At 44.7% G+C, this 109,394-nt stretch overlaps 1 protein-coding gene and 1 long non-coding RNA gene across 10 annotated transcripts; one reads left to right on the top strand and one right to left on the bottom strand.

The window, feature by feature from the left end:
- Nucleotides 1-9,739: 9,739 nt before the first annotated feature.
- Nucleotides 9,740-58,571, bottom strand: SLC41A3 (solute carrier family 41 member 3). Of its 9 annotated transcripts, none has more exons than XM_083426990.1 (11): nucleotides 58,060-58,571; nucleotides 46,584-46,898; nucleotides 33,249-33,356; nucleotides 30,472-30,543; nucleotides 28,038-28,182; nucleotides 25,822-25,968; nucleotides 20,333-20,477; nucleotides 17,758-17,837; nucleotides 13,350-13,484; nucleotides 12,944-13,092; nucleotides 9,740-11,456 (listed from the first exon to the last, which is right to left on the bottom strand). In XM_083426990.1, the coding sequence occupies exons 2-11, from the start codon at nucleotides 46,872-46,874 to the stop codon at nucleotides 11,271-11,273; spliced, it is 1,458 nt and encodes a 485-aa protein (XP_083283116.1). In that variant the 5' UTR covers nucleotides 46,875-46,898; nucleotides 58,060-58,571; the 3' UTR covers nucleotides 9,740-11,270. The 9 variants fall into 9 exon arrangements, with proteins under 9 accessions (XP_083283116.1, XP_083283117.1, XP_083283120.1 ...); XM_083426991.1 differs by lacking the exon at nucleotides 58,060-58,571 and adding an exon at nucleotides 54,463-54,691; XM_083426994.1 differs by lacking the exons at nucleotides 46,584-46,898; nucleotides 58,060-58,571 and adding exons at nucleotides 37,637-38,527; nucleotides 39,851-40,058.
- A 17,916-nt stretch (nucleotides 58,572-76,487) lies between these two features.
- LOC310671251 lies at nucleotides 76,488-81,043 on the top strand. Its single transcript, XR_014507927.1, has 3 exons — nucleotides 76,488-76,936; nucleotides 77,204-77,286; nucleotides 80,845-81,043. It is a non-coding gene; the product is annotated as an uncharacterized lncRNA (long non-coding RNA).
- Nucleotides 81,044-109,394: the final 28,351 nt, after the last annotated feature.

The following is a 109,394-nucleotide window of genomic DNA, read 5'->3' as shown; positions in this document are numbered from 1 at the left end:
TCAACATAGAGCTGTGGGGACACCTCGAGGCCGATTGGGTGAACTACAACCATTTAAACTGAATGCGATACTCTTCTTGCACCTTGACATGCATGCCGTTGTTTCTGTGGAGCAATTGCAGGTCTGTTATCCTCTGCATTCTCCTGCTTTTTTAGATGGGTAATTCTGATGCCATTCCAAGTTAAGAAGTCCCAAAACAGCAGGAGGGGAGAGTGCTGTTGTGCTCACGTCCTTCTTGCTTGGCAGGGGGTTGGACTCAATGGCCCTTGCGGTCTCTTCCAACTCTATGATTCTATGATTCTGCCGGAACTTGGTTGGCCACTGTGAGAATAGGATGCTATACTAGATGACCTCTGACCTCATCCAGCAGCCCCTTCTTGTGTTCTTTCTGCTTAGGAAATTGACTCAGAGATGGTTATTGAGAGACTGCATAGTAACCAACTTCGGGAAGGGAACTTTATAGGGTGCTTGCTATATTTTCTTTTAAAAAAGAAGAATTTAGAAAGATACTGTCTCAGCACCATTGGGCCTTATGGCATAGACAATGGATAGGGAATCTGTTATTGGACTTCCAATTCTCACAAGCTCCTAGCAGGCTGGCTGATGGCCAGGCGATGGGATAGTTGTACAGTGGTACCTCGGGTTACATACGCTTCAGGTTACAGACTCCGCTAACCCATAAATAGTGCTTCAGGTTAAGAACTTTGCTTCAGGATGAGAACAGAAATTGTGCTCTGGCGGCGCGGCAGCAGCAGGAGGCCCCATTAGCTTAAGTGGTGCTTCAGGTTAAGAACAGTTTCAGGTTAAGAACAGACCTCCGGAATGAATTAAGTGCTTAACCTGAGGTACCACTGTACTCCAAACAACATCTTGGGGGAGGAGGTACTGGTTTCCCCTCCATGACACAGTTTTACTTTCAACACAGCAGGTCTAGGCACTATTATATAACAGGGCAAGCCAATTAGGGTTCACGCCCTAACACCTTCATTGTTCTGCTACCCCTGAATTCTGGAATAGCAGGCAGAAATTGCATTTCCTTTTAGCAGCTTTTGTGTTCACAGAGCAAAACAAATTTTCAGTTGAAGCAATTTACTGTAGGATATACCTCCCCACTTAAATATTCCACAGTATGTTTTTTGGTGACAGAATGGGCAGGAGAGAACTGGCTAGCAAATATTTCAATATGAACTTTGGACCAGTGTTTCAGTATGAACAATGAGTTGACTCTGCCTGTCACTGGCTCTTCCTACCGTTGATCTCCCATCCCATCCCTGATCCAATGGGCGCTAGCCACCACTGCTAGAAGGATCCGTGTGCCTTTAACAGGCGAGCGGCAGGCAGCAATCCAACAGATGCAGCTTTCCTTCCCAGCATGAAGATGTGGTGACAGGAGCTGATGGATGAGGCTTGCAGCTGTGGTTCTAAAGAGAAGCATGTGTGGATCTGTTGGATGAAAAAATAAATGATTTGTTTCAGGTGGGGGGGGGGCGGGGGAGTCAGCTGGCTGTCCTACGAAAGCCTGCAGTCTACCAAGAAGAAAAACTTGGTTTTGTCAGAAGTTCCACAGCTGCTGTGACCTGAAGCCTCATGTGGGTCTTTGAAGTTAATTAAGGGATCTGCTTCTACATGTTGGCTCTTCCTGGGTATGGCTGCCCTCCTGGTGCATCGGAGCAGATTGCAGAATTCATCCCCCACCCTCTCCGCCCACCCGCCTTGCCGTGCGTCATGGGCTGAATGATGGCACTTGTCCTCTTTGTCTCTCGCATTTGGTGCAGAACCAGCGAGGCCATTTATCACCCCTCTTCTGCTGAAAAGTCTGAATAATCTTATGTGGATTCAATCTTTGTCAATTAGATTAGAGAACATTGCATAAAACGGATTTAAATCTGCTCTCTTCCCTGGCTGCATTAATCAATAAGCTGCCACCAAACGGCCACGCTTTTCTCTCGCTTGCTCTGCGGCAGGATGTGTGCCTGCCCTCTAAAGAGCTCTTGGAAAGGGGCCTTAATCATTTCTTTGCAACATAACGCCAAAGGTTTTGACTTGGTAATAAATCTTCGTTATCCCCCACTAAGATTTTTGTTTAAAAAACAACAACAACCCAACCCTGACCCAATTGCTGCAAGATGGAGAAAAGTCTGCAGGTCCAAGCTAACCCCCTTTTCGGAATAGTCTATGTAGAAAGAAAATGTCTGGCTGTCATTTCCAAGGAGAGCAGGCCGGCTCCGGTTAGCACTACTTCCCACGCAAACCACAACTCTTCCCTGCAAAGGCCCATAGCTCAGTGTTAGAGCATCTGCTTCAAGTGCAGAAGGTCCCAGGTTCAATCCCCAGGTGGGGCTAGGAGGATTCCTTGCCTCAGCCCCTAGAAAACCGCTGGCAGTAAGTGTAGACAGTACTGAGGTAGATGGACCAATGACCTGACTCAGTCTTAGGCAGCTCCCTATGTTCTCACTTTGGCGAGAATCGCAGAAGGCACCATTGGCCAGTGTCCACACAGCAGCCCTTAAAGACATGGGCCCAACCCACACCCCCTGCCCAGCCAACTGATCAATGCTTGTGTGGGGAGGAATCTCCAATCAAAAAGAGCAAAGTGTGAGCCAACTGATGGTCAACTTAGTGGAACATTTACTAGGAGGAAGCTTTAACCCTGCTTAAACATGTCTGCTACAGTGCTCGTGCCATTGTGGAATTGCTGCTTCCTCATCAGAGTCCACACTGCAATGAATAATTATAATAATAATAAATAATTTACAGTGGTACCTCAGTTTACAAACACCTCGGGTTACAGACACTTTGGGTTACATACTCCGCTAACCCAGAAGTAGTACCTCGGGTTAAGAAATCGCATGCCGAAGGCGCGGCGGCAGCAGGAGGCCCCATTAGCTAAAGTGGTACCTCAGGTTAAGATCAGTTTCAGGTTAAGAATGAACCTCTGGAATGAATTAAATTCGTAACCCGAGGTACCACTGTATTACTTATACCCCGCCCATCTGGCAAGACCTCCCCAGCCACTCTGGGTGACTCCCAACAGAATATTAAAAACATGATAAAACATCAAACTTTAAAAACTTTCCTAAACAGGGCTGCCTTCAGATGTTTTCTAAAAGTCTGATAGTTCTTTATTTCCTTGACATCTGATGGGAGGGTGTTCCACAGGGTGGGCGCCACCACTGAGAAGGCTCTCTGCCTGGTTCCCTGTAACTTGGCTTCTCGTATTTTGGGAACCGCCAGAAGGCCCTCAGGGCTGGACCTCAGTGTCCGGGCTGAACGATGCAAGGCCACATTCCTTGGGTCACCTCCAAGGCTGTCGCCTATGACAACAGTCACTGGATGTTGCCCTTTAAATCTTAAATCTTCCCCATTCCCTCCCTGGTTCTGTTGTCTTCTTCCTTCTCTCACCTGCTGTGGGATGCAGCTGGAGTTCCACTTGCTGCCGCCACAGGTGAGTGTGGGCTGGGTGATAGGAATGCAGCAGGAACAGATTGAAGGAGCCTCTGCTGCCCTTTCTCTGCCTGCATTTGGAAAGGAAAGGCTGGTGTTCAGGATACAAGACGGCAACCCTAGTGGCAAAAGGTAGTGCAATTATTTCCCATCCTAGCAGCAGAGACCCTGACTGAGTCAAGGTACCACACGGCTGGGGTTTCCCATCACACTTTCGAGTGGTAGAAGCCACTTGGGAATTTGTGGGTAGGCATAAACTGTTGACAGAACCGTTAACTGGATTTAGCTTGGTGCTTCTGAGCTGTGTGGAAAGAAGACCTATAGGAGCGTATCCAGTGAATAGCCACTGTTGTGAGTTTGTTGGGCATAATTTGCTAAAAAGGTGCACCTACTGTACGTGTGTGTGTGTGTGTTGACCCCGGACAGGTTTCAATGTGCCACTGTGATCCATGGGCTGAAATAGGTTACCTAATGCTGGATTCGTGCATATGAGGTAAAATTAAAAAATAAATAAATGCACCCTCATCAACAAGAATGCACTGCTGACTCTATCCAATTGGCTCCTAGTGTTACAGAGGGGGGAAATGGAGCTTCCTTCCATGCAAAATAAGCAACAGCTGAATTCTTTCTCTTGACTGTTGAATACATTTCTTAAATCGCTTAGAATTTTCATAAACAGCACCTCTGCCTGCTTGCTTAAAAAACATTGTGTTTTGTGCCAGACCAGGAGTATGTTTGTTTGTTTGTTTGAGTGTGTGTGTGTGTGTGTGTGTGTGAAATGCCCAAATACCGAAGTCTCCTTTCAGAGTTTGGTGTTAAATAACACAGCTTTGACTGTTTACCAGGTAGAGGAATGAGGCAAATACTGTTCTGGGGCACCCGGGGGATTTTTAAAGGAGGTTATTCAAATCTGACAGTGTTGACCTGTTGGCATTTTGCTTGCTCCGCGTTAGAGAACGTTTGCATCTCTGTCAAATTGTTGCTGCTGGAAAACTACTGGCTGATGCCTGCAGAGTGGTTCTCTGTGGTGGGGAATAAGAAGTGCATCTTTTGTCATTTGGGTAGCCCAGATTTTTGCAGTCAGGGGTGGGCACCACTCCAAGCTTTATCAGGAGAAACATTTCTGGCTACTTCCAGTTGTGGCTCCTATTAATGGTTCCATCCAGTGCTTTTTTCTGGGGGGACGCAGGGGTACACATACCCCTGAACATTTTGTGAATCAAATGGGAGAAGAAACTTTTTTTTAAATAAAAAATAGTTTCTTCTCTAGAACGGTGAATCGTCAGTTCTGCTGATACCCCTGATGGCGGCCTCATTTCCTATCATGGTGTTTCTTGAGTCTCAGACGGAAGCGAGCGTTTAATGTGTGAAGTAGGAGTTGGAATCTAGCACGGTGAATGGTTAATTTTGTTATTACCACCTCCGATGGCAGCTTCATTTCCTTTCCCGGTGTAATGCATGTTCTTTGTACTTTTGTCCATTTACTGTATTTATTTTTCCTAATTTGAACCATAAAATGGTGATTTTCTTGAGTCAAAATGAAAGTACTCCTAAACATTTTGATTTTTTTTAGAAAAAAAAAAATACAGTGTCATGGAAGACCCAGTACTACCTACCACCTTGTACTGGCTCCACTCCAAATTCCAGGAAGCGAGGCAGAACAGAGTCTTAGTTAGCAGCTTGGGGTGGCAACTCTCAATTCTACACCCCTCACACACACTTTAAAAAAGTGATAGTCTTTACTCACTTCACTTCTTTTCCATGTTTGAAGGGTAGTTAATGGGAGGCGGAGCCTACTTGTTCTGGGATGGACAGAAAGATTGTTCATGGGTGATATAAGTCAGAGTTAACACATTCTTTAAGTGCTGCATGTTGTTATTTATACTGTATGATTTTGGTGTTCCAGCTATTGATTTCCCTGTTATTTTTCTTTACATCCTACTGTCATTGTGGAAAGAATTGCTTTCTTAAACTGGGTGTTTGATACTTACAGGCAAAGAGCCTGTTGTGTTGCTTGGTTGAGAGGGAAATTGTTCCTTTCTTGCCAGAGGTAGTGAGAGGTTTTGTGCTGTTCTTTGTATATAAGACATTGCAAATGAAGAATAATGGGACTCCTGCCGTCCTTTGTTTCTCAAGATGGATGTGAGACAACAGTGATAATATCATGGACTGAAGACAGATAGTGATATTTAAGAAAAGATTCCCCTCTGTACCCTATCATGCCTTGATCACAGTCCTGCTAGCCGTATGCTGCCGTGCAGCTTATCAGTGAAGCATGAACATGTGAGATCATCTGAGATCCGCAGGAACATGAAAGCTAGTAAAATCCTGGAAATAGGTTACAAGTGGGCCAGGTGGATTTTATCTGCAGAAACCTGCCGTGTACAGAAAAGGCACTGAGATTTGGCCCTGAAATTCTCTGTGGGACTTTTGTGTATCTGCCTTGTGATGAGACGGTTCCCATCTCTCTACTAGAGAACGCAAAGATTGGGATGTGTGGGCCTCCTGGCAATATTTTTTTTAAAAAAGGTTTACTAGACAAACAACCTTAAATATGTGCCTTTGAAATCCCCTTTTATTGAAACTTATTTCCTCCTGTTGCATCATATCTCTTGAGGATGGGATGAGGGGGTGGGCATTAGTGTATGCCCTAGATGTTTGTCCTTGTTGCACAGAAGTGAAGATGGCGTACAGCTTAGCACTATAGCAGGTGTTTCAGGCTTGTGTTTCACAGAGAATGCCACCTAAGGCTAGTGCTATTTCTTTCCTTTCAGAAATGGGTATTCAGAGGCATATTTTGGTGTGGCTCCCTCCCTGCAAAACATCCACATAATTCAAAAGGGAAAAACGTTAGCTGAAACAGATGGGTCTTGTTTACTTTTCACAAATAAATGCACAGCAGGTTTGATGAGGCCTTGCCCACAGCTAATACCATCACCAAAGTGAGTTGGGTAACACCATTAACCTTCGCCCTAAAATATCGTGTTTTGCAAACTGAGGGCTTGTCCACCCATGCCTAGAAAGCACAGGTCTGAGAGGTTTTCTGCTTGCCCCATGCTTTCTAGCCATGGGTCTGAGAGGTTTTGCGTCTGCCCTGCAGCTTTCCCTGAGAAAACACACTCTTTGCTGCTGAATTGGACCAAACAGCAATCCACGGAAAACAATCATTTGGTCTGATTCAGTGGTGAATAGTGTTTCCCCCAGGGAAAATAGTTGGGCAAATAGAGGTGTAGGCAAGCCCTAAATAATTAGAGCAGTATGTGTTAGGGACGCGGGTGGCGCTGTGGGTAAAAGCCTCAGCACCTAGGGCTTGCTGATCGAAAGGTCGGCGGTTCGAATCCCCGCAGCGGGGTGCGCTCCCGTCCTTCGGTCCCAGCGCCTGCCAACCTAGCAGTTCGAAAGCACTCCCAGGTGCAAGTAGATAAATAGGGACCGCTTACTAACGGGAAGGTAAACGGCGTTTCCGTGTGCGGCTCTGGCTCACCAGAGCAGCGATGTCACGCTGGCCACGTGACCCGGAAGTGTCTTCGGACAGCGCTGGCCCCCGGCCTCTTTGAGTGAGATGGGCGCACAACCCTAGAGTCTGTCAAGACTGGCCCGTACGGGCAGGGGTACCTTTACCTTTATGTGTTTGTTTGTTTGTCAGTGAGTGATTTTGTATTATTTTACAAAATTTTGTGTCATGCTTGGCTTACCAAGATGAGGCACTATTTTTTAATTTTTAAAATTTGCCTACTTTTCAGAAGAAATTCAAGGCAGCTAATGCTACAGTGCTGGGGGAGACACTGATCTGCATTTCTCTTGAGTTGCAGCCTAGGTGGCTAGCTATCATGTGCTCTGCAGTGCTTCTGTTCCTCTAGGATGCCATAAAGTACTCAAGAAAAGGAAGGAAAAAATAGCTACTATGACAGAGTATAGTGAGTGCTTTAAAATATGAAAGGGTAGATATTTTTTCCAGATCTCTTTGTTTCATCTTGTAGCAATAAGCATCATCATCAGAACTGCAGAATAAACAAACTCTTACTTCTTGCAGCAGGCAGAGAAACGGGCTTCTTTATGGCTAGTTAGAAAACACAACTGAAACTGAAAAGCAGGGCAAATGAAAGTCCAAGGTGTGAAGTTTAACTCCAGCCCATAATGCAAAGTTCTAATATTGAACTCTTCAAGGATCGTGCTACTATACAGCCTGGTTCCCCCCACCCCACCAGATCATCTAAGTAATTATAGGGTGACTCTGATAATGAAAAATCCACCCACAGCCAGGGAAAGTCCTGGATAAGCAGTCTGGGGATGTGGAGCAGGGACAGATGAGGCTCTTGCTGTGCATTCGCCCTGCTTTATTCACTGAATTTTTCAGAGGGCCCTATTCTTTAAAAAGCTCTCATCATTATTTTAATGGAGATTGTTATCGTCTACCATATCAAAAATCACAAACCATTCCCTGCCCAAAAAATATCTAAAAATATCTGGGTGGAGGAAGCACGGTAATAGGAGTTGGTGGGTCATAGCATCAGGTGCAATGTCAACCAGGACTGGAGAAAAGGGGTTTAAGGTCCTTTTTCTCAGTGGGAAATAGGAACCACCACTTAAAAGCCTATGCTCTAGATCAGGCATAGGCAAACTCAGCCCTCCAGATGTTTTGGGACTACAACTCCCATCATCCCTACCTAACAGGTCAGGGACGATGGGAATTGTAGTCCCAAAACATCTGGAGGGCTAAGTTTGCCTATGCCTGCTCTAGATGGGCCTACATTAGGGATGGAAAACCTGTGACCCTCTAGTTGTGCAACCACAACTCACACCATTCCTTACCACTGACTGGGCTGATGGGATTTGGAGTTTAACAGCATCTTGAGGGCCACAGATTCCCCATCCTTGGCCTAGATCATCCACTGGGTTGTTCTCTGTGTCACATGAGTTGCGTCTTTTTATTTGTTATTCGCCTCTCCTGTCCAAGAGCCCCATTCAAGTGAATATGAATTGTACAAGAGCCCAGCTGAGCTGAGACATGGATGGATATTTTCCCTGAGCCGGGTCCAAGGCGGAAACAAGCCCTGCAGTAGGTCTGGATGAGAAAACTCTTTTTTTTCCCCTCCACTAAAAAGGGGACAATTTCTTGTTACGACTCCAGGGGAATGAACAGTTCGAGCCCTAGTTTGAGTGACAAAGTGGGGTCGGTGAAATTAAAAGCAGATCCTGTAGTAGGAGCAGCAGCAGCAGCAGCGATACACAGCACTGTCAAAAAGACAGAAGTCCTAAAGTAGTGAAACTGTTGGGTCACACTGGCTAACCAAGCAGGCAGATGGCTTGAACTGCCACCACACCCCCCCTACGGGGGGGGGGGGTCTTTTCCCTCCAGGCCTTCTTTAGGAATGCCTTTTTTTCTTCGCACCATGCCTCAATTCTTTCCAAAAGGAATAAGCCAGTTTTAAGATTATATAAAGCATTGTGCAACTTATTATGCCTTCTCACCACCTTCTTTCAATTACTGGGAGCTTTACTCCAGCTTTAGAGCAAGGAACCATTCTTCCTCGGTGGACCACAAGAGTTGCGGCACATCTGGGTTTGTGGCTGAATACAGCTGGAACCAAGTAATTCTGCCTTCGTCCACAAAGGGATGCAGATGTTTTGTTCACATGCTGAAAGAGCTCATTCATTATATTTTTTTATGAAGATGACTTGCGAGAGGGGAGATCCAAGTAGTTTGGGGTCAGGATACCTGAAGGATATCCCATATATACTTTCCCAGTCCTGCCAAGTCAGGTGAGGCATGTGAATACTAGGGAGAGGGCTTTTTTGCTGGTGGCACCTGTTGTGAAATGCTTTCCCATAGACTCTTGTCATAAATATATTTTTGGTGCCAGGGTATATATTTTTTTAACCTCTTCCAGGCTAATAATTGAAATTTACTGTTTCCTTAGAATACTTTGGTCCCCACCCCAACCCCTCCACTGAGCTTTAGCTTTTCATTATTGTTTTCAGTGATTTTATGTTTTGTGCTACCATTATTGTTGAGATATTAGCTTTTTCTGTTTATTGCTTTTGCTTGCTTGTTTTATTTTCATTTTCAATTTGTGAACTGACCAGAAGTCACAATGGATTGGATGTCTTGGTCTTCAAACATATACTTCGAGGTTTTACTTGCATAATTTTCCATGGCTAAAATGTGGTAACCAAACTTATATCCTTCATTTGGAAGGGAAGGCTTCCTCATCTATACCTGAAGCAGGTATATCCCATATATACTGTCCAGTCCTGGACCAGGACCCACAAGGAAACTCTCAAAACATGAACTATTTTTACACTTTTATTTTACATGTGGGTGGGTGTTTCTACAAACCATAAAAACCCATGAGATTTGAAACTGCAAAACAAAAAACGAGGGAGAGAGAATGACAATTCTATCACGCTTGGCACTGATGCTGATGACATGGTGAAAATCCACCCTTGGGTCTTCCCGACAGGCGTGGGTAACCTGTGGTCCTTCAGATGCTTCTGGGCTACAAAGATGTGCTGGCTGGGGCTGATGGGAGCCCAACAACACCTGGAAGGCCAAACATGCTCCGCCTCTGCTGCAAGCCTTAAGCAATAACTCACTGGGTTTTTAAGAGCACTGTGCCAGGGATAAACATGGCTGATTTTCCTGCCTTGGGAAGGTCAAGTGATTTGACGAAATCCATGGGAACAGAACTCTTAAAAGGTGCTGAGTACTATCAGCTCATTGCTCCTCAGGACCGTGACTTCCATACAGAATACAGAAAGCTCACCCCTATCCCCAGATGAGCCTTTAGAACACACTCTAGGGAACTATCTCAGTTACTGAAGAAGTATTTATGAAGTCCATCAGCAGAGCTGGCCATTTACTCTATGAGTATTCTTGCACAAACCCTGAAAGCAGTTTTGGACAGGACAACTGGCACGGAGAGTGGGATGAGAAGCTGTTCAGCCTCTCAAGATTTTATGGGTGGGTACAGTTGTTTTAAACCATTCAAACAACCCATACAAAGCTTTAATATTCAGTGTCGGCTATTTTACGCTTCCGGCTACGTTTCCCCCATCCTCGGCCACCTTCTCCCGCTTCTTAACTTATACTCCACTCCTGCTACCGCAGTGTCAACACTCTGAAACTTCTGCAAAACACTCAAATTAAGCATCAGCATGCAAACTGAGAAAGATAAAGTACCTAAATTGCTATATACAATTCTGCAATGAGGTATTGTAAGACAGAATCTGAGCTATTGCGGTGCAAAGTTTTTTTGGTTTCCTTTGTGTAGGATATACAGTATTTTTTAAAAAAAAAAATGGTGCAGAGTGTGACTAGCCCTGGACATAATTCTCTCCCCCCACCCCACTGTGTGTGGGAACATACAGAAGAAATACAGACAGGAAAATGTCATATTTGATCGCCAGCTGATGCCTGGCAAAGACAGTGAAACATCCTCATCTAGGACATAATCTAAACCCCACTGAGATCAGTGGATAGCCTCCCATTAGCGTCAATGGGCTTTTCGGACTCAGCCATTTCAATAACACTTCTTAACCAAGAGGAAGGTAGGCAAGAGCAGCGTTTCACAACCCATTCATTACTGACACTTCGGAAGCTGTATCCACGTTGATGCCATTTCATTGGTAGGTATCTTTCAAACTTCACACCTACGTGGTATTGAGATGGAAGGGGAGGGATATCCAAGCCATTCCCGTTTAAGGAGCTGGACCTCCTCTTCTTCATACCCTGTTTGGACCGTGTCAAGAGCACCATAGCGATATTTATTTATTTTTTACTTGTTGAAACAGTAGGCAGGTCATCGCTGCAGCCGAAGTCCTCTTTAGTGCTTTGGTATGGGCTTCAACCCATTGCAGATCCAAACCAAGTGAAAGCAAAGGGCTAGGAAGCCAGTGCCCAGGACGTCTCCCAGAGCGGTGAGGTAGGGGATGGAATAGTTGTCAGGATCCATGCCCTTTCTCCAGAACAGCCGCACGAGAATGTCAGCCAGGTACAGCAGGATTGCCACCTGTAAGCAGAAGGGGGGGGGGGCACATGGCCATCAGCATGCAGATCAGCCAAAATTCCATTTTGCTGAGAACGGCTTCTGTTACTCAGGCACCAGACTTGGCAGCAACAGTGGGGCACAGAGAAACTTTGATTCCATGGACCACAGGAGCCTAGAGGGCAGGAAAATTTAGGGCTGGGTCAAATTCTCCCCTCCACCCAGTTTTGCCACCACATTCACACGTGCTAAAGTGGAAGGGTGAGGTCACAAAGGGGGGGAGGAGTGAATGAAAGCGGGCCAAAGGAAGTGTGCTCTGTCCACCCCTCTCCCTCTGCAAGCAGACTAGCAGGTAGACAGAGGGCAGGAAGCAGTGTTGCCTTCACCCAGTCTGGTTTCAGGATAAACACGAAGTCATTGCATCCTGGTGGGGGAGGTATGGCAGCTGCAACAGGGAAGACACAGGAGCCGTAATGATGTCCCACTCACAAGGGATGGCATTTCTGTGTGGCACGCAGAGCAGGCCACAGGTTGCATGGGGTTGTCTGAAGAGCAGTCCCGGGATACTTGTGTGTAAAGCAGGTATCTACAACTTTTTCAGACCCAAGACCCACTTTTAGCCCATGCATGCCTTGGGGGATCCATTTCTCAAACTTTTCCCATGGGGGCAGTGCTTCTGTTGTGACCCACTTTGAATCAGGCCACGACCCACCAGCTGAAGAACAGCGACACAGGAGGTCCTGCACAACCAAGACACCGGTGCAACTGGGTGTCCACTCTCACACAACTCCTACACACAAGGAGGCGCTCGCAGAGCGGTTTCTCTGTAGATGATTGTGGGCAATATGCTGCAGGAAACTGTTGCCAGGTTGCGGATGGGGCTAAAATCACAGCACTGCTCTTCAGTCAGCGCATAAATACTCTAAATGCAAGTACTGCCAGATGAAGCCTATGGCAGCCCCTGGGTATGAAACCAGCACCTTCCTAAAGCTAACTAGGCAGCTGTCAGTCTGAGCAGTGCCTGGACAGGTGATCAGGTGTGAAACATATCTATGCCACCTTGATCAGTTCCAGGATGGAAGAAAGGCAGGGCATAAATGCCCAAACTCCCCTTCAAGCTATTATAGAGATTTTGACGCAACAATTCAAATATCATGGGAAAAGGAAGGTGCATGACTGATAATTTTTCTTAGTGACATGGGGAAGGTGTGAAAAGAGGGTAATTTCTAGCTGGAAATGGGGGGATTTAATCTGCCACCCTGCAGCATTTTACACTGATCTCTCAATCAGTTTCCCCTAGAAATCTCTACTAAAAAGATACTGCGGCTTCCAAGTGGGTGCTGTAAATTTAGAAATCTAAAAGGGACTGGGATGAGGATGGTGGCCTGCGGTTTGTAGAAATCAGGGTCTGTCCCTGGTGCATTCATATAGCTACAGTGATAATTGACTCTGGAACACATGGCAGAACCCAAACAGATACTAAAAACAGAAGAAGTCAAGTTTCTTGTTACCTGTAGAACAGCAGCCATCAGGTAGAAGGAGACAAAAGTGAAGGTGGGAGCCGTATGGCCTGCCTGCAAGAAATGAATGGTGTAGATGAACAGCAGGTGCCCTGGGATCACTAGCAGGATCAAGACACGAGCAGACTTTGAATTTATTCCTGCAGGGGAGAAAAGGCAAATGACATCATAACTCTGGTTATACTGAGCGAATACGAAATGGTCAGCTAGTAAGGAGCTGGTCCCAAATGGGAGATCCCATATATATGTGGTTTGCATAGGGACTTCTTTTATAGTAAGCAACAAATAAATACAACTAATATTATTATCAACAACAATAATTTGGGCTAGTGTAGAGTTTTCCCTGGGAGTTTAGATGTGAGAGTAGCTAGGCACCAGTACCTAGAAAGCAGATTACCTGAACTGAAGAAGGTGGTACATGGATTTGGCCAGTGCTGCCTCATCTTGTGTGGCAGGACTCCAGGCATGCTCCAGAAGTGCAGAAATGTGGAGATCCGGCTGGCCTGGATAGCTACCAGATTGCCGCCGACGCCTGCAAAGCAAAAAAAAATAGCAGAACACACCCTTTAAGCCTCAATAGCTGGGAGACACTGGGAGGATGGCAATCAGTCAATACCCATTCATGCACTCCCACAGGTCTGAAAGCTAAGCAGACGTCTGTCCTATAAGCTACCAAACCGCCTTACTGCCACTGGCTTACATTGCCTTCTCTACCTCAGTATCCTTTAGAGCATTGCTCACAAGCAGATGGTGAGGCAGGAAACGCTGCGGTCACCTGATCAGCAGCAAAGCATTAGAATATTGACAGAACAACAACTGGATTAGTGCTATGGATGCTTCGTACAAGAAGAACTGTTTCTGTTGCTACTGGTGTTGCCCCAGAATTCTTCCACCTACCCGGCAGCTGCACAAGCACACCTGTACAGATCACAATGCCCTGCGTGAGCTTTAAGCACGGCCAGCAATGCCAACGCTCAGCTGCTAGAGGTGGGGAAGTGAGAGAGGAGCCAGGGTGGGAAAATCATAGTTCCCAAGATCTTCTTTCTCTGTCAGTTGGCATTTCTTAGTACAGAAAGTATTAATCTGGTGTAGTGATATTTCCTATTCTACTTAATTCAAGAGGGTTCTGGAAGCTTCTCTGTGTGAAAGAAGCAAGCAGAAGGTTACTGATGTTTGGGTTATTCTTTCTGAGAAGCTGAGTACAGCTGGTTTAAACTGGTTCTGGTATCTCTTTCTGTCAAGGTCATGCTGACTATAATAATGAGGCCAGAAGGAGCCTAGGTCTCACTCTCTCTTTTTCTTTCTGGTGTGGTGTTCAGTATATAGTGTTAAGGTTAGTCTTACTATAAGTTTGTGTTTAGGTTACGTCTGCTGCAACTGGATGGACAGTGCCAATCCTGAATGTTTTGGATTTGTGACCATTACGCTCATTTGCCTTCAGTAGTAGTAAAGCTCTGCTGGATGAAATACAATTGCCTCTGGTCTATTTTTTGGAAATCCTGTGACATGTTTAAATTTTTACTCGGCTAATTATGCATTGGAATCTACTCTGGATCGATACTGAGTAGACTTCCAATGACAATCTCTACTGTGGTTTTACACAGAGAAATGGAAAGAAGCTACAGGGGCCACAGCAACCGCTCCTACTGCCTTGAGGCCTCGGCAGGCATTGTAAATCTTTAAGGGGACAGAGGCCTCCTCAAATTTCTAACTACCAGAAAAGGAATTGCAAAACTGCTGCAAGGTCACACTGCACAAACTGTAAGAGGGCTTCTCCTTTTGTTTCTCTTGCTCCAGATACATAACCAAATACTTCCAGTTCTGAGAGAGAAAGATTTCCCTTCTTCCTTATCACATACTGGATATTCGTGAGTTAAGATAGCCAACACAGGTGCTCTGTAATACAACTTGTTTGACTCTTGTGCATAGACAGGTTCTTTTATAACAAACAGCTAACAGGTGCTGCAGTGCTTGGCTGTGAAACCACCTGCAGTATATCTGCAACTGTGGTAATTACGGTACCAGCAATTTCTATTCTGACGAAAGGAACCATGGAATGAGAGGACAAATTAAAAGTTCAGCACCATCAATCTGATTAGTCTCCTCTGGATATGGGCCACCTTGCATTCTGACAGGCTCTCGGCACGCTAGCTTATTTATTACTTGCGACAAAATTTCTATCCTGCAACACCTGGAAGAGGTGTTCAAAGCAGAAAACAAAAACAGAATGAAAAACATAACTTCCTGCAACACCTGGAAGAGGTGTTCAAAGCAGAAAAGAAAAACAGCGAAAAACGTACTACAATCAATTAAAATGAGATAGGACGGTAAACAACGCAGAGTGTTTGAACAGCATAACAAAGCTAAAACTGAAAGAGGCTGAATTAAAAACAACCTCTAGGGGGAAAGACGGTGAAGCTGGAAGCCTTCAGTTGTAGTTAGACTATGACTTCCCCCAGGCCCATTGCCAGGGACTTGAGTCATAGCTCAACAAGATCTTGAGGGACACAGATTCCTGCTCTAGGGCCTGACGCCATTTCCTTCTCTACTGTGCCATCTCATGAGGCACACTGTATAATACTACTAATTTCTGGCTGTCACTCAGGTGGAATCTACACACATGTAAAAAACCGTTCTTGAAATTCTTTTTTTGAAAAGCGTTTATAGAAATAAATATAGAAATAAAGTGAGGAGGAATTAAAGAACGTTTTAATGAGGGTGAAAGAGGAGAGCGCAAAATATGGTCTGAAGCGCAACATCAAAAAAATGAAGATCATGGCCACTGGTCCCATCACCTCCTGGCAAATAGAAGGGGAAGAAATGGAGGCAGTGAGAGATTTTACTTTTTTGGGCTCCATGATCACTGCAGATGGTGACAGCAGTCACGAAATTAAAAGACGCCTGCTCCTTAGGAGAAAGGCGATTGCAAACCTAGACACCATCTTAAAAAGCAGAGACATCACCTTACCAACAAAGTTCCGTATAGTTAAAGCCATGGTTTTCCCAGTAGTGATGTATGGAAGTAAGAGCTGGACCATCAAGAAGGCTGATCGCCGAAGAATTGATGCTTTTGAATTATGGTGCTGGAGGAGACTCTTGAGAGTCCCATGGACTGCAAGAAGATCAAACGTATCCATTCTTAAGGAAAACAGCCCTGAGTGCTCATTGGAAGGACAGATCCTGAAGCTGAGGCTCCAATACTTTGGCCACCTCATGAGAAGAGAAGACTCCCTGGAAAAGACCCTGATATTGGGAAAGATGGAGGGCACAAGGAGAAGGGGACGACAGAGGATGAGATGGTTGGACAGTGTTCTCGAAGCTACAAACATGAGCCTGACCAAACTGCGGGAGGCAGTGGAAGACAGGAGTGCCTGGCGTGCTCTGGTCCATGGGGTCACAAAGAGTCAGACACGACTAAACGACTAAACAACAACAAGAAATAAATTGAATTTTCCATAAGGCTCACCATCACCATCTGGTGTCACATCGTATATTGCGCTTAAATCACACTTACAATGTTTTATTTGCAGCTGTATAGCTGAGTCCATAAGAAAGGACCCATAAAGTAACTGAAAGGAGAAAGCCCCCAGTGAACATCTCCTTTTGGAGGGCTATTTTACAGCAACGTTATGTCTTCAACCACCTCAGATTATATGAAGCAATTGTCCTATAAACCTTTGGCAATAATGAGTCTCAAGGACGTATCTGGCACAGCAACTGCAGCACTGGAAATCCAACAGCTGCTTTCAATCCCCTTTCTCAGAAACAAACAGAACCAGAAGACTCTTAAGTTTTAAAAGCAAAGCATGGCAGAGCATTGCCACAATGTTCTTCTGGAGGCACTGGATTCAGCCAAGAGTGAATCAGATGTATGTAAGGCCTCGTAAAATTGCAAGACAAATGTAAACTTTCTGAAGTGGAAGGAGAAGTCACCTTTCGTGTTCAGGAGATAGAGGTTAGTTCTGTGGAAACCTGACAATGCCTTATATGTCTGGGATCTTCCACTCCTTGTAATGCTCCCTGATGCTGCCCGTTTTGGTGCATTGATGGAGACAACAGTTCTTGGTAAAATCCTGTTCACATGAATTCTGTTCCTGAGTTCAGAGTGGAGCAATCCTCTGCTTCATTCTTGTGTTTTATTTCTTTAGAACGTTTTAATATTTGCCTTAGTTATATCCATATATTTAAAGAAAGCTCAAAACCAAATTTGTTCCAAACCAATTTCCGTATCTCATGATGCAGTGCACAGTTAGTGCTATGCGGAAAGGGAAATTCCAGGACTATTCAATTCATTTCAATGGGTCTACCCTGAGTATGACTGACATTGGATCTCACCCTAGAAATCCAATACTCCAGTCCCTTGTGCCTATTTCCAGGGCCAGCACAAAAGTGTTAAGTACTATACACAGCTTTTGAAGCATTTAATCTTCTACTGGAAATTTAACATTTTAAGTACACAGGAAGATGCTTTACTGAGTGAGACCAATGGATTGTTTATCTCAGTGTTGTCTTCACTAAATTGCCTTGTCATGGGTGTCTTTTCCAGCCCTATCTGGAAATAACCAGGGCCTGAATCAGGACCTTTTGCACAGCCAATACATGTGCTCCACTACTGACCTTAAGTCTCTGCTCTATCCAACTATAGGTAGACAATGCCTTTGTGCGGCAATCAGGATTTGTCTCGCTTACGGATCTGAAAATGAGGATTCTCTAAGTCCTACAACGATGAGGGTGAAAACATGGACATATATTTCACTTGCAGCCTGACATGCTTAAAAAGAAAAAGAAAAAAAGAACCAACCTACCATTGATCACAGGAGTGAAAATAGCTATGCCTTCAAAGTTTGGATTGGTTATGGTTTTGTCCAAGATAAGTCCCCCGATGCTGTTTTTAAAAAATGAGAGAACATGAGTACATACTTCATCTGTTAGTATCCCACTACTCAGTGACTGTATAATAATCAGTATCTTCTTTGATTACATTTGCTTCTAATCCTGATATTTTCCAGCAATATTCTGTGGAAATCCTTACTTTTGCTACTGTCATTCAGGCGGACAACTTTACTAAGATAACAAAGATTTCACCCCAGTTCCCAGACTACGAAGACTTGAAGGAAAATAGTACATCTCTGAAATCCCACAACAGCAAAGATTTTTGGATAAAGGGAGATATACTAAGTATTATTATTATTATTATTATTATTATTAAACATTCTATCCACCCCTGTACACTCAGGAAATGGCTTCAACACCGAAGCAATAAGGAAAATATTTTAATGAACCTAACAGCCAAGCACAATAGATTGAAAAACACAACGTGTAGCACTTTACAGCATATCATTTTAAATAATATGACAAGTACAAGGCCATAAATTTCATTTATTATGGGGACCATCATCATTTACGGCTTCAGAGTATTTTCTTGAGAATATAGCCATGCCATGACTGTTAGAAATCTGATCTGAACTAAGTTGGCATAAAAAGCAAAAGAAAAGTTGAAAAGAATAAACATATGTGATTGGAACAAATTTCAAGATAAGAACTATAACTCTGGAAGGTATCTCCACATAGCAATATGCATACCATCAGCATTATTCTTACTATTCTTATAATTCATTACCTGCCCTTCACGCTAAGGTCCCATGGCAGGTTACAATTATTAAAAAACATTACTAATATTAAAAAATAAATAATACAAAAATAAGGTGGGTTGTAAAAAAATTGTTTTGAGTTCATGATTACCAGACTTCCCTAAATTCCTGGGTCCAGTAGGGGTGAGAATTAAATCAAGGCAAATGTTAAAATATAAGCCAGATCAGTTTCCTGACCAAGAAATCACCTGGGGTGATGGGCCATTAGGAGGACAAAAGGAAGGTAAGGAGCCATTAGAAAAGCAAAATTAGAGGGGGCTCTGTGCCAGATGGCAAATGGAAGCGACCTTTCGCTCTATTCAGGCTTAGTTTTTGGAAACAAAGCAGAGTTTGAAGAAGAGCCTTTAGAGTTGGCTATGACAGGACCTAAGAAAAAAGGTTGCAGTCTGTTAAAGTCAGCAAGCAGGAAAGAGGGGTCAGAGCATGATGGCTGATTTCTGCGTTTGAATCAAAAGCTGCAGCTATGGGAGACGCAAGACCCTCGGGGGGGGGGTCAGTGTTGTGAACCTCTCCCTTGCATGCTCAGGTTGTATATATGTGTAAATAAACCATATATCATAAAGACACCATAGTCTCCACTGTGCCTCATTTCTTAAAGGAAACACGGACCTCGGGTCAGCGCCTGGAACCCCTGGAGTCTTGCACTGCTTGGATATTGGAGTGACATGCAACAATATACATCTCAAGCCAGGGTGAAGAGGTACATCTTCAGCACTGGCAGGGAGCTGTATAGTGAAGGTGCCAGACACACCTCTGTGGGAAGGGAATTCCACAATTTAGGGACTGCCCTCTCTTGGACCACCAACCCCTGAGGGCAGAGGAACTGCCAAGAGGGCACCCTGCCCTCAAAGTATGTTCTTCCTGTGCACCATCTGGTGCTGGGTCCTGCCCCCCCCTTTTTTTAACATGGCTGCATTTCCACATGCCCTGACATCCCAAGATAATCATAAATATGCGTGTGTGTCCAGCCTGTGTATTATTAGATAGCAGTTGTTTGGTCAATGAATTCTAAAATAAGTAAGAGATATGCTGTTTACAGTTCAAATCAGCTCATTATGCAGTTATCCAAGCTGATTCCTTTTAAGAAGTGGGTGCCAATGGAAACAGAGTTATATTGCAAAAGGACATGGCTGGAAGCCTGCACACTGCAACATTTTGTTGCAGGCCTCATTTGTCTCTTTTAACACATACACATAAGCAGTTTGGGGGCTGGTTCACGCTTACACCAAGAGTCCATCAGCGTCTTGTGGTTACTGAATATTGTCCTCATTGCACGCTGTTGGGACTCCCACCTGCCCTGTGGAACACCCTCCCACCAGATGTCAAAAAGAAGAACAACTACCAGACTTTTAGAAGACATCTGAAGGCAGCCCTGTTTAGGGAAGCGTTTAATATTTAACAGGCCACTGTATTTTAATATTTTGCTGGAAGCCGCTCAGAGTGGCCTGGGAAACCCAGCCAGATGGGCGGGGTATAAATAATAAATAATAATAATAATAATAATAATAATTATTCCTTATTGTACCTCTGTAAACACTGGACATTCTCCCAGCTTGCCGACACGTCCTGTGCATGTATGGCACTGTTTGGGCTACCTAAGGCTCCACACTCCAAGAACATGTTAGCTACAAACCAAATACACAGGAAGAAATTGTCCCTGGAAGTGACGTATTTGCACCAGGGACAAGACCTCTTAAATTCCAGTCCATCTCTAGCCCACGATGCTTACCTGCTGATGGCCATGGCAACAATGACTGGCTGCCACCCAGTCTTGAGGACTACAGCAACAGGAGGACTCTGCCTGGCAATAGCGATCCAAAGAGGAATCATAACAATGAAGACGGCACAGATCAGGGGCGACAGGTATCTCACCTCTGTCAAAGAAAAGGAAAGGTTTATTATTATTTTATTTCTATTTATTAAATTTGTATACTGCCCTATAGGCATAGATCTCAGGGTGGTTCACAATATAAAATCGCAATATAAGAAACTAACAAAAAATCCAGAATCAAAACAATGACAATGACAACTCAATAATCCCCCTTTCCACAACACATCTTAAAAGGTTTATGTGTGAATCTCCAAATCTGAAAGAATACAACTTTGTGGGGAAGACCATTCCGCTTTCTCAAGTGAAAGAACAGATGCAGTGATGAGTGTCCAAGCCTGTTTGCTCGAGGATTTTTATGCAGCAATCCTCCATCACTGCCTGCTTCCATTGCCGTCTACAAGCAGCCAGCAGAATTAGCTGACCTGGGGGGAATGCATTGGTTGCCGCAATAGAAAACATAAAGCAGGCAGGAGAGGAGGGTGTAAAGTCTCAAAACCAATGGACCAAGTTACACTTATTTTTAAATGTAATTGATTTATATGGTTGGAATTCAACGTCAGGGCTGTCTTTAGCAGATGCGGCACTGGGGTGCAAATATCCTCCCAGCACCCCCAAATTAGTTGGGGGGGGGCGAAGCTGCGCACTGCCAGCCATGGGGGCGGCGCAACTCTCCCCCATGCTGCTGTGGAAGAGCAATCCCTGCAGAGGCTTGGGAGGGAAGCTGCGCACCGGCCAGGCATATTGTTGATGGGGCATAGCTGGCGGGCGTGCAGGGAAAGGGGAGGCCACTGGCAAAGCCATGCAGCTCCCCCACTCGCTGGGTGCCCTGAGAGGCCGGCGCCCTGGCACAACAAACCACTAAGCCCTATGGGAAAGATGGCTCTGTTCAATGTAGTGCCAAGTGGGGTACATGCAGAGAAGGGGGCCTGCTTGTGAAATTGGGCTTTTCTCCCCTCTTTTCCCTGTGCACCTCCTTAATCTGTTCTGGGTCTCCCTCCAACCCTCTGGAATAGATTTAGGGAACATGCGAGGAGAAAGGGACACGTTTTGTTGCATGAGCAGACCTTCTTTATAATTAATCTATTATCTCAACTTTCCATTCAAAAGGCCAAGTGGGTTTTACATCAATATAAAACCCAAGCATATATAGAAGCCTAAATGAAGTAACACAATTACAGGACCAGCAGCAACAAAGCAACAGAGGAGGACAAGGACATAAGGAGCTGCCATTAATTACCTTCTCTTCCAAGTGCCCAGGTTCACATGGGAGAAGGTGATTCTTAGGATCCGATGTTTTAAGTGGAATTTAATTAAGCACAACTAACTTCAGGGTCAGTGTGTTTTCGATGTAAGCATCACACCAGAGTATACAAATTGGATTTGCTACTAATCTTCAAACAGAAGCCCCTTCATCACGTTGGCAAGATGGAGTTGGCGGAAGCAGAATTACCCAAAGGTAGAAAATTAAGAAACCCTAACTGACTGCTCTTGTGGGGTAACAGAACAAGCTCATTACCACATCTCCAAGAAGTGATTTTGTCATACTGCAGGACTCGGCATTTAAAAGAAGCTTGTTAATCTGTACAGAGGAAACAGGATACCTTCTAAAAGAAGCCAAGGAGCTTTCATAAAAGGAAAAAGTGCACAGCTGGGTTTTTTAAAAAAAGGCTTTTAAGCAAAGTGCAGGAGAGCAGTAAACTAAGCAATAAGTGAAGAAAGGTAAAGGTAGAGGTAAAAATAAATGAAGAACACTATGTGTGTTAACAGTAAACAGGCTGACCAGAACGGAACTAGAGCCTAACAGTCCATTACCATTGCCTAACAGTCACTGCTCACTGCTCACTAAGCAACACTGTTGAAAAAAATAAAACAGACCCTTGAGCCTGAACCAATGAAAAAATCTGAGCATTTCTGAGTTCAGCCAAGGGAAGGATGCTCAGACTTAATCTAGGGAGAAGACCTGACAACCAAGCTTTTCTGACACTATAAGGACAGTTCGACACAAGTCAACTTTTGTTACCAAATTTTGATCAGCTGCGATTTGAGAAAAAGAGTTCTGGAATAGGAATTTCAGTTCAAGTGCTGAATGAAGTAACGAAAACTGGCTTCCACCCCTTTGACAATTATGGAGACTTCGCAATAGATTTAGACGTGGCTTCAAAGACTTAGACCATGTGTAAAAAGTTACAGACCTGGCCTGAAGAACTCTAGAATTTATAGCGGACACAGACCTAATACTGTATGCTGCTATTGTTCATGTTGTTTCAAAAGGAGCAGCTGTCTTGGTCTGTTGACTCGTAGAATTGTAGCAGCAGAAAGGGACCACGAGGCTCATTGTGAGCAAAGGCAACATAAAACCACATGGAACCTTGAAATCTAACAAATGTAGAGCACAGAGCTGCTGAATTATTTTGATGGCTATCCTCTTTATGTGGGTTTTTCCTTTTACCTAAAATACTGATTGTGGTATAATCCAGCACTGTACCTCTAGCTGTGATGTGACTTTGTTTTGTGCCAGGCAGGCTGGATCTAGCTTTTATATACCGTATTTTTCGCTCTATAAGACGCACCAGACCACAAGACGCACCTAGTTTTTGGAGGAGGAAATCAAGGAAAAAAATATTCTGAATCTCAGAAGCCAGAACAGCAAGAGGGATCGCTGTGCAGTGAAAACAGCAATCCCTCTTGCTGTTCTGGCTTCTGGGATACCTGTGCAGCCTGCATTCGCTCCATAAGACGCACACACATTCCCCCTTACTTTTTAGGAGGGAAAAAGTGAGTCTTATAGAGCAAAAAATACGGTACTTCTCTATGAAGCACCCAGGACTGTTTGTGAGGCTACCAGACTGTCTTGTCAAAAAAAGGGCATAATGGACTAGAATGCCAGCTACTCGGAACTAGAGCAGTTACTGCCCTATTCATACCCACCCCTGTCCCTTTAGCTCAGGGGTCAGCAAACTTTTTCAGCTGTGGGCCGGTCCACTGTGCCTCAGACCTTGTGGGGGGCTGGACTATATTTTTTTTTGGGGGGGGGGAATGAATGAATTCCTATGCCCCACAAATAACCCAGGGATGCATTTTAAATAAAATGACACATTCCACTCATGTAAAAACACACTGATTCCCGAACCTTCTGCGGGCCAGAATTAGAAGGAGATTGGGCCAGATCCGGCCCCCGGGCCTTAGTTTGCCTGCCCATGCTTTAGCTTATATCAGCTCCTGTTGTTTTATTTCTGTCTGTCTAGTCAACCTTGGGGTGACCTTTAGAAGTGCAGGGAACGTCAGGAAAGAGGGAGAGAGAATGCTGCTGCTCTGACAAAACAAGAATGACTCAGAAGCAGAAGGAAGGAAGCTTCAGAAGCACCTTCAAGCAATGGGGATTGTGCCAGGCCTTTTGATATGCTAATGATCGTTCTTAGAGGGCTCTCTCCATCTGCTCTTCATAACTGGTGCAAAGCTGGGCCAGTCGCAACACATTCTGCAGGTAATGGAGCAGTTGAAGCATTCTGGAAATGTGCTTTATATTTTTTCTCCCTCTCTCAAAACAACATTCTGTTAAAGCCTGAGGCTACAAGTATGAAGTTATCAAAGCCTTTAATCACAAAAGTTGTCATAAATCACAAAGGATGTCACCCAAAAAGGGAACACACCTTTCTCTGGGGGGTGGGGGGGGTGGAGCATGGGATTTTCAAAGCCCTTAGCATCACCCCAGGTGATACAGGGCAGGAAGCCTGGGCAGCAGCAACAGCAAAGGGGTGGGGGCTTCTCTGATTGATTTTATAACTGGAGGTAGGGAGTGTCTGATCCTAAGCAACTCTGCTTTCAGAGACAATTATATAGCTATCAAGCGGGAGACCTTTAGCAGGGAATGGGGTCCAACTGGGATTACAGGTGCTACTTTTGACATCATAGGACTGCTACAGAAAAGCTAGTTCTGTCAATGTTCCTTCGTCCACACAATTATCAGAAACACAAGAAGCCCCGTAGCCCTTTGCATTTGTTCTCTCTTACAATGTAGGCGCTCAGGAGCTTCACAACAGCCCTTTGAGGTAAGAAAGGTCAAGAGCAGGGACTGGCCCAATGTTACACAGCAGCCAGAGATGGGTGAATATGCCCACTTTGGTTTCTGTTTCTCATTTTCCAATTCTAAATTCAGGTCTCCACATTTCCACATCAGTTCCCCCCCACCCCCGCCGTGTTGATTTTTCTTAATATACACATTTTGTATGCAATTTTGCCAAACTATTTTTGCAAAGCATAGTCCCTCTAGTATATATGTATTTTAATGCAAACTTTACCTCAGTATATGCATTTTTGTACACCTTACTTGGCTGAAGAACTGTACTGCAAATTTTGAAGGATGGTTGCATTTTGAATTGAATTGAATCCATCCCCAATCCCTACCAGTGGGCTTCATGACTATGTTTCCGTGGTCCCAATCTAATGCCCTATTATGCTACATTGGTTCTCTGGTTTTCCTGAAGGGGAGGAGGGCTGAAATGGGAAGAAATTATTAGGCCACCTTTCTCTGCTGGGGTGTAGCATATTTGCTGTCATGTAAAATGACATAAAGGAAACCACTAAGTAACCCACATTATCTGCTCTCAATTTCCAGTTAGCTTGGACTGCTGTCGCTACAAACTTCCAAGAAAAAAAAAATCCTTAATCAACTGAAAATAAAACATAAGCCAAAATCTCATCCTTCCACAAACTCCTCTCAGACAGTCACGCAATAACTGCCTAATTTTAGTGAAAATGTACAGCAGATTGGAACTGCTCCTTGTATTAGGAAACTTTGGTATCAGCTCTTAATATGCAGGCTGCATCCTGATGGGGTATCTTTTCCTATCTGGGAGGTTCTTTATGAAGAGGGAGCACATACAACGGATAACTGAGATTGAGGGTATCCTATTGTAGCGAGAGGACCATCAAGGCCAAAGAGAAGAGGGGTGCCATACTTTTAGGAACACCTTTGTAGAAGAGGGGATCTCCACAGGTTGTTTTCTCTCCCCCAAACCTACAAAATTTAATTTTTCACACCACTAATAAGGCACAGGATCCTCTATTTCTATCTGGTCAGCTTACTAAGAACAAGCGAACGCACTGGGTAATTTACAGGGTGCTTCAAGTGCAGGAGTTTTGATGGGTCTGTTACACAAATTCCGATTTTCCCTTGTTGGTTGCCAAAATGGATCCCACTGTGCCACTTTAAATGAACTAGGAGATTCAGAGACTCTGAAGGTTCTCTCTCAACAGGCAGAACAAAGCTGTCCAGCGCTGCAGACCCTAGTCAGCCTGGGAATCTGCTTTCCTTCCAACATGGGCGGCTGTCTAGGGAGAGGCCGTTCTGCGGTTTCAGAGCTCCCAGGCTTCTTTTGCTAGCGTACCTATGTATTTGTAGAGGGTGCTGCTGATGGCAGCTAGCAGGGAAAGCGTTATCAGGTCTCCGAGGCTCGCTGCCAAGGGCGTAGCAATGTTGTCTGGGTTTATCCCCACCTTTCTTGCACCAAGGATCACGCCGATCATCACCAGACCTGAAAAAGAAAAGAAAACAAGTGGTTTGGAGAAAGTTCAGTTCAAGGCGAGGGAGACTCCCTGTCTGCCAAGGTCTCCTAAAGCCAATAGAGGGAGTAGTAGCCCTGAAATTCGCCCAGGGCTTGTTCTCCAGGATGGCATGGATAGGACTGCATCTGGAAGAGAAGCAAGACCTGCTGAAGGGAGAAGATGAAAAGAGAGTAGCAAAGGAGGCTATTTTGGCAACTGATAAAGAAGCCGGCAGGGCCTGTGGCTCTTTTTTTTGGGGGGGGGGAGTTAGTCCCTCCCAACCTCTATTAATGTACATTTCCTAAACCACAATCAACAAGCCAAAGGAGTTACATCAACTACAGGAGTAAGTTGGGGTGAGGGGATAAGCTAAGGAGAAAAGGGCTTCTGCACAAGGGGGCAGGGGGAATACATCAGCTGAGGCCAGGTATAACATAGATATCCATACCATATGCGGTCCAAATGGACTCCCTTTCACTGTGCCTGAAAGCTTTCCAAACAAGAGGGTCCTAACATTAAGATCCCTGAGAACTGCAAGAATGACTGGACCTTTGTAAAGGCTTGAAAGCCCTGGCAAACCACAATGGGCTGGGCATTTCCTATTGGCAATGCTTTCAGACCTAATGAAGGCAGGGAAGGGCTATGGCTCAGTAGCAGAGAGTCTGCTTTGCCGACAGAAGGTCCCAAGTCCAAATCTCCAGGTACAGCTGGAGAAACGTCCTGCTTGAAACCATGGAGAGCTGCAGCCATTCAATGTAGACAATACTGAGTTAAGATGGGCCAATGATATCACTTGATACAAGGCAGCTTTCTGAGGTCCTAAGGCAGGGGGCTATACACTTGTTCCTTATCCCTAGCGAGTGATGTTCGGAGGAATAAGGCGCCTGAATGCATGCCAGATACACTTAGCTATCAGAGCCAAACTAAATTCCTCCATGGAATGTGTCAATAGTATCATATTTCTTCTTCATACCCACTCAGATCACTGAGGAAAACAAAGGAGGAGCAATCTGGCATCCTAAACCATCTTGCCTTGTTCAAACAGGAAGGAGCAGCCCATCATCATAAGATGTTGCCCTCATTTCTTTGTGTTTTAGGGTGCCAGCATTTCTGACGCCGCCATCTACTTCCTTCTTTTTAAAGGTCTTGTGCTGCACTCTTGTGGAAAACTTGCAATCTTCTCCTCTTAGCAGCAGCAATGCTCCATTTGGCAAAAAGCACCATGAAACAGTCTTTCTGGAGTGACATAAAATCCCCACGGCACAGAGAATGCCATCATATTACGACGGCTGAAGTTAGAAGATCAGAAATGAGAGAGGAACGCACTTAGTACCTAAGACTGCTCATCCAGATTTCGAGAGTTTTCTCTAAGCCAAGGGTCCCCAACCTGCAGCCCATGGGCCAGAAGCGGCCTCCGGAGACCATTTAACCGGCCCATGAGCCGCCCCCGAACCAAGCCACTCACTCGGCGAGTCCCTGTGTGCTGCGCTAAACCGGTGCAGTGCGGCACAGGGACTCTCTTCTGTGGCTCCAGAAATTGCTTCTGCACATGCGCAGATGCTGGAAATCGCACCTGCACATGTCCACGGCATCAGAAATCACTTATGTTGCATGCCCAGACGCCAAAAATTGCGCCTGTGCAGAAGCAAATTTTTGGCATCTGGGCATGCGCAGAAGCGATTTCCAGCGCCACGGACATGCGCAGACGCGATTTCTGGCGTGCTATGCTAGTCCGGCCCATGGAGGATCTCCATGGGACTGATGCGGCCCCTTGCCAACCCCTGCTCTAAGCGGACAACTGGATCCTATGAAAGGCAGAAGGTGGGACATTAGGTTTGGGTGAAAGGCCAGAAAGCTGAGGGTGCATCAATCAATTTTCTAACAGCTCTGGCTCAAGGCGAATAGGCAGTCATGACGAACCTACTGGGAAGCATACCTAAACACTGTAGTCATTCTAAGAGAGAAAGTGGACCTGAGGCTGTTTATGGCAAGGTGCAGAGAGAGGCTTCCAGAGACAACTGGATCCTACTCTTAAGTTGAGTAGTTTACAAAGACTCACCAAGAGAGAGGGCGGCTATGAATGCTGTCGTCAAACTGCTGGCACACAGGATGGCTGCTTGGTTCAGCTCCAAGTAGCCTTTGCTCAAGGCACCAAGAAGGACTGCTGCCACTGCAGCCAGGAGCCCCACCACCGTGGCCTGCAACTGTGGAGCAACAAGAATGGAGGACAGAGAGTCTCAGGAGTTATTCGTCTGGTATCAACGTGCAAGCATTCCTGCAGACATCAGGTCTAAGGTAGCACAGGAACAAATGGCAGGTTACATGCAAAAGCACCAGAAAGACTCAAAATTTCTTTTTTTCAAAAAGGAGAAGCCGTTTCGAGGTAGCGAGGCATTGAGCAATGAAGCAGCAGTGTGTGTGCGCGTGCTCACAAAACCTTTTCCCTGCCAGCTATCTTTCCGTTTGCATGTGCACACAAATGTTTTCCCTTTTGCAGGGTTTCAGACACACTTGTGAGGGAAGATGCAGGTCTGAAATCTCCAAGATGGGAATGTGTGATGTGGCGCTCAGAGTGTCATACTGTATTAAAATTCAGGCATCTTTAGGTTGTTCACAAAAGCTTACTGCTGCCCCCTCCTGGATGAAAACAAACATTCTACCTAATATTTCTACATGCACTCAACAGACAGGGCATCTCTGGACTACAAACATATCAATTTCATATCGTATTAATCGCCATGGATCCCACTCCCACAGAATTCTGGGAATTGCAGTTTTGTGAGGTGCTGTGAATTCCCTGTTAGATATTCCTATTCTCACTTCACAGTACTACAACCTTAGGGTTTCCTGAGAAGAGAGTTTAAATCTGTAATGAGGATATGGCCAATTCATTAGGACCGTTAGCAGATGTTCCTGTTGATAAAGAAGTATGAAAACATTTGAGTGACACAGTTACATTTCAACCCTGGTAAGCAGTGTTGTGTATATTGTGTATATTATTAATATATTGAAAACTCCTTTACCAACAGACATTGGCCCAATAAAATGTAATGCATTATCTTGTATCTTTAAAAGGCAGTTGAGAAAATTAACTTCTTTAAGCTGACCAATGTAGTGACCAAATAATAGCTCAGTTCAATTGCTATTATTAGGGTATCTAAATGAAGATGTACTGAACAAGGTATCCTTAAAGGTAAAGGTACCCCTGCCCGTACGGGCCAGTCTTGACAGACTCTAGGGTTGTGCGCCCATCTCACTCAAAGAGGCCGGGGGTCAGCGCTGTCCGAAGACACTTCCGGGTCACGTGGCCAGCGTGACATCGCTGCTCTGGCGAGCCAGAGCCGCACACGGAAACGCCGTTTACCTTCCCGCTATTAAGCGGTCCCTATTTATCTACTTGCACCCGAGAGTGCTTTCGAACTGCTAGGTTGGCAGGCGCTGGGACTGAACAACGGGAGCACACCCCGCCGCGGGGATTCGAACCGCCGACCTTTCGATCGGCAAGCCCTAGGCGCTGAGGCTTTAACCCACAGCGCCACCCGCGTCCCTAAGGTATCCTTAAACCAGCTTTAATCAACCTGGCACAGCTGATGGGACACCAGGTTGAAAAAACGAATTTAAACAATCACCTTCAGGGCATTTCCTTAAGCAATGAAAATAGTAGGAATTTAAGTCAAAGCATGTTGTGTAAAGTAAACTTCCAGAATTCAACAGGACGTATTTTCATATAATATGTTCAGGACTGGAATCTTAATATGGGTTTATAACCAGGCCCAGGAAGATAGGAAGAGGTAATGAGATAAGTACAATTAATAATCTAATCAATATTTAGAAAACTATTAATATCTCTAGTCTGAATAGCCAGCTTTCAAAGTTATTATATTTCCGAACATATATTCAACTGAACAGGCATTAACTTTTCAAAAAAAGAAAATCTGAGGTTCTACCTCAACTTGCAGATAAATGTTGAGTGAGCACAGCATACGGCATAGGAATTCCAATTAATTCCTAGAGGGGCACAGATATGCAGGATCACATTCCTGTAAAGATGGTGACATTGGAAAAATCCCAGACTATATGTAGACATCTAGCAAGTTCCAAGCTATGCACATGTACACAAAATGATTCCACATGAGCTATTCAGTACACTAAACCTGGGACTTCATAAACCTGAGCTTTATGAAACATAGGTCACACCGTGAGCACACAAATGAAGAAAAACTGCTGCGGATGTGAGGCTCAAGCCTTAGGTATTTTGGTCTCTGATTGCAATTGCTAGGCTTTAAAAGCGTGCAGCCAACAAGTCTTTGTACAGAAAAACGAGGCCTCCTCCACCGATTGTAAAGCACAGTTTTGAAAGCACACAATGAGCAGATACCCTAAGCCTTGCCTTGCCGCTCACACCACTCCAAGCACCCGTGAGAATGTCCGCAGGGTGTGTAGTTTGACTAATACTATAAAGAGGTCTCAAGTAAAAGTTTAGATCTACTTACCTGAATCAGAGCCAAATTGCAAGTAGCCATTTTCCACTGTGCCTGAGTATCATCCATTCTTCCAGTATTAGCCTGGAAGGCAGAAGAGGGAAAACTTAAATGTTACTTGCTGGCTGACAAGGTGGGAGAGAATGCCAGCATGGGCTCACACAAAGTCTGGGTGTAGGAGGCTAGACCCAGATTTTGGGAGCACTGTGGTTGCAGTCATTTCTGTTTCCGCCCTTTCCATATGTATCAGGGCATTCCACATCGGCCCCTGAGGGGAATGGGTTTTCTTTTCTTCCCGTTAGCCGTGCAAACAGGATCTGAGCATACAATGTGGCACCAGATTGTCAAGGACGGTGGCTCAGACTGGGTGCACCCAGTGTGCAGGTACAGCTGCAGGTTGTGCGGATTCCACACTGGTGACCAAGGCATGAAAGAAGGAAAAAGCTTTTTAAAAAAAATCTGTTCTGTCCAGGGATTAAAAACTTTAAAAACCACGTGTGTTTTGAATGAAAGAAAGAGAAAAAGAGAGGCAGAGAGAAAGAATTTACAAAAGTTGGGAAGTTGGGAAAGAACTCTCCTAGGCAAGACCGAAGACTTATATAGTCCATATCCTCCGATGAATTTATCTTTACGGGCAATCTATGTAACTCCATCTTGCAGCAACAAATACTCCCAGAATAATAAAATCCTGTCAAAATGAATGTATGTGTATGCCAGTCATGACTAAATAAGTAAATAAAACTTAGCACGTAACTAAGTACTTGTTCATGTACTGACAAATGTATATATACATTATATTTTTCATTCACTCAATAATAAAAAATATGCCTAGGATCAGGCATGACCAGGTCTACAATGATATCAAACCTGGCTTCCTTTGGTACCTAATATATTAATGTGGGCATTTTTCTATCCCAGCCTGGGCTGACACAAAAAATGATCACTGGTTCCTAGGAGGTAATTCCTCAGCCCACTCTGCAAACCAAAACCCTGGGCGTGAAATACAGCTGCAGCAATATGCTTAGTTAAAACTGAAACTATCTAGAAGGCAGATTGGAATGTATTACAGTGGAACCTCAGTTTTCAAATGTCTTGGCTGCTGAACGTTTCAGAAGCCGAATGCCAAAAACCCGGAAGTGAATGTTTCCGTTTTCGAATGTGCCTCAGAAGTTGAATGGCTTCAGCGGCGATTTTTCCATTTTCACCATTCGCTTTGCTGACAACCCTTTGATTTTTGGTTTTGGAATGTTTCGGAAGTCGAACAGACTTGCAGAATGGATTATGTTCAGAAACTGAGGTTCCACTGTATTAGATTGTGGGATGGTTTGCCATTAGCACCTAATGGGTTTGTTCCTCAGCAAAAGGAGACTCTTGAGAGTCCCATGGACTGCAAGAAGATCAAACGCATCCATTCTGAAGGAAATCAGCCCTGAGTGCTCACTGGAAGGACAGATCCTGAAGCTGAGGCTCCAATACTTTGGCCACCTCATAAGAAGAGAAGACTCCCTGGAAAAGACCCGGATGTTGGGAAAGATGGAGGGCACAAGGAGAAGGGGACGACAGAGGACAAGATGGTTGGACAGTGTTCTTGAAGCTACAAACATGAGCCTGACCAAACTGCGGGAGGCAGTGGAAGACAGGAGTGCCTGGTGTGCTCTGGTCCATTGGGTCACGAAGCGTCAGACACGACTAAACAACAACGACAATATTTAATAGTTGGCTTGTGTGTGCATGGAACAGCGGGTTGCCACTGACTAGGCAATAGTCTAGTCATTTTTATCACAGCCAATCTCCCTACCCAACACAATTTTTGGGGATTATCTGTTTCACATGTGAAACAGGGTCCACTAAGCCCTAGAAAGCCTGGCTGCCTTTTCCTCATTGCTCAGCTGATTGGTTTACATTGAGAATAAAGTCTGCTCCTGCCTTGTTTCTTGGCCGCACCAGTGACCTGGAAGCAGCGGTTCTATCATGAACAGAGAGAAAAGTGGCTGCAGCACCTTGAAAGGAGAAGGGGAGGTTGCTCTGTCAGAAGCCTCCACCTCCATCATCTCTTGCCTTTCCCAACAGGCAAGGGAATCTATCTTCACTATGGGCTGCTGCCTCAACACTGCTGAAGTACCTCAAAGCAGCACTTTCGCAAAGGTGCAGCCCCCGCTTTGACACTTCTGAGCAAGGAGGTGGGGCAGGGAGACTACAGCATATTTTTCTCCTGACAATATCCATGCCCCTGCTTTGTTGTGTGGTGATATGTGTGTCTGTGTGCATGTGCGGAGGAGGCCAATTTTCTCTTAGTCATGTCCACTGTTGACCATCTGTCTCCAGAAGACTGGCCACAAAAATGTGGACCTCAGGCTGAAAAAAATGGTTCCCTACCCCTCGTGTAGACAATACTGAGCTAAACGGACAAATGCAATGAATAAATATAAGGTGGCTTCTTTTAAATGTTTCTGGTATAAGAGGCATGCAGCATGTTGGTGTTAGCTGCAGCAAATCCATCCTTTTACCGGTAATCAGATTTAATCAGCCAGTTAGAAGTACCCTGTAAGCAAAGTTTAAAAAATAAAAAAGGAGAGGAACAGGCAGGGGATCCAAAGATCTGGAGCGTTAAAGCTCTGGAGCTCAGGTCCCTGGGATATCCTGTAGCAACACCACTGGCAATTGATTTTCATGGATGGACAGCTAAGGAGACTTCTTTGATTACACCTCCAAACTGTCCTTGTGAAATAAAAGTCATGAACACATCTCTGCATATTAAAAAGTAAAACAACACCAAGGTTGACACTTACAGCGGTAGAAAGTCTAGATGCCAAGGTCATTTCAAGGTTGCCCTTCAATCCGACAAGGGCTGGAATCAGGATAAATATTTCTGTGATAGTCTTGAACACAGTCCAGTGCTGAGAGAAAGGGAGAGGAGAGGATGTTAATCCACCTCTATACCACCCACAGTCTTCTTTAGTCACAACCATGGATGCACAATTTCCACACATTGTACTTGGCAGCATGGTGATGCATCACTAGCTAAGAGAGATCCCAAGGCAATGAAATCTTTGAAATTGCTCGCCAAAGGACTAAATGATTCTGTTCTCCCCGCCCAAAAAAGTAGTGAAATAAACTAGTATTATCAGCCACCATAAACAATATATATATATATATATAACAAAAATTGAGGCAACCTCTTTTATGTGACCACCTGCTTGTTGGCATAGGTATATGCAAGATTAGTAGTCATGTAGACCTCTTCATTATGGAATAATGTTATGTTTCTGTCATGGAAACCTATTGGATAGTGCCAATGAATCACTTACTCCTCCTTCCCAGAACATTTTGTGACGAGATCGTTTAGACAAAGTCCTTAAGGGTGGCAGGTTCCTTCGCTTGCTCTAAGGAGCAACCGTGACCTCAACTTTTTGTTCCTGGATCCTTTGCCGGTCAGTCAGAGCAGAAAGCCCTAGGTTCAATGAATCAAAGGTCTGATTGTATATATTACTCTGCCTGACTATCCCTGAGTGTTGTAGTCCAACTTCTAGAGGGGCAGAGGTTCTGCATTAATGACATGTGTGTCCATATGGCTTCATTCCAGGGGGTGGGAACAGGAGAGACAACATGGTGGGCCATGGCAGGAGGCAGTTCAAGTGAGAATAGAGCCACATGTCGGTATTTAATACCAGCTGATAAACCTAATGACAAAGACCAGTGAAGGTCTGCAAAATCAGCTGGAAATTACCACAGAGGCTCAGTGGGCCTTGGAAAAGGAATGAGGCGAAGAAGGAAAAGAACCACTTTATTGCTAATAGCAGTTGTATATAAGGAGCTAGAAAACGGCCCTTGGAGGAATGTGACCCAAAGAAGGTGATGTTAGATGAAAAGATAAGTTTGAACAAAGGAGAGCTTGAATTATAGATTAACAAGTAGGAACCTGCCTGCAAGGAATTCCAGGAGGCTGGAGCAGCAGCAAAGGAAAAAGCATATTTTCTACCCTTCCAGTCTTTTGCTTATCTCTTCCTCTTTGCAGCTACTCCATTTCTTCCTTTTCTCAGTTGCCACCTTCTCCATGCAAATTTATCTATCTCCTCCCAAATTGCCTACATTCCTCCCCTCAATCTACCACCTGCCTACTTATCTCCCCACCAAATTTCCCTTCCTGTAACCCACCTTTCTCCCTCGATTCTCCCCAGCCCCTGCTCATAGATCTCCCTCCTCTTTCACTCCTCTCCAAGGGAACAAGCCCTCACTCTTCTCCTCAGCCTATTGAAGGATGCTCGCCAAGAGTGCAGCAAAAGCCTCCCTGAGTCATCTAGGCCAGTAGCTTCTTAAGAGTTCCATATCGGGGGGGGGGGGGGGATGTGACAAGGCTGGTGCATTTGTATGATGTTCTGCTGCTGAAGATACTCCCCTGAACTAGTCATAAACAACCCTAATCTTCAGGACTTTGAGACAGCAGTTGGTGGAATGACTCTCCCCACTATTCTTCTGCAAGGACAGGCAATCCAAAACTTGCCAAGCATCATTAGATATGGATTGATTACTATGGGTTCCAACTACTAAGCTATGCATTTACATGAGTACAGTGGTACCTCGGGTTACAGACGCTTCAGGTTACAGACGCTTCAGAAATAGTACCTCGGGTTAAGCACTTTGTTTCAGGATGAGAACAGAAATTGTGTGGTGGCAGCGGGAGGCCCCATTAGCTAAAGTGGTACCTCAGGTTAAAAACAGTTTCAGGTTAAGAACGGACCTCCAGGACTAATTAAGTTCTTAACCCGAGGTACCACTGTACCTGAAATGCTGAAAGGAACAGAATGGGGGGGGGGAGAGACTAAGGAACAAAGTGTCATTACAAAGCTCTGCAATATGAAAGAAAGATGCATAGAAGGAAAAAACACAGTGTAAGTTGCATTAGTAGTGATTGGTAGCTTTAACATCTTGGATCATGGTATATGGGATCAAAAAAAAATGGATTAGATAAGAAAAGTAACACTGGAAATTAGCTTGCGAATCTTCCAGACTTGATTGGAAAGGGGTGTGTAGACCCAACAGCAAACACTTTGGTGACAACAAAAGCAGCCTAAACATGGAGGCATGATATCCTAACCATCTTCTGTGCACGTTAAAAAGACAACACCTGTAGTTCAATTACAGGAAGTAACAGAGAAATCAAATAACCCCCAATTTCTAATTCCTTCCCCTTCCCCTTTAGAATATGGTTATTCTTCCGTGAATCATTATGTGTGACTCGCAGCCTTAAGAGTTTTTTGTTTTTGTTTTTATTACATCAAATCCAACCTTCAGTGCAAATTTAAAAACCCCTCAAAAATGAATGCAAGTATTCTGAAATTACAATAGCACCATCAAGGGTATAGGCTGGCTCGGTGACCTCTGCATTCATCTCGAACTGGAGCCAAGAGTCACTCATTCCTCCCTTGTCTGCACCTCTTAATTTTGCTTTCCTCATGACACTGCTGAGCTCATAAAGCGGTGGTGCACAGAGGCTGCTCTTTTGCAAAGTAGACAGTGTACACAGAGTGAGTAGTGTCAGTTAATGTTTTTATTACTTTCTGCTCAGTTATGACGAGGTTGGGCTCTGTCCTTATCGCCTGTATCCAGTACAGTCAGCTGAGCTCTTACATTATGTGGTCCACGTGGTTGGAAATCCTACAATTAACATGGAGCTCAACAGTGCAATATTGTCTTTGTGGCATCTGATTCTAAGTGTTCAAAATGACGCCTAATGTGTAGCATACAGCTATATCATGGAGTTACATTAATTAACTTATCGGCATCATGACCCCTTCTCTCCCCAATCACAGTCAGAACAATAACTGCAGGGATAGGTTGGGGGGGGGGGTGTTTCCAACTGGCACTGGTGGGAATGCCCTCCCTCCCAGGCTTCTGGCCAGATGGGGAGGGCAGAATGTCTGTACCACTTGTGGCTGGAGAATGAAGAAATAAGTCTCTCCATACCATAAACTGCATTTATGGTAGGAATTTCCCTCACTCCACCTGTAATCAATCATGCTACTCATTAAGCATCGTGTGCAATTTGTCCCTGAGGGTGACAAAGAAAAACATGGCTGGAAAAGTGGCAAGGTCAGTGCTGCCAGAGATCTAATGGTGCATGTTTGATTTCCATTCCTTATATGTCGTACATGAACTGGCTGTTTCCTTTTCCTACCCCCCCCCCCAGTGTATCAGCTGATGCTCAGGGGAGGGAGCAAAAGCACTGGTGACATTTCAACCAGGATCAAAAACGACAGGGAGAGGAAAGGAGGGGAGAGATGAATGAATGAATTTGGGCTAATATAATATAATAGTGACACATGTTACAAAGATCAACAGCATGATTCTATCAACAGCATGTGGGGCTTATCCCCAAAGACTTGTGCACAGGGTTAAGCTGCAAATGACTCTCTCCTGGTGTAAGCAAAGTCACACGCATGAGGGTCAGCCATGGGACTCAATGGAACAGTGAAATGAACCACCCACAGACAAGGCAAGAGTTGTTGCATACTCAGCTGACTTCCCAGATATTGAAGAAAAACATTAGTTTGGGAATTACAAACAGAAAAGAGGTTACCACGTCCTCCCACAAAAACAGACCAAGGAGGACAGGTATCATGGAATGTTGAGTTCAAACGAGTGTCAGTTGAAAGAGAGAGGAAAAGGGAGGGGAAGAGAGATGGAACTGGCCTGTCTGAGCCACGCACAGTAGGAATGAAATAAGGGTCAAGGGTTGCACCCCCAGTCAAATTTCACTATGTGGAAAGGAGAAGTGAAAATGATCCCCTCCCCTGTGCTGTACCACTCAGGTTCAGAGCAAAATGAGCAGCATCCTGTTCACCTAGCACTGAACTTCAGAGCTCAGTAGTCTGAAGCTTGCCTAGAGAGGGATTTCCCAAACATTTATATGCTCCCCAGGACTCCCTGTTGGCCCCTCTCTCGTTAGTATTATACAGTAGCTGTGCTCCCGGACAGTTAGATCAAGTCATGTGCCTTGAAAATGAAGGAGAGCTTTCCTCTGAAATACCTCTTTGTGACCCTAGCATGCCCATGGAAGGCACTTTCCCCACAGACAAGGAAGCACACAACACTGCTCATAGCTCCTAGGTACCCACAATTTAAAAAGTGATGCTCAAAGTCACCCAGGCAACATTTACCAATGGTGTTACTAACGTACTTGAAAGCCCATACATACTTGAACAGTATCGATCAACAATCCAGCAAATAACAGGCCGAAACCTGAAAGGATGAATGGCACAAAAATCTGTGATGCTATGGTGAACGATGTTTCTGGAAGGAATCCACTGACTGATCTGATGTACCTGCAGGTGAAACCTCTGAGTTTTTTCCCATGGAAGCACAGCTCCAATTTCAGCTGCGTGACCACCATGACTTAGCGCCATTAACGCATACTCAAGAAGCAGGTGGGCTGGAGGAAATCCAGGATATGGAGGTGGTCCTCACTTTCAGTTGTACATTCCAGAGCCTAAGGCACTTTTTAAGTCAGGGTTCTGCCACCACGTGTCTTCTGTTTGCAGTCTTCTCTCTTCCACCAAAGAGCCACAGGGCTACTTTCTAAATTCCATTTGTCTTAGATGCAGCTTTCATTAATGCTTCAAGGCAGCTCCTTCTTTACATTATACTCCAGAATGGAAACAGAATCCAGAGGAAGGAATTTGATTGTTAAGATGTTTACGGATAAATACATACAAAACCACTTCTTTGGTGACTTCAGCAACCTGGATGGAAACCAGAAAGACCGGCTTAAGCTATGGCACTGAGTTCCACCAGCATGAAGCGTAACAGACTGTGCACAGATCCCTCTTGAATATTTCAGTCACTGGTGTCCTTTCTCCTCAGGTTACAAATACGATGGTTGAAAATGTAATCCTGTGCTGTTGAAACGGTCACAACTGCTTCCAGCTCATCATGTGTTGACACTGAACTATACTTGCTTGCCGTCTTGAGTCAAGGAGGCGGAGGGTAATGAACTCTTCAGTTTTCTCTTGTTTTCCCTCTTGTTTCCTCAAGGTGAAGAAAGGTCATCAGGGATAGGAGGCTGGTCCCACTGAAGAGGTCAAGAGGAATAGCTTAGGAGATGTACCGAGTGGAAAGGCACTCTTGTCCCTCTGCTCCCTTTTCTTCTCTCTGTTTCCCCAAGCTTTGCTAAGGGTGTAAAAGTTCAGGAAATGTGTGGTTGCTTGTCTCTAAAAGACTGACTTTCAGAAGAAGAAAAAAAATTCCACAGCAAAAACCAATGAGCTTCAAAGGCTAACACCCTTATCTGCTGTCATCACTTCAGCCTTCAGCTACTATGCAAAGGCCTGTGATAAGAGTCTGTGCACAAGTTTTATTTAAGGTAGTTCTTTAGTCTTGTTAGTCAGTGGAAAAGTTTCCAGGGGGGTTGGTTCTATGTGGTTTGTTTGTTTGTTTTTACTTCCTGTCCTAAAAGTCTGCAAGGCACTGTTATGCATAGCTTAAAAAAGACGAAAGAAGAAGGAAAAAAATGACACAGTCCGTGGTGGCTTGAGAGAAAGGGCATTTGGCACACACTAGTGTAAAAATGATCCGTGGGGCTCTATCAGCCCAACCCCTTCGTGGAATCCGGGTGGGAAAGTTCTGGCCCAGGTGGTTCAAATTTTGTCAACTTTGTGGGAATTTAGATGTGGGAAGTTTCTGTCTGAGATATGTTGTCATCCCCTTTGATCAATTCTTTAAGAAGAAAATCTCAGTACACATTCTTGATTATGAGTGAGATCAGGAGGGGACTGTCATTAACTGGATGGCAAATAGTTTGTGGTGTAGTTTTTGTCATTCAGCGCCACCTTGAGTCTAGTTTTGGATCAAAAGGGATATAATAAAAAATGAATAGAAATCTGAATGTTTAAATAATTTTCTAAAAAGCGATAGCACCCCCAAATTAGAGATGCGGAGGGTTATGTTTTCTTTTAATGGAAGTTTTGCAGGCATTTGGAGGACTAGACGTTTCAGGTAACAAACTTACCTGATTTTTGTTCTGTTCTGTTATTTATTTTTTGTTCTGTTCTGTGCCACTTTTTGGTACCACAGATCCTCGCAAAGCAGCCTTTCCTTCAAATGGTGCTACACAACTCTAACGCCCACTTTATCTCTGCAAGCATCCCTGCAGATTTCACTCTGATTACTAAAAGTGGGTTGATCATGAGGACCGAATAAGGAAGCCTTTCTGACAAAAGCTGGGTGGTTTTTTGTTTTTTTAAAAAAGTTTTCAGTGATAATATCTGCCTTGCCACTAATCTTTTTACATGCTTTCCTCGCCACGGAGAATAGGCATCTACTCAGTTAGACACATGCCTGGCTTAAACCTAGCGCATCTGCATCTAGTATCAGCTGAATGGTCCTTAGACATTACCTTGCTGCACAGGAAGAGGAAATAAAACCTCTTCAGGCTTCCTGTTCCTATGGAATAGCATCACTTTCAGAAAAACAATATTCACGTCCCTTGTTGCCTTCCAGAAATGGCAGCATGGAGGGGTGCTTCAGATTCCCCTTCGCACCTACTACCCACACCCAGATCCCCTTAATCACGGTGTTTCCCTTCAGAGTCTGAAAACAACTGGCAGTTTGAGCCGAGTATTCTCTCTGGAAGGGAGGGGGTGGAAAGCAAGCTCCCCAGAGCTGCTTCTCCTCCAGCTGACTGCTGGGGGGGTCGGAGGTTCACACTGGTCTCCCCCTTGACATAATGTTTTCTTTCTGGGAGGCAGGGGGTACACACTGTCCTTAGGTCTCTCTGGCCAACGGACAGGGTCAGAACGAGATTCCCTGATTAAATATGGCTGCCAACCAGCAAACACAGCAAATACAGTACGCAATACAGGCATACCTTGGTTTACAAACAGCTTAGTTCTCAAAAGTTTTGGCTCCCGAATGCCGCAAACCCAGAAGTAACTATCTTTGGTTTGCGAAGTATTTTTGGAAGCCACGCTTTGGTTTCCAAATGTTTTGGAAGTCAAACGGACTTCCAGAATGGATTCCGTTCCACTTCTGAGGTATGACTGTACTTAGAAAACAATGAAAAAAATTCTTTCTAGTTGAAACAGAATAAAACAATTAGATTAAAACACAAACACACACACACATACACACAGAGAGTTAGAGAGAGAGATTCTTTCTCTCAAACCCCAACTCTACAATTCTATGAAATGGTGTGAGAGGCTTATTTAAAACAACTTTTTTAAAAAGGTGGGGGGAAATAGCTTTTTGGCACCATAAAATGGACACCAGGCAAGCCTTTTGTGAGGGGAAGGGGCAATTCTACAGCCAGGGTGCCACCAAAGCCAGCCCTTCTCCTTAGTAGCCACTTGCCTTGCTGTATGTACAAAATACACACACATGAAAACATATTAAAGGCAGGCCATGTCACAGAAACATCTCCAAAATGGCAGGGTGGTGACTCCAGCTCCCAAACCTCACTGCTACTCATTTACTTTATCAACCAATTTCCCCCAGCCTTCATGCTAAATCTTACAACCCATGCTGAGAGTTAAAAGAGCAGGGACTCCTTGTAGCCCATTTCCCACAGAGGTGATTTAGAAATTTATTTGTCATTGTCCGTATATACACAGTATACACAACAACGAAAATCAAACACCCACCCAAAGACCGGGTTCACATACACATTTGCACGTACCTCCAACACTCTCATTCCATTCAGACATAATCTATAAAACATACATAATCCAAAATATAAAATGACCTATTAAAGGCATAACATAACCTAAACCCTATCTCATTCCTTCCTACTCCCTGCTTGCTATTTCTTACAACTGGCCCTGAGATCATTATTTAGTGCAATCAGAGCTCTTGGATAGAAACTATTCAGAAGGCGTGTGGTTCGTGTTTTCATTGTCCTATATCTTCTGCCCGAAGGCAACAGTTCAAAGAAGTTGTGAGCAGGATGGGTGGGATCTCTCAGGATATTGTGTGACTTCTTCAAAGTGCGAGACGTGAAGATCTCATCCAGGGTTGGTAGCTGGAGCCCAATAACATTCTGGGCAATTTTAGTTATTCTCAGTAAAGCTTTTTTATCCATTTCAGAGCTACTTCCATACAACGATAATATACTATAAGTTAAGACACTCTCAATGGTACTGTGATAATAGGACAGGAGTAGCTGCTGAGATAGATTCAGTCCCCTGAGCATTCTCAGGAAATACAACCTCCCCTGCACCTTCCTCACAACCATGTTAATATTTGCAGTCCATGAGAGGTCCTCAGAGATATAAATGCCCAGGTATTTAAAACTACCAACCCTCTCCACCTCCTCGCCATTTATGTGCAATGGTAAAAATACACTTTTCTTTCTCCTAAAATCAACTATGAGTTCTTTGGTTTTTTTGGTGTTAAGCATAAGATTGTTTTCTTTACACCATTGAATTAACCCCTGTACTTCTTTCCTATAAGCAGTCTCATCGTTCTCACTAATGAGCCCCACCACTGTTGTATCATCCGCAAATTTGATGATTGTGTTGGACTTATACAGTGGGGTGCAATCAGATGTGTACAGGGAATAGAGAAAGGGACTTAGCACACATCCCTGAGGAGCTCCTGTGCCTAATACTAGAGTAGAAGAATAGTGAGGTCCCATTCTCACTGTCTGCGGCCTGTCAGTCAGGAAATCCCTTACCCACAGACAGATCTTCTGATGTATACCCAAATTGATCATTTTAAGAAATAACCTGTCTGGCAAAATTGTATTGAAGGCAGAACTGTAGTCCACAAACAACAGCCTTGCGTAGGTTCCCTGTCGTTCTAAATGACTCAGTACGGTGTGGACAACGATGGAAATAGCATCATCAGTAGATCTATTTCTTCTGTATGCAAACTGGAACGGGTCTAGAGTGGATGGAAGACCAGCCTTAATATGATCTAGCACCAATCTCTCGAAACATTTCATAACGACAGATGTTAGGGCTATTGGTCTATAGTCATTGAGAGATACCACCACTGACTGCTTGGGGACTGGCACTATAATCGATGTCTTCAGGCAGGTAGGGACAGAACCCTGCGACAGGGATAGATTAAAAATGTCCGTAAATACTCCAGCTAATTCTGCAGCGCAGTCCCTAAGTACCCGTCCCGTGATTCCATCCGGTCCAGCTGCCTTCCTAATGTTAATGCTCCGAAAGGCACGTTGTACATCAGAGGTCTGTAGTAAAAATGGTTGTCTATCAGTAGTAGCTTCTGATGATGTGCTGGTAGCCAATGCTGTAGTGACAGTAGTTCCAGTTCCCACCTCCAAGCGACTAAAAAATTGATTCAGTTGATCAGCTAAGTGCGCACTGCTGCTAGCCAGTTCGTTTTTAATATTTTGCCCTGTAATTTGTCGCAGGCCTTGCCATACTCGACGAGGGTCGGAGCTCTCAAAATGTTTTTCGATCCTCCGGCAGTACATAGCTTTGGCGTTCTTAATGCCCTTTTTCAATTTGGCTCTGGCTTCTCTATACTGTTGCGCATCACCAGAGTGAAAAGCAGCATTTCTTGCCTTTAACAGCAGATACACATCCCTGTTTAGCCAGGGCTTGTTGTTAGGGAACACCCGTATTTGTTTGGTGGTAGTGACGACATCAATGCAGCTTTTAACGTAGAACAGTACTGTTGAAGCGTATGTGTCCACATTATTCCCCGCAAAAAGCGACCACTCGGTGCTCCGAAAACAATCTTGAAGTTGTTCAGATGCACCTACTGGCCACACTCGTATCTCTCTAATCGATGGTCTAATTCTGCGTACGAGAGGTCTGTATGATGGTATCATAAGTAGGGATATGTGGTCTGACTGCCCCAAATTGGGCAAGGGCTTGGTCTTGTATCCATGCATGATGTTACTATATACTCGGTCCAGGTTATTTCCCCCCCTGGTGGGACAATCAACATACTGGTGGAACTTTGGAAGCACAGTCCTTAAATCGGCTCGGTTAAAATCACCAGCAACCACAAATGCTCCATCCGGGTGGGCCCGCTGCTGTTTGCTAATAGCAGTTAGCAGGTGGCCCATAGCTGTAATAGTGTTTGCATCGGGAGGTATATACACCGCTGTTATTATAACAACATTAAACTCACGTGGCAAATAGAAAGGGCGGCACTTCACCACTAGGTACTCCAAGTCAGGAGAGCAATGCGTGTCCATTTGTTTAATGTCCGAACTCCAGTTGTTATTTATATAAACGCAAATTCCTCCTCCTCTGCTCTTCCCGGATTCGGCGGTTCTATCCGCTCTAATTACTGAGCGTCCTTCTAGCTGCAGAAGTCCCTGTGGAAAGGAGGGATCCAGCCATGTCTCTAGAAGGACCATGACACAGCAGTCATGGGGCTCCAAAATGGCGTTCACCTGCTCTCTCTGCTGCTTTCCCTCTCACACACAGCAATTCCATGGCACAGGGAGCAGTTCCAGTTCCTACTGGGATGTGGTAGCCAGCATGGCCTTCAGTAAGGTTCAACAGTCTTGGGTGAATGAGTTTATTGCTCTCCATCTCCGTCCATTATTAAGCAAGCACCATAAAAAAGCCTACAGGCAACAAATCAATATTCAGAAAGCGCCAGTTAGCTCAGGAGACCTGAGAGTGTACAATTTCTTTCTTCCCTTATTACACAGTTAAGGTGTCTCCAGCCAAGAGCAATGCATCTGCCAGCACAGAAATAAATAAGCTTACGTATCTGTGCACACTTGGGAACAGGAGTTTTCTTTTCATTATAAGACTCCCGTATGGTGCCCAGCGCCTCGAAGCACTAAAGAGATAAACAAGACACCTACACACAACACAAATAAATAAGAAATGCTATCAAAACCGAAATAACAATCCAGGCCAGTCCAAGCCAGTCAAGGATTAAGTGCTTTCAAACAAAGATAGCTAGTTAACTAGACAAATATAACTAGACAAAGATAGCTAGCTAACTAGACAAACAGATCTAGTTATTGGTCTCCGATACTCATTTTTTATATTAATAATTATCTATTGACCTCGTTAGTTGCTTGTTATGCAGAAAGGCACCCAAGTGACTTCAACAACATATTTAAGAGCATAAATGTCGGTAAAAATCCAACATGTGGCATTTCTACTGCACTTCTGCTGCACATTGTGGAACAGTCTGCCTCGGGAGGTTGTGGACTCTCTTTCCTTGGAGGTTTTTAAGCAGAGGTTGGATGGCCATCTGCCATGTATGCTTCAGTTGAGATTCCTGTATTCCAGGGGGCTGGGCTACAGGATCCAACTCTACAATTCTATGATTCTAGACTTCCAAAGCACTTCACAGTTATTGTCAATTAGGAAGTAAAAGAGAGATAGGCAAAGTTGACTGAACTTCCCCACAGCTAAATCAAGAGGACCTCGATAGACGCCATGGCTATACAACAGAACAGACATAGAGAACCTTTTCCAGGCATTACCTCAATGGAAAGCTTTGCGTCCTGGGTTTAGAGCCATGCCACAATGGGAATAAAAACTAGACCCTTCTCTTCAGGGTCATGGCTTGGGGCCCAGATTGTGAGGCCTGGTGCGCTGGATTAGGGCCAGAGGATCCCCATTCCCAGTGTCACGATTCTCTTTATTGGATGAGGATAACATGTCCTTCCTTTGAACGGTGAATCTTGATTTTTTATTTGTTTGCACTGTTGCTATTAAAATCCAATAAAAATGAATAAAAATAATTAATACAGTCAAACCCTTTTTGAACGTTTTGGCTCCTGGACACTGAAAACCTGGAAGTAAATGCTCGGGTTTTTGAATGTTTTTCAAAAGCTGAACAGTGCAGGAAGCTCCTGCAACCAATCAGAATCCACACCACGGTTGTAAAACATTTCAGAAGCCAAAAGGGCTTCCGGAACGGATTACGTTCGACAGCTGGGGTTTGACTGTAGCGATTTAACCGTCTTAAAAGGGTACATATTAAAAACAATAATATGGTGTTTGTTTATACAGAGATTCTTAATAGCGTGCGCAGTATGTCCTTTATTACCTAGTACAATAAAATGAGTTCTGGAACACAGTGTCAATTTGAAATAGGTGGGACCTCTAACCTTATGGGACCTAACTGTTTTGCTAAATATCCAGGAGAAATATTAACTTCAGCTCTGTTAAAGTGGTCAGGACATGCAGGAAAGGTTCTCCGCCCCGCCCCCTGTTGTCTCAGTGTAATCCTCCTATCTGATAGATAAGGGGCAGCATGACCTGCTGCCTTGCTAGTTAAATAAATCAGGTAGTGAGAGAAAAGGATTACAGACCTTAAAAAAGCACCCATTAGGAAGTACTTATTCAAATTCTAGTTTTAACTTATAGAAAATACAGAAAACGTTAATATAAAAATAAAGCAGAGGGTCTATAGTAAAAAAAAAAAAAATCAACACTTGATTTAGTACTTTTAAACCCTTGTTTGTTTAAGACTGTAATCCAGTGTAGACACACCTAATTGATAGCAGTAGGACAAACCTCTGAGTTTAGGACTGTAATTTTTTCCTTGATTTTATTGTTTCATCCTTTTGCAAAACGCTTTGTTGTTGTTTACAATCAAGCAGTGTATAAATATTTAAATAATGAAATAAATAAATAAGAGTTTGTGTTTAAGACTATTTATTTCAGACATTATCTGCAGCTATTGCACTTCAGACAGTACACAAAGCAAGATTAAAGCAATAAATACGTAACATTAGCAGCTAGCAGAGATAGGAACAGAGAACAGCAGAATCTGTAGATGCCATATACAGAAGCCATCTCTAAACAGCCCTAGGCCAGGAAGGGACACAGTGACACAGTGTTCCAATTCTTGAATCAACTAAGGAACTTAGGCACCCTAGAAAAATACCAGCACACCCCTACTCCACGCATATTTACTAAGTTCAACAGACTTGCGGGACTTACATAATCTCCCATATAAAGTGTTTGCAGAAATTCAGCCTTAGTCTTGAAGGAAATACAGGCAAAGGGATTCTGCAATTATGGACAACAAGGTGGGTGTGAATTAGCTACCCAAAACAATATGAGATCTTGGGTTTTAACTGCCCTGGGCTGTTGACAGCTAGCAGAAAAACATCACAGATCCTCTAGTCACAGAACACAAAGAAGCAAATGCACAGAACTTTCTGTTCTTCCTACCTGAACGTAATCCAAGACCATCCCCGCAAGGACCATGCCCATGCCCGCCATCATGTAGGGCAGGAGCACCTGCAGGCCAATCACGATGGCAGACTCCTCCTGAAGCTTTGCCATTGCCACTTTTGCTTCAGCAGGCTGCTTCTGAGGCAGCAGCAAAGAGCCATCCTCTGTCCCCTGGCTGCCAAGTTTGCTCTCTTTGTGTTTAACCTTGCCCTTTGCTTTGTGCCTGGACCGCTCTCCATTGCGAGTTCTGCCTTCCTTTCTCCGCTGCCGAGTTTCTTCACCTTTCATGTTGGCTCTTCCAGTTCAGGAGTCCTTTCGGGCAAGGGTGAGATGGAGACCAGACCAGAGAGAAAAAGAAACAAGAGAGAAAGAGACAAAGGCAATAAGAGGGAGCCATTCCACGATGCCTTTGAGAAGAAAAGTCAGTTGGCACTCTTTCATTTCTCCATGTATCCAAAGGAAGGCAACACATTTCACCAAATCCACCCAACTTTGTGCACAGGTGGCCTTTAGAGAATGGACTCAGGGTACATAAGGTAGCTCTCTCAGTCTGTTCATTGGCTGGATGGGACACTGCCTGAATGGGAGACCTGGAAGCTGCACAGAACTCCCCCCCCCCCCCAAGGAAGCATATAAGTGTACTAATTAAATAAAATGCATAGCCTGCAGATATCCAGGAACCCTGGTTTGTAAGCTGATCTCTAAACCAGTTCCATAACTGGCTAACACCAGAGAAACGAGCACATCTGTGAGAATCAATCCACGTGCTGCCCCTTGGGTGCGAAACACCTACTTATCAACCAGATGCAATTCACTTACAGAACTAACCTAATCCGCAATCCATGGTGCTAGTGTGGGTTAGGATTTGGCAGAGATGTCCCTCCAATGGGTTCTGCTGCTCTGGAGGCACCTGCTGAAAGCACAGCGCCTGCTACTAGCAGTAGTGGTCTCACCAGCTGCAGCTAGTGTAAGGCCCCCAAATGATGCATTTCAGGAGTGGAGGGCAGGGATAGGCCCACTGGATCCAAAGCTGGTCCGGTTCCTAGAAAAGGGCCCAATCCATGGAGCTGGCACAGCAAAGTAGATGCAAAAACATGTTGCTCCGTATGCCTTCTCTCCATTAGGATAGCTCCCCTATTTATCTAAGGGCATTCGTTTATGGTTTAAGGAGACAGCTTTGATAACATTTTCCCCAGTAGCTGGCTACTCTGGTCCAGTCACAGTTCCTGCTGTTTTTCCTCTCTTCCATATAGCCACCTGTGATGGGATGAAGAGCTGCTTGTGTGTAAATTGCAATCCCTCAGAGTTTGAACAGCTTCTCAAACCTCTGCCTGTGACGGAGCCCCTCCAGCATGGCTGCGTCAGTCGCTAGCAGAATCCGAAAGTGGCTGCTTTCGGAAACGTTTCCAACATAAAAGCTCCTTAACGGAAACACGTCTTCTGGACTCTCTGCGTGACAGTTTCCGCCGAGGAACGGGTGTTCCTATAGGGGGCCCTGAGACTTCCCCACTGTTTTCACTGGAAGCATCTCTGAGCCATTCCTCCGACTCCCCTTCCCTTGACGTTCCTGTTCGCCCCCTACTGGTTCCCTCTTCAGGTGTCAAGTCTCTCTCTACCTCAGAGAGCCTTGGCACCTCCTGTCCTGCCGATGGCAGTTCCCTGACATCCACCTCCCCTCCAGGGCCCCCTTCACCCCCTCCCGTCTCCTCCCCTACGGGTTGTGAGGAGGTAAAACCCCGGAAAGAACCTTCCTCATCGTCTGAAGTTTCGAACACCTTTCTCCACTCGTTGTGGTTCCTAGTCTCTCGGTACTCCTCGTCATCTGAGTCCGTTCCTTCTTCCAACTCCGACTCCGCGAATCCTTCCAGTTCCTCTTCCTCGTCTGTGGTGCCGAAATACTCCCTTCTAAACCTTGCTACCGGCTGTGGTTTCCGCGGGAATCTTTGGTGGAACGTTTCTGTTAAAACCTCGTCATTGACCTCCTCTGCAGTCACCCAGGTGTTTTCTGACTCCGGTTCCCCTTCCCACGCCACTAAATACTCCACCTGATTGCCCTTCCACCTGGAATCGAGGATTTCCGCTACATGGTTACTGCTTTCCCTCTCTTCCAAGACCGGTCCCCTGGTGTGCTCCTCTTCACCTCCCCCCTTGTACGGTGACAGTAATGACCTGTGGAACACTGGATGCAATTTCATGTGGTTGGGTAACCGGAGTTTGAAAGCCACTGGGTTGACCTGCTGAATGACCTCAAAGGGTCCCAATCTCTTGGGTCTTAATTTCTTACAACCCCCTTTGAACGGCAACCCTTGGGTGGACAACCACACCTGATCCCCCACCCTTATGGTTTCACCTTCCCTCCTGTTCTTGTCTGCCTGCTTCTTATATTGAGCCTTGGCCCTTTCTAAGTTGAGCTGAAGCTGACGATGGATCGCTTCCATCTCTTCTACAAACTGTTCGGCCGCTGGGACGCTCCATCTCTCGCCCCCCTCCCCCGGGAATGCCCTGGGGTGACACCCGTAATTGGCCAAAAAGGGGCTCATCCCTGTGGACACATGCTCCGCATTGTTGTAGGCAAATTCTGCCAGCGCCAGCTTTTCGACCCAATCATTCCCTCTGTCATTGACATAGCACCTCAGATATTGTTGGAGGATGCCATTTGCTCTTTCCGCCTGCCCATTGGTTTCAGGATGCCGGGCCGTCGAAAAATTGACTTCCACGTGCAGCAAGCTCATGAGCTTCCTCCAGAACCTGGAAGTAAATTGTTTCCCGCGGTCCGAGACAACCCTCAAGGGGGCGCCATGCAGCCGGAAGACGTGTTCTACAAACAACTTCGCTGTTTCTTCCGCTGTGACTGCATGTGAACATGCTACAAAGTGGCACATCTTAGTTAACAGGTCCACTACTACCATGATGGCCGTCTTCCCTTTGGATTTGGGCAGATCCGTCATAAAATCTATTGATACCGCCTCCCAAGGCCGTTCTGGCGTGGGTAGTGGTTCCAATAACCCTGCCGGCGCCCTTCTTTCCCCCTTGGCCCTCTGGCATTGGTCACACCCTCTTACATACTCCTTTACATCTTCCCTCACCTTGGGCCACCAAAACTCCCTGGTGACCATCCACATGGTCTTGTGTTGTCCAAAATGTCCCGCCGTGGGACTATCATGCAACTGCTTGAGTACCCTCCCTCTCAATTCACCTTCTGGTATATACAGTGCCCCTTTGTAATACAATGCCCCATTTCTTTCTTCAAAACCCTCCGGGCTCTCACCCTCTCCCCTGAGGCCTCTGAGCTTATTTTGGGCATATTCGTCAGTTTCCGTTTCTTCTACCAGCTCTCGTCTCCCCACCAGCGCCGCCCCACACACCCAGCGGTCCTCAGGAATGACATGTCTTTCTTCGCTTGCCCCCTCCCCTTCCAAGTACTCTGGTTTGCGTGAGAGAGCGTCCGCCCTGACGTTCTCTGCGCCTGGTACATAACAAATCTCAAAGTGGAATTTGGAAAATTCCTGTGCCCATCTCACTTGCCGTTGGTTGAGTACTCGAGCTGTTCTCCAATACTCCAAATTCTTGTGGTCGGTGCACACTTGCACCTTGTGTTGTGCCCCAATCAATAAATGTCTCCACCTCCGGAACGCTTCGTGAATGGCAAGTAGTTCCCTGTCATACACCGTGTAGTTCCGCTCGGACTTATTCAGCTTCCTCGAGAAAAAGGCACACGGTCTCCACCCTGACGTATTTCTTCCCGGCTGAAGAAGCACAGCCCCCACCGCTCTGTCTGACGCGTCTGTCTCCACCCTCATGGGCTTCTGTAGGTCCACATGCAGAAGTTGTTCTTCCGAAGCGAAAGCCCTTTTCAGTTCTTCAAAAGCTCTCTCCGCCTCCGCCGTCCAAACAAATTTCTTCTTGCTACTGAGGCAGTCGGTGATGGGCGCCGTCAAGTGTGCAAAATTCTTGATGAACTTCCGATAAAAGTTCCCAAACCCCAGGAATCTTTGCACATCCTTCTTGGTTTTCGGTGTCTTCCATTCCAGCACCGCCTGGACCTTGCCTGGATCCATGGCCAATCCTTGGTCTGACAGGCGGTACCCCAGGAATTCCACCTCCTTGGCATGAAACTGGCACTTCTCCAGTTTCACCCACAGCTGATTGGCTTGCAGCCGGCCCAACACTTCTCTCACGTCCCTCACATGCTGCTCTTCATTTTCCGAATACACCAACACGTCATCCAAAAAGGCCACACAATTCTTGTAGAGCAACGGCCCCAGGACGTGGTTGATGAAAGCTTGAAAACATGCGGAGCCGGCTTGGAGACCGAAGGGCATTACGAGGTATTCAAATGCTCCCAAAGGGGTGAACATGGTGGTCTTCCATTCATCCCCCTTCCTTATTCGTATCAGATTATACGCCCCCCGCAGGTCCAGTTTTGTAAAAATCTTCCCCTTCCTCACCCTGGTCAGAATGTCATCAATTCGGGGCATAGGAAAGGCCAGGGGTTCCGACACGGCGTTCAGGGCCCTGAAATCCACTACAAGTCTCGGCTTATCTGTGTTTTTTTTGTCCACAAAAAACACTGGGCTGCCCCCCACCGCTCGGGACTCTCTGATGAAACCCCTCTTCAGGTTTTTGTCAATGAACTCCCTCAGCTCCTGCATCTCCCTGTCTGACATGGCGTACAGCTTGCCCACTGGGAGTTGAGCCCCCGGGAGTAGGTTGATTTGACAGTCAAAGGGTCTATGCGGCGGCAGTTTGTCCGCTTCTCTTTCGCTGAATATGGATGCTCAGATCTGCATATTGCGGAGGCACCTCCCCTTGCTTCATTACCTCCATCCCAGCTAAGGTGATCTTGGCTCCCCCTGGATCCTTCCCCTGCTTGCAGTGTTCCAGGCAATGCGCCGACCCAAAGGAGACCACCCTCTGGTGCCATCCCACTAGAGGATCGTGAAGTGCCAGCCAGCTCATCCCCAAAATAATGGGAGCTCCTCCCAATGTGGCCACATTAAACGCTATCCTCTCGGTGTGTCTTGCCACCCTCATTATCATGGGAACAGTCTGTTGGTTCACTTCTCCTCCCAACAGCTCTCTGCCGTCAATCGTGGTTACCTGCAGGGGTTTACTTAAGGGGAGGGTTTGTATCTGGTGCTCAGCTGCGAACTCCTTACTCATGAAATTACAGGAGCTGCCTGAATCCAGCAGGGCTTTGATCTGTAGGGGGTGTCCATTTGGCAGCTCTAGCAACACCTCTATCACTAGAGCAGGCCTGGGAGGTTCTGGTGCGGGCACTCTCACTGCTTTTGAGCCTGGCTGCTGTGCCCCGACGGCAGCCAGGCGTTGGCTTTTACTTGCTCTGTGCTTTCCTCCTCCTCTCCCCCAACAGCTCCTGCCATGCCTTGCCATTCCTTTCTCCGTGGACAGACTCTGGCAAAGTGTCCTGGCTGTTGGCAGAGATAGCATTTTTTCCCGCCCTTTCCCTCTTTCTTCCGCCCTTCACCGATGTTTGAAACTGTGCGCGCACGCGCTGTTCCCACTTCCATCGGCTCTGCCGGCGGGAAAGGCTGCTCTGGAATGTCTGGAATGCGGAGCTCCCTCCAACGTTCTCCTTTCCCCTCCCGCTTCTCCAAAGCCCTCGCTTCCTGGCGCGCTCCAATGGCTAGCGCGGCTTTAGTCAGCTGGTCCATAGACTCTGCTCTGGGGTTCCGGGAAAGTTCATCTTTCAAGGACGAAGACAGACCCTCTTCGAAAAGCATTTGAATGGGCTCAGAAGCCAAGTCCCACCCCAATCGATGAATCAACATAGTGAACTCAGTCCAGTACTCACAGACAGTCCGGTTTCCCTGTTTGCAAGCCATTAACTGCCTTCGCACCCCTCCCTGCTCAATGTCACTGGAAAACATCAGGTCCATGGCACGAAAAAACTTCATCGCGTCCTTTAGGATCTCATTATTTGCTGCCATCAAGGGTCTAACCCAGTCCTTCGCCCCTGATTCGAGGTGGCTAATTACAAAAGCCACTCGCGATTCCTCATCAGGGAAGTCATCGAATTGCAGATTGAGAGCATATTGCATCTCTGTCCTAAAGGCATGGTAGTTCCTGGGGTCCCCCCCAAATTTCTGCACCAATCCTGGCATCTTTCTGTTGAGTGGGGTGGCTTTCTCCCTCCCCCTCTCTGCATCCTGAGCCCTCCTTTCTTCCAGCCTCGCCGTCTGCAAGGCAAGCTGGATTTCCAACGTCCTATACCTTTCCTCCAGGCTTGGACCTCCTCCAGCTGCCCCTCCGGTTCCTGCTGGTTCGCTCATGATGCCTCTCCCTGGCACAAGCTAGCTGTCGATGACTTTCGGATTGCTGTGATGGGATGAAGAGCTGCTTGTGTGTAAATTGCAATCCCTCAGAGTTTGAACAGCTTCTCAAACCTCTGCCTGTGACGGAGCCCCTCCAGCATGGCTGCGTCAGTCGCTAGCAGAATCCGAAAGTGGCTGCTTTCGGAAACGTTTCCAACATAAAAGCTCCTTAACGGAAACACGTCTTCTGGACTCTCTGCGTGACAGTTTCCGCCGAGGAACGGGTGTTCCTATAGGGGGCCCTGAGACTTCCCCACTGTTTTCACTGGAAGCATCTCTGAGCCATTCCTCCGACTCCCCTTCCCTTGACGTTCCTGTTCGCCCCCTACTGGTTCCCTCTTCAGGTGTCAAGTCTCTCTCTACCTCAGAGAGCCTTGGCACCTCCTGTCCTGCCGATGGCAGTTCCCTGACACCACCTTATCTTCACTTCCTCCTGCCCAGAGCATTAGAGAAAACCCAGTTGTTGGCTATGGCAGCTCCTGGTCTCCACACTCTCCTGGTATTAATGCCAGAAGTGAGAAATCAAAGGAGGGGCATCACAGGAGAGGTGCAACCCTTACCTAGTGGCATGTCATACTCAGTCCAATTAAAGGGCCACCGGCAGTTTTTTGTTGGCTTGCTTGCTGACATGCCCATGAAAACTTGAGGGGATGGTACACACACGGCATTTTTGCAATATTATTTCTGCACTTAAGTTCTCAGTGGGACTCTTGAGAACTGGGGGGATCCATTAAGCACAATTGTTTGGAAAGGCTGATGGTTTCTCCTTCAGTTGGTTTATACCCAATGTTTTAATTTTGCTGGGCTGATTTGGAATCTGTATTATTGTTTAAGTTTCTGGTGTTAACATTTTGATCTTAACGGGAACTGCTGCTGTGACCCGTTAGCCAAATTGAGTTTATTTTTGAAAGCTAGGTGTGGAAAAAATTTTCAAAGCAAACAAATACCTGTGGAACGTAAGCGTTCTGAAGTACAGGATGTACCTTACCTTACAGAATCTCTGACAACCCTAATAAATAAAGCGCTCTGGTGTTATTTCTGCTGCTGGACACACCAACGGGGGTGCTTTTGTGACCAAAACCAAGTAACATTAATGCCATTCCTGTACCTTCAACTGACAGTGGTGGACCCCAGGTGAGCCAGAGGCCAATGCTGAACTCTGCCCTGGGCTCAAGACCGTCACAGATCCACATCTATCATAGATCCACATCTATCATGTTAATACAGCAGGACTTTCCTCTTCTAGAGCAAGTCGCTAGCGACCAGCCTCAGTTTCCCCAGAGACAAAAAGCTTGGATCACAGAAAACACTAGATTATAATGCCTTGGGGGGCGAGGGAACACCACTCCAAATCCTACGATTTGGTAAACATTTGTTTCCCCGAGACAAACGGATGCCAACTCACTCACTACGATTTTATTTTTTATTTAAGGGTGTGTGTGTTGAAAAGATGCGAGAATGCAAAGGTCTATAACGCAACGCTCCCTCCGCCGCCCCTCCATATAAGGCGCGGAGAGTCACGCCCCTCGCCAGCAACTTACCGGCGGCCGCCTTTGTCCTTCCCCGCCGGAGTCTATCGCCCCCTGGGACCCGACAGGGGCATCGCGCGCATCGGGAGCGCATGCGAAGCAGGGCGCGCCGCTCCACCCTCACCTGGCGTGGGCCCAGGGCTTCCTAGCGCGCGGCCCCGGGCATCGCTCGCTCCGCTGGGAGGCAGCAGTTGGCAGCGAAGCTTTGGCCAGGCGGCTCCGCGGCGGAAAAGGAAGCGGCCCGCCGAAGGGGGAAGCGGAAAGCCCGCGCAGCGAAGGCGAGGGGCGGGCCTGCTCGGAGGGGCGCGCGGCCACGGGCGAAGAGTGCCGCCCCTTCAGCACATACCGCCTCTGGACTCTCGCCCTGGGCTGCAGTCGCCAGCCGTGGTTGCCAACGCACCTCTGCTTGCAGCGCAGCGGGTTTTATATGCTGGTGTGTTTTAAAAGAGAGAGGGGGTGTCGGTTTCCAGCGTTGTCTGGGAAGGCTTATTTCGGGGGGGGGCAGTTAATTGCTTGGAGCACTCTGCACATGCTCAAGGGGACGTTACTGCAGGGCAGGGAGGCTCTGAGAACGCCACTGTCCAGCTGGAGAATGGCAAGTAAAAATGGTGGGTGCTGCCAGTCAGTGGACATGTAAAAAACGGTAAAGGACCCCATGACGGTTAAGTCCAATCAAAGGCGACTATGGGGTGCTGCGCTCATCTCTACTTTGCCAGCATTTGTCCACAGACAGCTTTCTGGGTCATGTGGCCAGCATGACTAAACTGCTTCTGGTGCAACAGAACACCATGACGGAAGCCAGAGCGCAGGCAAATGCCATTTACCTTCCCACCGCAGCAGTACCTATTTATTTACTTGCACTGGTGTGCTTTCGAACTGCTAGGTTAGCAGGAACTGGGACAGAGCAATGGGAGCTCGCCCCGTCACGGGGATTCAAACCACTGACCTGATCGGCAAGCCCAAGGGGCTCAGTGGTTTCGACCACAGCGCCACATATTGTGACATGTAGTGGGGGGATTATGTGTTTCAGCATTGATGCTGAGAAAATAGGTTATTTGTGCCTGCAATGGCCTTCTTAATGTGAGCAAAGACGCTTGCAACCACCTCAGAGCTATTGAAAGGAGCGTCTTTTGCTAGCTTCATCTGGTGCCACCGCTACAGCTGTATCTGCACAGCCTGGCCACTCTAGTCCATGCATTGCTAGCCTTAAGACTGGATCACTGGAATGCGCTCTGTGCAGGGCTGTCCTGGGCCTTGTCTATTTGCACTAGCTAGTGCAGAATGTAGCCACTAAACTGCCAATAGGGGCAGATTAGCAACAGCGAGTGACATCTTTGCTATCCTACCAGACTATGCTGTGAAACGCTTGTCCAGCAGAGATTCAGGCATCCTCGCTGCTAACTTCCAGGTCTCTCTTGGATATATTTTAATGCCATCAGGCCTTTTCAAGAAGAGATAGTCATTTTTAATAATTATTTTGCATTGTTTTGTGGTTTATTGTGCTTTATTGCGCCTTTTTCCCCCTGTACACCACCTTAATCATTTATCTGAGGTGGTGTTCTACAAATGCATATTTATAAAGAAAATTAAATTAGATTTGCATAGAAATTTCCCCAAATGATTTGCCTTTGTTCGCAGAACACCAGCTCAGATGTTTACAGGTACTTCTGGGCAAATCCAGGGTATTTGTGTGTTTCAGCTAAATTGAATAGCACACAGTTGGGAGCTACATTTACAATACATTGAAATTTTGAAATACTGGTTGGTAGCCCACACAGAATGATCTGCCAGGTACAAGATTTATTGCTCACATAGCAAATGTATGTTCTGCAAAGGAAAATTAAAAAAAAAATTTTTTTTTAATCCCAACAGCAGCATTGGCTTGTGGTTTGTTTTTGCTGAAATGATATACAGATTTTTGAAACAATAACCTTTCCTGTTTTTCTTTTCTTTTCTTTTGTCCATTTATTTCCTAATGCCTTTGGCTTAAAAGTTGTAGGGGAGTAGGATTTGCAAATAAATTCTGTACTGTGAACCTCATGGGCTTAATAAACAGGAGAGTAATGGATGTAAAAGTCTGAAACAGTGAAAAATGGTCTCTTCTGCATCATTAACATTGTGTTCCATATGTGCTAGCACAAGGTTTAAACTCAAGGCTTCTTTTTTAAAAAGAAAGAAAGAAAAGGAAATGTACCAAGAAGAAAGTCTGAAAGGATAGGTGGATTTTTTTTTAAAAAAAAAGAAAAAGTATTTGACCACACACACTTAATTCCCACTTCATTAATAACGTGTGCTGTCCTGTAACTTTTGTTTTTAATGAGCCATTATAAATACTGGGTATTGCCTGGTGGCCCATTTATTTTCTACAGCAGTTTGTGTGTGTGCTGCTTTCTCTGTGGATCTTTTAATTAATTGTAGGTCTTCCCTTCTAAGGCAGAGAATCAGCAAACATTGTCACCCCAGCATCGTAAATTCAACTTTTTTGCTGCTGTTTTATTTCATAGGATTTAAAAAACACACAGAAACGCTTGTTAAAGATGACACAGCAAAAAAGCAGGCCAATTCCTAAGTTCAAAGGGGCATTTGGGAAATAGCCCTAAGTGACCCATTCTGTATTGGAGCCCAGCAGTCATGAGTGGCTACAAGCCACCATTTTTATTTCCCACAGTGCCCTGGGAAATTCAAAATGGCGGCTCATAGCCTAGCTGTCTGCCACCCGGCATAAACTGCTCAAGAGCAGCATCAATGTTGTGTGGCCCTTGTGGGATTCTGAGGCTCTGGCAGCTGCCCAAGGATACTGAATGCTGACTATGAGCCTGTGACCCATCTGACTAAATGCAGTCCACCACTCGTATAGCAGATTATAAAAGGAACTTTAAGAAACTTTTGCTGCCTGCCTGGGATAGCAAGAATCAGGAAGGGGTTGCCGTAGGTGGCCAAGGAACTGACAGGAAAATATAACTCTATGGTGTATTGGAAGGAGATGCAATTCTGTGTCTTAACTCCTCAGTAAGGCAGACCAACTGCACCAGAAATTATAATTGTACTTTATCAGCTTTGTGCTTTTTTTCCCTTCCGGTGAGAGTATCGTATTTAATAGTAATGTTGGTTGTTACTGTAATCCTAGTAAGGCATATATTGGAAGCATGTTAAAAAGATGAGACAATATTTCATAAATTAAAATTGTGCTACCTAGAAAGTATTCTCAAAGAAACATTTTGATCTATTTGGCCCTAGAATATGGTCTAAATAGGATCTATGTAATAGCTGTTTCAAAACCCCAAATTCTAAACCCTGTTGCATTTGTACACAAGGAAAACCTTTTGCAGTAGTCTGAGTGAATGGGAAGTTGTATTTAGAACCAGTAAACGCATGCATCGTTTGCACAAGAAAGGGGAATGATTGATCTATCCGACACTAACTCATTTGTATCTCCTTTGATTAAAAGGAAGTGCATATACTTGTCCACTTTTATTATTGCCTGTTTGGCATTAAAATTAGTAATCACAACAGCTAAGAAAGGAACATTCTGTCAGCCATTCTCATGTTAAATTGATTGGAACCATGCTCTTTATGTTCTTTAAAGTTTTCAGGATTTAGAACCCTTACCTCCAGGTCACAGCTGGAACAACTGCCTGTTCCACAGAAGCTCAGTTCAGGAAATAAGGTGGTTAGACAAGAAGCTTCTTAATTCCAGAAACGGTGCTTCACATGGTCCTGTAAGGCTAAGGCTTCAACTCCACAGCTACAAAAGAGTTGCAAGATTTTGCAAGTGGCAGTAACTGAACCCTGCAGCTGCTGTGTCCCAGAGCTGTGCATCGTTTCAGGGTGTCGCTTTGAAACCAGCCAGGCTTAAATTTCAGCTCGCTTTGCAAAATTGTGTGTCTTTGCATCTTCACAAGTGGTGCTCCCTGCTGCGTGATCTGCGGCAAGGAAAGCTTTAGTTTTCCATCAGAGGAATCGCTGGACCACAGTGGTGGTGTGTTGCTCCACCTTGCTTACGTGAGTTATTATGAGAGCAAGCTTAGATGGAAGAGAGGAACGTGTTGGCTTTGTTAAAAATAGTGGCCTCGCCAAGATGCTTTTAGACTTGTTATGACTTACGCTATCAGTTTTCAACTGAGCTTCAAAAAGCAAATGAGAAGTGCCTTGAGAAATGTGCGGGGGGGGGGCAAACTTGAAACCTATAGCTGACTGTGCAAGTACATCACTAATTTGATGCATCCTCAGTTTATCAATGATGCGTTATTAGTCATAAAATCATAAAGGTTGGAGATGGCCTTGCAGGTGAGTAGCACCCCGGCCTGCTCTTAGCCAGTCCCCACGTGGCTGCCTTCTGATCCATGCAGGGGGTGGCACTGCTTGTCAACCTCCTCCTTGGCCTCAGTTTTACCCCTGTAGGGAGGCGGATGGGAAGAAAACTAGAATTTGTTGGCTCTTTCTGACTCTGGCTCTAGCTCCACCTACTGTTGGCCTCCCAGCCTTCTGCTCAATAGGGACCAGCCACTTCTGACACGGCGCTGTGAGTTAAAACACAGAGCCTAGGACTTGCCGATCAGAAGGTCGGTGGTTCGAAGCCCTGCAACGGGGTGAGCTCCCGTTGCTCAGTCCCTGTTCCTGCCAACCTAGCAGTTCGAAAGCACCTCAAAGTGCAAGTAGATAAACAGGTACCACTCCGGCGGGAAGGTAAACGGTGTTTCCGTGCGCTGCTCTGGTTCTCCAGAAGCGGCTTAGTCATGCTGGCCACATGACCTGGAAGCTGTACACCGGCTCCCTCGGCCAATAAAGCAAGATGAGTGCTGCAACCCCAGAGTCGGTCACGACTGGACCTAATGGTCAGGGGTCCCTTTACCTTTACCTTTACTCCTGTCATCCAGTTCAACCTGCTGTGGCAGAGGAACTCCAGAGCTAGAACATTCCCCAAAGATGGCTGCCCAGCCTCTTCTTGAAGACTTCCATTGAGGGAGAGTCTCTCTTTACAACTCTCAGCACCTGTAACAAACTACACATCCAATAATACTTTGGTGGAAGCCATGGGTGTTTAAAGTGGTATGATGCTGCTTTAAATGTATGGAGCAGATGAGGCCTAGCTCAGGCTAAGTGATGCATTCAAGGTCAACCTTTGGGGCAGAAGTCCAAGGCCCCATATGATCATTTAAAGAGTGGGTCCCTCCACGAGACCATTTAAAGTAAGACAAATTAACATCCAGCGTCTAAAATTATTTAACTGTTCCATCCCAGTCTCATACAAAATATTTACTTCATTTCCAAGGCGCCAACAACAGTTTTCATAAACATGCTACCACAGATGAATAAGGTTGCTCTTTCACAATCTGGCTTCATAGAAACAATTTATGTACTGTTTTGATATTTATGTTACTGTCACAATGACAAATTAGCTGGTGTGTACAGTGTGCCAAATGTGCAGTACATATGCATGTAGGCACAGGAATGAAGAGACAAAATTGAACATAAGAGCAAAATAGCAGCCTGCTGGATCAGAACAGTGACTCATCTGGTCAAGCATCCTATTCTCACATTGGCTGGCCGGATGCTTTTGGTTGTTTATAATACTTTTGTCTGAAATACTTTGGCCTCAGATTGGATTAATCAGAGGCCTCAGCTCTGATTAAATTAAGGCTGTGGGTGATCTCAGCTAATCAAGGAACATGTAGTCAACAGAATAACATTGCAACATTACATAACCAGTCAAGGTTAGGAAGGTGAGACAACAATTGAGAGTGACGAGAGAGACCAAGGCAGAAGAACAGGTTAAAAAACAGTGGACATCCTGAAAAATCACAAAAAAGAGGGATGCTTTTCAATGTTGACAAGTGTTGGAAAAATATTCGGCTCACACCAAATGGATGGATGGTTTGGAGGAGGTGTGTTTTGATGCTTCAGTGCAGATGTGGTTTAATGCCAGTGATGGTTAGACCACATCTGGAGTAACATGCCCAGCTCTTGGCACCACATGTAAAGAACAGTGTGGACAATCAAATGTGTCCAGAGGAGGGTGGCCAGGTTGGTGAGAGGCTTTGGAAATCAAGTTCTAAGAGGAACGGTTGAAAGAACTACGAATGTTTACCCTGGAAATGAGGTCAAGCTGCCTTCACATATCTGACGGGCTGTCACCTGGCAGATGGAGCAGACTTGCTCTCTGTTGCTCCAGCAGGCAGGATTAGAACCGTAGGGTGAAAATTGCAAAAAAATAATAATTTTTGACTTAACTTTAGGAGAAGCTTCCTAATAGAGCTGTTTTGACAGTGGAACATCACAAGAAGTGATGAGCTCTCATTCTTTTAATGTATTTAAGCAAGCAGGGGCTGAACAGCCAGCTGTCTATGATACCATACATACTTTTCTTGAAACAAAATAAAAAAATTCCTTCCAGTAGCACCTTAGAGACCAACTAAGTTTGTTATTGTGTGCATGCACATGAAAGCTCATACCAATAACAAACTTAGTTGGTCTCTAAGGTGCTACTGGAAGGAATTTTTTTATTTTGTTTTGACTACGGCAGACCAACATGGCTACCTACCTGTAACTATACTTTTCTTGAGCAGGGGCTTCCAAATTCACCTTTCACAATAAAATCTGATGATCCTGTGGCTAGTTGGTGGTGTATGGACTACATCCAACTTCCATATTAAGGCCAAAGATGTTGGCCATCATGAATCTAGACCCTTGTGTTCTTTCTCCCTGAGTGACGCTTTTGCTTGCATATGCTCCTCTGCAGCCCTCCCACAGAGCTATCTCCCATGCTAGAGACACATCTGTTCCCTTGCAGTTGCCCCTTGGTCACATCACTGCCACAATGAGGGGCACATGTTTCTTTGATCTCTGAGCTGTCAAGGATCTGCCTACCAAGAGCAAGCACAGCTGCTCATAAATAGGATGGGTGCTGTGTCTGTGAAGATGTGTGTGCTGTGGCTCATTGTAAGCACTGTGAAACAACTGTAGAGGTGCCCCATTAGTGCACAGAGACTTCAGTCCCATAGACCTGCCAGTCAATACGGACACTCTAAGGACCAGCGGGGAGGGACAGATTTGATTTGGTTCGCATTTAAAAGTGACCTTACCTAATTTGCAGCTCCCCAAAGAGTACATAAACTAAAGCACTGCCATTCTTTGAAATTTGTACTACTCTGGATTTTGCGATGCGGTTCTCCAGTCCACTGATGCGCACACGAATGCACATACCACATTATAGTGTGGATATAAATCTGTGTCTTAGGGAAACAGGTATACAAAAACACATTAAATCAGGGAACACTGTTTTGCAAGGATGTATATGTTAGGCAGAATGGCAAATAAAATATGTGCATATTTAGGAGAAATTTGCACAACAATGCTGATTAATTTTCACGAGGACTTAAAAAAAAATCACAATCTGATTTTGAAATGTGGAGAACGGGATTTAAGATTAGAAAGATGAGAAACCGAGAGAAACCAAAACAGACAGATTGCTTCAGCTGTAGGACACACTTTTATTTTTTATTTTATTTTTTAAAGGCCTGCAAAAAAACCAAGCAAGAGCTGGGACAGAGCAGGTTCACATTAATCAGAACCACATGCTACTTCATGCTGTTTGTTTGTTTGTTTGTTTGTTTGTTTGTTTGTTTGTTTGTTTACAGGTATCAGGTGCTGATCCAGTGTGCTGTAATTGTGCTGTTCCCTAATATGCTATTACTTGGAGATTGGGTGCTTTTGCTTGGCCAACCTTTTCCATGGTGATGAAGAGCACGCTGGACCCATCAGTCTCACTTTATCCTGTTTTCCTCTCCCCACGTAATGCAGTGTAAGGGATCCCCCTACATGAACAGGAAAGAATCCAAGAGGCAGCAGATTCCATTTTGTGCGGACAGGGCTTAACGTGCAATCGGGTATCTTACTGAAGAAAACGTATCTCTTTCAGAGGCATTTTCCCATCAGCTTTTTTTGAGACCAGGGAGGCCTTGCCCTGATTGAGCTCACCGTCATATGCCTTCTTGCACGAGCAGAAAATTTGTAAAACTATGTGAATCGCTGAGGAGTCAAGAGGCCTATAGAAGGAACCAGTGAGTGTCCTGAGAGGAGGGTTATACTTTTTAACTGCACCAAGCAAGTCGGACTCCATTTGGTTTGGGGTTTTCTTAACACCAGCAATAACATGTGGACATTGTAATACATGAAAGCTTCCACACATGGGATCAGTTTGTGATCCTGGGAGCTTGATTCTGGAAGCAAGTAAAGGATAAGATATTTTCCACATGATGGGTAACACAAAACGTTTTGGGGAGTATGCACCTCCTGTTGTCACTTCTTAATGGTGAATCTTCATCTGCAGGGACTGGATGAACTTCCTAGAACTGGGATACTCCACTGTAGGACACAAAGAGGAGCTTGGGCACTTGCAGGCACCATCCAGCCTACAGAATGAACTTGTCCATCCTCCGAGAGGTCCTTGAACAGGGATGGGGAACCTTTTCCGGCACAAGAACCTCATTCCCTCATGGAGAACCATCCAGGTGCCGCATGTCAGTGGTGGGCAGGGCCAGAGGAGAAGTGGGCGGTGCCAGAGGCAAAAGTGGGCAGAACAATGGGTGTGACTCATTGTCTGCAGAAGCCAGAGGTTCACCCCCCCACACACACAAACATCCTCCATTGTCTGTCCAGGCAAGAAGAAAGCAAAATCACAGTTTGAGGACACATTCTAGGCAGGCAAAACACCTGAGGAGGGTATGGAGCAGGGCTGGAGAGAGCCGCAGCCTGGGAGGAGCCAGATAGAGAGGCCTGGAAGGCTGCGCCTGTCCCTACTGAGGGGGTACCTAAGGTTCCCTCCCTGTCATGCCCCCCCTCAGGGTACAAGCTGGGAAGGGGTGGGAATGGCAAGACATGTCAGAGGAAGGGGACCCTGAAGTCTGGGTTCGGGAAATTCAGGTGGTAATGGGTTGCTGGGTGCCTTTGTCAAGGACAGGGAGTTACGTGGGCCAGCCGCATATTGTCATTTTTTGGAAGGAGGGGTGCTGGAATGTTCTCCTGACTCCATGGGGACAGACAGTGAGGAGGGCTCTAGCAGAAGCTCCCAACTCCCTAGAGAGAAGCTGGTAACTCCTCTCACACCTCGATTTGGACATTTCTCTGTGACACCAGCTTCTCCAGAAACTTTTTTTAAATCCCTAAAGGGCAGCACCTGGTGTTTTGAGAAGCAGTGACATCAATGAGCAATTTATTTTAATGAGCAGCACGAATTTCATCCAATGCCACAATGCGTACCAAATGTATCCCCAAAGCACCAGATTTTCTCCACATGTTCTTGCTTTAGAATGCCATGATTTTATTCACTGATGTTCAACCAGCAGCAGCGGTTTCAAGAGATGTAGAGAGCCCCATTCTAGCTGTAGGTGGCAGCAGAAGCTCATGAAAGCCGGTCGTAAAGGGAAGGGAAGCCCAGCAAACTGCCTGCAACGTCTGGACTTAGAAGGGATGGGGAACCTATGGGCCTTCACATATTGTTGGACTCCAACTCCCATCAGCCCCAGCCAGCGTAGCCCATGGCCAGGGATGATGAGAGATGTAATCTAGCAACACCTGGAGGGCCACAGCCTCCCCATCTCTGCTTTATAAATAAATGTAGGCTGCTTGCTTTCATGGAACTTCTCCTCTCTCTTCCCCTCTGTACATCCCAAACCTGTTCTGGGGTTTTCCCCAACCCTTCAGAGCAGATTTAGGGGTTGCAATGGAAGATGAGGGAAGAGAGAGAAGGTCCTGTTGCACCAGCAGCCCGCATTCCGCACATGCAACAGTGTAGTTGAGTCCCACATAAGAAGTTAAAAACCCACCAGGAAGTATTTCCTGTGCAGTTCCCTTTCAATTTACAGGGGCATGCTGGGTGAATTGCTTACCTAAGAAACCCCTGCCACATTCTTGGTGTATATTGACTTCATTCCTTCACATATCTGAGTTCAATACTTTCATATACTGACTTTACCCCTGCTGGGTTGGGATGACCAAGGACACAAGAAGAGCCCGTTGGGTCAGGCCAATGGCTCATCTGGTTCAGAATCCTGTTCTTATGGTGGACAACCGAATGCCTGTGGGAAGCCTTGAATTTGTCTAATCCTCAAAACAATCCAAATTTCAGGCCATCACTGCCTGAATCCCCTGACAGCCAGCATTGTTGGATAACCATGCATTCTAGTACTATGAGGGAGGGGGTGAACCTTTTCTCTATTCACTTCCTCTATGCCAGGGGTGCCCAAACTTTTTTCAAAGAGGGCCAGATTTGATGAAGTGAACATGCATTTCCCCAGGAAATAAACTTCTGCGGGGGCCAGATTAAATCGACCAGAGGGCCAGATTAGGCACCCAAAACAGACTTTGGACATGCCTGCTCTGTGCCATGCATACCTTTATACATGTCAATCATGCCTCCTCTTGTTTTCTTCTTCTCTAAACTAAAAAGCCCCAAATGCGGCAAGCTTTCCTCATAGAGGAGTTGCACTCAGCCATGGTTCAGCTGTATCATTTACTTACAGAGGGGCTTGCATGATCCCACCCACTCACCCCTCCCCAACCTGCATCTATTATTTTTCAGTTCTTTCCCCATTGGCTCCAGCTCCCGTCCATCCCAGTCTGCATGGCCAATAGTTGGAGGTTATGAGAATCGAAGTGCACCCAACTGGATAAGGCTAAAGTTGTTGAAGCCAAGGAGACTTGCGCCCACTGCCTTCAAGGGAGCAGGAATAGTGGAAGTGGCCTACCTGCTTCAGCAGGTGCATGTCATATCCCTGTGTCCATGCCTCTTCCCTCATCCCCCCCTTTCTCTACCTTTTCCCCTCTCAGCAGCAGCTTCTACCCCTTACCCATTGTGCCATGGAATGATAAAACAACCAGGACAGTTGACTGTGCATGTGTGTGTTAGCAAGAGAGAGAGAGAGTGATGGTGGCTTCTAAGAAAGTCTGCAGAAGTCTTTTCTGCTGCTGCTGCTTTCACAGGTCAACTCTCCTCACCAAACAGTACAAAGGAAGAAAAACAAATGAACAAAACAACAATGATGAAGGTGAACAATGTAATCTTGATCAGTAAAGCGTGAAGGCGGTCAATGTGATTTGTATGAATTGAACACAACCTTATATAATGCTTATAAATTATATAAGTGCGTTGTTTTTTTACACTCACAAGCAGGGATGGGGAACCTGCAGTCCTCCAGATATGGCCACACCACAGCTCCCCATCATCCTTGAGCCCTGGTTATGCTGGCTGGGGCTGATAGAAGTTGAATTCCAAGAGCATCTGAAAGCAGCACAGGTTCTCCACCTCTGCTTTACAGTGTGTGCACAAGAGGGCCTCAAATGTATTGTTCTAGGCATTGCCCAGAAGGACAGAGCTGAGCACCCACTTCCTCCAGCTGCTCCAGCTGCAGATTGCCCACTCAGTAGGGAAGACAGAGTGCTCATGGGAAAGAACGGTCCTCACCAGGGGTGGCCCATCCAATTTCACTGACTGAGGCAAAATGGCAAAATGAGAAGCGGCAGCGGCGAGATCTTGGGCGGAGCCCCTCAAGAGCTCTGGGAGATTTTGCAGAGTTCTTGCAGAATCTTGCTGGAACCCACTGCCATTTTGCCTTGCTTCTCCAGTGGTGGGGGAGGGCAGATGGGGCATCTATGGGGGCACCGCCCCATTGGAATTCCACCACCTGAGGCAGCTGCTTCAGTCTGCCTCATGAGTGGGCCAGCCCTGGTCCTCACCCACTGGTTGTCTTCCTCCAGCAGCAGTGGAACTGCTTCCAGAGCCCTGTCACCCGTAATCCTCCCCTCTTTGCAGGTGTCTCTCCATCTCATTCACGGGGGGGCTCCAGCCCACAGATGTGCCTGGTGGTTCTAGAACAAGCCCCTGGTGCTAATTCTTGATGCTTACTCGCTCGCAGAGTTTTCAGAGAGGCAAAACAGGAAAACCCCAAACTTTCTGATCTCATGGGAAGTCCTGCAAATAGACGGTGCTGTGTGAAAATAAGAAAACAAAGTGAAAATTGCATTGGGATCGTGCGGTATGTGTCTGGGTCTATTTTCTCTCCCCTGTGTTTTTTGTTTAACTGTTCTGAGAACTTCTTCTGTTTTTTAAAGGGCTCTTGCTAATGAGGTGATTTACATTCCCAGTTTATTGTTACTACGAAGGCCATAAGAAATGCAGATGTCTCGCTGAACACCAAAGGCGGCCTGCCAATAATAACAACAGTAATACAAATAAACAGAAAGGGGAAGGGAAGGGGAAAAGAAAGAAAAAAGAAGCCCAGCGAACCCATGAGATAAGCAATGTGCCCAGAAAGCATATGACTCTGGTACAGTTCAAGATTGTGTTTGTCACACAGCTCCCTCTGTTCAAAGAAGTGAAAAGCATGCAGCTCAACGAGCTACGCAAATCCCTCCAGGCGCTTGGGCAGCCCTCCAGCCCATTGGTTTGCCTTGCTGCTAATGAATCAGCCTCTTTTGCAAAGTTACCTCCCCAGCTTGTTTACTTGGAAACCAAGTGCTTAAGGAACAGGGTGCTCTCCGCACATAACAATGACCCCTGTTTGAGATGCTCTGCCTTTGCCCGCTCGTATTTGCCGAGGGAGGGGCACAGGAGCAAGGGTGCCTGTATCTTGACAGGAACTTCCAGGAAACTGTCCCAAAGAACATGAGAACATTTTCATTTCAAGAACTGACATTTAATGGTGCCAGCATTTACACACACACACACACACACACACACCACTGTCTCAGCCAGGCCTAGATTTTTTTCTCTATGTATATAAGAAATGAAGACCATAAGAAGAGCCTTGCCTGAGCAGACCAGCTCCTGCATTCTCCATCTAAACAATGGTTTACTATGTATTTCAGGCAAGCTTGCAAAACAAGCTTGGAAAGTGACATGATGCTCCTACTTCTGAACGGGGATACACAGTTTTACTAAGTGAAGGTAATAGACCTATTTTCCACAAACAAACTCTGCTTATATTCAGAAACCTGAACATTCTCTTTCTTCTTGTCTGTCTGAATGAATTGTCCAGAGCTTGTAGTTAGCTCTATTCAGTTAGAGAAACTCAAGTTGATTTGATGATGATGATCAAATAATTTATTGTATTAACCAAAAATCATGACAATTTCTTTAAAATTTGCCCAGCTGCAAACCATTGCATACAGTACACAGCAATCACATTGATGTTGATGGATGTTGTACATATATGGGCTTTTGCTTACTAATAAAGTATCTCTTCTAAATCGCAATGTTGAATTTGGAACTTCACGTTGAAAACAGCCAGGAGTGAAATAAGCTGAGTGAAGTTACTGTGGAATGTTTGAGGGCTCCATCTCTTTCACACAAGGCAGCTGAGGAATGGAATAAGTTTGAGTACAATGAGAAAGGAGTGATGCTGAAAGGGGGAAAAAGGAGTTTGAGCAAAGCAGGGATGGAGGGGTGCATTTTTGTATATCATTTCCCCCAATAAATGGATTTTCATGCACGTTTTCCCTAATATAGACTTTTTCATACGCATTCTTTGCTTGAAAAAGTGCAAATTTCAAAGAATAGCTGTGTTTCCATTCCCCTATTGTTTCAGGAAGTGCAGATTAGGAAGGTTCGCATCTCTCCACACCCCTAATGAAGAAAGCTGCACCCACCCTTTGGAAGTCTATGCCTATTGGCATCAGGCAAGCACCTGCTTTAAAACAAATTTTGTTTAAGCAGGCCTACCCAAACATGTCAATTTGCAATGCTTATTTTAACTATATTTTGAATGTTTTAAATAATCAGTTTTAACTGATTTTCTTTTATTATTTTTGTAAACTGCTCTAATCAGTTACGAAGTATATAAACCATATGAAATAAAAATAAAGAAATGAGTTTGTGGAATGGGACCTCTCCCAGTAATTTGAGAGTTAAGAGGATAAGGAGAAGCAAACGTATCAAGTCCACAAGGTGTGATATCAGGTGTGAGAGTAGGAAGAGGGAGATGCCTATTTGATTGACCCACCATGAATGAACCAGGCAATGGCTCAGCAACTTCCTATTGCAGGAAGTTCCTTTGCCACTATTTTTCAGATTCACTGGGGCCAAAGTGGACATGTGAACAGGATGACATGTGACCAGTCTCCTGATGGTTAGTTCTGATCGTTCCCCAAAAACAGCTTCAGAGGCTACGATCAGGAGCAGAAGACAGGAAGGGGCTGCTTCAGCCTTTCAGTTGAAGCCTTTGTCTGCTGAAAATTAACCCCCTGTCCCAACTGTAAGAGAAAAGCAACTTGGGGAGGGTGAATTTATGCGGGAAAATTGGTGGGAAAGGAAGGGGTTAAACAGCCCCACCCTGCTTAAACTGGCAGGGTCCAATCCCCATTTTTTCCAGTTATAAAACAAGATTGGGAGACTGTTCATATGCTTCTAGTTTGGTCTTTAATAGTATATTTTACTTTGACATGTTGAGTACCTAAACACATTTAGGAATGCATCTGTTTCCTTCAAACGAGAGGAATAAAGTTGGCATCCAACATTTCCTGACACATTAAAAGGCTCCTACTTAAAAGGAATCAAATCTAGACCGTTTATTCCCTTGAGCGCAATAGTATTAAAGTGTTTTCATTAAATGACTCACAAAGTGAGAATTCCAAAAGAATCTTCTTCTTCCCCATCCCCCCCAGGCAACTATTTTCTTCTCCATTTGGCTGGTATATATAATTGTGCGCCATTGCACTTATAATTCATTTGCAGTTATATTTCTTTGTTTGCTGCGAATGCTTGGTGGTAGCTTCCCTGCCCCCTCCAGCAAAAGGCACTTAATAACAAATGTGGGTTTGTCTCTCTCAGGCTTCATTGTGGTGGGTGAAAGAAGACTTACTGTACTACTACGTTTGTTTTAAACAGACCAGCTTGCATATAGAGCGTGTTAATGAAAAAGTGATGGCGGGATGAGTCCAGTATAGAACAACTGGGTAATTTAGAATTTCAGAAATAAAGAAAATCTCTAATGTATTGTCTGAGGACAATATTTGTGTCAATTTTTAAAAGAGGTATGTTGTTTGGCCATAAAAGCCCATATCTGGGATTTAAAGGTTTTCTTAACTTGCCATTGAGGGCTAGAAACTTGAAACTCATGGAGGATTTCTTGTTAGTTCTTAATGAGTTTTAAGGGAATCTGCTGGCCGCGATAAATTCTACATTTATCACAGTTGTGCAGATTGATATGCTCTCTTTCCTTGGGAACAGAAGCAGTCTGGAACACAGAAGTTCCATGACATTGTACGCGACTACAATTTTGAATTTGTGGTCACCCATCTAGTCTATTCACTAGGCCTCTAGTTTAAACCTTACTTGGACCCAGTGTATCTGTTAGAGGGGTGTCATGGGAGTATGACTGAACCTGATTTGGATATGAAACCCAAACCAGGACTCTCAGAAGTTTGCCTCAAAGGAGATGCAAGCACTCCCCCTCCACAAATCTTCTCTAGCTTAGGTCAGTATCAACACAAAAAAACAGATTCCACCAATCTCCCAAACACCCCGTTTTTCTTATGCTGATTGGGATATAAGAAGGCATAATTTTTCCATCCCACCCTGTATTTGTCACATATCACAAGCACCTCTGTTTCTGTTCCACTGCAGTTCATCTTCTGCCAAAATCTATGCCATTTGTCTCAAGCTGCCTGCTATGGTGAAATTACATATTCTGCCCCATTAATTTCAATGCAAAGAAAACACAATTCAAATCAATGATGAATAATCAGTTCCTGATTTTTTTTAAGACATCATAATTATGTGCCAGCATTTCAGTGCACATTTTTTCCTAATAGACACATTTTGCATTAAATTTCTTCCTAATCTGCATATTCTTCTTGCAAGCCACTTCCTCTAATGTAGTGCATTTTTGCGTTTTATTGTCACTAAAAAATAAAATATGCACCTATACATTTCTCCTAATTTTTGTACACATTTTGCTTCAGTTGGAGAGCTGCACTGTGCATTCCAGAGCTACAAATCGTAAAAGAAAACTGTGTTTTGGTTTTCTTATTGTTTCAGCAACAGCAAATTAGACAGGTTCACATTAAAATGCAGATTGAACCAAATGTCATCCTCAGCCAGCTACTACTCTTTTCAAATATGATTATGTTTTGTTATATCATAAGATATAGCAATCTTCTTCTCTGTCCCTCTTTTCTCTAACTCATCTTTGATACTTCTGACACAAACCGTGCACATTGTGACATCATCACATGGTTCACCTTCCTGCCAATATGCTAGCCAATGAAAAGAAAGCTCTGTGACTCTAATTCAGCTCTAAGAGTGACTTTTGGGTCTTGCTCAATCGATTTCTTACCCCCACTATGCAATTGCAAACAGAGACCCGGTGGTTGTTTCCATTCTCATTCTTCGGTTTCCCTCTAAAAGGGAGCAAACATACAAACCAGGCAGCTTTCCTGAAGTAATTTCTATTAGAGATAAAGCACCTAGAATCCCTGACATGGGCAACATTTCAGGAATGTAGAAAAATAGCACTGATGTAATGTATCAGTTAGTATATATCACATTTACTTGTTTTGTAAATCATGTAACTTAAGAGCTCTCTAAGTGGCGTGCAAAATAAAATTGTAGGCAAAGCACAACTATTAGAAATCCAATATGCATAAAATAGTTACCAAGCGGGAAGAAATCAGCAAAAACTTTTAAAATGAAATTATATGTCTGGGCAGGCTTGCTGAAATAAAACTTTTCAGTGGGTGTCTAAAACACCATTGCAGAAGTTGTGCGAATTTCTCCTTTGGTGTTAGCTTTCGGCTGGAAAAAAATGTAATGGAAGATAGCTTTTGCAAATGAAAAATCTGTGCACGCATTCCTGCGCTGAGTCAAGATGACAGCAGAGTCGCACTTCCACATTTGGACATTGGATGGATGAGCCGAAGCAGGGAGAATAATGCAAGGCTCAAAGGGAACGCCACCACGCTCGACCCCAAATGAATGAAATGTCTGTGAATGGAAGCGACTTTTCCTGCTGGGAGCTGCCCTGGCATCTGGCATTCGGGAGTAACAAGAACCATAATAGGCATGCAGCTCTTCTGCTTCCCATATTTGTGGCATGTTGCTCGCCCTGGCTGTTTGGAGCCTCAGGCATCTGGATTAGCAGTAGCATGTTACATCTTGTGATCAGCTCGCTAATAATACTCTCGCTGTGATAGTGACATGAAAAACACCCCGGATCCTTTCTTGGAGGCCGTCCTGCAGAAAGGGGAATCATGGAGGAAATCCGTCAAGAGCCTTGTTCAGAAACGCTGGGTGTGACTCTCTGTTTACAGGACTTCGTGCCCATCTTTTATTTCTGAGAGGGAGTAAATATTTCTTCACTTTAATCAGCGTGAGTTATTTAAAAGCTCCTACATATGGGCTTGAAGGAACCCCAGGCGACTGCAATTATGCTAACCCAGCACCAAACACCCTCCTACTCCGATAATGTTTATGTTGCCCTGTGTGGAACTCAGTGGCAGGAAGGATGAATGGACAACATTTTGTATTTTGGATGTTTGTTGTAAGCCACTTCGGGCACAGCCCACTCTGGAACAGGAGTCTCTCTCTCTCTCTGTATATATATATATATATATATATCCTAAATTAAATCAATCTAGTAACCAGGTGCCTTCCAGATGTTTCGAACTGCCTCTCATCAGCCCCAGCCACCATGCTGCTTTAATAGGGATCAGTGCTATTTCTCTAGAAAAAGAGGTGCCAGAACTCTCTATGAACCTTGTTCTCTTACAATGGCAATGGTGCCTACCTGAGAGGTGCTGGAACTGACTTCTGGTGAGATCCAGCTGAAAAAAAGCCCTGCAGCTTAAAATATTTTGGGGTTGCCAAGTTGCGGATGCGGGTGGCACTGTGGTCTAAACCACAGAGCCTAGGGCTTGCCGATCAGAAGGTTGGTGGTTCAAAACCCTGTGACAGGGTGAGCTCCTGTTGCTCAGTCCCAGCTCCTGCCCACCTAGCAGTTCAAAAGCATGTCAAAGTGCAAGTAGATAAATAGGTACTGCTCCGACGGGAAGGTAAACGGCGTTTCCATGCGCTGCTCTGATTCACCAGAAGTGGCTTAGTCATGCTGGTCACATGACCCGGAAGCTGTCTGCGGACAAACGCTGGCTCCCTCGGCCTATAGAGCTAGATGAGCGCACAATCCCAGAGTTGTCCGCGGCTGGACCTAACAGTCAGGAGTCCCTTTACTTTACCTTTAAGTTGGGGAAGCTGCTGCATGGTACTGTGTGTTAAGTGATGAGCTCCATACCTTGCCCAGAATAGCAAGTTTACTCCCCATATACATACTAGAGATGTTCACACATTACATTCAACAAGTGTAAAGTCTGTGTACCTGTGCACAACAATAGTTGAGCAGTACACTCATACAGTTATTCACTTGTGGCATTCAACAAGTGAACAGTCTGTGTACCTGAGCGTACAACAGTCGAGCCATTACAAAGCAACAAGTGTGCACTCTTTCACACAAACACTTCTTCATGCATAGAGACAGCTTTTGCCTGTGCTCAGTGTAATGTGTGGATATGCCAATGTAAAAAAAAAATAGATGGAATGATTCAGGGTGAAGAAGCTGGTGGGAGAAAGGGTGTTGACTTGTGCCAGTATAACTGGGGTGTATGTGTGTGTTCAGCAGCCACTCAAGGGAGAAGTGCTAGAATTCAGAGTCCATAGCTGTGGTCACCATAAACCTCACTGCGCAGCAACGGGATGTACAGCTCTGCAGCTGGAGTGTGAAAGTGCCTCTGGGCTGCTGCTGCTGCTGCAGCTGCTTTTCAGCCGATTCATAAAGCTCTCAGATCATTACGCTGATAACTGAACAGTTAACAGAGCTACTGTTTGGGTTTGCACTGTGATACTCAAAGGAACATGCTGTGCTTGGCAACACCAGCAGGAATCGGAATGCGCATTAAGTTGGTGAATTCAGCATGGCAGGGGTGCTAGAATGTCATTTACGACCGAGATCATAAGCAAAGCCTTGGGGAGAGTAAAAAAGAATGATTAATCATTGTTACTTGGATAATTACAGACTATTTGCGGTGAAAACTGGAGTGCCAGGAGAGCTCAAGCTACAACACAGTGCAGTCTTTCTAGGATTGAAGAGTGGCGGAACAAAATATCCCAGGCTGTCTGAAAAAAAACTAGAAGGACAATCCACAGGCTTTATTCTTCCACCATGAAGTGTCTTGTGAGGGTGTATGGAATTTAGTAAACAGCTTCACTAAATGATAGTCCACTCTGTGTGGCAGGTAGAGCCATTTAAAACCACCTTCCCCAATGGGATGGCCCTGCATATGTTGCTGGACTCCAACTCTCATCAGCCCAAGCCAGCATAGCAGATGATCAGAGAAGATGGAACTTGTAGTCTGACAACATCTGGAAGGCACCAGATTGTGGATGGCTGATTTGCAAGAACAGGTTCTGTGAAGAGTTCTGCCAAAAGATGACTATAAGAAAGGAAGAACCTAAGAAATGTCCTTTCTAATCCAACATTCTGTTTCCCACAGTGGCCAACAAGATGTTTTTGGGAAGCCCACAAGCTGGACATGAAGGCAACAGTTCTCTCTTGTGGTTGATCCCTAGCAACTGGTATCTAAAGGCATGTGGCTGATAACCACTGACACCACAAAGCCAGAGTCCCAGGGTTCAAATCTCCACACAGCTAGGTGGCCTCTCAGCTTAATATACCTGAGAAAGTTGTTTTGAGGATGAAATGAGGAGGTGAGAGAACCATATACACAGGCCTAAGGCCTTTGAGTGGGGTTAACAAATGTGACAAAAAGCAAGCATGTAGCCTTTTGGCCACTGCAACATCTTGTGGTAGTGAATTCCCATGAATTGATTGTGTATTGCATGAGGAAGTGTTTCCTTTAGTTTGTCCTGAAGTAACTCACAGTGAGATTGAATGATTGGCGGAATAAGCCAAGGTCATGTGGATCTAGCCTTCAAGTGTTTGGCTCAGTGGTCGCCAAAGTTGGCCCTCCAGCTGTTTTTTTGGACTACAACTCCCATCAGCCCTAGCTAACAGGACCAGTGGTCAGCGATGATGGGAATTGTAGTCCCAAAACAGCCCTTAGCTGATCATAAATAGGCTGTCTATTATAGTCATGTGGAAATTGGTACTCAAATGTTATTCTGTACACCTGAGAACTTTACATTTCTAGAAGTTGCAGCCTTGTAAGGAATAGCAAAATCTGCTTTTGTCTTGTGCTGAAAAAGGAATTCTGCTACCATCACCCCAGTAGTATCATAGGAGCTGCCTTCTCACATTCAGGTACAGCCCTAACCAAAAAGCATGTAGAACAGAAACCTATTGATTTCAACTCTGATCAGCCCCTGCCAGAATGGCCAATGGATGATGGGAGTTGTCCGATCCAGCAGGGCTCCTCTTATGTCCCAATCCACTATGCTTTATGCATTTCCACTCACTTAGGCTCATATCATCCAGAAGGGGCGAATTCCTACATCTAATGGCTTATTGAGCATCTCAAAGTTATATGATGTAATAATTCTCTACTTTCTTCCTCAGTCACTAGGACTTCAGAACAAACTCGGTCCAGCCAAATCCTGAGATTCTTGAGTAGATAAAATCCCTTATTTTGGCATCTTGGAAAATCTCTAACAGGGTCATGGGAGCCCTGAATCTGAAAAGGGCCTTAGTGAAAAACAGAGACGTCACACTTTGCTGAAAAGCTTTCAGCTAATAATCACTAAATCTTGTGGATCCGCGTGTGCTTTGACTTTCCATCAAGCTAAAAAATGTAAACTATGCCAGCCGGTACTTTCCTCCCGGGAACAATGTTTAGACTCAATCTGTGAAATGGTTTAATAATGCAAGTTACATAACACAGTTATTCCTTCTGCTAATGGAATCAGTGCTTGCCGTGCTGCATCCTCTGACAGAGGCCTTTGCAAAACCATGTGACAAGGAAACAGCACCACACTTCACTTGAGAATCAGGACAAGTAGTAGGGGCAGCTAGTTCCAGATTTACGTATAAGCTAAACAAGCTGTAGTTTGGGGGGGGGGGGGGAATCTGGATGTACATTTCCAAAATACAGTGGTACCTCGGGTTAAGTACTTAATTCGTTCCGGAGGTCCGTACTTAACCTGAAACTGTTCTTAACCTAAAGCACCACTTTAGCTAATGGGGTGTCCAGCTGCTGCTGCGCTGCCGGAGCACGATTTCTGTAATCATCCTGAAGTAAAGTTCTTAACCTGAAGCACTATTTCTGGGTTAGTGGAGTCTGTAACCTGAAGCGTATGTAACCTGAAGCGTATGTAACCCAAGGTACCACTGTATAAGATAAAAAAGAAATAAAATAAAACCTACATACAGCAACAGTGTTTTGTGTTGCGTAGGCTCCTATTAGGTCCATAAATTACCATATATGTTATGTACTGAAGTTCTCACCCTGGGCCAGCAGGGGGATACTGTAGATAGTTATGCAAATGAAGGATCGAAAGTGGCGTTCAGTGATTGGATCGTTTTAGAAAGTTGCTACAGTTACGTTGTTCTGGAGCTCTATATAAGCAGGCTGACTGAGCTCTTCAGTTCAGTTCAGTTCTGGCCTCTGAATAAACAAGAGCTGTTTGAAGAATCGCTGTCTCGTCTGATATGTTCGCCCACAACTTAACAATATAGCATATATTCAACACAAAAAAACAGTGACAATTTGTTGTTGACAAAGAACAGCTAGGCATATAAAGGGCCCCATTACCTTCAGTAGCTTAGGGTCTCATCAAACCTAAATCCGGCCCTGGGGGCAGCTGATTACGGAGCATCTTCGTTTTAGGTGGAAAGCACTGGTTCTCAAAGGTGACTCATCATTTTTCCAATAGCCTGAGATTAATTCACTGAGACAAACAGTGAGGGGAATTATTAGCGCTGTAGATAACAACCAGCCTGCAAGTGCTAATCTGTTCTCTGCTTTACATGCATAAATCTCAATACCAGCTGCTGGGAATCACAAGTGGGGGAAGTGATCTTGCAAAGTTGGCTACTTTGAGAACAGCATGATGGATCATTGTCTTGGTCCAGAAGAGCTCTTCTTTTGCCAGTTAACCACTGGAAATGACATTGAAATGCTGGAAAAACGAATACGTCTGTGGCATGCATGGTTCTTGTTGAAGTAAGATTTTGGCAAATGCAGTTACTCAAATTGCTGAACCACTATTCAAAGTTCTGATCTGACAGATCCCTTCAAGAGAGACAGAACTCAGGCTGCATTCTCCACTTCTGTCTCCTCTGTATGGGCTGCTCATGCTGCGGGGGGATGGCTTTGCTAGCCTATGGGATGGATATTCCCAGATGTCTTTCTCCACACTAGGCTCCGGATGTGTTTTTGTTAGCCCCCATCTGTAATTACAGTGGGAGAAATATAAAGAAGACGCCAGTTCGCTCCAAGCGAAGCATCACATGGAGATGCCTTGCCTGTTCTGCATAGTGACACAAAGGTAAGGAAACTCTATCTCCATGCTGTCACTAATGCAGCGATGTTTTCCTGGCTGGGAACCAAAATGTCATCTTGGTGTAAACAGCATTAGAGGATCTATTACAGCATTTGTACCACCGTGTGTGTATGTGTGTGCCTTTTCACATGTTATTTAGTTTTAGATTATCTGGGAAGAATTGGATTTAAAACCATATGCCCTGTGATTTTGTCATCTTAAAAATTCTGCGCTTGCTGTTTTCATATACATTTACGACCGTTCTGTTTGCAGAACAGGACCAGAAAGCGTTGCACGAGGCCAGCGACATTTCCAAAGCTGGCAATGGAAATTCAGGAACAAGCTGCCCCGGGAAGGTGGGCCAATCTGTAAATAATCTGTCATGTGCCCTAGTCCCCAAAGTCCTGGAGATCTGTTCCTAAACGTTTGACGCCAGAGGGGGGCTGCGATTACCACTCATCAGGAAAGCAAGGGAAGTGATTTACCTTACTGTTTTCTGCATCTTCTCAATCTATATTTGGTCTTGCTTGACATTACAGTAGCACTCCCTGTTACCTGAATTATCCTGTGCAGAAACCCCCCCAGTGATTTCTATAGAAGGAAATCGAAGGGCAAAGGAGTGAAATACTGAGCCTAAAGGGCAAGGATTGTGCATTTTGACACTAAATGTTTTGGAAGGAAGTGATTTGGCACCTACCTGCCGTTCCTTTCCCTGTGAAGTTCAGTACCTATTGTAAAGCTCTCTATGGAGCCTTGCAAGGGGAAAGCAGCCAGGTGAGGTCCAGGGGGTGTTAAATTTAATTTTCAACAGAAAAGTAGCAAGCAGGGGAAGGGGTAAGTTAGCCTTTCCCAACATGGTTTTGCACTGCGGTTCCCATCTGGTGTAGCCAATGGTGAGGAATTATGGGAGTTGTAGTCCAAAACAGGTGGAAGGCACCAGGTTGGGAAGGCTGAGTTAAACACTCCCCTCACACCAGCTGCTACTGTGCTAAAAAAAAATAACACCCCCCCCCCGATGCTTTTCCCTACAAGAAACAGCTGTCAAGGCCATTTGGAATTTGCTGCCTCTGATAAAATTGCAGCCTGGTAATCAATCCTGGGCAATAAATGTCATAAATTTGGTTCCACTTGAGGCAACATGTTGGGTTTCAACTGGAAAATGAAACAGAACCGAGCAGTGCTTCATGCAAATTTATTTATTTTATTTATTTGTATTTATTAAATTTGTATATCGCCCTTCATCTGTAGATCTCAGGGCGGGTAACAACATAAAAACACACTATGAAAATCCACAACATACATATTAAGAATATGAAACAAACACAAACCAATAATCCCCAATCCCGTCCTGTACCGGGTTACAAAATATTCAGCTGAAAGCCGAGTTGATGGAACAGGAAACAAGCACCAATCATCCCAGTTTTGTACCTGACCAAATACTCAGAAAACTTGCATCTTAGCAGAACTCTCATATGAGTGTGTCTTTGATAAGCTTCCGGTATATTTGCAATCCTCACCCTGTTCAGGCATTTAAAGGCAAGTAAGAGATTTTGTGAGTGGAGGGAGCGGCGGATGAACCCATTAGTCCCAGCCTCTCTGCTGCATCTCCTTATACAGGTCTGAGGCCCTCCTGGCTTTGTGCAAAATGAACTTCTGCAGCAGAGAACCCGCCAAGCTTGCGTAGGTTCATTGTGCAATTTAGAACCCCGATTAGGCAGAGTTCTAAGCTTTGCCAAGAGCTTCCGCTGAGGTGGCGAACAGGAGGACTTCCCAATGTTGCCAAACCGTAACTCTCATCAGGGGCGGAGCAAGGTGGGCGTGGTGGGTGCGGACCGCCCCAGGTGTCATCTCGGGGGGGGGGTGACATTTGGTGCCAACCCTTCCCTACAAAAAGCTCAACAACTCCTAGCAATGACAATGGCTAGATCACAGGCAGTCTTTTCATACTGTGAGTAGATCACAGTCTCTTGGGAGTCCAACTAGATTTCAATGTGGGGTGTGTGTGTGTGTGAGAGAGAGACAAGAAATTTTCCATACCGGGTACCACCTGACCTTCTACACCACTGACTCTCATAATCCATGATCATTTGGCAGGGCTGGCTGGGGCTGCTGGGAGTTTTAGTTCAACAAAATCTGGAGAGCCACACAGTTTGGCCACCCTGGCCTGCACAGCTTCTACTGTGTTCTATCTGCTGCAGATGCTAGCTCTGCAACAGCAGAAGGGCTGCAGAACTGGGTTAAGTGACACAGTGAAGGGGCAAAACCAATGGGCTCAGCCTTGCTTCACCCCTCGTGCAATTTCCATCACAGTGTTGTGAGACATGCAACCCTGCAGATGTTCCTGGACTACAATTCCCATCAAAGCTGGCCATTTGCCATCCTGCCTATGGCTGATGGGAGTTGAAGTCCAGCAATATCTGGAGAGCAACAGGTTCTCCATTCTTGCTGCATCACATGTATCAATGCCTGAGCAGGGCCAGGGTTGCGGATACAGCAACTACTAATATAAGGGCCCAAGTAAATTGCAATTATGTACACAGTTCTCTTCCCTCATGTGATCTCTCCACCACATGTCTTTAAATGCCTGAACAGGACTCCTGTCTTCTCTCAAAGGAATTCAAGGCCAACTTCTCAGGCTTGTTTCTTATGTAACCAAATGTTTTAAATATTAATTACCTCCTCCCTTTTGCATATAGAACCCTTTGCCTCTCACAAATGCTGGCAATTTGCCACGAGATCAATCCTCATGTGGCAACCACCAGATCTCACTGCTGAAATGGGGTGGATCTGCACACGGGGGTGGGGTGGGGAATGCTATAAATAAGTCAGAAATTAAATCATCATAACGAAAGAAAGAAAAAACCCTATGTAAAACTCACATAGAAAATTTATTTGCTCTCTGGCTCCATCTGGTGTTGCATAACACCAATGTGTTGTTTATAACACATTCAAAGCATCATCTTTTTTTACTACTGTAGCTGAGCCCATGGTTGTGGTAAAAACAAGGGGGTTTCCCACACTTCCGCTTGTCCCGTGCCTAGAAAGGACGGAGCCTTGCTCTTTTCTTTTTGCCCTGCCACTTTCCCATGAAAAACCTGCTCTTTTGCACTAACTCGGAACAAAGGGCTATCCATGGAAAACCTGATTATTGTTTGTTCACTGCTGCACTGCAGATTTTCCCAGGGGAAAGCGGCAGAGTGAATGGAAGTGTGTGGATGTGCCCAAACTCTCCAAAATGTAGCTTTTGAGAGTCTGGCATAAGTTGCTCCTGTCAACAGGAGGAAGGTGTGCTGCAGATACACCTCTAACATGGCAGGGCTATTTGACAACTTGGTTTTATTTCTTCATCATCATTTATTTAACAGTATTTATTTACTCAAACCTCAACACAGTATAGAAAAGAGAACCCAACCTGGTTGTTTGACTTTCCCTTTCCTGATTGCTTTTCCTTGCTTTAAAGCTGGTAAGCAAAATATACAGGGGAAAACGAAACCACTGATTCACCCCTCTCCTTCTCTAAACTTTTGTAAGTCTTGGGGCCTTGTGTCCTTCCGTTTATGCCTCTTCTGCTTACTATTCCTAGGAGGTGTCTGGCATCCTAGCAGCAACACATGGGTATTGCAAAAATGTGCAAAGAGTTAATTTAAGATTCTTAGCTATATGCTAGGAATAGAGTTGGCCAAGCATGTGCCACACCTGTACTGAAATATCTGCATGGGTTACCGGTTTGTTTTTCCAAGCTGAATTCAAGGTGCAGGTTTGGATCTTTAAAGTCTTAGGTGGTCTGGGCCTTATTTGAGAGAGCCCTTCCACCCCAATGAGCCCGCTTAAGAGTTTTAAAACCTGCCAACTTCCTGCTGAACACAAATGTTGTTTATTTTTTACTTTTTCTTCCACTTTTGTTGCCCCTCTAGATGGAAAGAATGCAATAACATCAGCAGAACAATATGTGGACAGTCCAGTATAAATCCATCACTAATGCACTATTATTCAATGGCACTCTGCAAAACACAAGCCGCTACAAAGAAAAACAGAACGGTCAGTAGGATGAGGAGAAGGAGGAGGAGGCCTTTTTCTGATATTGCTCAGCAAGCTCTATCTCTCTATCTTCCCAGGAGCGATACCACTGAATATAGAACCCTTTATCTTCTTCGCCGATCACTTGTAGCCGAGTAAGATTGTCTTCCATAAACACAGTTTTAACAGTGAGTCCGTAAGTGACTTGTGGAGGCCAATTCTGGATCCACACGTCCTTCCACAGTGGGGACATTGGTTTCTTGGTGGGAGTTGATCACGGTGTGGATTTGCCAAGCGTGCCTTTCTCTTAGCATGTTTCTCCCTCGCGTCCTGAATTTGAGTGTCTTCAAAGCCCATGACACCTTTGCTAATAGCTGTTCTCCAACTGGAGCGCGTGCAGACCAGTGTTTCCCAGTTGTTGGTGTTTATTAAAAAAAAATAGTTTTACCTTGAGAGAGTCTTTATACCTCTTTTGTTGACCACCAGCATTACACTTTCCATTTTAAAGTTTGGAATAGAGTCGTTGCTTTGGAAGACGATCATCAGGCATCCGCACAACATGACCTGTCCAACGAAGCTGATGCTGAAGAATCATTGCTTCGACACTGGTGATCTTTGCTTCTTCCAGTACACTGATATTAGTTTGCCTGTCTTCCCAAGTGATGTGTAAAAGGAATATGGAACCCTTTATCACGCCACTGACTGCAAGGGTTCAAGACTGTTGCTCGCCGCTCACCTTTATTTTCCTCATCTGCTTCCTCCAGACCTTTCTTGGCAATCCTGGGCTGTCTCAGCCTCCAGGGGATTAAGCTGCACATGTCTGTCCTGGCAGTGAAGAACGGGAACATCATGTTATTTCCATTCACTTCCCTCTAGTGTTCTCTCAGAGCCCTTCCATCCACCGCTCATGGCTTCCACGCTGAGCAGCCTTCTCCCAGGTTGCCATGGTGCAGCTGCTGGCTTGTCATTAATATGGTGGGTAACTTCAGATCCTTGACCCCCTTTGCTTTTCATGGCTTTTCATGGCGTATTTCGCCCCTGATTGTATAGCTCCGCATTCCCCAGCAAAAAGATAAAACGCAAATGAAAAGCTGCTGCTGCTGCTTGAACGGGGAGATGTGTTTCACAAAGGCACGCTGCAGCAACGGCAGAACTCCAGGGAAGAAATGGGAGATTAAAAGAGCCACAAACTCTGTTGGAGCAGGGAGGATGGCAGATGTTGGATTTTTTCCAGTCTGCCTACGCTGGGACTGTGTGGATCCCTGAAAGCTTAGGCTGCAATCCTAAATGCATTTTCCTGGGTGTAAGTGTCCTTCGAACTCAGCAAGGTTTACTTTTGAGTACACATTGTGTAGAGCAGGTTTTCCCAAATTTGGGCCTCCAGCTGTTTTTGGACTACAACTCCCATCATCCCTAGCAAGCGGGACCAGTGGTCAGTGCCTCTGTAAGTTCAAGGAAGTACAGTGGTACCTTGGTTGTTGAACTTAACCCATTCCAGTTGTCCATTCGACTCCGGAAACCATTCAAAAACCAAGGCGCAGCTTCCGACTGGCTGCAGGAGCTTCCTGCAGGCAAGCGGAAGGCGTGTCGGACATTTGGCTTCCAAAAAATGTTCACAAATCAGAACAGTTGCTTCCAGGTTTGTGGCATTCAGAAGCCGATTTGTTGAGGAGCCAAGCCATTTGAGAACCAAAGTACCACTGTATAAAATATGTGTGGGACAGGAAAGAGTGTGAGGCTTTGAAATGTTGAAGATGAAGTTTTTAAGAACTGCTTGACATTTTCAGGGGGAGCCCTGGGCCCCAGTGATCCAGCTTCTGCTGGTTGGATAACTGCCTGAGGTGATGAGACAATATTCAGTGACCACTCAATCAAACGTTAGAATGATGCAGGGTAAACAGAGTGAAGAGTCACTTGTGATTTTATTGTCATCTCAGACAAGAGGCCTGCAAATCTCCAGAAGTCGTTGGAGAGTTTTGGGGGGGGGGGGAACGATGACAAAACAAACTCCACTCTTTTGGATAGTACAGCAGAAAATGATTCCCATTTGGCAAGAACTGTTCAAGTATAGCAATCGACTCTAGGTACAGCCTGTTCTCTTGCATTTAGTCATATAACTTTGGCTTCTATGGAGTAGAATGAGACAAAGGCTCAGCTGTTGGGGGACTGTATAGAAGCTGTTTTGAATTTTGAGTGCTGAACGCATCATCTTGACACACTGAAAATCACAATCTCCCCCACCCCCAAAGCTTATTGCTGTTAGAAAGAGCTTCATCTTTGGGAAGAATGTGGATTTCTGAAAGGAAATCAGGCTTTGTTTCCAAAACCACAAATATTATAAGGAACTTATCTATAGTTCCTGTGTTTGGTTTCAGGACATGCCAATCTCATTCTCTTTATCTGGCTACCCTGGCTCATCCCCAGCTGCCCCACTCTCCCCAGATCACGGCCCTCAGTGGTTCTGATTCACACCATCCTTGGCTGCAATGTTTTCCGCGGGCATCTTTATACGATATACGATATCTTTATTGTCATTGTCCCATACAGAACAATGAAATTGAAAAACTACATAAAACATTCAAAAACCCTTAAAAACTCTGAAACCCCATTTTAAAATACACTATACTATACTATAAAAACCCCTAAAAACTCTGAAACCCCATTTTAAAATACACTATAAAGGTAAAGGTAAAGGTACCCCTGCCCGTACGGGCCAGTCTTGACAGACTCTAGGGTTGTGCGCCCATCTCACTCAAAGAGGCCGGGGGCCAGCGCTGTCCGAAGACACTTCCGGGTCATGTGGCCAGCGTGACATCGCTGCTCTGGCGAGCCAGAGCCGCACACGGAAACGCTGTTTACCTTCCCGCTAGTAAGCGGTCCCTATTTATCTGCTTGCCCCCGGGGGTGCTTTCGAACTGCTAGGTTGGCAGGCGCTGGGACCGAACAACGGGAGCGCACCCCGCCGCGGGGATTCAAACCGCCGACCTTTCGATTGGCAAGCCCTAGGCGCTGAGGCTTTAACCCACAGTGCCACCCACGTCCACATCTTTATACGATATACAATATCTTTATTGTCATTGTCCCATACAGAACAATGAAATTGAAAAACTACATAAAACATTCAAAAACCCTTAAAAACTCTGAAACCCCATTTTAAAATACACTATACTATACTATAAAATACACTATACTAAAAAAAGACACTATACTGTACTATATAGACCCCTTATGCTGCATTTAGAACCAGAATTGTATTTGCGTAGAAACTGTTTCTCAGGCGACTAGTCCTGGCCTTTATAACCCTATACCTTCTTCCATAAGGCAGAAGCTGAAAGAGATCTCTATCTCTATCTTCCATCCAGGAAAGTAAAAGGCATTATCAGAGTTCAAGTGTTTGTAGAGACTATCCTACTGTAAGGGAGGCACTCAGGCACATGGCATTGCCTCTCATCTTCCCTGTCCCAGGTGGAGAAGCCAATTGGCAATGCTTCGACAAGTGCTCTGGCTCCCGCTGAGTTCAGCAAGGCTCTGGGGCGCACGGCAGCAGGAGTGGGGTTGGTGCAGGAGGCAGCAATTCCCGCTTCACCTCACGTGGTGAAACAGGACAGGCTTTTTCAGAATAACTGTGTTTCAACAACAACTGTCTCAGAAATAATTTGGGCACAATTAGTCCTTCTTTGAGGCCAAGGATGGACTGGGTGTTGTTTTAATGTACCTCCAAGACCCTAACATTTTTCATGATTTTATAACCGGCTCATATGAATAAGAGTTTACAGGCACAATCGTGGCTCAAATTGTGTCATTTGCACACAGTTAATCACCCCCATCTTTCCCTAAACATATGACTCAAAGCAGGCTTCTAAATACATTCCTGGTGCAGGCAGCGCTCTGAAGTCGACAGAATAGCGCGAAGAACGAGGCACAACTCATCTCTCAGACTCATTACATGGGGCGCTGCAAAAAGCAAGACACTCATGGAACACTAATCTTAAATGCACAGCCAGCCTTTTAGAAAGCTGACCTATATCTGGAGAAAGTAATGTGTGTTTGTGCAGAAACAGTCGCATCCACTGTTTTTAAATATGAAAAAAAGAAGCAGGAAATTATATTAAATCTTGGCTGAATCATACACAAGGTACACACTTTAGAGGAGGGAAAAGTTACCAGCTTCTTTCATGATCGTGCATGAGATCACTACAAGGAGGGAGAGATCATGGATTTTCAATATCAACATTTTAAAACTTGGAAATGTTTATATTTATAATCCAGTGGCTCCCTCCTCACCCCCACCCCCACATGGAGGATTTGATGCTGGAATGGAAATTGCCGAAACCATTTTGTAAAATGACATGGCTCAAGATAAATAACAGACCCAGAGCAAACTCCAGAAGGCTTGTTGCAGACTGTACATATTTGGACAAAAATGACATAATGATTTTATGACGGAGGGCTTGCTAATTTGGGAACCATCTTAAGAAGCTGCGTGCGTCACCGATTTATACAGGAATGCTGACCTCTTTATATGACATCACCTTGCAAGAATGAGAACGTAATTATTCTACCTCATGTTTAAAATCAGGGCTAACTTGAAACCACTCATTCGTATTTGGTTTCTTTTTTGTGATTGTGCAAATCAGCATTCTTAGCACTGCTCAGTAGATTTCTGAAAACTTTTATATACGGTATATATTCATATGTAACTTTGATGGGGCAACTGCATTACAGTCTTCATGTAATGATGAAATGGCAAACTGGTGTAAGCACTCTGGTAGTTGCCTTTTTGACCAGCGCAATTTCTGGATTGATGTGCACAGGTATAGTGACATCACACAACCACTCCCTCCTTCTGGTGTCTCCTGTACTGCTTAAATCAGAGAAGTGGCCCTCCAGATGTGGCTGGACTCCCATAAGCCCCAGTCAGTTTGGCCAGTGTTCAGGGAGGGTCAGAGCTGTAGTCCAGCACTGTCTTGAAGGTCATAGCTACTTCACCCCTAGTCTACATCTAGACCCAGGGCAGAGACCTGTCTGCTTTTGTTTGTTTGTTTTTTGGACAGCTAAAATTTGTTTTGCAAAAGTAGCTTATTTACCTCGGTGATTCACTAATGGAATTGGCTTCCTTGCATTTAAATCAAGGAAGTCAAGTAATGAACTCATTATGATGACTGTTATTGTATTTCAGTTCAGCTGATGTTTTTGAAGATACCCAGGGAGGTTTATTGCTCTTTAGAATTAGGTAGAGGAAACTGGCAGCTTGCAGAGAGCATCCAGCACCTTAACTTGCTCCCATATTGACATTGCTGTTCTTAACCCAGAGGTGCCGCTGTCCCAAATGTACATCCTGAACTTTTATATACTGAATGCACATTTTTATTGTGCATTTTTAAAGAGGCACTTCTTAATTTCTCTTGTCTTTTTTATCATTCCAGAACCACAGCTTGTTTGGGGTTTATTTTATTATTTTATTGCCTTTTTACCCCACCAAATCTCTAAGGAGCTTCAAGTGGCATGCACGATTCTCCCCTGCCTCATTTAATTCCCACAACAATCCTCTGTGAATGTGGTTAGTCTGAGAAGCAGTGACTGGCCCAAGGTAAAATATTGGACATGGACACAAAGAGGGCATCTCTGCTTAAAATTGTAAAAGAAAAATCAATATTCACCCCTGATTTCATTTTATTAATCCTCCTTCAACATTCCAGAAAAAGATTTCTTGCCATTCTTACATTACCTTATCTTGCATTTCACTAATTAACACTAATTTTTTTTTTGCTGCTATCAATGAAATTGAAACCATAGAACTGTTAACCTCAGTCTGATTGAACAAGATTAATTTAGGAGTCAAACCCAAAGTAGCCCCAAGCATCACAGAAATTCTGTATTTCAACAGAATCACTCTTCTGCTATGCTAATATAGAATCATAGAATCATAGAATCATAGAATCATAGAGTTGGAAGAGACCACAAGGGCCATCGAGTCCAACCCCCTGCCAAGCAGGAAACACCATCAGAGCACTCCTGACATATGGTTGTCAAGCCTCTGCTTAAAGACCTCCAAAGAAGGAGACTCCACCACACTCCTTGGCAGCAAATTCCACTGTCGAACAGCTCTTACTGTCAGGAAGTTCTTCCTAATGTTTAGGTGGAATCTTCTTTCTTGTAGTTTGTATCCATTGCTCCGTGTCCGCTTCTCTGGAGCAGCAGAAAACAACCTTTCTCCCTCCTCTATGTGACATCCTTTTATATATTTGAACATGGCTATCATATCACCCCTTAACCTCCTCTTCTCCAGGCTAAACATGCCCAGCTCCCTTAGCCGATCCTCATAAGGCATTGTTTCCAGGCCTTTGACCATTTTGGTTGCCCTCCTCTGTACACGTTCTAGTTTGTCAGTGTCCTTCTTGAACTGTGGTGCCCAGAACTGGACACAGTACTCCAGGTGAGGTCTGCCATGTTTCTCTTTATTGCTGCTTTTTGCCTAACTGGGCAACTGTGTTTTCATTAAGGTATGCCACAGATCTGTATAAGATTTGGGCTTTATAGTTTCATTCATGGGGAGCAGCCATTGTTTCTTAGCCTCAAACCCTACATTTGTAGCCTGATACCTGTACCACCTAGATTTAATCAGCCAGCAGTCTAAAAGCTGACTATGACTACAACAACTAGCCCATCTCTCCCTCTCTCTCTCTCTCTCTCTCTCTCTTTCTGGGGGTCTGTGTGTGTGTGTGTGTTTCTCCTTGTGCCATCCTCCTCATAGGCTTTGCTGGGAAACACAGGAGGGGAGAGAACTCTTGTGCTTGGGTCCTGCTTGTGGGTTTCCTACAGGCATCTGGTTGGCCACTGTGAGAACAGGGATGATGGACTGGATGGGTCATCAGCCTGATTCAAGGGAGCTATTCTTATGTTAATTATGGGTGCCTACCATCAGTATTTTGTAAGCAGGATTCAAGTGCAAAAAAATCCACTTGCAAAAAACCCTGTTTGCAGTTAGGAAAGTGATGATGAAATGCATTGAAAACCACAGAATGAACAAATCATTAACAGGAAGACCTATAATCTGTAAGTAAATCAAGATGAATGCTTGTTGTCATATAAGCTCCCCACAAACAATTCAGAACAAATGCTGGTTAAAGACTGGGTATAATTTCACCTCCATGTAAGCATTATGCAAGAAAACATGCTCAATAAATAGATCATCTGGAGGAGCCTGAAAAGTTCCAGGGAACTCAAAAGCCTGCTACTATCTTGTAATATATTGGTTGGTCCTAATAAAGTATTGCCCAATTGTGCATTTTAGAGTATATTTAATATGTGATCTCTGACTTAATAGCACCCAATTCTTCATGCTGATGAATGCTTAACTTTTTCTGAAAAAGTGGTCTCTGAAATGGTCCTCAGACTATAGGAATGTTTTATACACCCTTTGGGAAGACTATTCTACAGAGGGATACACAGAAGATACACTGACGAAGAAAGCAGATTATCTGATTTTCATATGCCAAAGCTAAACATGTTCTCCTCCAGGCCAAGAGGAACTGTGAACACTGAACATCTGCCTCTAAAAACCAGGCCACATACAAATAGAGTTTATTTTTTTAAAAAAGAATATATATCCATCATTCATTTATCGCCTTTGCTATCCACGTAGCAGCCCAGATGTTGATTTGGCAACCTCTCTTTTTTCTGTGGACACCATTTCATCATTAATTTGAATGCATGCTATATAAGAGGGAAATCTGTAACAGGATACCTCACAAAGGTTCCAAGATCCACAAGCTGGTTTTGGTTTGATTTTAAAGTCTGAATGAGAAATTTGAAGCAGGCAAGAGGCTCTCTGATGTAAGCCCGAAATGTTAAGGCCAGAGAAGATTCAGTAACCCAGGGTGGTTTGTTCCTAAGCTACATGTGTGTCCATGTGGAAATATTTGAATGCAAACATGTAATATTTTAATGTGAACTTTTTATTATGCTGGGATTTGAGATAACACATTTCTGGCCTAATGTAGGGCTGCCATATGTCCAGAATTTCCTGGACGTAGCCGGAATATGGTTGTCGGAAACAGTGTCCGGGCAGAAACCGCTGAAATGTCTGGGAAAATCTGGACGTACGGCAACCTATGTCAGAAGTCTAGATTTTGGCTAATTTCCTTAAAAATCTCTCAGAAACTTAAATGTATTTGAGATTTTTTTTGGGGGGGGGGGGTCAACTTGGCCCAAGAAAGCTCAACATATTTTACTTTACAGCAACCCTTGCCTAAGGCAAATAAATTGTACTGTTTAGGTGTAGAAATTTCACAAGTTGATGTAGCAGCCATTTTGTTTTCTGATTTGGAGTAATTTCATATAGAGATGCATTCAGGGCTGGAGATTCACTCATAATATGCAGCTGTGGTGATTAAGAACAGAAGAGGAGGGTTGCTGGTGGTCGTGGGGAGGGGCCCATTTGGGTGCAAGGTGGGGAGGCCAATGATAGGTGAACCCAGAGCCAATGGCAGGTGGAGCCACATCCTGACTAGTTGTAAGAAAGGCAGGCCAGTGGGGTTGTCTGGAGGTAGACTGAGGTTGATGGGGCAGTGACCCATTCACCCTCATGGACCAGCCTTCGCTGCTTCTTCATCAATGGTCTAACTAGCCAGCTGTTGCTGAGCTACACCTCCCATTAGCTCCAGTAAGCATGAACCTCCAGATGTTGCTGAACCATGACTGACCATTGGCCGTGCCAGCTGGGGCTGATGGATATTGGAGTCCAGCTACATCTGGAGGTCCCCAGGTCCCCCATTCCCTCTGTGAACTGAAGGTTTTCTGTTTCCACTTTTCCAATTGATACACATTCTGCAAACTCTGGAGGCCACTGAGCGTACGCGGACTGCATCGGCATGTTTTGTGTGTGTGTTTCACCTTTCTCATTTTTTCCCCTAACGCTTGGCAGTTTTGCATACGTTCACCCCAGCATGCCAGTATTTCCTCTTTGTTTCTTCAAGCTGCATACCATCACTTTCAAGCACATTTAAAGTGCATGGCTTGGCCCCAAATATTGCTGGGAACCATAGCTTGTTAAGGGTGCTGGGAATTGTACCCCAGTGAGTAGTAATAAACTACAGTTCCCATGATTCTTTGGAGGAAGCTACTGTTAGGATATTTCCGTTCCACCTTAAAAGGGAGCAGGATGTTTGTGTCACAGCCTGCGTATCTCCTGTTTTCACAGGATGTTTCTGTTGTGTCTTTGCTTTCGTTTCTCTCTCTCTGCCGGAACTCTCAAGCAGGCAGTCACATTTTTCTTTGTTCTGATCAACGCTGAATAAACTTGGAAATAATGCTCTCCTGTGTGCATCTTTCGCTGTGCATATCTGCTGATAAGAGCGTGCATCAGTTCTGGAATGTGGCAAGCTATTTCTGGAGCTCATGTCGCTAATTGCTGATACTGTGTGTCTGTGGGAGATCGATGGGCGTCCAGAGACGATGTGGAGTCAAGATGGACTATGTCTCCCTGGCAGTATCCCAACAGCTACGTGCTTTTAGTGCATGGTGCATACATAGCCTCGGTAGCCCTGTTTTGACACTGTTCCTGCCAACACTCAAGCGTCTGAGTTTGGTGTGTGTGTGTGTGTGTGTGTGTGTCTTAGGTTGTTTTCTGCCCAAAGTCAAGCACTGGGAGAAATGTTAAGACACATGCAGAACATGTGCTTTCTGTGTGTATGGGTCTGGGTAAGGGATGAGGACCCGAGCAAGTTTCCCGTTGCAGAGCACAGTCCCCCACAAAGGTGTTTTTTTCGGTTTTTTTAAACGAATTCTCCAATTAAGCATGAATCTGAGCCATTTGGATGTCCTATGAGTGGTTTTGATTTGTCCAATTCTGCTGCGATGAATTGTGCTCTTTCTGGTGCCTAATGAGAACTGGTATTCCCATGATGAGAGATTAATTTAATTAGAGTATACGTCAGGGAGCTAAATCTGCTCGTTTGCAAGGGAGCCAGCCACACTGCTCATTTCGGGGAAAACTGTTTAAATTTTCAGAAGAAATGTCTTTATGGTGTCCTTTTCCCTCTTCATTCAAGGCAAGTGTCACAAGGTGCTGCTGATGCAGTTCTGAGATTCAGCCTGGGCACGTTCCAGTTGGATAGCCCAAATTCTTCGCCCCTGTGTTTTTAATTACCTAACACCAAGAGAAGCCAAGGTTTAGCCAACCGCCAGGATTTCCAGGAGACTGATTGCATTCACAATTTTTGTAATCTTTTTATGTTCATTTAGAGAGTACTAAACCTCCCCGCATCCCCCCAAAACACAAAATCCAGTAATCAGAACTTGGCCAGTAAATTAAGCTCTTATTCAAAAGATTAGTTCACATCATCTGCACTCCATTAGATGTTCTCTCTAGCCAGGGAATATGATGCCAGCTATATCTTCTAGGGGGAATAACTTCGGCTGTTGCCAAGTGTTTGCAATTTACTGACTCTCGCAGTAGAGATATCGGGAGTTGTAGGGCTCTGGGCGCTACAATTCCAAGCCCTGGCAGTTTATGGGATTAGCCATATGGAGTGCATCTGTTTCATTTGGGTGTTAAGTGATTATCAATGACATGTTTGTAAGGCAGTTGGGTGGCGGACAGTATGGCAGTTCACACAGCAAACTCATTCTAACAGTGTTTATTCAATAGCAGCTGCCATGCACCACCCTTTTGCCATTTTTGTCCATGGCTGCTGTGTGCCTAATGGTCCTCCCCACCCCCATAGATGCTCTGCACCTAATGGTTCCCCCACCCATGGTAGACACTACAGTGGTACCTTGGGTTAAGTACTTAATTCGTTCCAGAGGTCTGTACTTAACCTGAAACTGTTCTTAACCTGAAGCACCACTTTAGCTAATGGGGCCTCCTGCTGCTGCTGCGCCACCAGAGCACGATTTCTGTTCTTATCCTGAAGCAAAGTTCTTAACCTGAAGCACTATTTCTGGGTTAGCGGAGTGTGTAACCTGAAGCGTATGTAACCTGAAGCGTATGTAACCTGAAGCGTATGTAACCCGAGGTATCACTGTATACAGCAAATGGTCAGTTTTTCCTTGTGAATCCTATACATTCAGTGCCTGCCTGCCTGCTTTCTTTCTTTCTTTCTTTCTTTCTTTCTTTCTTTCTTTCTTTCTTTCCCTTTCTCAAAAAAAGAAAAAGATTCTAAAGTGGTGAACAAATATTAAATGGGGCAGGGAGTTCAATAATCCATGGTTCATAGGTGTAAAGCCATGAGTAGTAAGTCTACCTGAATAGCTGGTAGAATAGAAAGGGGTAACGTGTGTGTGTGTGTGTGTGTGTGTGTGTGTGTGTTTTTCTGCTTGTGCTCTCAAACAGCAGGAAAACCCAGCAAGACCTAGGTATCTGAAGGAGCGCCCACTCCCAGATCAATTAAAATAAATGTGTCCATTTTGGTCTCTCTCACTTTCTCATCTTGTCAATCTTATATTCAGTTCTCCATATTTCCACAGCAGCAGGGACGGGGGCGGCGCTGTGGTCTAAACCACTAAGCCTCTTGGGACTGCCGATCAGAAGGTCGGCAGTTCAAATCTGTGTGACGGGGTGAGCTCCTGTTGCTTTGTCCCAGCTTCTGTCAACCTAGCAGTTCGAAAGCACACCAGTGAAAGTAGATAAATAGAGACCTCTGGGTATATGGCAGTATATAAAATCAATAATAAATAAATAAATAAATAGTAAGTACTACAGTGGTGGGAAGGTAGACTGCCTTTCTGTGTGCTCCAGCACTTGTCACAGTGTTCCGTTGCGCCAGAAGTGGTTTAGTCATTCTGGAACATGACCCGGAAAGCTATCTGTGGACAAACGCCGGCTCCCTTGGCCTGATAGCAAGATGAGTGCTGCAACCCCATAGTCGCCTTTGACTGGACTTAACCGTCCAGGCGTCCTTTACCTTTACCTATTTCCACAGCAATTGGGATATTTTTTTAACAAACAAACAAACAAACAAACAAACATATTTTTAAATTATTATTTATTTGTGGGGGGGGGGAATACTCATGAAAACCCATCAGCATTTGAGTGCAGATTTTTCCAAATACACACATTTTCACAAAAGCAACCCCCCCCCCCCCAGGATCTGGTTTTGTGTGTTATTTTCACAAATGTGCACATTTTCTTATGCACTTCCCTTTCATGTGTACATTATTGTAGACACTGCAAACTTTGAGTAGGTACAAATTTCAGAGGATAACTGTGTTTTGGTTGCATTGGTGTGAGGAGTGCAAATCACAATTTCCGATGAAGATGAAAAGAATTTCTGCCCCTCCCTATTCTCATCCTGCCAATGTCATTTTCCTCTAGGTGCCCTGAAGGAAACTGGGTGGCACTGGAAAAGGGGGAGTTCTTGGTCATGCCACTCTGATGGAATTCCCTCTCCAGGGAGCCTCACCTGGTGGCTGTCAACCAATGCTGTCTTTTCCAGTGCCAGTGATCAGCGACAGCTCCATTGACCCACGCCAGCCCAGATGCTGACACTGGGACTCTTTGCAGTTACCATAATCTGCTGCTCTCTGCAGTCATTTGGGGGATCCTGGACTTTGGCTCTGAGGTTCAAACCTAGATTTAACCACTGGATGCTGTAGCAGACAGCATGGTGGGCTGGCAGTGGTTACCTGACCTCCTGTTGGCAGGAAGGCTGGCATGGTGCAAATGCACCAGCAGAGCCAGTCTGGCACACATGCCAATATGTTTGCACCTTGCTTACCTCCCTGCTGCTGTGCCCCTCCAGCAACTCAGCTGTTGCAGTGTTTAAGTACTGCCTTTCCACCATGCCATCTGCTACTGCCTGGGTGTACAACCCAACCCTTCTCAAAGCAGAGTGAAAAGAACATTTAAAAGCACCAATTTGATCAGAATCCTTCACAAAGTCACAGAATGTAATGTGGACAGTCCTCTAGATTGTGTCTCCCATGTTTCTCTCTAGCTGTGACTCTGCCCTCCCAATTCAGTATAATATAGAGTCCTCCTTGACTAAGTTTCCCTGGTTCTAGACAGACTATTGCTCTGTGTTAGCAGGTTTTGGGAGTCTGACTACTCTCCTTAATTACATCATTGATCATACAGTTCAGGAACGTTTACTGGCCACAATGAATATCATTCTGTGTCTCTTTCCTGCTAGTAAGTAGTAAAAATCACTACTCTTAGCATTAGTGGAGCATAAGAGCATCATTGAGCCAGCAGCACTGTATGTACAGGTAAGTTGAACAGTGATCCAACTGTGGTTTTTGTTCAGTTATACCATCTTCCATCTCAAATGGGGTTCATGGGAAACCAGCTATGTATGGTTGTATTTGATATTGACTCTACACAGCAATGATTGGTTAGAATCACTGACATTGCAAACCCTCCTCCCTCCTTCCTTTCCTTTCTTTGTCAGATTGATTCCACTGCATTGCTTTTGTTTTTAAGGGTGTTTGAAAGGATCAGTGAATGAATGCAGCCATCTGAAGCCAAGTGGTGGTGTTGGGAGATGAAGGCTGAGGACGGAATCAACCTTGAGCTCAGTGGTATGTATGCATGCCCTTTTCAGACCTGAGCTCACACCAGAAGGAATTCAACGAAGTGCTATGGCAATTGTTCCATCAGTGCAAGCATTTCAGTTTTCCAGATGGAATGATCCCCTCCACCCCCTCTTTGTGCTGTTCTGGGGCTTCTCCCAACCCCTAAGCCAATTTGGCAGGCCCATGGGGAGAGGAGAGAGGGGAAACCCCAGTTGCGCTAGCAGTACTCCTTGTGCAGGCTTATCCTAGTAGGACTTGCTAGTTGAATCCAGCCCATGAAGTCCCAGTTTTGCAGCATTTATTTATTTTTACATTTCTATCCCAATGAGCTCAAGGTGGCATACATGGGTCTCCTTCTCCTCATTTAACCCCCAGAATAACCCTGTAAGGTAGGTTAGGTTGAGAAGCAATGACTGGCCCAAGGTCACCCAGGGAGCTTCATTACTGAGTGGATATTTGGTCTCCCAGGTCCTAGTCCAGCCCTCTAACCACTACACCACACACCTGGTATGCAGAAGATGCTAGTTTGATCTCAGTTGTAGTAGCTTTACTACACATACCACAATTACATTAAAACTACGCTCCAAATCCTAGAGCTTGGCCTCATTAAGCAATACAGTAGGAGCTCTTCTTTTCCCCTTGTATTGCACAATAAAACTTTTATGTATGGAAACACGAATTGTTCCCAAAAATAGAGCAACAGTATTTCACTTGATATTAGCAGACTTAATCCTCCGCGATACTCCACCCTAGGCACTCTGGCTTCAGACACTGAAAAACATATTTCTCACAATTGAATCTTGGAAATACGGTGAGATTTTAATTACTAAATTGAATGAGTTTTTAATTTTATTATCATCCTGCCCAATAAATATCAAGGGGCTCTTCCCTTCAGGAAATGTCAGCCAAGCATAACCCAGTGAAAAATGAACATTATGTTAGTTTTGGCTTTCTCGACAGGACCAGAGTGTCCAAAGAGAGGGTAGAACAAAACAGAGACCCAGGCAAACAACCTGGCCTGGAAAATGGGCACAGTTTGAGGCCAATGTGCTGGTATTCCAAGCCAAACCTGCTTGCCACTAAAGCCTTGCCAATTCAGATAGCTTTCCCTTTCAATTTCTCCAAGCCCAGGAAAGCACCATCAATAAAGATCCTGGAAGTCAGGGGGAAATAGACCCACGGAAGATTGATAGCTTCCAGAGCCTCAGGCCAATATCCACTTTCATCTTCTTCGTAGTATTTGTATTTTTTAGAAGACAAAGAAATAACACATTTGAACAGCTCCATCACTGTTTGGCGATCTTCGAGGCAGAATGGAAGAATCCTGTTGATGTATCTGCTACACATCGAAACTTTGTTGCAAAACATTTAGGACAAATGGGGGTTAGCTGGACTGTTCCTTTCCCCCCCTTCTCCACCAGCTGCGCTCCCAACAGACTCTGAGAGTCTGTGTACAAATGTTGCCCCTGTCAAACAAAAGATGGGCATGATATTCAAGCCTAGTGAGATCTTGCTCCAGAACTGGAACTGATCTCCACTCACCATCACATTTTGTGCTGCTTGGCCATGACCGTGTTTCATGGAGAGCAAGAGGTGGATGAAGGATCTGTCCCAAATTTCATTACTAAGACAAAAAAATAGAACAGCCTGAACAAGGTCACCAAACCGTTGTGATTGTTGACACACTTTGCAAATAGATGGTCATTATTCTTCGGAATTGTTTCAAAATTCTAGCCTGGAGACAGATGATCATTTTCATCCAGGGAGCAGAAGGTGGTTTTGAAAATGGACTTCTGCTGATGGTATGTGTGTTCACCCTGTGTTTGCTTTTGGTAAACAAAAGGGGTCAATAATTTTTGGCCGGCCAATTAAAATTGGGTGGAGCTTAGTGATAAAGCAGATACTTTCCACGAAGAGAGTCCCACTTTCAACCCTTGGCGTCTCCAGGTAGGGGCGGCAGCAAAATCCATAGCAAGGACAGGGAATGAAATCCTGGAGAGGTGCTGCCAGTCAGTGTGGGTAGTACTGAGCTAGATGAGACAATGGGATGACTTAGTATAAGGCAGCTTCCTATATTCCTATGCCAAGGCGTTCAGAGTGCCTTTGATATTCCTCTCAAGAAAGGCTGAGTAGAGCTTAACCAATGGCCACACCATAACCATACATTAAAGCACTAGGACAGAGGCAGATTTGGGGCAACATGACTGGTTCCACCACATTGGGTGCTGAGCCCAGCAGGTGCCACAACTATGACATAGTGAATTGAGCAAAATGGAAGATGAGAGGCTGGGGGTACTGGACTTTGGGCTTGCACAGGGTGTGGCTGAAATTTGAAAGGCCAGGGTCTGCCTCTGCATGATGGACACCACTTTAACTGTCATGGTTCCTCCAACTTAGAGTCATTTAACGATCAGTCTTGTTTCATAGAGAACTCTGGGAATTATAGCTCTGGGAGGGGAACGGGGGTCTCCTAACAACATGAAGCACCCTTAACAAACCCCAGCTCCCATAACATACCCTCCAACATTTCTCTGATGAAAATAGGGATGTCCAATTCCATAATGACAATTTTGGTATTTATACCTTACACATCTTATTGGGTTGCCCAACACTCTGGACAGCTTCCAACATATATCAAAACATAATAAAACATAAAACATTTTTTTTTTAATCTTCCCTATACAGAATTACCTTCAGACAGCTCTGGGGTTGGATAACTCCATACCCTCTGACATTTCTTCAATGAAAATAGGGACATCCTAAGGAAAAGCGGGACATTCTGGGATCAAATCAGAAACCGGGACGGCTTCTCTAAATCCCTGGAAAATAGGGATACTTGGAGGGTCTGCCATAATTCTTTGAGGGAATCCATCACTGTTTGAAGTAGCATCACAGCATATTAGATGTATTGTATGAATGTGGTTCCTGTGCTGTTAGGCACCATGACTGGAAGATTTGTGGGGTTGAAGACACTGCAGGGGTTTAAGATGGCAGCTGCCTCACTCTCTCATGGCAGCCGCACAGTTCCAGGTGAGTGACAAGGGGATAAGTTTAATAATACCCCTCTAGCCCAGCAGTGGGCCTTGCTGAGTCCAGACAGAGGGGCCTGGCATTTGCCCAAGTGTTCTGTGCACTAATGCCAGGCCTGTGATATCATCACAGATTAAAAACCCAGTATGTCAGGACACCAGAAGCCTAAAGCTACTCAGGATCCCAAGGTAAACCTGGATGTTTGAAATCTTCATGAAAGGCTGTGCCTGATCCATGGGTGGACTCCAAGAAGGGAAACCTTGGGAAACAGAGCAACTTTTAAAAATTGCATTTGAAGCAGCTGTTTGGCACCATGCTGCTTTTTTGGGGGATGCTTGGAGTTGTCTTGGGAAGAGAGATGAATGTGAAAGAAACAGGTGAGGTGGTCAAAGCAGCTTGATAAATGGTGGTGGGTTTTTTTTTAATACCATTGTACTGTAAAAATAATAAACAAAGTGAAGGATGTTTTACTAGATGTTCAATAGCACGTGGCCCTTTGTGGGCTGGATTGATGAGGAATTCCTGACATTACGATTGGTGGGTGCTGAGGGGGCCCATCTCAAAGGTTCGTACTCAGGGCCTATCTTTTATTTCCATAACTAATTCACTTTTTGTCAGTTAATAAAAGATACTCTGCTATTAGACAACACCATCTTAGGCATTTCTACTTAGAAGTAATTCCTGCTAAGTTCAATGGGATTTACTCAGGTAAGTGAGGACAGGATTGCAGCCTGAGCTGCTTTAAGGAACGCATGCCGGAATTTGCATTAACCCCCCCTGCCATTTATCAAAATGTGGTTCAGAAGAGGCCAGAGTTAGGCAGATGGTGGATATGTCAATTGTTTGGGGGGCGGTTTTGACAGTGGGCAGGGGTATAATTAACTGGAATTTCCATGTTTTAAAGGAATATATCTGTGATTACCAGAAACTGGAGGTGACCATTACCTCCATACCCTGTTTATGAGCTTTCAGATACATCTGGTTGGTTACTGTTGGAAAAAGAGTGCTGGATTAAACAGACCTTGGTCTGATCCAGCATAAGTTCTTGAATAATTTTTTTTCTGGAAAAGGCACTAAGGTGTAATAAAATTGTCATTGCAATAGAAGCCAGCATAAGGATTAACTGTTCTTGTAACAAAGATGCCTAGCAGTGAAGATGAGAAGTTGCTATTGTGTTATATTTATGTCATTTATTATTAAATTTATATCCAGGCCTTTCTCCCAAATGAGCCCAGGGAAATAATAGCAACAACTCCCCCTCCGAGTCCGATTAGTCGGACATCGGACCTGAACTCTCTCCTTAACTTGATCTGACCACTGATGCTAACCAAGTTGCAGTTTGCTTAGACACGAATCTTTATTCATATAATTTTTCTAGAGAAACCATTCCAGATGTGAGGCACTGAAAGGTTTGCTCGACTCACGTCAAATAATGAGTAATATCCACCTAAGGCATATTCAGTGTGGATGCATTGAAATTAATGGACTTACCTACATTATTATTATTATTTATTGTTTTTAACCTTGATTTATTAATTGCCTTCTAAACCACTGTCTCAATACAATTTACATAAGAAATAATTAATAACAGTTAAAAACACAAAACCAAATACATTTAAAACAAGATTCGAATATTAAAAACGGGACGCTTGTGGTAAAGACTTATTTAGCCAGCCGGGAAAGTCTGTTGGGGAAAAAAGATTGACTTCAATTGTTTCTGGAAAGTATAGATAATATATCTCAACAGGAATGCCATTCCACTGAACAGGGTCATCCACATTTAAAGCCCTGTTCTGAGTTTCTGCAGACCAGGCTCCTGAGACTGCAATGATCTATTGGGTGTATAAGGGATACATTGGTCTCTCAAGTACAGTGGTACCTCTGGTTAAGTACTTAATTTGTTCCGGAGGTCTGTTCTTAACCTGAAACTTTTCTTAACCTGAGGTACCACTTTAGCTAATGGGGCCTCCTGCTGCCACCGCGCAATTTCTGTTCTCATCCTGAGGTAAAGTTCTTAACCCGAGGTACTATTTCTGGGTTAGCAGAGTCTGTAACCCAGTCCTGAGCTGTATAGGGCCTTGATTTCATCACTGGGCTTTATCCTATGTTCTTAAATGCTCTTACAAGGTGGCTAGTCGTCTTGTTGCTGTGAGACAGTTAATATCTGTTCTGTGTGTATATAAGATGTAAAATGCCATTATGCATGTGAGGAATCCGTACTCGTAAGGTGAGCTGTCATGAAATCCAGAACACACGCAGGCATTGACTCCATTGCTGGCTCAATCCCTCCTGCGAAGTTAGATGATGCGATAAACACTGTAAATAGAAACTGTTTGTTCTAAGCAATTGCTCTTAAAGAAATAAACAGCCAAAACTTGGGAGAAAAACCACTAATTTTCCCCCTCATTTATCAAACAAGACTATCTTCTTTATGCTTTTAAATTTTTTTTTTTTAAGAGAGAGTTCTGTTTGTAAAGATCGAAGACTGCGGGGGAAAAAACACAAGACGTTCTTTCAGATCCCGTCTCTGGATCAAATCTCGCCTGGTCTTCATGTCAATAGTGCATAGAAAGCTGAGTGATGCCAGCATAAGGATTTGGCAGTGCGGCTGTTACATAATACAATCCTGTCTTTCACAGAAGAGCAATCTCTGTGCTGCTCAAATGTGCTAAATGTTAACCCAATGCTTGGCTTTCTTCAGCCAAAGCGGCAGTCCACTATTTTAACAAAGTACAGAAGGAGAAGGAGGTTCATTTTGGAAGGGTGTGGGGAGGCACAAAACCCCCCCTGGAGAAAGAAAGCCTAGCAAGGTTAAAAAATATTTGCTTAAGGAAGTCCACACTTCTCTGATCCTTTCCCATAGAATTGGTGATGAGGAGGAAAGTGTTGGTTTTTGAAAACCAAATGTTGTATTTATAATACAAGCATGCCATGAATAAACTAACAAAATGTACCACAAGGGGCAAGGTTTGACCTAATCATGGGTAAGGTGTCCCTTTTTTCAGAAATGTTTGGAAGAATAGAAATCTCAGATGCTTCACCGTGGTGTTTACATGATGCTGGGCTGTTTGGCTGCTGTGAGGGGGAATGAAAAACAGGGATAGTTCTTTCCAGCCCATCTCTATATTTAACTTGCGTACTACTTGACCAAAAGGCATGTTGTCTGCTCAGAGGTAGGCTAGAGTTGAGTAGGATTAATGCTTTGGGAAGTTGAGGGGGTCTGTGAACTGTGGTTTTATGGAGCTAAATATGGGAGAACTAGTGGGGTCCCTAAATAGTTCTAGTCTAGCTACATAGGCAGGAGCAGACAGTGAGGAGGCAGCGCTCACATGACCTCTGGTCATGTTGCTGCTGCCTACTGGGGGGTAGAGGGCAAGGGGTGGTGAGGTTATCATGGTGCCAGTACCCACCTGTCCATGAGGCAGACTGAGGTAGCCACCTTGAGTGGTGGGATGTGGCCTTCCTCTAGCATCCTACCACCGGAGAAGTGAGGGAAAGTGTTGGCAGCAGGTTCTGGTGAGATCTTGTAGAACACTTGTGAGATCTCCACAAGATCTTGCACGAGTTCCATGAGATGTCACTGGAAGCCATTGCAAGGCTTTAGAGGAGGGGCTGGGGGGCTGCCCCTGCATGGTGCAAACATGTCAGTGGTTTTTGGTTTTTTTAGAAAACTGCATCCCACCACCAAACTGACTTGTTTTCTCTTTAGAACCAAGAGATATGAAGAGTGGGACATTCTACCTCTCCTGGACACAAAAGATATATTCCCAGAATGGCTCCATGTGTGTAAATAGGGTTCCATGCCAAAGTGTGAAAGCTTTTCTTAAACTGTTACTTTTATAATTACTGCATCTTTTGATATCGATCAGTGGTGATGCACATTTCGCTGTTGCTCTTTGCCTCCAGGAAAAGCCCATCTGCAACACTCCGTGTTCTTCACGGTTCCAGGTTATTAAGTCTTCCATTATCAAAGCGATTGAGCAAGACATGTTGAATAAACAATCCCAATGAAGAGGCATTTAAAATGTAAGCGATGTTTACTTGAGTTGATGTTGTACCCTGACCATTCGTCATCCAAAGTGTCTTCAGATGCAAGCCATAATCGCATCCAAAGACTTGCACATAAGTCTTCCATATGTGCTAAGTGATGAGCATATAGCAGATATGTAAACACAGCTGTCTAGTCATTGGCGAAGCAAGAAGGCAGGGTTCAGCATGCATCCTTGCCAAATATCAGGTTCTAGCTGAAGAGCAGAACAAGAAATGTCCTTCAGTTTTTCAGCCATATTGCTAGTGAATTTGTTTTCACCAAGCGTGCTTTCTCACGCTCAAAAGCAACCAATGTTAATGCAACGCAAGCTATAGTCATAAACAAATTACACTGGGGGAATCATCCATGGGTCACAGAGTTGGACAAGACTAATACACCATCTAGCTTAGCTTGAGACTTACCAAGCCAAATGCAGACCGCTAGTCATGCCTTGTGGCTTGCAAGGGGCTTGGCGAGCTCACTTTTGCTGTCTCTGGCATGCAGGAGGAGAAATTGGCTGGTGAGCTGTATACAGTTTGGTGGGTTATGAAGTGCACAGGACTGATCTAGTTAACCCCCATGACCACCTATTTACTTATATTCCATAGAGCAACCAACACTGTCCGTTCTGTACTGTAGTGTGGCACAAAGCAGAAAGAGCAATGTGAAAAGATGCACAAGGCTCAAACAGCTCCAGATGACTCATGCATCCAGTTCCAGCTGTATCTTACATCTGTATCTTGCAGCAAAACTCCCCACGGATCATTCTGGCCAATGTAAACTTGGGAATATTCCTTCTGGACTCTAAATATAGAATGAGTCAGACTGTGAGTGCGATCAAGGCCCATCCACAAAGTCATTGGGAAACAAAATTTGAGGCAGGGTTGCGGACTCAATTCCAACTTACCTGACATCCCATCTTGAACCCATCACTTTTCCTTGAAATCTGCTCCAGAATTTCTAAATTTGCTGGAAGCTGTGGACTGGGGCTTTCGATGGTGCTGTTATTTTGCACATTACATTTTGCAGGGGAGCAGAATTATGAGCTAAAGCATCATTCATGGGCAGTCCACATGTTGATGGGGGAAAGTTGATGCTTTTGCTGCCCACAGCTAGCCCAAATGGGCTAACAGAATTGGCACTGGTGGCGATGTTACCATTGTGACAAGAACACTAAATCAACAGGAAGTGCTTTAGTTAATTGCCTCCTGTTTTGTGCTATCTCTATCACCACTGTTGGTGGGGGTGTTGTTGTTTGGATGTGTCATAAATCTTGCTATGCCTTGCAATATTCATGTAAATTGTCTACATCTGCCTGTAGATCTGTAAGAGACTCCTTCTTGCTTTCACATTCTCATGCATGTAAGCCCAGTGTGGATGGCAGAGAAAATCTGGCTCACCAGGTCATTGTTTCCAAGACTATAAATAATATCAGGCTGCTGTCTAAGAAAGCTGATAGATTGTGAAATTATTTTCAGCAGACCCAAGGCTTCTCTTGGCTCAGGATCACACTGCTATAGGCTAGCTAAATCACTGAAGTTGGCAAGAGAGAAACAACTGAACAATAAGATACATTGCCAGATTCAGCAACGTGGTTAAATGTGGTTTGAGCGTTTCTCAAAATCAAAGCTTGAACCACATTCTTGTGCTGACTTTAAAACCACAAACAACTAGTTTTCTTTGAAATAAAAGAACATACTTTTTTAAAAAAACAACTCTCTGCTTTCAGCAGGTTAAACTTTAAGGGATCTGAAACTTGTCAAGAAGTTGTTTCTGAGGTTTGATTGGCAATAAATACCACAGTCCCTTTGGAATGTGACTTTAAATCCGTCTTCCAACATACCCCATTCTCCTCCATGGAGACACCAGACTCTTAGTAGAAGGGTAAGTACATTGAGAAATTGTCCTTAAATAAGTGTTACATGTACAGTACATGTCCAGTAGCTAATTATCACATAGAAGAAATTCAATATATCTGCATTTTGTTTCTTGAAGCACACCCAAAGAAGCCTGGTTCATGTTAGCAACTCCGTAGCCTTGCCAAATCTGATCCTACAAAATAGTGAAGTCAACTTAGGTGTTTGTGAGGCACGGAATGTTCCAACCTAGTAAGCTTTTTAAAAATTGAAATGTTTAGCACTTGCCTAATTTTACAAGACAGCTCTGTGCCCAAAAGTTGAAGCTGGCCTCAGTATTGTCTCACGCCCCCCCCCCATTCCTTTTAGCAGCAGGAAACTCAGGAGATATTTTGATTGTTATTTTCTTTTTTGGAGAGAAGACCTGGAAACGTATTGTGTGTTGTAAACATGGATTTAGCAGCAAGCTTTGGAAAGGTTAACTTCAAAGCAATATCAGTACACCCCTCCCTCAAAAATCTAATCCAATGACCTCTTGGATGAGATTGTTCATCTATCTAGATCCATTTCAATCAGATTTCAGGTCAGGGTTCAGTGCAGAGGTTCCTCTTTCAACCCTGATGGTTGTCCTATACTTGGAGGACAAGGAATATGTAGCCCTGCAAATTCTCCTGGGTACCTCAATGTCTTTAGATACAATCAATCTTGATACCTTCTGGATAGTCTCTCTGGATTGGAGACTGAGGGATTCTGTTTTAGTGGTTGTGTTACTACCTGAGGGGCCATTTGGAGTAAGGTGTCATTAGTTCACAGATGGCTGTCAGTGTGATTGCTCCTTCTCATCTACCATCAGTCAAGATGTGGAAGTGGCGAACTGGTGTCTGGGACCAGTAGTGGACTGAAGAAGGACTAACAAGCAGCAGTTATGCAAGTGGGTGGGTGGTCCATATGGGGAGATGGCTAATGAAGCCTATATTGTCAGAGAAGCCTCAAGTGACATTTCTATTTTACAAATGGTGAAGTCATCAGTTGTTGACATGTTCAGTGCTCTCGTGTGTCACAATAGCTGATTTCAATTGATCGTTCCAAATATTTTTTTTTATGATCCATGATCTTCACACGGTTTATATTCAACATTTATGAAGTCTGGCTTGTAACTCTGAATCACTGAAAGCTTCTTGACTTCACACAAAAATACAAGGTAGATTGGTGATCAATTCCACTGAAATAAATCAGACAATAGTCTCTTGTCAATGTTCCATTTGTCTCCATGGAAGTGCCATTTCCTGGACTAAACTGGAGAACACTTAGACAATGCTGCCTCATTGAGAGGGAAAGTATCCATGGCTGACTCCAGTGAAGTCAGAAACTCCTGAATGAGAGATATCCTGCTCACTTCCTGAGCTCATTTTGACTTATGCCTATCTAGCTGGAGTTTCCAGCTAGACTTTGATCCCTCTCCTGATCTCATGCCAGTGATTTGAAAGAGTAGGGATGTGTCTGTCATTGTGTGTGTGTGTAATGAATTAGAAGCAGAACGATGTTGGTAAATGCCAAATCCTGAAACCAGCATTTCAAGCAAATAAATATAATGGGGACATTGACTGCCAAGGCTGGAAACAACAGCTGAGTGAAGGGGAAATGTAAAACGTTCTTGGCACTGCCCCAGAGTTTCAGCCAGCTGGGCTGTTGAGAGTGGGGGGTGGGGATGCAATTTCCAGACCTCACCATTCTGACCAATAATCTCTGTTTCCCTTGGGGAGTTACAGATATTTGCAACGTCTGTGATAACCTTTTTAAAATAAAAGTTTTACTCATGCATATGAATTATCATTCTTGTCTTGGGGGGAAATGTAGGGGTTTGAGTATTGATGTGGTTATTTCTTAACAAACTTGGTGGTTCAGACCAAATTGCAAGGCAATTCACACACACAATATTATGCCTTAATTATATCAGAAAAATCATAAGAACAGGAGAAGAAGCTGGCCAATGGCCTATCTGGTCCAGCATCCTGCTCTCACTTGCCTTCCCCTAGCTGATAATTGAAATAACACATAAGAGAAGACACACATTGGATTTGAAATTTTTGTCTGGCTCAAAGACATCATTGACTTATGAGGACATAAATCCTGGTCCTCTTAGGTTCCTGCCAGGATGTTTTGGTATCTCATTTTGCAAACAATTTAATTGACTAGCTGATCACAGGGTTGAGATGGTTTTCCAGAATGCCTTTTTTTTGGGGGGGGGAGCAAACCTTTGTTCAGTTTCAGACTGAATTTTTAGCAAACATAATGCTAGATGTGGTGTGATTTTATTTGTAAAGCATATTGTTTTATTAGATCTTTGCTCTCCTTCAGGCCCAGCGCATGAGATTGTGCCACCTTCTCTTCCTCTCTGCTCCCGCCGCCATGGCTACATCCACTTGCTGCTCCATCACTTGTCCCCTGCTGCTGTTGCTGCTGCCCCCATTCTGCCTACACCCCCCCCCCAGCACTTCTGCCCTTCATCCCCAGCTCACTCTGAGGAACAGCAAAGGGGGTCCTTCTTCAGTGTGAGGCATTCTGGGTGAGGCGGCTGAGAGAGTGCCTGCACTGCTGCCATTGCCACAGCAACTTTTTCCTAAATTTGAACCGTATTTCTAGCCACTTTGTCAAAACACAGTGGTGGTGCAGGTTTCTGTCCGGCCACTTCACCCAGAATGTCTCACTTTGAGGAACAGCCCCCTTGACCCTTCCTCCGGGGCTAGAGAGGGGAAAGGAGGGGGTGGAGGGGGTGGTGGACAGCCTTTCTGGGAGAGGGGGTGTCTGATGGCAAAAGTGGAAGCTGAGCAATAATGAGGCAAGTGAGTGGGGATCCTACGGGGTTCCAGTTTGCTGCTCCCGACCCCATGGCTGCTGCCTGAGACAATTGTCACTACTTGCCTCACTATAGCACTGGGCCTGCTGTCTCTTATAAGCATCATCACAAGCAACATTTGATACTTAACATTTTGAGAGAAAGAAACGTTCTTTTCCAGAAGCACTAGCCAGTAATTATAAAGAAATGAATTCTCCAAGGTTTGGAAAATTCACCTTCTCATTAGTGTCTAATTGTCTGCAAATGGGTTTAGGGCCAGTATCCATTGCATTGGCTGCCATAACTGGCAAGTTTCATATTTTGTTTCTTTTTATTGGTCTTGGGAATTGAAAACAGGGAAAGAAGTTGGAATAGTTCAGAACCCAACTGGAAAAAATACCCACAGTCCGAGGACGAAACTAGACGTGATATTTTTCATGTAGTTTGCTCTTGCATAGCTGATTTTCATTTAACAATTAACAGGATGGAGAGAGAGAGAGACCATGGCCTATGGGAAATGGGGCTTTAACCTTTCCCCCCTGCCATAATCCTATTCGGAACAGTTCCTTGCTGCGCCTGCTATTTGCAATGGGAGAAAAGTTGACCTCTGACTCAAGTCATTTCTTTGTCAAGATGAAACTTCACTGAAATGAATGGGGATTCCACAAGAACATAGAAGTCCTGTGGATTTCAGCAAGCCATTTCTAGTGGAGTGTGCAAATACCACTTGAGGCCCTTTTTTGTCTGCCCCCCCCCCCCAAGAGGTCTGGAGGGTGGCAACACAAGAACGGGCCTTTTCTGCAGCGGCTCCCCATTTGTGGAATGCTCTACTACCCAAGGAGGCTCACCTGGTGTTTTCATTATACACCTTTAGGTGCCAGGTGAAAATGTTACTCTTTAACCAAGCCTTTCGCAAATTAAACATCCTATACTCCTTTAAATGTGTTTGTGGGAGGGCTAGGGGGTTATTGTTTTGCTTTGCTATTGTTCTTGTTCTTAGTATGTACATGTTTTTATGTTGTATTTTAATACTATGAACTGCCCTGAGATCTTCGGATGAAGGGCAGGGAACAAATTTAATAATAAATAAATAAATAAAAACAGACTATAATGTTGCCGTCTGCCTATAACTCTGCTTTCAGACATCATTGCAGCAACAGCCATAGAAACAAGCCCGTTTAGCTTGGCGAGTGGGAAGCTGCTTAAAGGACACTGAATGGGATGCATTTCCAACAGTGAACATTTCAGAGGGAAGCCTTGGCAGGCACCTGCAACATGAGGGGTAAACTGTACAGGAAAACAAACCCACGAGACATAAACAGATAAAATTATTATTATTTTACTATTATTATTTAATGTAAAATGTGTTTTAACCACATTACTTTATAACGTATGTGTATAATATTTATTTATATTATCATCATCATTACCTTCATTTAAATTTTGGATTGTGTTGTGAACTGTAAGGGTCTGTAAACCACTCAGAGGTGAGTGGCTTAATAATCAAAATGGCCATTTCTTTTGTCCCACTGCTTTCCCTGGGAAAACCCCTGTTTACTGCCGAATCAGAGCAAACATCAACTGGCAAAAAAACTAACAAACAAAAACCCCACAGTTGACATTAGCTCTGATTCAGCAGTAAACTGTGGGTAGGACCTGGGCTGTGTCTAGGAGTCATGGACCAAACAGAGTGGATGAGCCCTAAGTCAGCTGTGAGCCCTAGAGTGATGGGAATTGTAGTTCTGTGAGAGGGAACTACACTTCCCAGGTTGCTTCTGGGAGGAAGGCATGTGCTCCAGAAGCACACTGAATGCACTTTAAATGCATGGTGTGGATCTGCCCCAGTGTCAAAGGAACAGGGTAAAGAGATCTATCTTCAGCATTTGCCAAAAGCTATATAGTGAGAAGCAAGATGTACCTCTGTAGGGAGGACATTCCGCAACTTAGGGGCTGCCACAGAAAATGGGAATGGCAACAATCCCACCTGGAAGTTACCAGAGCATGGAGTACCATGGCCAAATCATCTCTTCTCCAAAATGGTATGGCAAACCCATCAGAGATGGAAATAGGCATTCCTAGCCACCAAGGCCACTTGGGCCTCAAGTGGCAATGCTGGATCCAGGAGGACCCACAAGATAGCAGGAGACAGCACAACGAGTCCCACTAGCGCAACAAGACTCTCCCTCTGTCCTTCCCCATGTGCCCCCACACCCCCATATTGCCTTGCAGGGGTTGAGAGAACCCCCAGAACTACCTTGAGGAGGAGGAAGAGAGGAAATCATTCTGTTTGGCAAGTAGAGATGCTTGTGCTGATGTAATGACAAACTTAGGGCCACACTGAATTCTACCCATGTAATTCTACCCGCTTCCCACGAGTCTGTCAGTCACAATGTATGAATCCACCATTGCATTTCTCTAGAAATCAGAGAACCCACTAAAGAAAGGCCAAACTGCTCCAGCACCTCGCTCACACATTTTTTGTCTCATTCTTACATACAAACAGAGTAGAATGATCTCAGTGCAAATGGGTCTCAGAATGAATGTAAACATGCTGGCTGCTCAACAAATTACCGGTATTTGATTTACTATGCATCAAGCAAGGCAGGAACAACTTTCCCTTCCCACTATTGTAGAACTAGCCCTGATCCGGCAGTGACAGCTTGCTAAGCGTGCAACGTAATGGAGTTGTGGTTTCCTCTATACTGCTGGGAGAAAGCCGTACTACAAATTCCCAATTACAGCTGCTTCTGTTTATCCCATTCAAGTAAACTGAAGTGGTGAAATTAACTTAACTAGAGTACAAGGTCTTCTGTTCTAGTCAATTTCACAAGGAAGGGAAGATCTTGAGTGCACAGAGGGGAAGTGCACATTGTTTAATTTCTTAAAAACACAGAACAGAAAAATGAGAGCAAGCAGTCCTGCACTAGTTTTGTTTTCAGTTTAAAGGCCCATGTCAGTGATAGAGAAGCTGTGGTCCGCCAGATGTTGGATTCCAACTCCCATCATCTCTGACCATTAGGTATGCTATAATAATTCAATAATAATAATAATAATAATAATAATAATAATAATAATAATAATTTATTTATACCCTGCCCATCTGGCTGGGTTTTCCCAGCCACTCTGCTAGCTTTGGCTGATAGGAGTTTGCGTTCAGCAACATGGATAGGGCCACAGGTT

This window comes from Podarcis tiliguerta, assembly GCF_965153285.1.
Source record: "Podarcis tiliguerta genome assembly, chromosome: 2".
Taxonomy (NCBI): Eukaryota; Metazoa; Chordata; class Lepidosauria; order Squamata; family Lacertidae; genus Podarcis; species Podarcis tiliguerta.
The sequence above is the reverse complement of the archived record's forward strand: the minus strand, read 5'-3'. Positions and strand labels throughout refer to the sequence as shown.

Coding starts and splice junctions, on each gene's coding strand:
- SLC41A3 (XM_083426990.1), bottom strand. CDS start 46,874: ATGAAAGGTGAAGAAACTCGGCAGCGGAGAAAGGAAGGCAGAACTCGC. Junction 33,357..46,583: donor TGGTCTTGGATTACGTTCAG/GTAGGAAGAACA, acceptor CCTTTCTCTCAG/CACTGGACTGTGTTCAAGAC. Junction 13,485..17,757: donor TTTCACTCCTGTGATCAATG/GTAGGTTGGTTC, acceptor TTTGCTTTGCAG/GCGTCGGCGGCAATCTGGTA.